Genomic DNA, 141,182 nt, shown 5'->3' on the forward strand with positions numbered 1-141,182 from the left:
CTTCATTCTTCTGGAAAGACAAAAACAAAGCCCTGCCCCAACGCTAACTTTGGGGAGTTTCCCTTTTGGCAAGTTATGTCTGAGATAATGAAAAGTATTTATGGTCTTATAAGTTAGTTTTCTAATTCATTCATCTATGCATGCTGATCTTGCCTTTAAAGGTCTAATTACCATTTTGCATTCTGAATTAGCATTTTCAAAAGTCAAAGATTCAATTATTATTTGTCTATCTTTTGAATTTGGTATCATTTTATTTACAGCTGAAGTCAATCTTTATAAAAAATCAGTGAAGGTTTCTTTTGGACCCTGTATAACTTCAGTAAATGACTCAGTTCTCTTTCTGACTTCTTCAATTCTGTCCCAAGCATTCAAAGCTGCTGCTTGGCATAGAGCCAGGTCATCATATAGAGACTGTCTTTGTACATCAGCATAATCTCCCTCTCCAAGAAGTTGGTCTTGGGAAATTTCAGAACCTGTAGTCCTACTTCGTTGTTCAATGGTCCTAGCCTCATCTTTCCACCAAGTCCCCTACTGTAATTGAGGACCAGGCTCCAATACTGCTGTAACCAAGTCTCTCCAGTCTTGTGGGACAATTCTGTTACTAGTTGACCATGAAGTTAACATCTGCTTCACAAAAGGTGAATGCATACCATATGAGACTATCACTTCCTTAAATCTCCCCAAATCTATCATTTCCACAGGAGTCCAGCCAGCTCTTACACAGCCTTGGAGATACCTGTCATTTGACAGTTCCTGTAAGGTGACTAGATAAATTAAGGTTGGTTATTTGATAACCTTGTTACATCATCATGCCTAATGATCAGCAGCTTAGCCCTCACCAGAATACTCTTTGTTAGAGGCTTCTACTCAAAAGACCTAATCATCGAAGCCACAAACACGTGCTGTACCAATGCCCGAGCCCTTTTAATCACGTTAGTTGCCAACTCTCTAACAGGACTGTTCCTCTCTAATTTTATAGTATAACGATGAGGTTGGACCTCCTTTAAATTCCTCTGTGTCTGAATATCTCTATTATCCATTTTAATAAGTTTTTCTAAGGCTTGTAAGTTATCAGTCAGAATTGCATTATTTTCCTTAGTAATTATTTGTAAGGCTTGCATGCTATCAGTACTAACCTTTTCTAAGTCCTGTATCTTATGAATAGCAAGTTTTTCTAAGGTTTGTATCTTATCAAATTTCTCATATTTGGCACTGATATCAACCAACTTTTTTAGAGATAAAACAAGAATTACCAAACTGATAATGATAATACTTGACGTTATGTAAATCCCATCAAAGTTAATTATCTCCTCATTTAATTGTTCTATTTTCAAACCATCCATTGTGTAATCATACAGAGACCTAACTCCTAATTTTAATAGTGTTTCCCATTTTTTAACATGAGAAAAGACTTTTTTTTTTAAAACTAATTCTCCCTTTTAAGAATTCCCAACTGTCTCACCAAATCTGCTGCTGCTGCTGCTGCTGCTGAAGTGTGATGAGGCTGACTGCTACTGTGTAGCATGTCTGCTCAGAGAACACAGGGGTGCACAGCCTGGCTGAGGACAGCTGCCACTGATGGCATGTCAGCAGCCTGAGGACGGGGTGCACGGAAAAAGGAGCCAAAGAGCCTGCTGTCTGCACGGGGTGGTGGGGGGAGGGAGAAGGGGGGCACGATGTGCGAAAGCAGCATGTGTGACTGGCAGGGAGTGAAAGCACAGAGCTGCCTGAAGGCAGGTGGTGGTGGTGGTGAGGGGCTAACTCCTGCGGTGTTGGGAGCCCAGGGGCCTGTGGTGTTTGGTGCTTGTGGAGATTACTGTGGAGAGGCTGCAACAGGACAATTCCAGACTTGCTCAGAAGGCTTGGGGAAGAAAGGGAAAACCTAGCCAGCAGTGCTGTGACTCCAGGGGGTACCAGCGCCTGCAAAGCCACAGGCAAGCGGCTATCTGGTGAATTCATGCCCCAAAAGTTAGATGCCAGATGAAGCATAAATCTAATCGATCTTATCAATAAAAACCAGGAGTCAGATATTGGAGTAAAACCTGAAAGATCAGAGAAGCAGGAGAGCTGCCACAGTCTCTTCTGTTCTTCCAGTCCAAAAGGGATTGTCTCTGCCCTGCCTTATCACTTCCTGTTCCTCTCTGTACAGACCTCCAGACCTCTACGGCTAACTCTGCCCTCTGACTCCAAGCAAGCTTTGTCAGAACACAAACAAAATATCACACAATAGTTCTGGCTTTGTCAAGAAAATGTACAAGAGGTGAAGGACTGTGGAATCTTCCTCTGCAGTTAAAGAAAGCTGCCGAGGCCAGGCATGTGTCAGGGGTGTCCCTGCATGGAGGCCTGGAAAGGCCATTGCGTGAAGCTGTGAAGGTCAAACCTGGATTGTCTTAGAGACCCCAAGATTTTGAAGACCCCAGTGGTAGGAATTCTAGCCACGCACCCATGATCCGCACATGCCCTGGTGAGACACTTAGTCAGTTCTGCCTAGTAATTTCTGGGTCATACGTCCTACATAATCCATGCGCTGTGTGGTCACATAAATAGTGCGTGGCGTGACCACATGATCTATGCGCATGTGTGGAGTAGCCACGTGGGCCCATGTGTGCATGCACAGGGTAGTCCTTAAAAGGTGGATCGCACGTACCCTCCCCCTCCTCTTCATGTGTCTTTCCAGGAGGCCTGATCACACCCTGTCCTTTTCTCCTTTTCTTAATAAAACTCTTGTTACTAGATTTTTGTTGTGTTCCGTGACTTTTCCTCGCAGGGTAAGAGCACCGATAAAACCAATAGCCAGAGCTGTGGGATACTGACCAAGGGAGCTGCAAACACATGTGGAACCAGCCCAAGAGAGAGAAATGTATTCCAGTCAACAAAGCTGGAAGGGTGGAGCCAAATAAACCCTTTGACATAGGACTTAGAGATACTGGATTTGGACTTTGCCCTGCTGAGGTTTGGTCCAGCATTTCCTCACTGTGTCCCCTTTCCTTTTGGAGTGGTAATGTATATCTTGTGCCATGGCATATTGGATTTTATCAAGTGTTACAGTTAAGGAGAATGCCATGAGTCTCAGAAGAGACTTTAGACTTTTAAGCAGTGTTGAGATTGTGAAAGACTATGGTAGCTTTTGAAGTTGGACTGAATGTATTTGCATTATGCTGTAGCTACAAGCCTACGGGGGCCAGAGAGATGAATGTGGGGATTTAGATGAGAATATCTGTCATATATTTGAATGCTTGGTCCCTAGTTGGTGGAACTGTTTTGGGGTGACTAGGATGTAGATGAAGTTTTCCTAAGCTGGCAGCCACTTCCCAAATAACTGACTCGGAGACTTAATATAAATTACAAATGCTTGGCCAATAGCTCAGGCTTGTTACTAACTAGCTCTTACAACTTAACCCATTTCTATTAATCTATGTGCTACCCCAAGGCTTTTACCTCTATCCCATTTTGTGTGTCCAACTTGTTCTGCATCTGGCTGGTGACTCCTCTGACTCCACCCTTCTTCCTCCCAGCATTCTCTCTGTCTCGGGCTGTCTCACCCAACCCCTGTGCAGCTATTGGCCAATCAGCTTTTTATTAACAATGAGAGCAATACATATTTACAATGTACAGAAGGATTATTCCACATTGCTAGGATGTGTGGCCTTGTTGGGGGAGGTGTGTCATTGTGGGTGGGCTTTGAGGTTTCAAAAGCCCATGCCAGGCCCAGTCTCTTTTGTTCTACGCATCTCATTTATGGAAAAGATGTAATCTCTCATTACACTGCTCCAGCACCATGCCTGCATCCCTCCTGCCACGCTTCCCACCATAGTGGCCACGGGCTCATCCTCTGACACTGTAACCGAGCCTCCAATTAAATTTTTTCTTTTATAAGTTGCCTTGGTCATAGTTGTAAGGATTCTGTGTATGCACAGCTCGGGGGTCTTGTCTGGTGCCTTATTATGTCATTAGCAGGCGACTGCGTCCCAGCCTAAAAGCTGAATGTGCACTCCCACACTCTCTGTGCCTCTCCCTCTCTCTCTCTCTCTCTCTCTCTCTCTCTCTCTCTCTCTCTCTCTCTCTCTCTCTCTCCCTCTCCCTCTCCCTCTCCCTCTCCCTCTCTCTCTCTCTCTCTCTCTCTCTCTCTCTCTCTCTCTCTCTCTCTCTCTCTCCTTCTCCTAATAAAGCTCTAAAAGGTACCACTGGGTTCTGTCGTGACTGTAGCCAGCACCGCCACGGTAACCGGAGCCAGCTACCAGCGCCATATACCCTTTCAATAGTGACTCTTCACAGCAATAGAGCAGTAACTAATACACCTGCCAAGGCCAGAAGATGGTGTCAGATGCCCTGGAGCTGGAGTTACAGGCACTTGTGAGCTAATACATGGGTGCTGGGAACCAGACTACAGAGGAGCAGCAAGTACTCTTAACTGCCGAGGCCCCCCCCCCCCCGCCCACCAGTACAACTATTCTATGTAGCTATACCTGGGGTTATATGAACAATTCTCAGAGGAAAAGAAATAGAAACAGCAGTCCTGCTTTCTCTGGCTAAGCCTGTGGTACCTCGTCATGGTTCCCACAACACACAAACAAGGGAGTGGATGGACTTTGTTTCCTGCCTGGGACCCCCAAGATGGAGACTGTCCCTCCGTTCACCCCCAGAATGCCCAGGGCCTGCAATGGTTCCAGTCCCTCCATCTTTGATATGTATTAGCCAGGGTTCTCCAGGGCATCGTAAGGGACAGAATGAACATATGTAACAAAGGGCACTTTTTAAATTGTCTTGCAGGATACGGGATGGACAGTGCAGCCATGGCTGTCTGAGTTCTGCAGAGGTTGAGTGTCTTACAACTGTCTCATCCACAAGGCTGGATGCCTTACCAGTCCCGATCTGGCACGGAAGGCCTGGAGGGGTCCTGGAGAATCACTAGTCTTCAGCCCATCTTGCAAAGCTGAAGAGGCTGGGTTCTGATGTCAGGTAGCGGTGGAGGCAACCACAGAGTAGACGCACTCACCAGCAAGAGGCAAAGGCCAGCAGGGAGTACTCCCTTCCGCGTCGACCTTACCGTCACTGGGCAGACTGGAAAGTACTGCCACGCTACGGGCCTGTCTCCGCGCCCCAACAGCAGCTAATGTTTGCTGGAGATGCTTTCACAGACCAGCCAGGCTGATCTCTTACATGGCCCCAGATCCAATCAAATTGACAGTCAAGGCTAGCCAGCACACCTGTCAGAGGTTGGGGTGTCACCCTGGGTCTGGCCCCTTGGTTGTGACCTTTGAACTGGCATTGCCTCCAAGGCTCCTGTCTTAGTTGGGGTTTCTCTTGCTGTGAAGAGACACTATGACTACAGCAGCTCTTATAAAGGAAAACTTTTATCGGAGTGGCTTGCTTACAGTTTCTGAAGTTCAGTCCATTGTCATCATGGCAGGAGCATGGCCCCATGCAGGCAGACATGGTGCTGGCTACATCTTGATCAGAAGGCAACAGGAAGTAGACTGACACTGAGCGAAGGTTAAGCAAAAGAGACCTCAAAGCCCGCCCCCACCGTGACACACTTCCTTCAACAAGGCCACACCCCCCAATGGTGCCACTCCCTGTGAGCTTATGGGGGCCAGTTACATTCAAGGTACCACAGCTCCTTTGGGTCCTGCCCCTCCCAACCCCCCTCTGGCAAAGAAGGTGGAGGTAAAGGCTCTGTAGCCATGGAACAGGGGCCAAGGTCCTCTGTGCCATTAGCTCCCCACACGTCCAGGCTGGAGATGGGAGCTGTGTTGGCAGTACCTCTGTCAGAGCCATAATTTCACTGTGAGGATGCACGGTGGCATATTTGGAAGGTACTTCTTACATAACTTGGGGACAGAGTCTACTCATGTGGCAGTACTTTGAGGTGTGAGGACCTGAGAGTCAGCTGCCAGAGGAGGAAGTAGAGACCTAACGCCCTCTCTGAGGGTGTACAGTTTGGAAGCTCCAGAAAGCAAAGACTCATCTATCGGGTCACCTGCCATCAGATTAACAGGCTCTGTGGCCACAGAACGGCTGCTTGAGCATCAGACATTAAAAACAGGCCCAACATAGCTAGGAAGAAGAGATGAGGTCTCTTTTAAGGAAAAAGAGAAAGAATCCATGTCCAGAAATCCCCGTGGATTCCACAGACCCACCCATGGGAAGGGGTACAGCTTCCTGTGAGATCTGAATCCGGGCTTGACTCTGGAGTCCAGTGCAGACGGGTCATCTCAGCACTCAGGAGGCTGGGTTTGAGGCTAGCCTGGGCCATATAGTGAGACCCTGTCACCCCTTGTCCTCCACTCCAAAAGAAGGACATGTGTGGTGGGCCCTGAGCTGTGCACCTCAGACCTGGCTCCCAGACTGGATGGAATGAGGGCCTCAGAATCCACGGGTGGGCATTCTCCTGTTGCTGTGGCAACCACAGACTCACTTGGGTGTGGAGGGAGTGAGTTTAAAGGGTTAGGAGGGATCGAGCATATGGGGGACCTTGGTGAACACCGTGCCAGTTTGCTTAACAACCCTGCCCCGGAGGCCAAGACTTCGGGTGGGTCGGAGCACGGGCAGAGCAATGGCGGTCTGGGCAATGGCAATTTGGGCCACCAGAGTGCGTCCTTTGAGAGCCCCTGGCTCCAGGGTTCCCAGGCCACCGCCGGGGTGGACGCAGAAGACCCAGAGGAAGAGATTCCCCCGGAGGAGGTGGCTGGGGAGGAGCTCCCCGAGGCCCCCGATCTGGATGACAGTCTTGGACGAGAGCTGGAGGTGGAAGTGGTTGAAATGAGGTAGGTGTTGGGGAGCTGGGGGGCAGGTGGGTGCCGGGAGGAAGCTGACATTCCCGTCTCTCCTGGCCATTTTCATCGTCCTTCCCCTTAGAGACCCCAGCTTCCCCAAGGCCGGGGTGCTGTTGGTGACTGTCCTGCTCTGGTCCTGACACAGGCAGCTATTCAGTAAACACTGGCGAGTGAAGTGGTGTGTCAGGCTTTCCTGGGCCACCAACCAGCTCCCAAATCACGACACAGACTTATATTAGTTATGAGTGCTCAGTCTTAGCTTATGCATGTCCCACTAGCTCTTATAACTTAATTTAACCTGTTTCTCCTCATCTACATTTTGCCTCAGGGTTTTTAACCTTTCTCTCACTCTGTATGTCCTACTTTTCCTGCTTCTTCTGTGTCTGTCTGTCAGCTGCCTGGCTGGCCGGCCCCAGGTGGCTCACCCTCTTTCTCCCTCGTTCTCTCTCGTTCCCTTCTCCTCCTCTCTTCTCTCTCCTCTCAAGCCTAGATTCCTCCTCCTATTTATTCTCTCTGCCCGCCAGCCCTGCCTATCCCTCTCCCGCATAACTATTGGCTGTTCAGCTTTTTGTTAGACCAATCAGGTGCCTTAGGCAGGCAATGCAACACATCTTTACATGGTTAGACAAACGCAGCATAAACAAATGTAGCACATCTTTACATACTTAAAGTAATATTCCACAACAAGTGAGCACTGCGTTCTTTCTCCCAACAGCCCCAGGAGGTGGGAGCTGGCTTCTTCCAGTTCCATGGGCTCTGGGCTCTGTTTATGAACAGTGGGGAGCCTGGGTGATGCCAAACTCCTTCACAGAGAGTGAGGAGGCGCCAGGGGCCCAGAGCCGACCAAAGATTTCTGATGAGGGGCGGGCAGACTGCTCTGTAGGTTCCCAGACACGTCAAGGTGGACCAGCAGACCCTGACACCACACTCTCTCGCAGCCAGCTGTCCATCACCGAGCGGACTCCCAGCGTCTCCGTAGCCAAGAGCAAGAAAAAGAAGGGCCGGAGGCTGCTGGAGCTGGCAAAGCCCAAGACCAACTGGCAATGCCTGAGAGACAGGTGAGGGCGGGGCCATGAGGTGGTGAGGCAATGGCGGCCCCGGCCCGCTGTGCTCTTCTGACCCCGTCTCCAACCCCTCCCCTCCTCCTGCGTCACCTTGGGCAGGGCACCTAGAGAATGCACGGGCTGTCGGGGAAGCGTCAGGCAGAGGTTGGGCCCTTGGGTGGTAACCAGTGGAGAGTGAGGAATCTGGGAGCCAGTGGGGACCCAGAGGCAAAGGCAGGGCCTGGGACCCTGTCTCGTCGCAGGAAGGGGTGCTGTTGTAAGGGCTATGCCTGGATGTCCCCACGCAAGAACAACTTGCAGTTCTGCCTGTATTGGTGAGTTGGGGTGTCCCCTCCCTCTGTCGCCTGTGCATGTCAGGGACATGCCAGGCCAAGGGGTACCCCTGAGCTGTCTTTTCTCCAGGGACCAGGTTCTGGGGGTGGAGGGCTCTCGGATGGGGGCTCCCTCGTGCTAGGACTGCCCAGCCTCCTGCTGGGCACTGGGCCTGCTGGGCACTGGGCCTGCTGGGCACTGGGCCTGCTGGGCAGTGTCTGCACACCCGAGGGCCTAGCTCTCCAAGTGCACTTGGCCTTCCCCCCTGCCCCATCTTGGAACAGGGGCCTTGCTCGAGATAATCCGTTTCCCCCGGTGCTCACGGCCCTAGTCCAGCCCAGTCTTCCTTCCCTCCGTGTCCTCCTCCCGTTTCCTCAGGCTGCCCTCCCTGGCTCCCCAGCTTCCTGTCCAATGCTCCAGGGCCCCAGGCTTCCCTTCCCCAGCAGGGCACAGGGCACAGGGCACTCTGCCCTGAGCTGCTCGGCTGTATTCCAGGCCTTCTGTATACTGGACCGAGCGATTTATCGAGGACACCACCTTGACCATCACGGTCCCTGGTAGGTTCCGTCTCTCCAGGGTAGCCTGGGTGTCCTCTGCCTAGTCTGGGGCCTGCGGGCTCCATTCAGTATGTGGCCACGTGTGTCACCTCCCCAGGCTTCCCCCACCTCCCTGAGTGGCTAGAATCCTGTAGACACATCACAGAGTGTTCAGGACAGAGTCTTCAAGGCAAATCTGGACAGGGCTAGTGTTTGTTCTACAGAGATCCCACCTTCCTCCCCAAGTGGGACCCATCTTCTTCAAATAAAGCCCTCGCCCAACAAAAGCTCTTATGTGGACGACCCTAGCCAGCAGGGTCTCTCTTGGGGCTCCAGACTCAGCCATGGCCCACGAGCCCTAGAAATCCTAGGCTGGCACTAACTTCTGACAAAAACCCAGCTTCTGAGCCTCGCGTGTTCAAGCCTGGGGAGGAAGGAGCCACAGTCTTACTGTCCTGTCGCCTGTGTCATGCCTGTTCTCCCCATGATAGGGTGGCTGTGGACACCTCTGGCAAAGTGTCTGCCCATGTCTCTAGCCTGTGCCCCCTGCCTGGACCGGTGGAGGGCTGAGTAGAACCCTGGGGTGGAGGGTGGTTCCCGCTGGGGCCCAGTATAGCTGTGGTGACTGGACCATTTCCGTTCAGCGGTGTCCCACCGAGTGGAGGAGTTGTCGCGGCCCAAGAGGTTCTACCTGGAATATTACAACAATAACAGGTGAGAGAGAGAGAGAGAGAGAGAGAGAGAGAGAGAGAGAGAGAGAGAGAGAGAGAGGAGAGAGCGGGCGGGAGCCCTGGCTCTGAGCCTCCTCCTCTTTCTTTCCGAGATGTGCTTGGCATGTCCCACTTCTGGGTCTTGAGTCTCAAGAGCTTCCAGCCAATGTCCCAAGGTGGACTGACCTCGGGGGTCGTGGGGGCAGCACCCACAGGTGACCAACCTGGCCTCACGTGTCCTTGGCATTCGTGACCGGAGGTTATGGAGGCGGGACCTAGAGGACAGTCACGCTTTCTGAAGCCTGTCCTCAGAGCCCCTCAGGCAAAGCTTTGCTGTCTCTGCGCACAGAGGAAATACACCCCCACTGACGGCTGCACTGTGGGGTCCTGGGTTTCCACACCTGTGTTTACGCACAGTCCCATCGTGCCTTGGCACTGTGTTACCACCTGAGTGGGAGGAAGCTGAAGTCACGCTCACTCGTGGGTGGCAATGCCCCCGGCCCTGGGGTGGATTCAGAGTGAGCTGCTGCATTCCCACCTCAGGCAGCCGGTGGGAGGGTTTAGCACTCGCAGAAGCTCAGGTCAGCTGTGCCATCCTGTGGCGGTGTTTGCTCCCACCCAGACCGACGTGGCAGAGATGGGACCTGGTTTTACCCTTTGAGCTCAGGGTAGTCACCGTCCTAGCCTTTTGGGGCAGCCACAGGACACGTTACCTCTGGGTTCTCATCCCCATCAGGCTATTTTGCCTGGCCCTTTGCCATCCGGGAAGGTGGGGAAAGAAAGGACACACCCGAGGGTGGCCCACCCTCTGGGCTGGACACCTGGGAGAGATCTGTTTTGGCCCCGCTGGATCTCCCAGGAGGCATTTCCTGCCCCAGGGTCCTCAGATCACACATCCCAGGAGCATTCTGGGCATTCTGAGAAAGACCACACACACAGTCCCTCACAGCTTTCCAGAGGGGTGGGATGATGGCTGAACTCCGGGTGCCTTTTAGGACAACACCCATCTGGCCCATCCCTCGGTCCACTTTGGAGTATCAACCGTCTAATCGGCTGAAGCAACTGGCTATTCCAAAGGTTCGCAACAACATCTGGAGCATTAACATGTCTGAGGTAGGTGGCGCTTGCCACACACACTGGATGGGACAGTGGGGACAGCTGCGTGTAGCTGGGTGTAGGTGAGGGGACGGGGTGCAGCATCTATGGGGTGGGTGGGTGGGTGCTCCTCCACACTCTGGCCCTTGAACTTTGTCACCCTCCCCTGCCCTCCCTGGGATTCCAAGACTTCTTGATCACTCCCCGTCAGCCCAGCATCTGGTCTCCAGCTGGGATGGGGCTCCACTGTGAAGTGATACCACCCAACGGGATGTGACCAGTCACTCTGGGTGGTCATCTGAACCCGTTTCTTTTTTTAATTTAATTTTTTTATTTTATAATTTTAAAGTCCAGCTGGGTTTTCCTGGCCAGACAGTCTGAGTCATGAGCCCCGGGTTCAGGGAGAGACCCTGTCTCCAAAACCAAAACCTTGCCAGGCATGATGGTGAATGCCTTTAATCCCAGCACTGCAGAGGCAGGAGGAGGCAGGAGGAGGCAGGAGGAGGCGGGAGGAGGCGGGAAGAGGCAGGAGGCAGGTGGATCTCTGAGAGTTCAAATCCAGCCTGGACTACATAATGAAGTCCAGGACAGTCAGGGCTATGTAGAGAGACCTTGTCTCAAAAACAAAAACAAACAAACACCCCCCCCCCCCAACCATACCAAACTAAACTAAAGTGGCACACATCTGTCATCCATGGCACTCACTGGGTGGATGTAGGAGGGTTAGGAGTTCAAGGCCACCTTTAGCTACTTAACAAGTTCAAGGCTAGCCTGGGCTACTTGAGACCCTGTTTCAAAAACACAAAACAAGTCCTGGCAACATACCACCTCTCTCATAACACTCCCAATCACGCTTCTGATAGACCAAGGAAAGTTTAAAAGCAGAACAAAAACACATTACAAAATAACAAGAATTCATTAACATGTGTTCCGGAAGTGTGGCCCGGACTGAATTCCCTGAGAGTCTCAGGTGACTTTTGAACTTGGATTTCATTTGGATCCAAATGAGAACTTTCCACCCACCGCCTCCTGTCCCCACACTCACACTTGGTGTGATGCATCCACCTCTTTCCTGCACTCAGGCCACTGCTGGTGCCTCAGGGCTGCAATCCCCTAAGGCCTCCATGGTCACCTGGACCCTCTGAAGAGTCCAGGTTCCTGGGCCTGGAGTTGAGGCCCCATGGGGAACTTTCTATCCTTCTGCAAGTTCCTCCCCTGTAACAGGTGAAGGTCTAGCCTCAGCCAAGCCCAGGCTTTGCCCAGAACAATCCCTCAGTCGTACCTAGTCCTACACAAGGCCCTCCTGAGTGTGTCTTGGCACTGTGGTTACTGGCCTGGTCTCTCGGGGACTCCTGTCACTGCCCATCGTGTGGTCCCGAAACCAGCTCCCTGGAGCTAGAACTGTGTCTTCCTGTGTGCACTGGCTTTGCAGAGCTCAGTAAGTCCTGCTAGGTTGTTGACACATGCAGGCCTCTCGGTCTGTGAGGAGCAAGGTTAAGGGACCCGTAAGAGGGTCAGTGGGGAAGACTCAGGCTGGACAGTGGGTTGGGGCTGGAGAGATGGCTCAGCTGTTAGGAGCCCTGGCTGCTCTTTCGGAGGATCTGAGCTTCATCCACAGCACACCCCTGCTGGTGACTCCAGTTCCAGAGGATTTGGCACCCTCTTCTGGCCACTGAAGGCAGTGCACACATGTGATGCACAGACATATACATAAAAATTATAAAAATATTTTTAATAAAAGAACGTACCTTAGGGAAATATGTCCTTTGGCCTGACTCCCTTTCCCACCTCAGCAGCCCCTCCATGGCCTCCCCCCTCCACCTCAGCAGCCTCTCATGGCCTCCCCCTCCACCTCAGCAGCCCCTCATGGCCTCCCCCCTCGCCCCCAGCAGGCCTCATGGCCTCTCCATGCACCTCAGGAGCTCATTCTGTCCTCCTCTTCGCTGGTGACTGGTGTCCACCTCCCTCCCTCTGTTCCACACTCACAGTGCAACCATTGGCTTATGTGGAAGCATTTTAACCCACGTCCCATCTTGATCAAGTGAATTCAGCGAAGCTACCCTCTGGCTTTGCATGCGTGCTACGTATTGACGCACAGCTGCGAGGTACGAACACCTCCGAGCTGTTCAGAGCTGCTCTCCTGCTGTAGTGCACGGACCCCCTCCAAGCTGTTCAGAGCTGCTCTCCTGCTGTAGTGCACAGACCCCTCCAAGCTCTGCACGGAGCTGCTCTCCTGCTATAGTGCACGGACCCCCTCCAAGCTGTGCAGAGCTGCTCTCCTGCTGTAGTGCACGGACACCCTCCAAGCTGTGCACGGAGCTGCTTTCCTGCTGTAGTACACGGACCCCTCCAAGCTGTTCAGAGCTGCTCTCCTGCTGTAGTGCATGGACCCCTCCAAGCTGTGCACGGAGCTGCTCTCCTGCTGTAGTGCACAGACCCCCTCCAAGCTGTGCATGGAGTTGCTCTCCTGCTGTAGTGCACGGCAGATCTGCTACCACATTGTCACCAGCGTGTTGTCAAGTGATTGTCCAGTGATAACCTGTTTCCTCTCTGTTTATTATTTATTTTATTCATTTTGAGACAAGGTTTCACTCTGTAGACCCAGCTGGCCTTAGACTCACAGAGATCTATCTGCCTCTGCCTCCCTAATGCCAGATCAAAGGCGTGTGCCACTGTGCTGGACTATTATTATAGTCTTCCTGGTATTTTGCTTTATGATTTACCTTTTCAAAGTCAGCTGAGAGCACTGTCATCTTGTGGGGTCCCCAGAGGGGCTCTTTGTGTTCTAAGGGCCACTAATCCTTGTTGAAGACAATGCAAATCTGATTTCTCCTTGGGAGTCAGGGTGCTCCCGCTCCCTGGGCAGTGAGGGTGCTCCCGCTCCGCTCTGCGGACAGTGGAGTCCTGACTGCTTCACTCTTTCCCTCCATTCCCGCTTCCAGATTTCCCAGGTGTCCAGAGCAGCCCAGATGGCAGTCCCCACCCCACGGACTCTTCACCTGGCCAAGCCCAGGCCCCCGGCCACCCTGTTGGAAGAGTGGGACCCTATGCCGAAGCCCAAGCCTCATGTGTCAGACTACAACCGCCTCCTTCAGCTGGCAAGTGAGTGGATGCCCTCCTGGATGTGGGGTGGGTGAGGAGACAGGATTGAGGCCTGTCTTTGCCAGAGTGTGTGCCTTCCTTATGCTCCATCTCCCTCGACTGCAGACTGGCTGTCTGAAACCTGGAAACTATCAGAGAAAGTGGGTGCAGGACATGAAGCTGAGGGCAGGCACTGGGCAGCCAGACTGTGCTGTGAGGGCTGCTTTGAAACAAATTATTTGATCCCCTTCCGTATGAAAGCTGAGTAGCCATTCGCCAGTGGCAAAAGTAATGCACACTGTTCACCGAAAAGACAAGAGCCTAGAGAAGGAAGTGAAAATAACACCTAACGTCACAGCTTCGTACACACACACACACACACACACACACACACACACACAAGCACGCACACAGCGCAGAGCCCATGTGGGCAAGTTCACATGCCTCTTCCAGGCTATCCCGCCACTCTCACTGACCAGGCCGGAATCCAGTGGGTGAGCCTTTAGCACACTGGGGCCCCCCGTGACTCCCACGTCCAGCACACAGCAGGCAGTGGGTTTGGGTGACCTTCCGTGGATACCTCACTGAAGTGTTGTTGGCTCAGGACTCCCCTCCTGTGTCATCCCTGCACCCGTCCACCTCAGACAGGGACCCCCACCCCACCCCCCACATAGTCTACACACTTTTTGCACATGGCGTCACTGCCTATGAGTGACGAGTGTCTAGGTGTGTCTTCGCCATAAACCGTCCACGTGTGCGGGACCTGAGAGCCCAGAGTCACTGTGTCTGTGCTGTCCGGTGCCGTTTGCCCTCAGTCTCCCCCACCTCCTTCCCAGCTACTGTCCTGGGTTTTGGTTTACGGTATGGAGGAGCTCTTTATAAAGGATGTAACTAATCCTTTGTCAGACCCCTGAGGTGACTCCTTCCAATCTCCCTTGTCCTTTTAAATTTTGTCTGTGGGGTTTTCTGTTTGTTCTTTTGTTCGTTCTTGCAATACCCGAGGGTGAGCATGTGTGAGCGTGTGTGAGCGTGTGTGAGCATGTGTGAGCGTGTGTGAGCGTGTGTGACCATATGTGAGTGTGTGAGCATATGTGAGCGTGTGTGAGGGTGCGTGAGCATGTGTGAGCATGTGTGAGTGTATATGAGCATGTGTGAGCATGTGTGAGAGTGTGTGAGCATGTGTGAACATATGTGAGTGTGTGTGAGCGTGTGTGAGCATGTGTGAGCGTGTGTGAGCGTATGTGAGTGTGTGAGCGTGTGTGAGTGTGGGAACATATGTGAGTGTGTGTGAGCGTGTGTGAGCATGTGTGAGTGTGTGTGAGTGTATGTGAGCGTGTGAGCATATGTGAGTGTGTGTGAGCGTGTGTGAGCGTGCACGTCCTCGTGTGTGCTCCTCTCCCCCAGGCCTCACTGTTTACTCTGTGGGTGAGGGCAGCTTCAGGCTTGCGGTCTGACACGTGCCCAGCCACAGAGGGCGGTGACCGGCACCTCTTGGAGGCCCGCGCTTGCCAGGCACTTGCTCTGGGGTGTGCTTGGCTGCGGGTGGGAGCACGCGACCAGTTCTGCTTCTGCCGATCGTGTTGGAGCAGAAGAGGGGGTCCCTGCTCCACTGTCATGCTGTGCTTCACAGAGTTTAAAAGCCCAGCTGTTGGGGCACTGGCTGCTCTTCCAGAGGACCTGGGTTCGATTCCTCCCAGCACCCACACGGCAGCTCAAAACCGTCAGTAACTCCAGCGCCAGGGGAACCGACACCCTCTTCTGGCCTCTGAGGGCACCAGGCACGCATGTGGTGCACAGACGGCATACGGACAAAAACACTCAGACATATTAAACAATAAAGTCATTTTTAAAGAGAGAAAAGCTTAGGTGTCACAATGGCTGAAAGGTTCCATGCTGAGTCCCCTGCCCCGGACCCCCGAGTCCCAGACGCTGGCTCATTTCTAGCCCAGGACCTTTGCTAGCAGAGCTTTGATCCAGCTGGGGGCTTCCCGGGATTTGAGGGAAGGGCTTGTGTTAGCTGCTTTTCCTCTTGCTGTGACAAAATGCCAGATGAAAGCAGTTCAGGAAGGGCCGCTTTTGGCTCACGGTTTGAGGGGGCAGCCCCCAGGACGGGGCCGCCTCATTCAGGGTGGGCTTTCCTGGCTCTGTGAAACCTTTCTAGAAAGGTTCTCATAGACACACCCAGAGGTGTGTTTCCGTGATGATTCTCCATCACGGGTTCCGTTTCTCTCCCCAGGGCCTCTGTACAGTCGGGCTGTTGGTCCGGGGGGACCGTGTCCATCTTCACCGAGGCCTAGGCAGACGGGCTTGATGGAGGCTGTGGCTGCTCTGTTTTGGGAGGATGGGAGTGTGAGACGGGGCGGGGGGCGGGGGCGCTGACCAGGAAGAGGCCCAGAGCCACAAGCCAGGGAGAAGCACTGTAACCCTGCACCCCACCCCAAAGGTGTAGAACACACAGACTAGGCTCTTCTCTCCACCACTACCACCAGGTCCAGGTGGAGAAGGACCCATGTTCTCCCTGGTACCTGTGGCCTCCTTTCTGAGTGCCGTGACCCATGGAAACATCTTCACAATTCACCCTCTTGAAGGATGGTTTACAATGTTTTCACAAAGTTGTCCAGTCATCACCTATCTGGTTCCAGAACGTTCTGTCACCACAAAAGAAAACCTGGTCCTCATGAGCAGCCACTTGGTTCTCTGTACCCCTGAATCCACTTCCCTTTTTGGATTCACCTGCACTGGATATTTCCTGTCACGGACTCCTATGCTACGTGTCCTTTTGTGTCTGGTCCTCTCACTGTCCTTGAGCCCCACCCCCCAATCCCTCGTGCTGTGTTGTTGCTGAGCCTCGGTCCCGTTCATGGCTGTGTAATACTCCAGTGTGTGGATGCCGTGTGCTCTGAGTGATACTGTGAGCGTGACCCACAGATTCTGTCACTCGTTTGCTGGTGGGCAGACCCAGGTTGGAGCTTGGCCCGAAAAGTCTGAGCCTGGCCTTGTTCCTCTCTTCTGCCCTCTAGCACCCAAGGCCATGTCAGAAAAGTGTGTTCCTGACCGCAGTCCTCAGTGGGAGGTCCTGGAAGCCACCAAGAGAGCAGTGGCCAGTTCACGGATCATCTCTCTGGCCCAGCCCAGAATACGCAAGGACCTCAATGAGGGCTACAACCCGTACTACATCTCCCCGGCCTCTCTGGTGGCTCAGGCATCTCCTCGCATTTACGAGCTTGCCACCCCTAAATACATCACCAAGAAAGTGTGACCGCCAGGCCTGATCTCCAGCCCGCCCCCAGTAAACACCCAAGTGCATCCTTGCCTGTGTGCATGATTCACTAAGCTCCGTGGCCTGGGTCGGGGGCAGGCAGGGATGCCAAAGGCCAGAACAATAATAACGTTATTTTTGCATTCTACCTGGGATGTGCGGCCCTTTTATTTTTCAAGTTTCTCTTTCCATCTCGAGGGCCTCTGCGGCTGGGACTCAGCTCCTTGTCCCATCTTGCTCCCTAGACTTTCCCCATCCGGCTGCCTCCCACATGCCCACATGGACCTGAAGTTCAGCCCCATGGCAGGCTGGTCCTTGTGGTGACCAGATGAGAAGATGATCATCCTCTTATGGGGTTCCCGTTGAACTTGTCACAGGGTCATGACGTTTGGAGGGAGGATTGGGAGGCAGTGAGGCTGGGAGGGGAGTACTCTTGGCCGTTCTGCCATCTGAGGGTCCTTCACTGCACAAGCCGGGGCCACACAGCAGAACATGGCTTCAGGAGTTGTCAGAAAGAGACTTCTGTCGATCAGTTCCTCAGACGCGGGCAGCTGGTTATGCAGGGCAGACGGACTGAGCAGGCTCTGTGTTCCCAGTGAACCACCCCCAGGGTCTGCCATCTCTCAGGTCCGTGATGAGCACCTGACATGGGTCCTGGGGTTACAGTTGGGTGGAGTTGAGGTACTTCCTTCTGGTAGATCCAGGGAGCACATACTGGTCCCCTGTCCTAGCGTCTCAGGGGGCCAAATTAGCTTGAGGTCCTTCCTCCTCTGGAAGGAGGTGTCTCCAGGTCTCTGGGCCAACTCTCCGTTCCTCTGAGGATCCATGCCGGTCCCCAGTTTAGGGTCCTTTATTTAATCTCAGGGAGGCTATTCTGGAGTGTGGAGCTGTGCAGAAGGACTCTCTCTTTCTGTGTGAGGTCTTACACAAAGCCTCCTGTGGCTGGCTGTGTCACCCGCGAGTCAGCTGCCCTCTTCAGGACAGTGAGATAGACCCTACCCGTTTGTGTGATTGCCACAGCATTGTTTCGCAGATCCTGAGCTGGGCCTGGGCGTCTGACCCTCTTGGTTATAAGTTGTCCAAAGACATGAACTTTTCTGGTAATGTAGAGACTGGGATTGAGCATTTGCTGCACAGACCTAGACCAAGAATCAAAAAGCCAGCACTCCAACTGAGAAGATGGGGGAGTCTCTGAACACAGCCACGTTCTTGGAGGCGAGGTCTTTCTCACACACTGGCGGCTGCCAGGCAGACGTGTCTACGTAACAGGAGGGAGGTGGTCATCATCCAGGACACTGGGGTGGGGTCCCCACTTCTGTAACGCTTGGGTGGTGCGTCCAGGAACTGGGGCAGTTGTGAGGATATCTTGTGTGGCCCGAATGAGGCTCTGCCCTTCACAGACTGTGGCCAGCTCTGGTTAGTAACAGGTTAACGATGTCAACCAACATGCCCTTTGAGGAACAGACTGTGTGTGGCTGATGCCTGTGGTCATGCTCCCCCTTCACAGATGCCACGGGGCTCCTGAACTGGGTGATACCTGACCACACAGGTGGGCCCCAGCAGGACGGAGGCAGAGGGGCTCTCACAAACGAAACAGTGTCCATCTGGGGGTCAGAAATAGTTCCCCCCCACCCCCCACCCCCTGCCAATTAAATAACTAAAAGACAGGAAAAAAGTGTCCCAGGAAATCTCGGGGAGTCCCACTAGAGCTGTCATATGACACGTGGGAAATTGGGGTCCCCTCTTTGGGGTTCTCGGTCTCATTAACAAAAGAATTGAAGAGTGGCCATAAATGGCAGCTGGAGGAGCATTGATTAGACTCTCAAAGGCAAACTCCAGGGCAGGCAAGCTGGACAAGTTACAGCTGCCTGGAAGCGGACGCGTGTGTGTGTGTGTGTGTGTGTGTGTGTGTGTGTGTGTGTGTGTGTGTGTGGTGGTGGAGTGGGGGTGGGAATGGGGTGGGGGTGGGGGGCGGAGTGGAGGAGACGGAGTGGGGGTGGGGGTGGGAGTGGGTTGGGTTGGGGGCGGGGTGGAGGGGGGTGGGAATGGGGTGGGGGTGGGGGGCGGGGTGGAGGGGACGGAGTGGGGTGGGGGCGGGGTGGAGTGGGGGTGGGGGTGGGAGTGGGGTGAAGGTGGGGGGCGGGGTGGAGGGGACGGAGTGGGGTGGGGTGGGGGGCGGTGTGTGTGTGTGTGTGTGTGTGTGTGTGTGTGTGTGTGGCGGTGGAGTGGGGGAGGGAATGGGCTGGGGGTGGGGGGCGGGGTGGAGGGGGCAGAGTGGGAGTGGGGGTGGGAGTGGGGTGGGGCGGGGTGGGGTGGGGGCGGGGTGGAGGGGGTGGGGTGGGGGAGGGGGACGGAGTGGGGGTGCGGGGCGAGGTGGGGGCGGGGAAATGGAGGAGAGAAGGAACGAAGACCACACCAGACCACACCGCCTGAGATAAGTCAGAGATGAGTGGAGGTCAGTCACCTGGCAGAGAGGGTGGGAGGGAAGCTAGACAAAGGAGGACGAAGTTCAAAGCTTTAGTCGGGGACTTTAAAAGCACGCTGAGGCTCTGGGCCAGCATCTGGAAGAAAAAGACATTGGAGGAAAAGGAAACAGTTCCTCCGGAGTCGGGCCTCAGACCAGCCTCATGGTGGCTCCCTGAACCAGGGGCAGGGAATTTTGAGAGGAAAAAGTGTTATCTCAAGGTGAACCCGCCCCCGAGGGGAGGTTCCCTGGCGAGGTACCCGGCAAGCCCCACCGTCTCTACCTAGAGGTAGATGCCATTCCTTCCAGGGACCATCACCAAAGCAGATGCCATCCATCACAACACAGCGGAGGGAGCGAGGAAGGAGGAGAGTGACCCTGCGCCTGCTCAGGAACGTTCTCAGGAAACCAGCGGGGGCCTCACTCTGGACCAGACCTTACTGTTTAGTCCAGGCTGACCTTGAACTCAAGGTGACCCTTCTGTCTTAGTCTCCAGAGTGGCACGATGTGCGTGACCACCATGTGCAGCACGTGCGTCCGCTATAGGCTTGGGAGTGGTGAGTTTTGACACAGTAACAGGTGAACCGGACTAGAAAGTGCTCGGCTGAGTCAGTGGGCGGCGGGGGAGGGGGGCTGGGGGGCGGGCTGCGGTGGGGGCTCAGGCGATGTCCCTTCCCAGAGGCTGACCTGTGGTTCTCAATGCCTGCAATGCTAAAAACCGATCGAAGTGGTGGCGCACGACTTCAATCCCAGCCCTCGGGAGGCAGAGGCAGGCGGGTCTCTGTGAGTTCGAGGTCAGCCTGGGCTACACAAGATGACCCGGTATGACTCTTCTTCGGGGGCAGGTAACAAAGTAAAGCAAGACACGTTGTTGGGATCAATGGACACCTCAAATCCTGTGTGCCCTGCTGTCCAAAGCCACCTCACATTTCGGTGTTCTTACTCCGGTCTGGACTCCAGAAGCCACATGTATCCCCGGACTTGGCCTTTCTGGGATGTCACGGCTCTTTCAGCACAGACTTGTGCGTCTCCACTGTGGGTGGTGTGGAGTGACCCGGCTGTATAAAGATTTGCTTTCTTCTTCGGTTTGTACTGGAGAACATAACTCTGCATTTGTTGATAATTGAACACTCTCTCCTCTTCCCCCTTCTCTTTATTCCATTCCCCTCCTTGGTCTCTCTGTTTCTATTTCCCCCATCTCTCCATCGTCCCCTGTGTGTCTCTCTCCGTCTCTCTCCCCCTTCTCTATCAATGCTGCTTTGGAGTGCCATTTGAGATGTTTAATTTTAAAAAAGTTTTATTTTGAGACAGGGTTTCTCTGTGTAGCCTTGGCTGGTCTGGAATTCACTGTGTAGACCAGGCTGGCCTCGAAACTCACTGAGATCCACATGCTTGCATCTCCTGAGCATTAGGATTGAAGGTGTGCACCACCACGTTGGGCCAATAGGTTTAAAAGCTGCAAAGGCATATTAGCTATAACATAATAACCCCCCCCCCCCGCCTCTGTCCTCTGAGAAAACTGCGGGGACACACACGGTTGCTCTCTGGGACTTTACGGTCAGTCATGACGAGGTGGTAGGCAGAAGGACCCACGGCACAGTACCAGGAACAGTACCAGGCACAGTACCAGGCACAGTACCAGGCACTGGTGTTAGGGCTGGTGGCAGGCACTTGCACATTGATAGGGGCCTTGAGGAAGAGGGTGTGCAGGGCTGAGTGGGGAACTGCAGAGCTGGACCCTCAGAAGCTGGCTGTGGTGGCTGTGGAGCAGCTGCCGGCTTGGCCAGCATAGAGGACACCAAAGGCCAGTAGCACAGCCTGTCATGAGCGGCGTTCCTACCACGGGCAGGGGTTGGGGTGGGAGTGGGGAGTCAGGGTCACATAACCCCCAGCAGTGGTCACCTCAGCGAGCCCACACCTCCTCAGAACTGAGACACTGAAGAGCACAATCCGTATAAAGATACCACAGATGAAATGAAATTGTAAAACAAAGAACGGCAAACACACCACAATCTGGAAAAGATTTATTTTTATTTTTAAAAGATATACTTAGCCGGGCGGTAGTGGTGCATGCCTTTGATCCCAGCACTTGAGAGGCAGAGGCAGGCGGATGGATCTCTGTGAGTTCGAGGCCAGCCTGGTCTACGGAGTCAGCTAGACTCTGTCTTGAAAACAAACAAATGAAAAACAGACAAAGAGCAGCCAGTGCTCACAACCACTGAGCTATTCCCCCAGCTCCACAGCAATTTAAATAAATCAAGAAAAGAGTTGCCTGGACTTGTGAGGTCACAAACGGGACACAGGAGTTCACAGCTGTGGGAGACAATGAAATGTGAGGTCAGAGCAGAGGCCGCCTGAAGGTGGAGGCCGCAGTGGGAAGCAGCTGTAAGGAGACCAGACAGCTTCGAAGCCAGCAAGGGTGCAATGGGCAGGACTCGGGAGAACCAGCGAAATAAAGAGAAATAAAGTCATCCCAGAGGGTCAGGAAGATCACAGTGGACTGGACAAGAACAAGGAGATGCCACATCCATAAAAATGACACCCTCAGAGGACACAGGTGAAATAATGGAATGAGAAATACTTAAATTTATAATTTAAGAAAACTGCTTGGAACCCGAACATGGCAGCTTATCCCGACAGTCCTAGTTCTCAGGGGCCGTAGCAGGAGGATTGAAAGCTCAAGGCTAGTCTGGATAACTTGGCAAGATCCAGTTTCAAAAGAAGTAAAAAGACAGCTGGGAGCATAGTTCAGGGGTAGAGCTGTTTAATGCTCTACAGGGGAGGGGTGGGGGCGTGGTCAGGGTGGAGCCCCGCCTAGAATCCCCCAGTGAGGGGCTGGGGGCGTGGTCAGGGTGGAGCCCCGCCTAGAATCCCCCAGTGAGGGCTGGGGGCGTGGTCAGGGTGGAGCCCCGCCTAGAATCCCCCAGTGAGGGGCTGGGGGCGTGGTCAGGGTGGAGCCCTGCCTAGAATCCCACAGGGAGGGGCTGTGGGCGTGGTCAGGGTGGAGCCCTGCCTAGAATCCCACAGGGAGGGCCTAGGCATTTGGTTCAGAGTTGAGAGCTGGTGTAGGATGTGCCAAACTCTGGTAATCCTCAGTAAAATTGGAGTCCTGCATTACATCTGGTTTGCTAACACTGTCTTAAGAATGCAGTCCATACACGTAATGAAGTAGTCAGTGTCTACAACAATCTTGTCCAGGGTCACAGGAGTGGCCAGGGGTGGCCATAAGGCATGTAAAACGCAGATGACTAGAGCTGACATGTTCTGTAAGTGCAAATATATAGCAGTGTAGAGAGTACCAAGCCAAGAATGCAAATATCTCAAGAGACGGGGCGTGGCTCAGTGGTGGGGTGCTCACCTACCATGCAAAGCCCGGTTCTGCTCTCCAGCACTGCAAAGACTTTCATTAATGATTTTATATTGATTGATCGCATGTTAGAAAGATAACAAAGATATGTTGCATGAAATAAATGTAGCACAAAACTTTACATTTGTCTTTCCTTTGAAGTGTAGTCAGTGGGAGATCTTAAGTTGGTTGATCTCTCTCTCTCTCTCTCTCTCTCTCTCTCGATATATATATATATATGTATATGTATATATATATACATATACATATATATATATCCCCATTGGACTAGTGCTGGTCTGAACAGAGTGAAATCCAATCACATGAATGTAATTATAGAGGTCATTGCTAGAGCAAAATCACAAACCCCACAAATTATCAGGGATGTACCAAGAGGTGGTGGCGCATACCTTTAATCCCAGCACTCGGGAGGCAGAGGCAGGCAGATCTCTGAGTTCAAGGCCAGTCTGGTCTATAGAGTGAATTCCAGGACAACTAGGGCTACATAGAGAAACCCTGTCTTGGGGGGAAAAAAACCAAAACCAAAACCAAAACCAAACCAAAACCAAAACCAATTATCAGGAATTTGAGTACAAAAGATACAGAGGTCATGTGACTATCGGGAGGGGTGTCCCTTGAAGCCAAGTGCTTACCCTAGTTCTTTCCTTGTCTGGCTTTTGAGACAGTCTCTCTACATAGCCCTGGCTGTCCTGGAACTCACTCTGTAGACCAGGCTGGCCTCGAACTCACAGAGATCTGCCTGCTTCTGCCTCCAGAGTGCTGGGATTAAAGGTGTATGCCACCATGTCTGGCCTCACTCCAGTTTTGGAAACAGGCTTGCCCCAGAAGGCTCTCTGTGTCACACTTTCTCTGGGGCAGCCTAGAATGCTGGTAGGTCACTAAGGGCTCTGCAGGGTTTACCGATGGAGCCAAGGTCTCTGTCTGCGGCATGGTGGTTCCCTCACATTACCGCCTCCACTTCCAGGGGTGTCCTGTCTCCAACATGAGTCTCTGTGTTTGCTTCTGTCTTCATCAGGGTTTCTATTGCTGTGATGAAACACCATGACCAGAAGCAAGATGGGGAGGAAAGGGTTTATTTGGCTTACACGTCCATATTACAGTTCATTACTGAATGAAGTCAGGATGGGAACTCAAGCAGGGAAGGAACCTGGAGGCAGGAGCTGATGCAGAGATGACGGAGGAATGCTGCTTAGTGACTTGCTCCCCATGACTTGCTCAGTCTTTTTTCTTATAGAGCCCAGGACCACCAGCTCAGCAATGGCACCACCCACAATGGGCTGGATCCTTCCCCATCAATCACTAACTAAGAAAATGCCCTACAGGATTGTCTACAGCCTGATCTTTGGAGGCATTTTCTCAATTGTGGTTCCCTCTTCTCAGATAAATCTACATTGTGTCAAACTCATGTAAGAACTATCCAAAGCAGCTTCCTGGAGAGTACAACCTGCAAAAGGATAGAGAGAAGGCTGACTTCCCAAATGCCAGCTTCTGGTGACCAGGCTGGGTCTGGCAGTGACTAGTCACAGATGCCTAGGACCTATTGGGAGACAGCAGGACGTGCTGGTGATGGCACTCCTGTTCCAGTGGGAGAATACTGCAGATGCACGGGCTGCTCCTGGGTAACAGCACACAGTAGGGCTGTCCTGCCATCCATTCTGACAGTAGCTTTGACAGCTCCACACAGGACAAGGTACCATCTTGTTTTGGGGCATCTTTCCCGTTACAACTGCTTCTTGTGACTCAAATGATGGTGTCCCTTCCAAAATTCATTCCTAATGTGACATTATTAAGGTGATTGAGTCAGGAGGTGGAGCCCTCATGGGATTAGCACCTTATAAGAGGGTTTGAGGTTGAGAAGGTGGGGGCTGTTCGCTTGCCTCTCCACTCTTCCGCCATGTCAAGACACAGTATATGTCCCTTCTGGAGGACCCAGTAGCAACACACAGTCTTGGAAGTAAGCGTGGTCCTTTAGCAGATGCTGAACCTGACCCAGCACTCACCACTGGCTAGGCTGGCCAGCCAGTGAGTTTTGGGACCCACCTGTCTCCACACCCCCAGAGCTAGCTACAGACATGTGGATCTGGCTTCTATACAGTGCCAGGGATCCAAACTCAGCTCTTCACACTTTGCGGCAGGCGCTTTACTAAACCTTCTCCCTTACTCTGGGAATACATTTCCATGGAAGCAGGTTTTGAGACTGGATCCTCCTGATTTGAGTCCTCCAAGTGCTAGGATTAACACGAGGAGCAATATGCCAGTTTTTATTATTATTATTATTATTATTATTATTATTATTATTATTTTTGAGACAAGGTTTCTCTGTGTAGCCCTGGCTGTCCTGGAACTTGATCTGTAGACCAGGCTGGCCTTGAACTCAGAGATCTGTCTGCCTCTGCCTCTCAAGTGCTGGGAGTAAAGAACGCCACCACTGCCCAGTTCAATATGCCAGATTTAGTTTATGTCCTTTATAACCCATTTGTGGCATTATCATTATTGAGATGTTTCTTGTGTGGTGGTTGTTTGAACATTTGGTCCCCAGCTGGTGGAACTGTTTGGAAAGGACTAGAAGGTGTGGCCTTGTTGGAGGAGGTGTGTCACTAGTTTTGAGTTTTGCCTTGGGCTTGTGGTTCAGATGTAAGTTCTCAGTTACTGCTCCAGCACCTTGCCTGCTTGCCTGTCGCCTCCCTGCCCATGATGGTCATGGACTCACCCTCTGAACTGTAAACTCCAATTTAAATACTTTTTTTCTGCAAGTTGTCATGGTCATGGTGTTTTGTCATGGCGATTTAAAAGTAACTAAGATGTCCTGCTACACCACCACACTGTCCTTGAACTCTTGGGGTCAAGTGATCCTCCTGCCTCTGGCTCCTGAGCAGCAAAGATGTGCACATCTTCCATCTTGGCTGTGGTATTCTTTTGGAGCAGTCTTGACACATCAAGGTAGTCCTTCAGTCCATTATTTAAAATCTTTGAGAATATGACTCAAGCCATATTTTGACATAATGGGCTTTGAGACATTATGGGCAGGAAGACACTGAGGTCACCATTGGGGTCCGTCTGGGTGTTGTGGAATGCTGTCCACAACATTACAGGTAGCCTAACAGCCATTACCACCTTCATCAAGGCAGTCATGACTACTTGTCCTGTCGATGCTCCCTCACAGAAGGGGCTGAGGACGGTCATTAGTCCTCGTCTGAGATACTTTTCCTTCCTACACCACCCTCCCAGTGGAGTGCGATCCCAGTCTGCCTCAGGAGATGACAGAGTTCACAGAGTGTGGAGGGATGTCTGAAAGGAGAACCCCAATCTACACAGCTATGGGGACATTATCATCCATTCCTGGGTGAGACATGTTGGTTGGTGGTCCAGCTGCTTTGGGGTTGTGCACAACTCTTTGTAAATCCAATAAACTCACTGGCTTGCCAAGTTCGGCTTTGGGGAATCACACTTCAGTGTGTTGTAGGAACCCTAAGGGTGAACAGATGCTTGTTGGCTACTAGGAAAGTTCACATGGTACTGGGCCCGAGGGTGAAGAGGGCGGGGCTGTGTGGAAGGAGCCCCGGTGACAAAGCCTCTGGAGTTACAGATGATTGGGAACCGCCATGTGTGTGCTGGGAACCAACCCTGTGTCCTCTGCATCTCTCCATCCTGTTTTATTCAGATTTATTTTTTTTCTGTGTATGTGTTTGAGTGTATGTATGTGTACCACATTCGTGCAGGTACCCTTGAAAGCCAGAAGGCGACATTGGATTCCCTGGATCTGGAGTTATAGGTAGCTGTGAGCTGCTATGTGGGTACTAGGGACGGAACTTGGGTCCTCTGTAAGAGTGGCCAGAGCTCTTAAGTAGCAAGGGGCTGCTGAGCTGCTCCCCGGCCCCTTTGGGTAATGTTTCAGTCTATATCCCATGGTGAAGTCACTCTGTAGCCCAGACTGGCCTTGATCTTACAGTAACCTCCTGCCTCAGCCTAGTCAACGGTGGGATTACAGGTCTGAGCTACCACACTTGGCTTCACTGTGAATTTTCAAACAAGAATATTCTCTTGCAGATCCCTAAGGTATCAATTTCGGGAAACTCAGCACTGACCCAACTCTTTACATCTGGTTCAATCAATCAAGCCTTAGAATCCTCTGTGGCATTTCCCTTCCCTTCTGGGTCATTCAGTATCAAGTACTGCATGTTGTTGATGGAACTGGAAGACTTCTACAGCTCTCCCTCTTCTGCTTTTGAAGTTCTGAAGAATACAGTCCCTACCGTTTAACAGAATGTTCCTTTCAAGGCTTTGTCTGGAGCCCACGCCTCTGTCAACAGTTTCTGCACTCTTGCCTGGATGAGAGATGCTGGTCTAGCATCACCTGCCTTCACTAGGGATGCTCATGTTTATCACCTGGCCAAAGGGTACCTCAGTTCTCCATGACAACCATCCAGTCCATGGGGCAGGAAGTCCCAATCTTGAAGACTTTCTCTTCATCCACTTGTCCAATTGCCTAACGTCTGGCGACCGATTAATTTGGATTTTTTGTTTGTGGGTTTGTTTGTTTTGATATAGGGTGTCTCTGTGCAGCCCTGGCTGGTCTGGAACTCGCTATGCAGACCAGGCTGGCCTTGAACTCACAGAGATCTGCCTGCCTGACTCTTGAGTGCTGGGAATAAGGGAGTGCATCACTATACCCAGATTTAATTTGGTTTCTTGAGGCAGGGTCTCACTCTATAGCCCATGCTGGCCTCAAACCGATAGGAGTCCTCATGTCTCAGTGTCCCAGGCACTGGAGTCACAAGTGTGAGCCAATATGCTTGTCTTTCTCTAGAGATCCCTGTCACAGCTCTCTAGACCGACTCAGCCTTTCTCCTCAGCCTGTTGGAAGTGTCTCAAAGCCTCACTGGACTTCTGGATTCAGCATGCTGTGGGCAGCTGTATAGTACACGTGTTTAGTCGGTGGAGTGAATGAACCCACCAACTTTTTTTTTTTTTTTGGCTTGTCCTGAGGGATCTTGACCACGAGGTCCAGCAGATGTGATGGTCATGAACTAAGGGGTGGAGGAGTGGGGTACCGCTCAGGGCAGGAGGCAGACCTTCGGTCTTGGGGTGGCAAATCCTAGGGGCAGGGCACAGCCTTTTTCCACCAGCATTCCAGCGGCGCCGTCACCTCCCAGCTCGGCTGCTCCTGGTCATCGGGTGACTCGTGTAGACCAGAGGCCTTTGCCTCTGCAAACCGAGGTCCGCCTACCTGAGCGTCACCAAGTGTCTCCCATTCTGTCTGTTGCCATCCTGACATCAGCAAGCCCAGGTCTGTGCACCTGTTCCTGAGGCTTCCCTGTTCCTGAGGCTTCCATGTGCTCCTACTCTCTGTACCTCCTGGCCTGCATCCCTCACCTCAGGACCACCCCTCTCACCTCCACACCACCCCCTCTCACCTGTGGGTTGTCCCCTCTCATCTCTAGACCATCTCCCCTCACTTCAGGACTCCCCCCCCCCCCCCCCCACACACACCTGTGGACTGAACCCTTCATCTCTGGACTATCCCCTCTCACCTCTAGGCCATTCCCCATCGCCTCTGGACCATCCATCGCCCTCACCTCCACACCATCCACTTCACTTTAGGACCCCCCCCCCCCCCCCTTATAGACTGGCGCCTGGCCTGTGGGACATCTTCATCTGCAGACTCCTCACCTGTGGACCTCTCCCTTGCAGACCGCCCCCCACCTCTGGACCATTCCCCTACACCTCTGGACTGCCCCCCACCTCGGTGCCATCTCCCTCACCTGTGCACAGTCCCCGCACTGTGGCTGGGCATGCACACGAGAATCAGCCGGGTTGGCTGATGCCCGGGCGGGGCACACCGGGGCTGGGGCTCCAGACCTCCGCTCCGCCCCAGCACACCTACTACGCGCCTCCTGCGGCCCGCCCCACTCCGCCTCCCGGCGCCTCCGCCAATAAGCGCGCGGCACCGCATCCGGGGACCCGCGCGGCCGCCGCCTCCCGCGCGCACGCTCGGCCATGGCGGAGGTGAGTGAGCGCCCGGGCAGCGGCCCCTCCCACACGCTGCCCCGGGTCGACCCGGTCCGGCCCGTGCTCTCCCCACCCGAGCGCCCCGAGCCTCCCCACCGTCCCCGGGCCGGAGCGTGAGCCCCGTGGGCGCCCGCCACCCCCCCATCTCAGCTACGGTGCGCATGCGCGGGCGCGGGGGAGGGGCGCGAGCGCGGGCGGCCGGGTGCCGGGCCGAGACCCGGGGCCGCGCGGCGGGAGGGCGCTGCGGACCGGGTGGGCGGGCGGCGCTGGCGTCCGGGACGGCGACGCGGGGACCGCGGCCCGGCGCGCCGGGGGTGAGCACGGCGCCGAGTCCGCGGCGCTCTGCGAGCGCAAAGTTTCGCGCGTGGAGTTGGTCTGGCTGCAGGAGCTAGCTAGGGCGCGGGCCTCCCCGCCAGCGCGGGGCTGCGGGGCTGAGCCCAGAGCTGACCTGCACCGCGGGGTGCGGCCGCTGGACCCCGGGACCAGCCCCCATCGAGGCGCCGCGACCCCTCCACTCCGGGACTGGAACTCAGCACGGTGCGCGAGTGGGGCCGCTTGGGTAGCAACAGGCCCGCGCGTGGGCCACAGGGCCGGGCTCCGGGGGCCCCGTTGGACCTCTCTGGCTGGTTGATCCGGAGGTTTTCTTACGGGCTTAGTTCCTTCTTTAGGGGGCCTTTGGGGAAACTGAGCCCTTGTGAAGAAAAGGCCGATCAACCTTCGGGACGCGGTGGCCGAGTGGGCGCTCCTGGGCCCCAGGGAGGCTGCTCTGCCCTGGGTGGCTTGGGCGGTGGAGACTTCTCAGACTGCCTGTGTCCTGTCCGGGAGGGTGGGATTCTGAAGGGGTCGGCCTCAGTTTCTTCATCTCAGTGGGAACCCGGTGGTGTCTTCCCTGCCGCGTCTTCTTCTCATGTGTCCATATGTGTTTAAGTCATAAAAGTGGACCCGGCCATCCAGAAGTCCTCTGTGTCAGCTGCTTGGTTGGTGTGTGTCTCAGTGGAGGGTCGACCCCAGCCCCGCCATCTCTCTGAGCGGTGGAAGCCCTGGTGGCTTGTCCGCTCTTAGTATAAGCCACAGCTTTTCACTGTGCCTACCCTTTGCGGTCCTCATGAGACCACCTACCCCCTGGGCTCCTTTCTAGTGCTCTGAACTCCCATGGAGCTGCCTGCCCGTTGTCCCACCCCCTCTGGCCCCTGGGGCGCCCCTCTGACCTCAGCTGCCCAGCCGCCGCCTTGTTTCCTTCATTCCTGTGCCTTAGCCCCCATCTATCTGTTGTCCCGGTGTCCTGGCTCCATGTGGGTGGAGACAGGCTGAACCCGTCTCTCGGGATGTCCTAGCTGCCACAGTGGAGGGGTGAGGCTGGGGCACGGACTCGGGCCCTTGCCTGGTGTGCATGTGGGTCATCGCTCTTGCGTCTTGCCCTTTGACTCCTCAGTATTCATTTGTTCTGACCTCTCATAATTCTTGGCGTTCGCTCGGCCTCTTGTGGGTTGCCATTTGTAGGTAACTGGGCTTGGAGTTAATGCTGAGGCTCCTCTCCTGTGGGGCTGTGGGCTGCCACACATGCATGAGGCTCCCTCCCAGCATGGCCACCGCACTTCAGAAGATGCTAGGTGGAATGCTGGGACCCGGCCTCCAAAGCTAGTTCGCATCAGTCCCTCTACAGTCTGGCTGGATCCCGGGTGCCCTGCATCTCCCTGGCCGTCTAAGAAGTCAGGGTGATGGCGTCCATGCCAACCCCCTTGTAACTTCTGTTCTCAGAGGCATGGCTGGGGGACCCGCTTGCCTCTGGCCTCTTCCTTGGGGTTTGTCCTGCTGGTGTTTGTCCTGCTGTCACCTGGACCGTCTTAGGAAGCCGCCTACCGTTCCTCCCGCCACAGAGATCTGCGGGGCTCTGTTGGCCTTGTCTTTCCCATGGGGAAGTAGGGCCTGGGAACCCACCCTTCAAAGAGGCATTTAAGTGATGTGCCTGGTTTCCCGTGACCATGTCTGTGTGTATGCCTTGGTGAGTCAGTCTTGGGGACCTGGAGGGTCACCTGGAGATGAACTTGGCCCCAGTGGCTGTGTCTCCCACTGCTCTGTTCTCAGCTCCTCTCTGCCTGAGCCCCTGTTTAGGTCCGACCCCACCCAGGAGCCCTGACCCCTGACATGAAGCAGGAGGTTCTTCTCACTCTGTCTGGATAATGAGGCTGTGGGACTGTTGCTAGTCAGGGCTCCTGACCGCAGGAATGGAGGGCCAGTCCCTGGGCGTGGTTCCAAGGACACCGGGGCACCCTCCCGATACCTTCCCATTGGCCTGTGGGTCTGGTCGTAGCCTGTGTTCCAAGAAGGTTAGGACGCCTCGCCTCACCACACCAGGTGCAAAGATGCCTGACAGCCTGCCTGAGTGCTGTCTTCCTTCCCTGCGGCCAGCCCCTGCGGCCGTCCCGGGTGGGCCCCCATCCTCCTCTGCTCTAGCTTTCTGAGCCCTCGGCCCCCCAAGGGGAGGGCCCCTCAAAAGCTGGTTGGGCTGTGGTCACTCCTGAACTGGAACCTTGGGGGCTTCCTGGCACATCTTCTCAGGAGGATGCAGCCCTGCGCCTCCCACCACCCCCTTGCATGTCAGGGTGCAGTACTGCCTTTGCGCTCCGCAGTGGAGGGGCCTGGCTGAGGGGCGGGGCCTGCTGGGGGGGCCCTGCTGGGGGCGGGGCTGGCTGGGGGGCTTTTGGAGTCTTGCTTGGTGTTGCTTGAGTAAGTAGCTTGACTGCTCTGGACTGGAGTTTCCTGGTTTCTCTTCTGGGGTGGATGAGTGCTTCACCTCCCAGGTTCTCTGAGAACCTAGTGCCACAGTGTTTTAAGTTTCAAACTTTCTTTTTTTTGTTTTTGTTTTTTCTTTTTCTTGTTTTTGTTTGTTTGTTTTGAGACAGGGTTTCTCTGTGTAGCTTTGCACCTTTCCTGAAACTCACTCTGTAGCCCAGGCTGACCTCGAACTCAGAGATCCGCCTGGCTCTGCCTCCCGAGTGCTGGGATTAAAGGCGTGCGCCACCACCGCCTGGCTTCAAACTTTATCATTCTAACTTTTTGGAAGGGAAAAAAGATAGATCTTTATTTCTTGTGTATGAGTGTTTTGCCAGAAGAGGGCGCAGGATCTGGAACTGGAGGTACATGGTTGTGAGCTGCCGTGTGCCGGGAATTGTACCCCAGTGCTCTTAGCCACTGAGCCACAGGGCAGTGCTCTCCTGCCCCACACTATTATTATTGTTTTTTGGCAACAGCTTTGCTGAGGTGCACCCTGTCTGTTTTCCTTTTAGTGTGTACCGTTCGGTGGCTTTTGGTATTTTTAGAGTTGTGTAACTGCCAACACAATCAATTTGAGAGCGTTCTGTTACCTGTGAAGGAAGCCCTGTTCCCACGGGCAGTCACTCTGTCCCCTCCCCAGCACTCAGCCAGTACAAACCCCTTCCTGTCTCTGGATTCACCCCTGGTGGACATTTCCCATCATGGTGCTCCCCACACTGTGTGGCCTTTTCTTCGTAGTGCTTGTAAGGTCCCCCCTGGTTTTGGTGGCGTGTGTGAGATCCTTGCTCTTGTTCGTGGCTGTGTGGTACTCTGCGGAGTTCTTTTTGTTCCTCTGTTGTTCAGCGGGTAGACATGTTCCTCCCACTTGTGATTGAGGTCAAGGTTCTCCTGTGTAGTTTCCTTTCTCCTGGAGTAGAGGTGCCCGTCTCACGGCAGTGTAACTTTGGGGATGCCTCCAAGCTGTTCTGGTGCTGTATGGGCTCTGATGCGCTTCTGCATTCTGGGCTTACTCACGGAGTGTGCGCTCTGTTCTGAAAGGTGCTTTGCTGGTGTTTCCTCCCCATCCTGTGAGTCCCGGCACATGAGTGCCAGTCTGTTCGGTTGTGTGTATTACAGGTGTGTGTTCAGGCCATCGAGGAGTTTGTCTCTGAGGTCCCAGTTGTGTGCCTCTGACCCGAGTCTGTCTGTGGGCCCACACCACCATGCTGAGATGTTTACGACTCTTTAGTCATTTCTGAAATTGGGAGTATCTCATTGCGGGATGGTTGTGGCTCTTCTGGGTCCACGTGTGCTGTTTGGAATTGGCTCGTCAGTTCTACAGTTCAGGTGGTGTGGGTCTCTGTCTTCCAGTGTGGGGACCTTGGCCAGGAACATGGTTATCCTTTCTCTCATACCAGTCGCTTCTCTGTCAACATGGCCGTGTTCTCAGGGAGCATATGCTGTATACGTCCCAGCTGCGTGAGTGGGGTTGTTTCCTTAACTTAGGGGAGTGTCCATTGCTGGAGAGTGGGACCAAGATGGCGTTTAGCCCTTCCGAACTACCTCAGTGTCACCAGCTGGAGGAGGTGTCCGTCCTCTGTCCCACTTCATCCTCTTGCAGTGACACTGGGGCCTTGGCCGGTGTTGATGGAGTGGGGACGTGCCTTGGCCCTCAGTGTGCGGCCCTGACACTGGAGTCACCTCTTCTCAGTGCAGCGGGGCCGCACAGCTGCGGCTTTCACTTCCAGACCCGTGCTGTCCCCAGCCACGGGAGGACGGGACGCTAGAGCCCAGTTCCACCCTGCTTTGTCAGGAGTGTTACCAGTGTATCCTTCTGTGTCTGTATCTGTCACAAGCCCCGCGTCTTCAAGGTCCCTCCACACTGCAGCTGTGATTGGACGTCCCCGGGCTGCTTCCCCCGCAGTCCTCAGGGTTGGTTACCCAGTAGTGACGTGAGGTCTGCTGGTGGGTTCTGGCTCCCGGGTCAGCGTCACCTTCCTGTCTTTGCAGGCCTCCTCGCTGGAGAGGCAGAGTCCTCGAGTGGCCTCCTGCCTTGCACATAGCCTGTGCCCTCGGGAGCCCAGCTTGCAGACCACGGCAGGTACCATCCTCACCCCCTTCTGCCCCAGACCTCCACAGACAGACCCCTTGCTCAGCATGACCGCTCGGCATGGGTGAGGGTCCAGGGAGGCTCAGCGCCCATCAGGTGGAGGTGTGCACAGTGGTCAGGACACTCCCTACCCTTGGAGCTGTGGGACAGTGACTAGCTGACTGAGAACGGCCTTGAGGACCCTCCTTGAGGTGGCTGCATGCCTGGTGGCTTTAAGGTCTCTAGTGGTCTGCTGGTCATCTGCTGTGGGCCCATGAGGGTGACGTGGTGCAGGTTTCTGCCACCACAAACGTCACATGGATGTGGCCCTGGCGATAGCAGAACTTGGCGCCCCGTATGTGTATTGGGAGCCAGGGCTGTGGCTGTGGGGCTGGACCTGGGGCCCCTCCCTTGCCCTCCACTGCCACCTGACTGATGCCTCCCCGCTTCTAGCCCCAGTGCCCTTCCAGACCCATCTGCTCCTGCCCAGTCTCTGTCCCTCCAGACCGCCTGAGGCCCCACACTCTGCCTACCCTCTGAACTCTTCCACAGTGGTATCCATGGGCTCTGCAGACCATCAGTTCAACATCGCTGAGCTCCTGTCCCAGAACTACAGCCTCCGAGAGGGGTGTGCCGAGGCCCCCCAGTGTCCTGACAAGCCGGAGGAGGAGCTGGACAAGGACTTCATCGCCCAGGTGTGTGGACTCACCAGTCTGTGTCCAGTAGCTCCCCTTGGTCTCCGTGCGGTCCAGCCCTGTGCACGTATGGTTTGCATAGTGCCGTGCTGGCCGCCGGCCTCAGAGCCTGCCCTGCTCCCCAAAGCCTTGGCTGGTGCTCAGGCCTGCTGTGTCTCTGTACTGCTTATTTCCTGGGTGGTCCTGATGCAGGCCGACTGCCCCACGGGGACTTGCTGAGGAGCATCAAGGGGTCAGCGGGACTCGGGCACAGCCCTAGGCCTCACCGACCCCTGATGTGCCCCGTGCTCCTTCCCAGAGCGGTGACATGCCCCTGGATGAGCTGCTTGCCTTGTATGGGTACGAGTCGTCAGACCCCATCTCTGAGCAGGAGAGCGAGGGTGGAGACGCAGCCCCAACCCTCCCGGACATGACCTTGGACAAGGTGAGTGGGAGTCTCCCTGAAAGGGCCCCAGGCTGCCCCGAGTGGGAGGTGAGCAGGAGGGATGCCAGGCCCAGGATGCGGGAGCTACTCGGTCATCAAGTGCGATGGTTGCTCGGGGTTGCTCTGCCGCCCTGTCCTCACTGGTACAGCCACGGTGACCCTGCCGTGGGGTTGGGCCGACAGCCGTCCTGGGGAACTGTGGCTGGGAAATGAGCTGGAGCCCCGGAGGGCATGTGGAGTCTGCATCAGTCCAGCACAGACGGTGGCTTGAACCAGCCATCTCCTTCCCCTTTGCCCAGCAGGCTTGGCCTTCTGTGGTGGTGTTGGTGTTGGGTGTAGGTAAAGTAATTGCCACACTTTGTTTACTGTCCCATTCAAAGGAGCAGATAGCCAAGGACTTGCTTTCTGGGGAAGAAGAGGAAGAGACGCAGTCCTCTGCTGATGACCTCACCCCATCTGTCACCTCCCATGAGGCCTCGGACCTCTTTCATAATCAGAGCGGGTGTAGGTGTCACGGGCCCGTCCTCCACCGTATCTGTGTGTCACATAGGCGTGCACACCTGGCCTGGGCTTGGGGCTTTGCAGGGGAGATGCCATGGTGGCCCTGGGTGGGGTTGGGGTCCTGTGAGCTGCCGTGCGGTGGGTTTGGATTGAGTGAGACAGAAGTGGATCTGTGCCTGCAGTTCAGGAATGGTGGCCTCAGGCTGTCATAGGTGCTCTCCAGGCCTGCCAGCCTGTTAGCTTCTGGTGGCTGGGTGGTCATGGTGTGGGTTGGGGGCAGCCGAACAGGCTGCCATTGAGACCCCTGGAAGGGCCGGCCATACCCTGGTGGGTGTCCCTCACTGCCTCTCTCTCTCCAGCTCGGTTCTTGGCGGGTGATAACGGCCCAGGCTCCTCGGCCTCCTCCGACACTGAGGAGGACGCGCTTCCTGCCAACAAGTGTAAGAAGGTGCGGAGCTGCGCGATTACCCAGTGTGCCTCCAGGAGCCCACAGGCTTCGGGCCCCTCAGAGGGATAACCAGTGTGCCTCCAGGAGCCCACAGGCTTCGGCCCCCTCAGAGGGATAACCAGTGTGCCTCCAGGAGCCCACAGGCTTCGGGCCCCTCAGAGGGATAACCAGTGTGCCTCCAGGAGCCCACAGGCTTCGGGCCCCCTCAGAGGGATAACCAGTGTGCCTCCAGGAGCCCACAGGCTTCGGGCCCCCTCAGAGGGATAACCAGTGTGCCTCCAGGAGCCCATAGGCTTCGGGCCCCCTCAGAGGCAGGATGGCCCTGTGGCTCAGGGTGGAGGGCCACTGTGTGTCTGGACCTGGGTTGTGCTTCCGCTGCTCTGAGGATGACTGACCCAGCATGTGATGTGACCCGGCACCCTGCAGGGGTCTGCAGGGGTCTGCAGGGGTCTGCAGGGCCAGGCAGCAGGGTGTTGTGTCTCCCCCACCGGAGTGCAGGAGTGGGCCCTGGCAGGCAGGCGGCAGCTCTGGGCGGCAGCCTCTGCTTGGAGCCCATGGCGCCTGTGGGGTTCCAGCTTCATGTCTGCCATTCACTTCCTGCCCCTGACCCTGGTCCTTACCTCTGCAGGAGATCATGGTGGGGCCTCAGTTCCAAGCTGACCTCAACATCCTGCACCTGAACCGACATTGTGACAAGAGTAAGTGGCTCTCAGGAGGCTTGGTGGGGAGAAGTAGCACCTTAGCAAGCTTCTGCTTGCTGTCTGCAGGTGGAGTTCACCGTCCTTAGCGGTGCCCGAGGGCAATGGCCCTGGCCCGGCCATGGTCCCCACCACCCTCTGTCTGTCTCTACCGGCAGTGCCAACAGCGCCCTTCCCTGAATGGGTCTAGTGTCTCCTCTGGGCCTCCCGCGTACCGTGTGCTTGCTGCTCCCGTGTCCCCTAAGTGTTCCTTGAGCTGGGAGGTCACTTCCTGTCTGGACTTCTTGTCCCCTGCATGCCGGGCCAGGACTGCTGACAGGACACTCCCCGCCCTGCCCAGCAGCAGGGGCCGGAGACCTTGTAGGGATGACTGCTGGGGTGCGGGCTGTGCAGAGTGCCCGCTTAGCCACAGGCTCAGGGACACCCAGGGTGGGGCATGGAGACACTTACCCATCAGCACAGCACCTGCCCGGTCCCCACTGTGTCCTTGAGCCCAGACTTGTTGTGCACCCACCCTTAGATGTCATCCAGGTTCTTCCTCTGCGGGCCTCTGGTAGCAGCGCCTCCCTGTGGCCTTGCTCTGGGTCTGCCCTGCAACTGCCCACGCAGTGTGCTGCTTGAGTGCTGCAGGCCACGTGTCCTCGGTTGTGCACTCATCTCTTGGAGGGTGGAGCTCCCCGGTGTGCAGGTGTTGCAGGTGCCTCCACCTTGTCTGCACCCTGCGCTGAGCACCTAGCCCTCTGTACAGCGCCCTTAGGGTTGGTAGGAGCTATTTGCATGTTTAGGACACAGCCCGGGTTGCTTCTGCTCCTGGTAGTCCCCAGCTCGTGGCTTGCCCTCCTGCTGTCAAGATGGCCTCAGTCTGTCTGTCTGTGCAGTTTCTGGACGATGCTTTGTGGGTTGTTGTTGTGTATATTTTATGTCATTCGCTGGGGACAGATTAGCTTCTTTCTTTACGTTTTTATATACACATGTTATATCTACATTGTGTTGGTGTGGGTGTGTGTGTGTGTGTGTGCGCACACACGTGTGCACATGTGGGGGGTCGAAGGACTACCTGCAGGATTGTCGTACCACATGGGTTCCACAGCTCAGACTTCAGGGTCAGGCTTGGCTGCAAGCACCTTTCCTGCTGAGCTCTCGTTTCTCTGTCTTGTTCACGGTACTTGTGGGTCCATTCAAGGTGACCATGGAGCCTGTCCTAACTTGTCCATGCTCAGAGACAGTGCTCAGGGCCGACGCCTCAGCTGACGAAGAGCCCCTCTGTCCAGCTGCTGCCCTCGGTTGGTGGAGAGTGAGTTGTGTTGTGGGGTGTCTGGTGTGTGCTCTGGGGCAGGCAGGCGTGGGTCACGGCTGTTGGGCCAGCCTGCGTTCTGGAGCAGCCCTGCCGTGAAGGGTCGGCCCCACTGCTGCTCATGGTCTTCTTACCCCTATGCTCTCTAAGCCGCAGACGATGCTTGCTGTGCTTCCCGGTCCTTCCGAACAGGTGTGTGCGTGGCAGGGAGGTGAGGCTCCTCCCTCGTGACGACCGTTGTGTCCTGTGCCTGTCCTTGGCACTTCTGGTCCGTCTGCACTTGCCTCTGAGCTCCTGTGGAGCTGGAGTGGTGTCATCCAGGCAGGCTGTTGCATGCTCCCTGGAGACTCGTGAGGCAGTGCCCTGGGGTGGGGGTCAGATCTACAGCAGGGATTCACTCCATTGCTGCTGCTGCGACCAGATGCCTGGGAGAAGCAGCGGCAGGGTGGCTCACTTTAGACTCTCTCTCTCTTTCTGTGTGTGTGTGTGTGTGTGTGTGTGTGTGTGTGTGTGTGCGCGCGCGCGCGCACAAAACCACAAAAAACCTATTTTGGCTCACAGTTTCAGAGGGTCGGTCCCTGGTTGTTGAGCACCATGTGCCCAGGCAATAGAATATGGCATGGGTAGCATGTGGCAGCGGGGGTTGCCGCGTGGTGGACAGGAAGCAGTGTGAGTCAGGGACTGGGGGCCAGGTGTGACCTTCACATACCCCAACATGGTGACCCAGTACAAGACACACCAGCCTATATTTGAGGGAGCCCTGCATACTGAACCTCAGCCACATGCTCAGCCACGGGTCCCCAGCCACACCGTAGCCAGGCACTAAAGGGAAGCAGCATGCCTAAGCACAGGGTGGATTGAGAGGCGGGTAGGTGGACGGTGCGGACCAGCGAGCTCAGCTCTGCGCAGGGTGACCACTGTCCACGTCTACAGCCTGCCGCAGTCGCTGGGAGAGTCTGGCGCTCCCAGGCTGCCTTGCGTGGGCTTGTGTGTGCTCACAGGCAGTGGCCTGCAGTCAGGCTTCATCCCTTGTCAAGTGTTAGCACCAGGGTTGCAGGTGCGTTTCTTCAGCGTCGGGAAGACAGCCTGTCCCAGGAAGTGTGTATTAGAGTTCTTCGGTGAAGCCGTCTGGGCTGTGGTTCACTTTTGGTTTTACTGGTTTTGTTTTTTTTAAACAAAGTTTCTCTTTGTAGCCCAGGCTGGCCTGGAGTTCCCAGAGATCTGTGAACTTTAAATGACTGATTCCACTGAGTTCATAGACTTGGGTCTGTGTGTTGTTTTTATTTCTTTTCTTTGTGTCATTTTCCTTTTTTTGAGACACGGTCTGTTGTAGTTCAGGCTGGCCTAGAACATTCTGTGTGTGGACTGGCTCTGAACTGATCCTTGGGCAGACACCCTGGGGCTGGGATTGTAGGCGAGCCCCGCCGCTCTGGACACGCTCTGTTGCTCTCCGCTTTGTTTCTGCTGTGTTCGAAGCTCTGTCTGCAGACGGGCACCTGAGTGGCACTGCCTTGGGACTGTTTGTGACACCCTGAGGGGAAGTACTCATAACCCCTCCAGAACTACCTGGGACCGGCCGGTGGGCAGTTTGCTGGCACGCACCCCAACTTTGTCGTCCCCCCTCTTCTGACTCTTCCCTCAGTGCCCATAGCCAGCTTGGGTCAGTGTGATGCTGAGCCGCACGTACCGGGAGTTGGTTCTACCCAGTGGAGGTGCTGAGGCGCCTGCCCTGGCTCCCCTGGTGTGGCTGCCATTGTCACACCTGACTCCCAGCCTCTGCCCACAGTCTATGAAAATGAAGACCAGCTGCTGTGGAGCCCCAGCGTGCTGCCAGAGCGGGAGGTGGAGGAGTTCCTGTACAGGGCAGTGAAGCGCAGGTGGCAGGAGATGGCCGGCCCCCAGATCCCAGAGGGCGAGGTGGTTAAGGACAGTGAGCAGGTAGGGCCACGCGCTGGGCAGCAGCCAGGGAATGGCCAGGCAGTGTGGCCAGTGGGACGGACTTCACATTGAATGCACTTGTGGGAGCCGTGGTGTTAGCATTGCATGTCACTCCTGACGGCCATCAGGGCCAAGGTGCTGGCACCATTGGACCTCTGGGGGCCCTAGTGTGGGCGTGGCATGTGGCTTTGGGACTGTGGTGTGGGTGTGGCATGTGGCTCTGAGGACATGGTGTGGGTGTGGCACGTGGCTCTGGGGCTGGTGTGGGCGTGGTGTGTGGCTCTGGAACTGTGGTGTGGGTGTGGCGTGTGGCTCTGGGGCTGTGGTGTGGTATTGGCATGTGGCTCTGGGGCTGGTGTGGGCGTGGCATGTGGCTCTGAGACTGGTGTGGGCGTGGCATGTGGCTCTGAGACTGGTGTGGGCGTGGCATGTGGCTCTGAGACTGGTGTGGGCGTGGCATGTGGCTCTGGGACTGGTGTGGGCGTGGCATGTGGTGTAGGCACCCTCTGTGCCCGCCCTGGTGGACTAGTGGGAAAGGTAAACCATGCTGTGCCCCAGGCGCTGTACGAGCTGGTGAAGTGTAATTTCAACGTGGAGGAGGCCCTGCGCAGGCTGAGGTTCAACGTAAAGGTGATCCGAGGTGAGCTGCAGCCCCGGGCTCCCCTCCTGCCCTGCTGCCCTCAGCTGCCTGAGCGCTCCCCTCTCTTTGCAGATGGCCTCTGTGCCTGGAGCGAGGAGGAGTGCAGGAACTTTGAACACGGCTTCCGTGTTCACGGGAAGAACTTCCACCTGATCCAGGCCAACAAGGTGGGTGAGGCTCACTCCCCTGCCAGACCTGCCTGCCGCCGCTGGCTCCCTGGCACGGTCACCAGGCCTCCTCCTCACCCCACATGTGGCTGGCCCTGTCACCTGTGTCCCCTGGGGGGCTCGCTGCCTTGGTGCTCCACCCGGAGCGGGATGCCCGGGTCTTCCTTCCCTTCGCAGACCCGAGTCCCCCGCTGCCGTGCCCCTGGCCCTGCTCTGGGCTGACGGTTCTCAGCTCCGTCCCGGCTGGTTGTCAGGTTCTGTCACTGCTGGCAGCCCAGCCCTGCTTCAGCCTTGTGCTGGGGACCCGGTCACTCGGAGCGTCGGAGGGAGTGGGGAGGAGGTTGGTGTCAGCTTTAGTGAGCGGTGGTGCAGGGGTGAGTTCTGGGCCTGGGCTGTCCCAGGGATGTTGTTGGTGTGACTGTGCCTAGAGCTGGCCAGAGGCCGTGCTCAGCCCTGGACTGTCATAGCAGGAGGGTGACTACTGATCCCAGGGCTCGGCACAGCCTGGTTGGGCCCTCCGAGGACGGGCTGTGTGCGTGCTGTCTAGGGGGTGTCCAGACTCTGGGTCTCTGAAGTGTGCCGTGTCCTGGGCAGGGGTGGGACCGTGAGTCTGAGGATGTCAGGTGGGAGGCCTGGTTAATGGGGGCGGGACACGGCTGACAGTGAAGTAGGAGTGCCCCAGGTTTTAGCTGTGGGTGCACGGTGCAGGCCATGGTGATCTCAGCCTGCCAGGTGCACCGCGGGTGTTACAGCCCGTCACTGCACCCGTGTCCTGTGTCATTTCCTGTCACTGTCACTGCACCCGTGTCCTGTGTCCCTTCCCCATCGCTGTGATGAAATCCCCGCCCTGCAGGGCTTCAGGGCGCCTGTGTGGACTCAGCGGTGACAAGGTCACCTCTCAGGACAGGAAGGGCCGAGGAGCAGGGGCCAGCTGCACACGTCAGCCCCTGCGCACGTCAGTCCCTGCGCACGTCAGTCCCCGGCCTGGCTGCACACGTCAGTGCACACGCCGCCCCGGCCTCACACGCCGGCCCCCAGCCGCACAGCAGAGGCAGCTGAGTCTCTGCTTGTGATTTGCTTTTTCCCTTTGTGTTCACCCAGGATCAGCCTTTGGATGGCGCCTTCTACACTCGGGGCGTGCTCTCTGTTACCAGTTACCTCTCTTTGGAGGCTCCGACTAGCCTCGCTCTATATGTCTGTTAGGTGACTGCAAATCCAGTCAGGTTGACGAGACTCACTGGCGGTCTGTCTCTCATAATACGCTAGAGTTCACGTCAGTCTTAGTCCTCCCCTGCTACTCGCTTCACCTGTCCCCGATGTTCTGTACCTCACGATGTTCAGAACCGTAAGTCCCGCCTCTTCTGAGACTTGATGCAGTCTTTCAGCTGTGACCCTCAAAGTCTACGTACGAGTTAGAGTCAGGAGCACTGGCTGCTCTTGCAGGGCACCCTTGTTTGATTCCTAGCACCTCACGGTGCCTCCTAATGCCTGTAACTTCAGTTCCAAGAGATCAGACGCCCTCTGACTTCCAGGTGCACCAGGCACACACGTGGTGCACATACATGCAGGTAAATACTCACACATAAATAGTCAGGCGTGGTGGTGCATGTCTCCAATCCCAGCACTAGGGAGGCAGAGGCAGGCTAGTCTCCTTTAAGTTCAAGGCCAGCCTGGTCTACAGAGCAAGTTCCAGGACAGCTGGGGCCGCACAGAGAAACCCTGCCTCAAAACAGAGAAAATCAAACAAATAACAGAAGCAAAACTGTCAGCTGCATACTTTGTACAGTGGTGCTCGATATACATCACCAAAGAAGACTGGGCCAGAAGCACCACTGAGGCACCGCATGGGGACTGCCCACGCCGCAGCTCTGTGTGCTGCACATGATGGACTCATCTGGGCCCAGCACAGCCGGCCATTATAGCTGTGTTGCCTCGGCATGTGCAGCCTCTTGGGGCTAGCTCACTCCGGGCCTGCGGTTTCTCCTGGCAGAAGTCCTGTGGTTCTGGTACCTCCGCACCCTGGCATCTCCCTGGAACTTGGGCTTCACAGCTTTACATGTGGCACCTCGGCCTCCCGGCCCCAGTGGGTTTCCAGAATGTTGGTGCAAGCCTCCATGCCTCCCTCGCACTTGGCATTTCGTGTCTGCAAAGCTGTGTTTGGTGCCGCTGAGTTCTGCCAGCCCAGCATGTGGTGGCCCCTTGTGCCAGTGTGCAGTGGCCCCTGCACCTTGGCTGCACCTGGGGAGACAGACACTTCCCTGGGCACTTGCTTTGAGAAAGCGGCCCCTTCAGTGACCTCAGTCCAGTCTCTCTTTTCAAATGGATGTGGGTTTTCACAGTTGGGGCCTTCTGTGCTGGTTCCTGTGTCAGCTCCACCCTCCCATGGCACGGCTCAGGGACTCTGCTCGAAGCTGCATTGGAAGCTCGAGCTGTAGCTGGGATCTTGCTTGAGGTCTGTTTTCCCACTAAACCTCACATTTTATTCTCTCTGTTCTCTCTCACTGTCGATCTGGTCGGGCGCCGTGTATGGTGCACAGTGCACAGGGAGTGTGCGGCAGCTGCTCCCGTCCTGTCTTGACAGGGTGCAGTGTGCAGAGAGAGTGCTGTCCCATCTTGAGGTGCAATGTGCAGAGAGAGTGCCGTCCCATCTTGAGGTGCAGTGTGCAGTGAGAGTGCCGTCCTGTCTTGACAGGGTGCAGTGTGCAGAGAGAGTGCCGTCCCATCTTGAGGTGCAGTGTGCAGAGAGAGTGCCGTCCCATCTTGAGGTGCAGTGTGCAGAGAGAGTGCCGTCCCATCTTGAGGTGCAGTGTGCAGTGAGAGTGCCGTCCTGTCTTGACAGGGTGCAGTGTGCAGAGAGAGTGCCGTCCCATCTTGAGGTGCAGTGTGCAGTGAGAAATGCCGTCCCATCTTGAGGTGCAGTGTGCAGAGAGAGTGCCGTCCCATCTTGAGGTGCAGTGTGCAGTGAGAGTGCCGTCCTGTCTTGACAGGGTGTAGTGTGCAGAGAGAGTGCCGTCCCATCTTGAGGTGCAGTGTGCAGAGAGAGTGCTGTCCCATCTTGAGGTGCAGTGAGAGTGCCGTCCCATCTTGAGGTGCAGTGTGCAGTGAGAGTGCCGTCCCATCTTGACAGGGTGCAGTGTGCAGAGAGAGTGCCGTCCCATCTTGAGGTGCAGTGTGCAGAGAGTGCTGTCCCATCTTGAGGTGCAGTGTGCAGTGAGAAATGCCGTCCCATCTTGAGGTGCAGTGTGCAGTGAGAGTGCCGTCCTAGCTTGAAATCTCTTCCATGGAGCAGCTGTGCCTGTTACTTTTTTATTTTTTTGAGACAGGGTCTCTAAATATCCCTGTTTGTCCTGGAACTCGCTCTGTAGACCAGGCTGGCCTCGAACTCACAGAGATCCTCCTGCCTATGCCTTCCGAGTGCTGGGATTAAAGGTGTGTGCCCACTGTGGCCAGCTGTGTCTGTTACTTTTGAGTTCAGCCCCACTGTTCAGCAACCAGACAGGAGGAATCTAGAGTTTTTGCCAAAACATAGCACAAATGATCTTAGGCCAGCCTTGTTCCCCCTGGGAAGCTCATGGCTTCCACTGTGCATGTTTCTCTTCACACTCTGCCCTTCTGGATTCCCACAAGAATGGCCATAAAGCTCTGCTAGGAGCTAGAGTCTAGAGCTTCTAGCTCAGAGTTCCAAACTCTTTCACATTCTTCACAGACACGTGTGGACCACGTGGTCAGGTCTGTCCACCCAGTGGCACTTGTGGACCACGTGGTCAGGTCTGTCCACCCAGTGGCACTTGTGGACCACGCAGTCGGGTATGTCCACCCAGTGGCACTTGTGGACTACGTGGTTGGGTCTGTCCACCCAGTGGTACTTTTCAGTACTAGTTTTCTGTATTGGTCACTTACTGGTTGCTGTGACCAAACCTCCAGCCACAAACATCTTAAGGATGTCTGTTATTGGTGGTGATTTGAGGGTACAGTCTACCATGGCGATGGGAACAGGAGATGGCTGGACATTGAGTTAGACCTGGATACAATAGGTGGATACTGGTGCTTGGCTGGCATCTTTTTCCTTTTTCTTCATCCTGGACCCCACCCCATGCAGCTTGGGCTTTCTCTTGTGAACGCCAGAAGCACCCTTGTGGATATGCGTGAGGTGTGTCTCCTGGGGGGTGACAGTGCAGACGGGCAGTGCTAGGCCCCACGGCAGCACATGTCCTCAGCTGTGTCTTCAGGGTGGCTCCAAGTCCACGTTCACACTAGCAGCTGACTCCATGGGCCAGTATCCTGGACTTGCATTGCCCTCTGGCTGGAGGCTCTGTCTGTGTGTCTGTCTGGTACCTGTGTGCTTAGCTTGCTGCTCATGGGGAGCAGTGCAGATGCCCTGGGTGCATGGGCCTGAAGGGCAGGAGGCAGATGCTCATGGTGTCAGGGAAGGAAGGCCACAGGCTAGTTGATGGGGCGCTGGTGAGGACGAGGGGTCGTAGGTGAGGTCCCCTGGGTTCCTATGGGGAGTCTTTCCTGCCGCCCTGTGGCCTGCAACTGTGTAGTGAGGTCAAAGCATCCCTGTGGTCCATACAGGTGCGCACAAGGTCGGTAGGCGAGTGTGTGGAGTATTACTACCTGTGGAAGAAATCTGAGCGCTACGACTACTTTGCCCAGCAGACGCGGCTGGGCCGGAGGAAGTTCGTCTCCTCTGGAACCACGTGCGTGCTCTTGCTAGTCATCTGGCTGTGGTGGGTGTGGTGGGGCGACCCCTCGCTGCGGTCCTGCTTCCCTGACTTTCTCCTCACAATGCTCTCTCCACAGGGATGCTGAGCAGGACCTGGATGGCCTGGACCCCGATGGTGCTGCCCGGGTCTGCCCTGAGCAGGAGGCTGAGGCAGGGGTACCCATGGGTGAGTTCACAGGAGGCGGGGCTGTGGGTGAGGCAGGGAACCCACAGCCTGCAGCACAGTCTCCACAGTGAGCCGTGGGCCTGCTTGGTCCCCCCAGATGCCAATCCTGCCTACCCTGTGACTAGGAGGGGACAGAGGTGCGTTCACGCAGGGGACGCGAGCAAGGACTCTCCTTCCTACTTGTGCTTGTTGGCAGAGGCCCCAGTGGCCTGGCATCGTGTCTGCATGGTTCCCCGTGTTGTGCCGTGTGGTACTTGGGGGTCTGCAGAACCTTCCAGTATTCACGCTTCCCAGCAGAGTCCTGGTGTTTTGTCTCTGGGTCCTCTGATGCCTGGTTACAGAGCCGTGGACATGGTCTGCTCCTGACCTCAGTCTGTGTGCCTGGGCCGGCTAAGGAGACCTCACGTGAATGAGACCTGAGAGGAGCGTGTGGGGCTGTCGGGACCGAGCCTCTGCTCACGCGGCTTGCCCTGTTCTCCCTTCAGAGCCGCCGAGTGTGGATGTTGCAGCTGGGGGACTCGATCAGCCCGGAGTGGGCCCGGATGATCTCCCGTCCTCAGAGCCAGGACCATGTCTGTTCCAGCCGCTGGATGAGCCCCCTGCTGTGGCCTCGCTCCAGCAGCCCAGCAGCCTGTCAGCCCTGGCTGAACTCCCACCGGCTGCGGCTGCGGCTGCGGCTGCTCCTGCTCCAGAGCTGGACACCAGCTCCAGGCTGCCTGTGGACCTCGCCCTACCTGAGGAGCTGCCCCTGGTGACCAGCCCTGTGGATTTGAGCGAGGACACTGCAGAGCCCATGGCTCCTGCACAGATGGCCTTGTCGGTCACTGAATTTGGACTCATTGGCATCGGGGATGTGGATCCCTTCCTAACTGGCCACCCGGCATGCCCAGCCTCCACACTGCGCTCGGAGCCCTTGTCACAGTGAGTGCCACCCTGAGCACCTTCCGCAGTGGCCAGTGCCCGGGGCCACAGCTGCCTCCACTGGGCTGCGGCCCCGTTTGTGCCTCCTCCGTGGCTTCTGTAGTTTTCGGCAGCAGTACATTCACGTTGTTCACAAAGCTGGGTGCAGGCGCCAGCCTTCTCCCCGCTCTGCACCGGTCTGTCCAGGCAGAAACCAGAGCCGTGTTGTGGGTGGGGGCAGTGGGTGGGGATGGGCAAGGCCTGGGGTGCGTGGCCACTGACCCTTGCTTGTGGTTTCCCGTAGGTGCAATGTGATGACCTGTTGACCCCTGGTCGTCTGTGGGCATGTGGGCTCAGAATGGACATGGCAGCACCGCCAGGCCTGCCCGTCAGTCTTCCTGACCCCTCCCACGCAGGCCTGTGTGGTGCCTCCTCTGCTTCTGAACATGATGGGACTCAGTGAAGTGGCCAGGGCCACACAGACCCCAGACCTCAGCATCCAGCAGCACCACAGCCCCAGGCTGCCACCGTGCCATGGAGTCAACCTGGCAGCTGGGCTCAAAGAGGGCCCGTCCCAACATGGAGCCAGCCACTGGCCCCTCAGCCAGCAGAGGCTGGCCAGGCAGTGCTGCCTGGGGCTTTGGGCAGGACTCATCCCGCACCAGCAGCCTCTGCCCGGGCACTCTCCACAGGCCAGCTCTTACCCCACCGCAGCGGAGTTGTGGCCGCCAGCCTCTGCTCAGCGTGGGACCTTGGGGCACAGAGCCATATACCTCGCCCTGTGGCCGCCCTTTCTCGGCCCTTCGCCGTCTCCACTTCAGGAAAAGCCGCACTTTAAACCCCAACTGCCTCCTGCCCACACCCCCACCCTGGGCCGAGGTGGGGCCTCAGCAGCCTCGGTGGGTGAGGAGCAGGTGGTCTGTTCCCTTGCTGCCTCTCCTTGGGGCATCTTGGGCACAGCTCTGGAAGCACCACCCTGCCACCCCCCTGTCCTGAGGGTCTCATTTCTTTGGAGGCTCCCAGCAGGATGGCTGGGTCCGTCTTGTCCTCGGTCTCCCTCATTTTATTTATGTTGGTGTTTACAGTTCGGAGTGGGGTCCCTGGGCAGGCAGCTCCGCCCGGTGTTGGCAGAGCGGTGCTGTTCGAGCCTCTGCGGCTGGACTCGACCGTCCCTCGCCCCACCGAGGCCACTGTGACGTGAGACTGCCTTTGCCCAATGCTATTTTATTTATTAAACTTGATTTGAAGCCCGGGGTGTCTCGTGGTGGCTTGGCAGGAGCTGGGGAACCTACATTGCCCTTGTCACCCCTGGGGACCCTGGGCAGGAGTCTGGCTGCACAGCGGAGCACAGCTGAGAGGCATGAGGCCACTAGATCACACAGGGCCCCGTGGCATCGGGCACAGGCGCTGGAAGTTGCGGATAAAGCTCAAACATGGAATATCAGTCGACCTTGCCTAGAGCCAGGGGCAGAGGAGACACTTAGGTCAGAGAGCCCTGGCTGGTGGACGGGTATTCGGTGTGTGTTGGGAAGGGTGTTCTGTGTCGTCACCATTGGAAACGTACCTAGTGTCACGTACCTTGGGTATTGCAGACAGGCTGGGCAGGGACAGGGTTTCTGGACAGTGGAGCCCAAGGCGGAGGATGGAAGACGGTCTGGGAGAAATGAGGGACAGCGTGGGATCTGAGAATCCCCATGCTGTGGGGAGGCTTTTCTTTTGTGTGGACGGTGGGTCTGTTCCCATCCACCCCTCTGTTGAGATGGCTCCCATTAACCCAACACTGAGGTAGCCGGCATCTTTTCTAATAGTCCAGGCCCATCCGCAGTCCTGAATCCTTACTTTATTTTTTATCTGCTAAAACTTTTTGTTGTGTCTGCTGTCTTTATAGTCTGTAGTAGTTACTGATGTATTATGTGTTGGTTTTTCTGTTCTGTTTATATGCAGGGTCTTGGTATGTAGTCTAAGATGGCTCAGAGTCTCTCTGTAGACCAGACTGGTCTGGAACCTGCCCTTCTCCTGCCTGGGAGGAGGGGAGGAGGAGGGAGAGGAGTGTGTGTGGTGTCCATCTGTCCGTCCCAAGGCCTTTTGCATGACAAGTTCTATACCATGGACGTATGTCCTGTCCTGTTCTTTATCTGTATGTGTATGTCAGTGGGTGCATGCCTGTCCCAAGAGGTCGAGAACACCTTGGGGGTCCTTGGTGGTCAGGTCCTCAGGCTTGACCGTGTGCAAGCTGCTGAGCCAGCTCTGGCCCTGCTTTTATTTCGTTTTTAGCCTAGACTGGCCCCAAACTCACTGAGTAGCCCAGGCTGGCCTTGAGTTTCTGCTCATCCCCCTTTTCTCAGTTTCCTGAGCCACCATGCCCGACACACCTGTGTGTTTCAGTCAAGCCACCTGATGCTGATTTGGGGTTAGAAGGCTGTGTTCACTTTCTGTCCCCTCCGCTCACTCAGGGCCGCGTCAGCCTTGCTTCCTGTCTGGCTTTCTGAGGACTTGAGTCTTTTTTTTTCCCCTTTAATTTTTCTCTCATATGTTACATCCCTCCCTCCTCCTTCTCCTCCTTCCTGTCTCCCCCACTCCCTACCCCCCTTACCCCCATCCACTCCTGTTTCTCTTCAGAAAAGGGCAGGCCTCCCATGGATATGAACCAAACATGGCACACAAGTTGCAGTAAGACTAGTTACCTCCCCTCATGTTGCGGCTGGACAAGGCAACACAGTAGGAGGAAAAGGGTCCCGAAAGCAGGCCACAGAGTCAGAGATACCCCCACGCCCATTGTTATGAGTCCCACAAGAAGATCAAGCTACACAACCGTGACGCTTATGCAGAGGACCTAGGTCAGACCCATGCAGGTTCTCTGATGGTTGGTTTAGCCTCTGTGGGGCCCTTTGAACCCTGGGTAGTTGATTCTGTGGGTTTTCTTGTGAAGCTAAGTAACCAATCTCGTGAGGCCAGTGGGAGTGGATCATCCGTGTTCCTGACTGCCTGGCAGTGGCTTGTGGCTGGCAGTCCCCACCGGTCCTTCTCTGTGGAAGGCCTTTGTCTTTGTAGTCCTGCCAGCAGGTCCTTGGGTGAGATTTCTTGGGTCTCAGGGTCATAGAGAGATGGGGTTTTCTGAGTGTGCAGGGACAGTTGAGAGCAGAGAGGAGCGATTGTCTTACATTCTCTGCTTGGTTCTGGGGTACACAGGCCCAGCTACAGAACGTTCTTCTAGGCCAAGAGGTTTGGAAATCCAGAGAGGTGGGGAGCCTGGGATGGTCCTGGGCTGCTGCAGGAGTATGTTGGGGGACCAGATTAGATTGGGACACAGGGTGGGCCAGAACCAGGAGGAGCCACCCTGAATTCTGCGTCACGCTGACTGTGATTTCCGGGCTTGCCGGCCAAGCCTCCGTGTCTGCTTTGTACGGGACACTGAGGACTCGGGGAGCAGAGCCGGACTGCTGGCCCTCGCCATCTGCAGCTGGGGCAGATGCCAGGCCACCCTCGTGAATTCAGATGGTTGCAGGCCGTTCCTAGCAGTGCTGTCCCTGCCTTTCAGCCCAGCCCTCAGGCCAGGAGCATCCCTCGAGACCAGGCCTCTCTGCACTGGGACGAAGGCCTTTGCGCACAAGTATGGGAGTCTGTGCTGGACTGAGCAAGTGGATGTTGGCTTGAGAGAGACAGCCTTGGAGGAGGGAAAAAGCATCCCAGAGCTGGAGGATCTGGGCCTGCCACTGCTCTGAGCCTCAGGCTCTCTGGCTTGGTCAGAGCTCTGGGGTATGATGGGCCCAGGTCTGACTTCATTGTCCAATCTTCTGTTCACTTCTCAGTGGCCCTCAGTTTCCCAGTCTGTAGCTCTTTAATGGGGTCACCAGGTAAAATTCGAGTACTTGGATTCCCATGACAAGCTATACACTGCTTTGTGCTCACATTTCCGCTGACAGTGGCTTGTTACCCTGCTACTCAGACCCTCTGGACTTGTTTGCCTGATCCAGCAGCCCCACCCCGGGCAGCCATGGAGGACTGTGGCATTGCCTGGATCCAGGCCTTGTGGCTGGCGTGAGGCATGATGGGTGTGGTGACTTGGGATGTTCAGAGCCTCAGTGTAGATTTCCAGAGACGCGCGTGTATGGGGGAGCCCCCAAACTGAGGGCAGGTCCACTGGGGGTGGGAACCCCTCTGCCTCTTGGAGCTCTGACCATCAGAAAGACACTTACCGTGTCAGGAGGGGTGAGCAGCGGTAATGGGGCCACCAAGATGTCTACCTCGTCTGTCTGTCATGGAGCCCCTCCTTGCCTGCCCCTCAGTAGCCATGTCTGAGGAAGGGGGCTGTGGGGACGGAAGTGAGCGCTCACACATGGCCTGCTGTGTCTGAGAGCAGAGCATCACCATATGCACTGCCGCCAGTACACCTGCTCAGCCACCCCTGGGCCCCTGCATGCTGGTGATGTGTGCGTTGTGCAGCCACTGGCTCCTGGTGCTCATGCAGAGGAGCAGCTAGGCAACCGGTAGGAGGTGCACAGCCTGGGCCTTGCAGGTGACTGGCATGGGGTGAGGGCTCGGGAAGAGCAGAAGGCCACTCTGCAGTGCCCTGGGTCCTGAGTCCGAAGGTGGCCCACTCTCCATGCTGCCCTCTGCCGGCTGGTGCTTCCTGTTGAGCAGGACCCTATTTGTAACTGCTGATTTCCAGAGGTCCTAGGCTGCAGGGCCACACCCACACTTCCTGCCTTGGTCACCATCTGCCTGCATCAGACCATGTGGGACCCTGACTCTGGGGAAGGGGGCACTGAAACAGCCTCCAGATCCCCAGAGAAATGGAGAGCTAAGGCTGTGTGTATGTGGGAGGTGTCTAATATGTGTAGATCCCTCTGCCCGCTTCCCAGGTCCTTTGCGGCATTCAGACACTGATGCCTCAGTAGCCAAGAGTCCCATGGCCAGAGCTAGCCCTGAGCTCCATTGCCCTGGGCCAACAATGTGCCCTGAGGGAACAGGAAGCTAGCAGGACTGACAAGTCCCCTCTGCCCCAGGGAAGGCCGGGCTCCTAGCTACGTTCCCTGGGGCCCCTGCACAGGAAGGCAGCTTGGCCCAGCGTGGTCTGGTGAGAGAATTCTGCTCCAGAAGTTCTTCACCCCCTCACTGTGGCCACGCTGGTAATGGATTAGGACCTATGACCCCAATCCTAACCTTAATCCTAATTTTTGCCGCCTCCACAAGGTTTTAATGCTGACACTGCCAAAGGATTTTAACGACTGACCCAAATCCTTCCAAGAGGGAAGGATGGGAGAAAGTCCATGAAGGTTCATCTCTCCACAGTCTCCCTGCTTATCCAGGCTCCCCCTCCTCCAACTCCCCTCCCCCTCATCCCCTTCTTCCTCATACTCCTTAGGCCCCAACCCTCCTCCAGCCTCCACTTTCTCCATCAACATGCTCCATCCTCATCCTCTTCCAGCCTCATTCCTTCTCCAGCCTGTTCTTCCACCCTTCTCCAGCTTCCTCCCCCTCCCACTCCCCTCCTCCAGCTTCCTCCCTCCCCCTACTCACCCTCCAGCTTCCTCCTCCCACTCCCCTCCTCCAGCTTCCTCCCTCCCCCTACTCACCCTCCTCCAGCTTCCTCCCTCCTCCCACTCACCCTCCTCCAGCTTCCTCCCTCCTCCCACTCACCCTCCTCCAGCTTCCTCCCTCCTCCCACTCACCCTCCAGCTTCCTCCCCCTCCCACTCACCCTCCTCCACCTTCCTCCCTCCCCCTACTCACCCTCCTCCAGCTTCCTCCCTCCTCCCACTCACCCTCCTCCAGCTTCCTCCCTCCTCCCACTCACCCTCCAGCTTCCTCCCCCTCCCACTCACCCTCCTCCAGCTTCCTCCCTCCTCCCACTCACCCTATTAGTCCTCCTCAGCCACATCCCTTTTCCAGTCTCGCCCTCTCCAGCCCCCTCTCCCACTTCCCCTCCAACAGTCTTCCTCTCTTCCACTGCATTCCTCCTCCCCCACACCCTCCTTCCCTCAGGAGCCTCCCTGCCCCATCTCTGTGTCCTTGCTCAGTGCCCCAGTCTCCTCTATCACCCCCTCTTTCCTGGCTCTCCACGCAGCACACAGCAGGCACTCAGTAAGGGACCCTACAGTATTGGTTACACAATTGCAATGTTGCCCTGACTTGCTAAGACTTTCTTATGGTTAGGTCCCAGGTAAACAGGTTAAAGGGGGCAGGAAGGATGCCACAATTCATGAGTTGTCGGGAGCCAGGAGACATGCCACATGTGTTGCAGGCATGACCCTGGCACCTCTGAGTCATGTGCTGCAGACATGGGTGGATGATGTGAATGAATGCTGGAGTGGAGGTATAGGGGAGCTCTACTCAGAGTGCCTGCCCTCAGAGTCCTGCCCTCAGAGTCCTGCCCTTAGAGTCCTGCCATGAGAGCCCAGCCTGCCAAGGACTGCCCTCGTCTTTAAAGGGTCAGGCCTGCAGCATAGATGGGGAGTGGGTGTGGGGGATGAACATGGGCGACATCTGGAGCCAGTTTTCTGCACGGTTCTTGTCCAGCCCCGGTGGTTGGCAGGTTACTGTGTGTTGAAGGTGCCGCCTGCCGACTTTATTGGCCACTTCTAGGGTGCAGGGCCCTCCCTTACCCATGAACAGGCCACTATGCACTGCCCCCTCCCGGGACCACAGGGCAGGCACCTGGGTTTTCTTGGGACCTCTAAGGACAGCTCTACCCCAGGTGACATCCTGCAGGAGCAGGTCAGGGGGATCTTTCGGACTTTCATCCAGGAGCTGTCCTCCTGCCCTCCTGTCCTCAAGTCTCAAACATCTTGAATCTCAACCCTGTGGTGGGAGAAAGGCTGATGAATATGGCCTAGGTGGAGGCCTCAAGGAGCTGTGACCTCTGGAGGGGAGGCTTCATGAGGTGGCCTCTTAAACCTTTAGGTGGTCACAGCCCGAAGGATCTCGTGTGGGCATTGGGAGCCTGAACTTCCTTTCCAGAGTCCACATGCCCTTGGCTCCCAAGTGTCCCTGGCCCAGGGCTCCAGGACACCTCCGGGACAGGGTAGGCTGGGCTCCATTCATGAATCAACTCGGATTCTCTGTGGCTGTCCCTAGAGTGGATAAAGCAGGGGCATGATCCTGACCCTCCCACCACGCAGTGTCAAAGAACCTTCAAACCTGCCAGGGACTACAAGATGCTAGTTCAGAGGGAAGGCGGGTCTCTACCTGCTACAGGACTTGATTGGTTTCAGAGGAGTCAGTAGTCCAGTGCAGGTGCCCTCCCTCGGAAAGGCTGAGGAGATCGACTCCTGAGTGTGAGCTTGGTGCTGCCCAGGCAGCTTGCCCTACCCGCAACTCTACATTACAACTGCAGTACCCCGCCCAGGTGCTGGAGACATTTGGGTGACCTCCAGCCTACTGCCTAGAGATTGGCGGCCCCTCCCAGCCAGAAGACACCTTTCCAGCTGGGAGACCCCAGTCTGGCTTTGGAGCCATATTCTTAGCCTAGAGTTTCCGGAATGCCAGCCTGGAGACTTCTGTTTGTCCTGAGACCCCTCCCAGCCCCGAAGCCCCCGCCCCTCCACACCTGGGTCAAGGTAGCAAACACATCCCTCAGGGCCTCCGCCTTCTCCGGTCCCTCCTGCCTCCGCACTTTCTCTTCGTGCCACGCCCTCCTCTAGCCCCGCCTCTGCCTCGCCCGGGCCCTTTCGTCAAGCCCAGCCCTTTCCCTGGGCCGGGCAGTCTCCATGGCCATGTGATCCTGGGGCTGCTGGGACGCTCCGGAACAGCTGGGACAAGCGGGGGTCGCGGGCGTCCCTGGGCGGGGGCGACATGGAGCGGAGGTGGGTCTTCGTGCTGCTGGACGTGCTGTGCGTGCTGGTCGGTAAGAGTCGGGGGACCCGGGGGCGGGAACTCTCTCCCAGGTGCACGCTCCCACGGTGCCTCCTGCCAGTGCGCGTTCGGGATGCGGACGGTGGTGACCGGTGCTCCCCACTTCCCTGTGCGCGCCCTGCCAGCCCTCCTGGGCGCTTGGCGTGATCCGGGCTGCCTATCTACCTGTGGCTGTTCCCGGGTGGGGGGTCCCGGCAGCAGGAAGTCACTCGAGTGCCGCGGGGCGACATGACTCACTTGGGCGGGGCGGCACCAGGACCCTGCAGGCCAGTGACCCGTGGCCAAGGTCCAGCACGGTGCCCCCGGGAGGCGGGGACGGCCAGGCTCGCACAGACAAACCTGCCAGTCCGGTTCAGGCCGCGGGGAGGAGCATTCTGAACCCCCCCAGGCGCGAACAAAGGCCAAGTGTTTGTTCGGGGGCCCAGGGGACAGTGGCTGGATCCTTCCCCGAAGGCTGTGACGGGGTGTCGTCTGCTCCCGTCCATTCTGCTTCTCCCTCTGGGTCCATCGTCCACATCCCGGAAGGATATTCTATTTAGCTTCGCCCTTTGGCAGCCAGGAGGCCCCGTGGGACATCCCCGAGCCTTGGGCACCCTTTTTGACTGTATGGGTTTATTAAAAACATTTCTGTTGCTTTAACTGCGTGCCAGGCACCGGAGGACTTGGAAATAGTTTACATTTTTCCTTGGAAAGTCCTGGGTCCCCAGAGGCGGAGCTACCCGGGGAGTCACAGCCGCAGGAGGAGGCCAATGCCAGCCTGTTGCTCCCCTTAGTCAGCACAGGCTTTGGGTGCTGGTAGGGAGGCCCTGCCAGCCGGAATGAAGGAGGCCCTTGACTATTGGTGGGGACAGCGTCCCCTAAAGATACCCACGGAAGGTGGAAGGAGAGGAGGGGACACCCCTGGGAGTCAGTGTGCTGGCCCACACCTGCCGTGCAGCCCAGCCATGCTCAAGCCTTGCAGCGCGGCTGTGGCTGTGGCCGTGGCTGTCCCTGTGGCCGTGGCCTGCCTGGCATGTCCACTCAGCAGACTCACTGACTCCAGCTGTCTCCGTGATGGTTATCACCAGATCCTTTAACTTTGCCGCCTCCTATGAACAAGATAAGGGATTTCCTCTGACCTCATCTCTGTTTCCTCTGACCCTCTCTTCTCCTTCCCCCCTCTCCCCTGCTCTCCCCCCCCTCTCCTCCCCTGTGGCTGTCTCACCTTGTCCTCTGACCTCTTCTCCTTCAAGCCTTCTCTCACTGTCACGAAGCCTGGCCCCTCCCAGGGGACACTGCTGCTGTCACCCTCACTTTTTAACCCCCCTTCTTAGCTTGGTGATGTTAGCACCTTCCTGGATCCTGTCCCCTGTGGGCACTGTGATGGCTCAGCCTGTGTAGGGACTGTTCTCTGGCCCCTCCGTTTCCCCGTGTATGTATGCTAAGGGAAGGCTCATCTTGTGTTCTCCTGGCATTCAGGACCTGAAAGCCGCACCCTCCACACCCAGCTTTTCTGCTCACGGGCAAAGGGCACTTGCCCAGCTTTGCCTCTTTGGGGTGTCTGTGTTCCTGTGCCTGTGGAACACGGCACTGCCCAGCGTCCTGTCCTTGTGACCGGCTCTCACCCCCCAGCTGCCCTTGGTTGCAGCTCTGGCCACAGCTTCACTGCTAGGTCATTTTCCAAGAGTGTCTGTGTCTCTGGGCTTTGGCCTGAGCCTCCCGAATCCAGGGCTGGCTCCATCTTGTCCACTGTGTAGCTGACACTGGCTCAGAACTTGGAGTGAAGGCAAATAAGGAAGCAGAGAGTCGGGGCTGGAGGGATGGCCCAGCACTCAAGAGCACTGACTGTTCCTCCAGAGGACCAGGGTTCAATTCCCAGCACCCGTGTGGCAGCTCACAACTGCCTGTAACTCCGGGATCCAACACCCTTACCCAGACATCCATACGGGCAAAGCATCAGTGCGCATTAAAAACAGTAGGCACTCTAGGGTGGCGCTCTGGCTGTGCCCTTGCTGTGTGGTCCACAGCCCTACAGCTTTGCGTTGCTAGATGACCTTACCTACCTGTCCAGTGCCCCACCGTGAACACAGCAGGCCCCTTGGTGTTCCTGTGCAGATGGGGCAGTCCAGCCAACTCTCACTAAGGTGACCGTGTGGTTCTCTGTGGGGACAGGAGCCATGAAGAGCAGCGGTGATCCATGGGTGCTCGTCAGGAGAGGTGCTGAGAGGTGCCTCTCGGAGGAGTCATTGTGCTTGCAGTGTGTGTGTGAAGGCTCTGATTGCCGGTGCTGAGTCAGCCCTAGGGACCCGACGGGAGGCGAGGGGGCAGCAGGGTAGAGCTGCCCAGTAGCTGGGCTCGTTAAAGAAGCCACCGGAATACTTTCCAATGGGGTCATCGCAGAGTGGCCGTGATACCAGTGCAGATAATGTGTGGGCAGGAATTTGCACTGTGGAGAACCATGTGCTTTCCCTGGCTTCCCACAGCCTCTCTGCCCTTCGTCATTCTGACCCTGGTGAACGCGCCATACAAACGAGGCTTCTACTGCGGAGATGACTCCATCCGGTACCCCTACCGTCCAGACACAATCACCCATGGACTCATGGCTGGGGTCATCATCACAGCCACCATCATCCTTGTAAGACAGAAAAGTGCTTGGGTGGGGACTGGGTCAGCCCTGCCCTGAGGTGTGTAGGACTCCACTCCCCAGCAGGGAGTACAGTGGGAGGTGTGTCTGCCACTGCTCTGCCACTGTTTCGTTGGCAGGTCTCGTCGGGGGAGGCCTACCTGGTGTACACAGACCGTCTCTATTCACGCTCCGACTTCAACAACTATGTGGCCGCCATCTACAAGGTGCTGGGGACCTTCCTGTTCGGGGCCGCTGTGAGCCAGTCTCTGACTGACCTGGCCAAGTACATGATCGGGCGTCTGCGACCCAGCTTCTTGGCTGTCTGTGACCCTGACTGGAGCCGGGTCAACTGCTCTGGCTATGTGCAGCTGGAGGTGTGCAGGGGTAGTCCTGCCAATGTCACCGAGGCCAGGTAGGTACCGCTTGCAGCCCAGGCAAGGCTCTGAGGGACAAGAAGTCTGGAGCCTGGTGAATGGAGAAAACCCATTGGCAGAGGCAGGCAGAAAAGGCGGCCATGGGTCTTCCTCTGTGTTTTTAGCAGGGCAGGTACACAAGTGGGCAGTCTCAGGGTTCACTTGTCTGGGAGGCAGTGGCCTGCCCTGCAGAGGTGGGGTGACGGCCCCCTGCCCCTTGAGGCGTGTGCTGAGGGATCTACTGTGACTGAGCGGTTGCCTCTTCAGGGTCCTCTGTGGTGAGCTTGTTTGCTCTGAGCACGGGTCCCTTCTCGTCCCGCTCTTCCGAGCCCTGCTATTCATCCTTGGTGTGGCCTGTGTGTCCTGCATCCTCGCTCTGTGATCTCCGCTGAGCCCTCTCTGCTGGCTCTGACCAGCCATTAGGCCTTCCAGGGCTTTTTCACTTTCAATACTATTGGCATTTTCACATCCATAATGCAGTTTTTGTTTCTTGAGACAGGATCTCACCAGAATGACCTCAAACTTCTCATCTTCCTGCCTCAGTCTCCCGAGTGCCGGGGTGACAGGCTTGTGTCACCATGATTGGCGTAGAATGTCTTCTTGGCTTTTGTCCCTTCCTTCTGTCCTCACAGATGTTCTCATCTCTGGATGTTTCCAGTGACTGGCCGCAGTGTCTATCCCTGAGCTCGGCACTTGTGTCTCCTCATGAACTGTTCTATGTGTGTGTTTGTGTGTCTGCATATGTGTGTGGGCCTGCAGTCAAGCGTCTTACTCAATTACTCTCCACTATGTCAAATATATAAGATATTTATTTATTTATGTGCATGTGTGGTTTCCTGCATGCATGTATGTACACCAGGTTCATGCAGGAGTCCATGGAGGTCTGAAGAGGACACCAGATCCCCTTGAACTGGAGTTACAGATGGTTGTCAGCTGTATGTGGGTCCTGGGAAATGAACCCTGGCCCCTGCAAGGGCAATGCGAGCTCTTAACCCCAGAGCCGCCTCTCCAGTCCCTCTCCACATTTGCCTGTAAGACAAGGTCTCTAGCTGAACCTAGAGCTGTACAGTTGTAGGCTGGCCAACAAGCTCCGGGGATCCTTCTGTCTCTGCCTCCCCAGGCCTGGGATTACGGGATGCAGCACACACCTCCCTTGTCACCTGAGTGTTAGGGATGGAACTTAGGTCCTCACGCTTGCGGAGAGGGCACGTGACCCGCCGAGCATCTCCCCAGCTCTTTAGTCAGCTTCTGTTTATTAGCCACGCCATGTGTGTGCGTGTGTGTTTTCTCTGCATGCTTTATATTTTTTTTATGCAAACAGTGATTTTTGTCCGTTTGTCTATTTGTGGCCATACTTAAGAGCAAACCCATGGCTTTGACTGGCACGTGCCAGGAAATGCCTTTAACACCGAGTTACAGGGGAGAATGGACAGTGTTGGTCACCGTCTATTTAGTGGCGTACCCGAGGGAACGGCTGTGCTGTCGTCAGCGTAGTGGGTCAGCAGGACTGGAATACACTTCTACTTTGTTTTCTTATTTTGTCTGCCAAGATTGGGGAGTGGCTCTGTGGGTGCTCTGGAGATGCCTGGCCCTTCGGAGCCGCCCAAGGCAGACCCCGGCTGCTGCTTGAGCTCTGAGGCAGCAGTGACTAATATCTTTGTAAGGTGAGGTGATGGTCAGTACCTGGGACCCAGCTGTCACAACAGTGGCCGTGACAGTATTGGGTGACGGTGGCAGTACTGGTGACCGCTGCCTGCCGCCCCCATGGTCCTGCTGGCCATGCCTGCTCCAGGAGCAGGTGAGGGAGCTGGAGTTGGTGATGTGAGGGTGAGATGGTCGCTCCAGGGCCTTCTGATGGAGTGTCCTGTGTGCAAGCCTTCCCTCAGGTTAAGAGGCTGGAGAGATGGCTCAGAGGTTCACCCCTGGCTGCTCTCCCAAAGGATCTGGGTTAGAGTCTCAGAACCCACAAGGCAGCTCACAACCATTTGTGATGCCCTCTTCTGGCCACTTGCCGGCACTGCATGCATGCGGCACAGATGTAAACAACAGTATATACATAAAATAAAGATAAATAAATTTTTTTTGTTTGGTTTTTCGAGACAGAGTTTCTCTGTGTAGCTTTGTGCCTTTCCTGGATCTCGCTCTGTAGACCAGGCTGGCCTCGAACTCACAGAGATCCGCCTGACTCTGCCTCCCGAGTGCTGGGATTAAAGGCGTGCACCACCACCGCCCGGTGAATGTAAACAATCTTTTTTTTTTTTTTTTTTGAGACAGGGTTTCTCTGTGTAGCTTTGCGCCTTTCCTGGAACTCGCTTTGTAGACCAGGCTGGCCTTGAACTCATAGAGATCCGCCTGCCTCTATCTCCCGAGTGCTGGGATTAAAGGCGTGCACCACCACCGCCCGGCGATGAATAAATCTTAAAGATGATTTATTTTTAGTGTGTGTGTGTGTGTGTGTGTGTGTGTGTGTATACGCGTGCGCGCGCACGCGTGTGTGTACACAGGCACATCCCTCAGAGGCATCAGATCCTCTGGAGTTGGAGTTACAAACAGTTGTGAGCAGCAGGATGTAGGTACTGGGCACTGAGCTCGGGTCCTCTGCAAAAGCAGTCCGGGCTCGTAACTGCTGAGCATCTCTCTAAATGATGGTCCTGCTTGCCATCATTTAGAGTTGCACCCCTCCTTCCGGGTTCCGCTGACCGGCTGCTCTCCCCCCAGGCTGTCCTTTTACTCCGGACACTCCTCCTTCGGCATGTACTGCATGTTGTTCCTGGCGGTGAGTGTCCGCCTTCTTCCTGGGGAATCTTACTCTCCCCTCACTCCCGCCCGGGTCTTACCCTGCACGATGGGGTATGTGGAGGGCTGAGGTAGGGGGGTTGATGACTCTTGCGCTGGGCGGGGCAGGGTGTGGATACCCACGGGCCCAGCTGACGCAGGCTGATACCCCAACAGCTGTACGTGCAGGCCCGGCTGTGCTGGAAGTGGGCCCGGCTGCTGAGACCCACGGTTCAGTTCTTCTTGGTGGCCTTTGCGATCTACGTGGGCTACACCCGCGTGTCCGACCACAAGCACCACTGGAGTGATGTCCTCGTCGGCCTCCTCCAGGGAGCCCTGGTGGCCTGCCTCACGGTGAGCCCTGCTTGCCCATCCTGCAGCATCTGCCCTGCCTGACCCCTCTGTTCCTGCGATCTCTGCCTGCTGCTCTGCCCCTCAGAGCTTGCCCCTCGCCACTGGCCCCATCTACTTCACAACCCTCTGGCTCCTCCCTCTGGTCTTCTGGCTTTACTCACTGTCTTCCTCTCCCCCAGGTCCGCTATGTCTCAGACTTCTTCAAGTCCCGGCCACCCCAGCCCTGCAATGGGGATGAGGAACCCGAGCGGAAGCCCAGTCTGTCACTGACGCTGACCCTCGGCGACGGACCTTAGCCACTATGAGCACCCAGTCTCTTCCTGCTTTGGAAGCCAGGAAGCCATCTGTGGGCCAGCCATGTGTTGGCCCCCTGGCCCTGGTCAGGCACTACGACGTCTTTGGAGCTGCCCCAGGGTCCCAGCTGGTGACTGTTAACCAGTGTCTTGGGTGCCTGGCTGGCCCTGAGTGTGGGCAGGGTCCATCCTCATCGCTCCTTGAGTGCCGGGAACACAAGCACACGGCCTCTAAAAGATGAGGCCCTGCTCCGAGGGCTGTCTCGCACCACCAAGGGCTTTTTGAGAAGGGCCATCCGTGCATGGCCCCAGGAATGGGCTGATCTGAGATGGTACATGAAGTCAGCACCCTCCCTGACAGTCCTGCCGGCCATGAGCAACCCTTTGTCTGCCTGGGTGGGGCAGTTGGCCTTGGCCTGGGGCAGGGATCACAAGTGTGAAAGAAGGCTGCTAAACCTTGGGCTGCCTAGAAGCCCGGGCTGCCTGAAAGGTCGGGGCTTTTGGTCTGGATCCTGTTCTCAAGCCTGCAGAAGATTCCTGCTCCAGGCCTCCACGCCCCTCCCTCAAGCTGGATGTCCCGTCCTGCCTCCACGCTGTCCACATGGACCAGATGTGTAGCCAGGCCTTGGAAGTGGGTCCTGGGTCTGCCATTCCCATCTATTCCAGAACATTTAAAAGTTATTTTTTCATGGGAGGGTGAGTTATAAACTTTGTACCAAACGTCTCTGATCTGAGTGTTGATTTTTCAGCTCTCCAGGTGAGATGGCCCTGCTGCCTCGTTCCCTAGTGTCCTGTGTTGGACCCGCCCAGTCTTAGCATTGACTTGGGAGACCGAGATGTGGCGGGGTGTTCTGTATACAGGTCAAGACCAAGGCCTTATAGCCATTGTGGCCTTCCTTGGTTGTGGTGGATGCTTATGTTACGTCCACTTTAAAACACAGAGACCCTTCACGGACCACATTACTCGTGCCTGAGGATGTTCCCAGGGTGCCTTGCCAGTCTCCCAGGGGCATCGGAAGTGCTGACAGGCCTCACTGTAGCCCAGGACAAGGTGTGTGTCTTTCTGGGAATGGTCAGGCTCCTTATGTACTCCTCAGGTCCTTGGGTCAGAAAGCATGCGGGGGGGGGGGGGGGGGGGGGGAGCAGTTAGTAACACCCCTTTCTCCCTCTTCTCCGTAGAGGCTGGGTCCAGATTGGGTCACCATGATCCCAGATACCACTAGCAGTCACTGAAAGCCAGCAGATCCATGGGGCTTAACCCGACCTAGGGAGCATGCTGGATGCCTCGTGCACTTGGTAGCTGGGTGTTCAGTGGCTGACACAGCCTGCTCTTCCATATTTTCATGGGGATACTCTTGGTTAAATGCCTGCCTGCCAGTGTCCTCCAGCCAGTGTCCTGTACACCAGGTTTCTACAGGAACCAGCTGGTCCATTACTGTCAGAGGCCCCAGTGAGAAGGTGTGGTCATGTTGTCTGAGCCCACCAGGGCTCTGTTTCTACAGATCCTTTGCCTGGCCAGCCAGGAGCTGAGCTGGGCCTCCTCCAGGCACCCATGCCTGCCTGTCAGGCTGGCAAAGAACTCAGTCTAGCAATCACACTGGGTGTGGGGCACACACCTGTGACATTAGCACCTGAGGTAGGAGGGTGGTGAGTGTAGCCTGGGCTGGAGTGACTCTTCTGTGCATGTCCGTGAGTGTTCACGAGTGTGCCTGTATGTGGAGGTCAGAGGGCGACCTTCTGTGCATGTCCGTGAGCGTTCACGAGTGTGCCTGTGTGTGTAGGTCAGAGGGCGACCTTCTGTGCATGTCTGTGAGCGTTCACGAGTGTGCCTGTGTGTGTAGGTCGGAGGGCGGCCTTCTGCGCAGGTCCGTGAGCGTTCACGAGTGTGCCTGCGTGTGGAGGTCAGAGGGCGACCTGTGTGGACAGCTGTCCACTTGCAGGCATCCCCCAGTCTCTGCCTTCCATTGCTGGCGTTACACCATGCCTACCTGACTACATTGCTCCTGGGGATACAAACTTAGTCTGAATGCTTTGGAGAAGTGTGCTACTGATACCCCACTCTCAAGCCCCTAGAGAGAGATTCTTTATTTAAAAAATAAAGCAGGGGCTGGGGAGATGCATAGCGGTTAGAGCGCATGGCAACCTATGTTGGCTGCCTCAGGATGGCCTGTAACTCTATCTCCAGGGTATCTACTGCCCCCTTCTGGCCTTTATAGGCACTGCATTTATGTGCACATACTACTCCCTAACCCCACACACTTAAAAAAAAGAGAGAGAGAGAAAATAAAATCTTTCCTTTATTCCTTTTATTGAAGACAGATTCTTTTCTCACAATATATCCTGATTATGCCCCCCACGCCTCCCCACATACCCTCCTGTCTGGATCCACCCCTTTTTCTGTTTCTCATTAGAAAAGAACAAAATAAAATATGATATTATAAAACAAAAACTAATATGTCAGAGTTGGACAAGACAAACAGGAAAAGAGCCCAAGAGACAGTGCAATATGCAGAGACCCACTCGTTCACATGCTCAGGAATCCCATAAAAACACGAAAGCTGTAATACATGCCCAGAGGACCTGGTGCAGACCTGTGCAGGTCCTGTGCAAGCTGAGAAGCTTCTCAGTTTCACGAGGTCCCATTTATTAATTGCTGATCTTAGTGCCTGTGTTAAAAGTCTTAGTCAGGGCTTCTATTGCTGCAGTGAAACACCGTGACCAAAAAGCAACTTGGGGAGAAAAGGGTTTATCCGGCTCACACTTCCACATCGCTCGCTGTTCACCATTGAAGGAGTCAGGACAGGAACACAAGCAGGGCAGGAACCTGGAGGCAGGAGCTGATGCAGAGGCCATGGAGGGGTGCTGCTCACTGGCTTGCTCCACATATCTTACTCAGCCTGCTTTCTTATAGAACTCAGGACCAGCAGCCCAGGGATGGCCCCACCCACAATGGGCTTGGCCCCACCCACAATGGGCTGGGCCCTCCCTCATCAATCACCAATTATGAAAATACCCTTCAGAGGTATGTGCAGCCTAGTCTTATGCAGGCGTTGTCTCAGTTGAGGCTGTCTCCTCTCAGATAACTCTGGTTTGTGTCAAGTTGACGCGAGACTAACCAGCACAGTACTGTCCTGTTCAGGAAGTCTTCTCTTGTGCCGATGAGTTCAAGGCTGATCCCACTTTCTCTTCTATAAGGTGGATCTGGTTTTATGTTGAGGTCTTTGATCATTTAGAGTTGAGTTTTGTGCAGGGTGATCAATATGGATCTATTTGCATTCTTCTACATGCAGACATCCAGTTAGACTAGCACCATTTGCTGAAGATGTTTTCTTTTTCCCATTGTATAATTTTGGCTTTTTTATGTTGGCTGGTTTTGTGTGTCAACTTGAGAAGCTAGAGTCATTAGAGGAAGGAGCCTCAGCTGAGGAAACACCTCCATGAGATCCAGCTCTAAGGCATAAGCCTATTAAATCCTTCCCTCCCAAACTTACTTTTTGGTCATGATGTTTCATTACAGCAACAGAAACCTTAACTAAGACATTTATCAAAAATTGAGTGTTCATAAGTGTGTGGATTTATATCGGGATCTTCAATTTGATTCCATTGATCAATGTGCCTGTTTTTATGCCAACACTATGTGGTTTTTATTACTATAGCTCTGTAGTAGAGCTTGTAATCAGAGATGATGATACCCCCGGAAGTTGTTTTATTGATCAGAATTGTTTTAGCTATCCTGGGTTTTTTATTTTTCCATATGAAGTTGAGTACTGCTCTTTCCAGGTCTGTGAAGAATTGTGTTGGGATTTTGATGGGGATTGCACTGAATCTGTAGGACTGCTGTTTATACTATGTTAATCCTACAAATCCATGAGCATGGGAGATCTTTCCATCTTCTGATATCTTCTTCAATTTCTTTGTTCAAAGACTTCAAGTTTTTATCACCAAGTCTTTCAATTGCTTAGTTAGAGTTTTCCCAAGATATTTAGCATTATTTGAGGCTATTGTCAAGGGTGTTGTTTCCATGATTTCTTCCTCAGTTCGTTTGTCATTTGTATATGGGGCGGGTATTTTTTTTTTTGAGGTAATCTTGTATTCAGCCACTTTGTTGAAGATGTTTATGAGCTGTAGGAGATCTCCAGTGGAAATTTTAGGGCACTTATGTATACTATCAAACCATCTGCAAATAATGATACTTTGACTCTTCCTTTCCAATCAAGATCTCCTTGATCTCCTTCAGTTGTTTTATTGCTCCAGCTAAAACTTTAAGTACTATATTGAATAGGTATGGGAGAATTAGAAACTTCTGTCTTGTTCCTGAATTTAATGGACTTGCTTTGAGTTTCTCTCCATTTAATTTGATGTTGGCTGCCGGCTTGTTGTAAGTTGCCTTTATTATGTTTAGTTATATCCCTTGTATCCCTAATCTTTCAAGGACTTTTTTCATAAAAGGGTGTTGGATTTTGTCAAAGGCCTTTTCTGCATCTAATGAAATGTTCATGTGTTTTTTTTTCTTTCAGTTAGTTTATATGGTAGATTACATTTATTCATTTTTGTATGTTGAACCATCCTTGCATTACTGGGATGAAGCCTATTTGATCACAGTGGATGATCTTTTCCATGTGTTCTTGATTTGTTTTGCAAGTATTTTACTGAGTATTTTTGCATCAATATTCATGAGGGAAACTGGTTTGTAATTCTCTTTATTTGTTGGGTCTTTATGTGGTTTGGGTATCAGGGTAACTGTGGCCTCATAAAGACAATTTGGCAATGTTCCTTCTGTTTCTATTTTGTTGAACAATTTGAGGAATATTGGTGTTAGCTCTTCTTTGAAAGTCTGGTAGAATTCTGCACTGAAATCATCTGGCCCTGGGCTTTTTTTGGTTGGGAGATTTTTAATGACTGGTTCTAATTATAGGTCTATTTAAATTGTTTAGCTGTTCTTGATTTAATTTGGGTATGTGGTACCTATCCAGAAAACTGTCCATTTCTTTTAGATATTCCAATTTTGTGGAGTATAGGTTTTTGAAGTATGACATGATGATTCTCTGGATTTCCTCATTATCAGTTGTTATGTCTTCCTTTTCATTTCTGATTTTGTTAATTTGGGTATTCTCTTTCTGTCTTTTAGTTAGTTCGGACAAGGGTTTGTCTATCTTGTTGATTTTCTCAAAGAACAAACTTTATGTTTTATTAAATTTTTTGTATTGTTCTCTTTGTTTCTATTTCATTGATTTCAGCTCTCAGTTTGATTATCTCTTTCCCCATCTCTTTTGATTAGTTTTGGTTTGAAGTCTGTTTTGTTAGGTATTAGAATTGGCCAGCTTGCTTCTTAGGTCCATTTGTTTGGAATATCTTTTTCCAACTCTGAGGTAATGTCTATCCTTGATGTTGAGGTGTGTTTCTTGGATGCAGCCAAAGAATGGATCTTGTTTTTGCACAATTCTGTTAGTCTGTGTCTTTTTATTGGGTAACTGAGAATATTCATGTTGAGAGATACCAATGACCAATGATTGTTGATTCCTGTTATATTGTTATTCTTGTTGTTGTTGTTGTTGTTGTGTGTGTGTGTGTGTGTGTGCGCGCTTCCCTTCCTTGGTTTTGCTGGTGTGAGATTATTTATTTCCTGTATTTTCATGGCTGTAGTTAACCTCCTTAGGTGAAATTTTTCTTATAGCACCTTCTGTGGGCTAGATTTATAGATAAATGTTGCTTAAGTTTGGCTGTATCATAGATTTTCTCCGTCTATGGTTATTGAAAATTTTGTTGGTTTATGGTAGTCTAGGCTGGCATCTGTGGTCACTTAGAGTCTGTCCAGGCCCTTCTGGCTTTTAGAGTCTCTATTGAGAAGTCAGATGTAATTCTAATAGGTCTGCTTTTTTGTGTTACTTTGTCTTTTTTCCTTAGAGCTTTTAATATTTTTCTTTGTTCTGTATATTAAGTGTTTTGATTATTATGTGGTGTGGGGAATTTCTTTTTCTGGTCCAATCTATTTGGTGTTCTGTATGCTTTTTGTACCTTTATAGGCTTTTTCTTCTTTAGGTTAGGAAAATTTTCTTCTATGATTTTGTTGAAAATATTTTCTGGATCTTTGATCTGGTATTCTTCTCTTTCCTCTATTCTCATTGTTCTTAGATTTGGTCTGTTCATAGTGTCCCAAATTTCCTGGATGTTTTGTGTTGGGAAGTTTTTAGATTTAACATTTTCTTTTTTTTTTTTTTTTTTTTTTTTTTTTTTTTTTAAGATTATTTATTTATTATGTGTACAACATTCTGCCTCTATGTGTGCCTGCAGGCCAGAAGAGGGCACCAGATCTCATTACAGATGGCTGTGAGCCACCATGTGGTAGCTGGGAATTGAACTCAGGAACTCTGGAACAGTACGCAGTGCTATTAACCTCTGAGCCATCTCTCCAGTCCTTAACATTTTCTTTGACTGATGCATCCAGTTCTCCTACTGTATCTTCAATGCCTGAGTCTCTTGTATTTTGTTGGTGAAGCTTGCCTCTGTAGTTTCTGTTTGAAAAATTTCCAGAATTCCCTCAGTTTGTATTTTCTTTATTGCCTCTGTTTCTATTTTCAGGTAATGAACAGTTTTATTTGCTCCCTTCAACCATTTGTTTGTTTTTTCTTGACTTTCTTTAAGGGATTTATTAATTTCCTTTAACTGTTCATGTTTCCCAGGCATTCTTCAAGGGGTTTATTTATTTCCTCGTTTATTTATTACCTCTATCATCTTCATATTGTTGTTTTGAAGGTCTATTTCTTGTGCTTCAGTTATGTTGGAATGTTTAGGGTCTGCTGTGGTAGAATAGTTGGGCTCTAGTGGAGACACTGACTTGGCCGTTGTTGATTTTGTTCTTATGCTGGCATCTGGGCATCTGGATTTGGGGTGATTACAGGTCTAGGTGCTGATTTCTGGGTTTGTCTTTGTTGGGTAAGTGTTTTGTTCCCTGGTTTCTGTTTTTTCTCTGGATTTTCAGAGAGTGATGGCTGTGTGCTGCCTGTTTTACTGACCTGCTTGGCTGGTGTGTTCATGAGGAATTCTTGCTGGTGTTGGAGGCTGGGATGCAGGATGAGTGAGTGGAGGGATGTCATGAGAGGATGGTCTGTGAGATCCACAGGAGGTGTGGGCAGGGGGAAGGGAGGCCACAGCTGGTGATTTGTTGCAGCACTAGGGAGGAGACTGAGGGATTGGGTCTAGGGGAACAGAGAGAGTGGAGAAGGTCTGTGGGAAGCCTAGCTGGTTTTCTGGCAGGCACGGACTGTGGTTGAGCAGGGGGAGTCCTCCTGAGTTGGGGGGAGGGAGGCCAGGAAGGGATGGTCTGTGGGATCCCCAGGGGACGTGGAGCAGGAGGGAGGGGGGCTGCAGCTAGTGTTCTGTTGCAGTCCTTCGGGCTCCTTTCTTAATCTGGGGGGTGAGGGATAGAGAAGAGTCAGGCTTCAGAAACGGAAGGAGGGAGAGCAGGATGAATCAGAGGAGAGGGGGGCTGGAGCTGGTGGTCAGGTGCTGGGGCGATTACCTTTGAGCCAAAGAGGAAAAGAAACTGCAGATGATTGAGTACTATTGCTTTGTTTGACCTCAGGAGCCCATCCATAAGCCGGTGGTCTTTTGGAGAGAACTGGGGTCTGATTAAGATGGAGTGTGTGAACTTCATGCAGCTTATGTTCATGATCAATTCCCCACGAGTGAGGATGAGAGGAGCTATACTCTTTGCTGAAGGAAGGGATCATGTCCCTTTTTCCTCTGAAACAACAGCAAAAAAGTTTCTTGACTTCTCTTCTTATGCTAGGACTGAGGGTGTCTTATTTTTATCAATCTCAGATGTTTTATCCTTCCACTCAGTTTGGGATTTGTCTTCCCAGGACCCCAACATTCACCCCAGTGGACTGTCAATCAGAGGAAGAACACTCATTTTGCCCTTTCTTGGTCTTCCCTGTAATTAGCAGCCATCCCCCACCCCCCATCCCAGAGATTTCTCATATTCTCTGTTTCCCATTTTTGGAACAATCTCGTGATCAAAATCTCAGTCACTTTCTCATCCTCTAAAATCTGCCCACCAAGGCGGTACTTTATAATCCAGTTTCCTTTCCTCGGTTCATGCATGAGGTCACGTATCATGCTTTGGGCCCGTATTACCACATTGCTGATCTACTTCTGAATTTGAGGTTCCATTGGTTCTGAAGCAGGGGAGTGCCTCTGTCATCTAGGGCCACCACAACAAGACAGTGGGATACACATCCCAGGATGGGTTTACAGAGAGCCTCATGTTGGGTTCAAGATGTTAGAAATGTGTCTTGGGGCTCAAAAAAAGCATCTCACAATCCAAAGTATTTCAACAAGGCAAAGAGTTTTCCTTCTGTAGAAGAAGGGATAGCTGAGCCAAATCAAGCAAGCAGGTAAGTATAGAGGGGTCCACTGGGCTTTATTCCTAATGCAAAGGGTCCTGGGTTTTATTCCTAATGCAAAGGATCCTGGGTTTTATTCCTAATACAAAGGATCCTGGGTTTTATTCCTAATGCAAAGGATCCTGGGTTTTATTCCTAATGCAAAGGATCCTGGGTTTTATTCCTAATACAAAGGATCCTGGGTTTTATTCCTAATGCAAAGGTGCCTCACTCTTGGGGCTACAGATATTCTTGGGCCTTCTGGGATACTGGCAGGTTTGTACTTGACTTTGCAGAGTTGCCTGTCCTTTATACAATGTGATAAAGAAGAGTGCCATGCAGGATTGGGATAGAAGGGCTCAAGAGGTTTTTGAAAGGCTAAGACTCTTGGAGGACAAATGTTCCAAGGCTTTCTCAGAGGCTCTAATAAAAGGGAAAAGGGAACGTTAATTCTGTGTCAGAGCTTGGCTCATGAGTCAGGGGAGCTCCTTGATGGTGGCTTCACCTGCTGCTGACTTGCATCAATATGCATGTAAGAGGTGTGTGGCAGGCTCCATGCAAGTGAGGGAACGTCTGAATTTCTCACTGACAGGCAGAGGCCCTATGGAGTCCATCTGTCAGTACCTTACGGGGCAAGTTGACTTGTGTGTGTGTTTTCTTCATCTCCTGTACCCACTGGAGCAGCAGGACACACAGCTGTTTAGCCCATCTGACCCTAACCCTTGGGAATAAGGGTCCCGAATGGCAAAGTGTCAAGTGAGAGGATCGAGATTGAAGTATAAAAAAGACAAAGGTGATAGCTGGGCCCCGGAAGTCTTCCATAAGCTGATGACATATGTCAAGCAAGTTTATTAAGAACATCCTATGGGGGGTGGGCGGGTGGAGAGATGGCTCAGTGGTTAAGAGCACTAGCAGCTCTTCCAGAGGTCCTGAGTTCAATTCCCAGCAACCACATGGTGGCTTACAACCATCTATAATGAGATCTGATGCCCTCTTCTGGCCTGCAGGCATACATTCAGGCAGAACACTGTATACATAATAAATAAATCTTAAAAGAAGAATGTCCTATGTACTGTTTGCAGTGGGGAGGTGGCCAAGGTTGGCAGAGGGTTAAATCAGACAGTACTGGCGAAGAGAGCACAGGACATGTCAGACACAGCCGCCTCAGGAGTCATAACCACAGCCCTTTGGGGGGAAGCTGCATTCTCAGGAGCTGGAACCTTAACTCTTTTGAGGCCCAAGCTCTGGCCCCGGGCTGGACCTTGCCAGGTGTGCTCCTGACACAAAATGAATGTTCCCTTTTCTTTTCGATGGGGCTTCTGAGAAAGCCTTGGATGAGTCTGGCTTCCAACATCTGTCCTCCAAGAACCTTAGTCTCTTCAAAAGCCTCTGTAGCTTTTCCGTCCAATCCCTATGGCACCTTCTTTCTCACATTATACAGAGGTCAGGCAACTCCAACAGCATTGGATATGAAAACCCACCAATATCCCAGGAGCCCCAAGAATACCTTGTAGCTTTTTGTATATGAATAGACACAGGTTGCAGTAGACTTAAAAAATAATTTTGTCAAGCCAGGCAGTGGTGGCACACACCTTTAATTCCAGCACTTGGGAGGTTGAGCCAGGAGGATCTCTGTGAGTTCGAGGTCAGCCTGGTCTACAGAGTGAGATCCAGGACAGGCACCAAAACTACACAGAGAAACCCTGTCTCGAAAAACAAAAAAACAAAACAAAACAAAAAAAAATTGTCGGGTACTATATGTATCTTACCAGACCATAATACTCAGAAGAATTGTACAGCTGTGACAGGCCCTTTCACCTTATGTGAGTTGGTCCGATACTCTCATTCCTTTATCTGTATCCACTTCTCTAAATCTGTAAGCCACTCAAGTTGTATTGCATTCTCTGTGGAGTGAAACCATTTCACAGAATGCACAGGATAAGACAGTGAGGTCCAAGTCCTGCCAGGAAACCAGGAAGGTGCATCTCCACCCTTCCCTTTGTTCCCACAGACCCAACGTCCAGTCTCATCCCCAGCTCTGTAGCAAAACACCTGCTGGGGTCTCCCTTTCTACTCAAACCCTATCCCAACAGGCCATAAAGATCATCTCCTCCAACATTCCTTCCCCCAACTCATCCTATCCTCCCAGCCTCCAACACCGGCAGGCATTTCCTGGGAACACATGAACAGAGCATGCCAGGGAAGCAGGTAAGGTAACTGAAGACCTTAACCACTTCCTCCTCTTCTCCAAAGCCAATCCCCAGTCTCATACCCAGCTCTGCAACGTAACAGCTGCTGCAGCCTTCCTTCCCACCTGCCCACATCCTTGTGGATTCCACAGACCTCCCCTCCTAATCTCTCTTCCTCCATTCCTTGCTTTATCCCATCCCCCAACACCAGCATTCACTCCCTGCTAACCCACAGGCCACTTCTGTCTAGGGAGCAGAAGGCTTCTCTGTTCCTCCAGATCCAATCCCTCAGGCTCATCCCCAGCTGTATAGGCGAACTTCTGGGTGACCTCTCTTCACTCTCTACCCCCACTCCAAGAAGATAGATAAGCAGATACTCATGGAACACCGCTTTCCTCTTTCCTGTGAACCCCTTCAACCCCCAGCCTATTCCCATTCCTGAGTGTCAGCTCCCTATACCCAGAACACCTATCAGATCCACAGAAAAATTTCTACTAGGCAATACACATCCACCACACTCTCCTAAAATCCAGAGAAACCAAGAAACACACACACACACACACACACACACACACACACACACACACACAGAGAGAGAGAGAGAGAGAGAGAGAGAGAGAGAGAGAGAGAGAGAGAGAGCAAAGACAAAATGTAGACATCAGCACCTCTACCTATAATCATCCCAATCAAAGATACTAGGGTAAAACACAATCAGTAATAGCCAGAAAATTACGTCTCCACTAGAGTCCAGCAGCCCTACCACAGTAGACCCTGGATATTCCAACATAGGTGAAGCACAAGAAAAAAACACCTTGAAACAGCCTACATGAAGATTATAGAAGTTCTAAAGAGGAAATGAATAAATTGCTTAAAAAAAAAAAACCCAAGAAAACACAAACAGATAGTGGAAGGAAATGAAGAAATCCTTTAAAGAAATCCAGGAAAACACAAACAGATAGTGGAAGAAAATGAATAATCAATAAAATACAAACTGATAGAATTCTGGAAATGAAAAATTTAGGGATTTGAACAGGAACTACGGAGGCAAGCTTCACCAACAGAATATAGTGGATGGAAGAGGGAATCTCAGGAGCTGAAGATACAATAGAAGAAATGGAAACAGTAATCAAAGCAAATGCTAAATCAAGACAAAACAAAACATCCAGGAAACTGGAACACTATGAAAAAACCAAATCTAAAAATAATAGGAATAGAGGAAGGAGAAGAAACCTATGCCAAAGGCCCAGAAAATATTTTCAACAAAATCATAGATGAAAATTTTCCTAACCTAAAGAAGGAGATGCCCATAAAGGTACAAGAAGTTTCCAGAACACCAAATAGATTGGTCCAGAAAAGAAAGTCCCCTTGCCGCATAATAATCAAAACACTGAATGTAGAAAACAAAGAAAGAATATTAAAAGCTGCAAGGGAATAAGACCAAGGAACATATAAAGGCAGACCTATTAGAATTACACCTGAGTTCTTGATGGAGACTCTAAAAGTTAGAAGGGCCTGGACAGATATCCTGCAGAGTTTTTTTTAAAATGTTTATTTATTTTACATCCCAGACACAGTTTCCCCTCCCTCCTTTCCAGTCCCTCCCCACTTCCCTCTGCTCCCCATCTCTTCCTCCATTTCTATTAAGAAAAAGGCAGGCCTCCCAGGGATGTCAACAAAACATGGTATATCAAGTTGCAGTATGACTAAGAACCTCTTCTTGCTGGACAAGGCAACCCATTATGAGGAACAGGGTCCCAGATGCCAGAAAAAGAGTCAGAGACAGCCCCTGCTTCCACTGTTAGGAGTCCCACAAGAGCACCAAGATACACAATTGTAACATGTGTAGAGGGCCTAGGTCAGTCCCATGCAAACTCCCTGTGTGTCATTTCAGTCTCTGTGAACTCCTAGGAGCCCAGGTTAGTTGATTCTGTGAGTTTTCTTGTGATGTCATTGACCCTTCTGGCTCCTACAATCCTTTCTCCCTCTCTTCTACAGGATTCCTAAACTCTGCCCAATGTTTGGCTGTGGTTCTGCATCTGTTTCCATCAGTTGCTGGATGACGCCTCTCTGATGACAATTGGGCTAGGTACCAAATCTGGTCACAGGGGATGGCCGGTTCAGGCTGCATATTCACTATTGCTAGGAGTCTTAGCTGGGGTCACCTTTGTAGATTCCTGGGAGATTCTCTTATGCTAGGTTTTTACCTGACCCCTAAATGCACCCCCTTTCCAGTATTCTCTTTCAGTACTCTCTCCCCTGGCCCCCAATCTGATTGCTCATCCCTATCCACCCTCAGTCCACTCAAGAATTCTCTTCTATTTTCCCTTCCTAGGGATATCTGGGCACCCCCCCCCCCCATGAATCCTCTGTAGCAGGCTTCTTTTGGGCCACCAACCAGCTCCTAAATCATGACACACAGAGAGACTTATCATTAGTTACAAATGCTTGGCCTTATGTTATGCTCATTTCTTGCTAGCTCTTATAACTTAAATTATCCTGTTTCTCTTCATCTACATTTTGTCTTGGGGCTTTTTACCTTTCTTTCTTTCTTTCTTTCTTTCTTTCTTTCTTTCTTTCTTTCTTTCTTTCTTTCTTTCTTCCTTCCTTCCTTCCTTCCTTCCTTCCTTCCTTCCTTCCTTCCTTCCTTTCTTTTTTTCTTTCTTTCTATCTTACTTTCCTACTGTCTCCATGGCTGGCTGGTTGGCATCTGCCAGCCTCTGGTCTCAGGTGTATCCCTCTCTTTCTCCTTCATTCTCTTTTCTTTTTCTTTCTTTTTGAGCCTAGGTTTCTCCTACTTATTCTCTCTACCTGCCAGCCCCACCTATCCTTCTCCTGCCTAGCTATTGGCTATTCAGCTTTTTATTAGACCAATCAGGAGCCTTAGGCAGGCAAGGTAAAACAGCAACACATCTTTACATAGTTAAACACATACAGCATGAACAAATGTAACACATTTTTACATAGTTAACAAAGGCAGCATGAACAAATGTAATACATCTTTGCCTAGTTAAATATTTCACAACAATCCTCCTTGTTACCTAGTCTCTCTGGATCTGAGGATTGTAGCATAGTTAGTTATACTTTATTTTGCAGCTAGTATCCACTTATGAGTGAGTACATACCATGTTTGTCTTTCTAAGTCTGGGTTACCTCACTCAGGATTATTTTTTCCTAGTTCCATCTGGTTGCCTTCAAATTTCCTGGTGTCCTTGTTTTTTACTGCTGAATAATACTCCATTGTGTATATGTGCCACATTTTCTTTATTCATTCCTTGGTTGAGGGACATATATGTTGTTTCCAGGTTCTGGCTACTGCAAATAAAGATGCTATGAACATAGTCGAGCAAGTATCTTGATGGTATGATTGAGCTTCCTTTGAGCATATGTCCAGGAGTGGTATAGCTGGATTTTGTGGTAGATTAATTTCCAGTTTTCTGAGAAACTGCCATACTGACTTCCAAAGTGGCTGTAGAAATTTGCACTCCCACCAGCAATGGAGGAGTGTTCCCCTTACTCCATATCTTCTCCAGCATGAGCTGTAGGTTATGTTTATAATCTTGATCATTCTGACAGGTGTAAAATGGAATCTCAGAGTCATTTTATTTATTTATGCATTTATGTATGTAAGAATTTATTTTTAGGATATAGAGTGTAGATTATAGGTCTGGGTCCCACAGGGACAGATAACTTTTGACTATTTAATTTTTTTGTTTTTTCTTTGAAAATTTAATTTCTTTATTGATTCTTTGGGAGTTTCATATCATGTACCCCAATTCTGCTCACATCCCAGTCCCTCCATATCCTCCCCTCACCTCTGTATTGTCCCCCAAAAGAAAAAGGCCTGGTTTAAGATATTTGGTTTCTGGTACACCATCATTACTGGATCCTCACTAGAACTCCTCTGGGATATCCCATGGCTGCCCAGATTCATGGAGATCCTATGGGTATTATTCCATAGGACCGGTCCTTTCATGAGTTCCAGCAGGTCCTTGATGGGGTAGATGTTAGGGTGGGCCAATCCATGGCCCTGCTGTGGGCAGGATGATAGCTGAGCTGATCAGTCTGGGCCACTGGGGCCACCTGCCTCAGGCAAGGAGGTGGAGTCAGCTCCCCTATGCTCATACCCTCAGGATTAGTTCACCCTCACCTGTGGTGAGGAATGGGCCCATCTCTCCTAAGTGGAGGGGCCAGGTTTCCCGTGAGGGTCAGGGCTATCTCTCTTGCTGTGAGAGGCAAGGTCAGCTTTCCTCGGGCCACAAAAGATTGGGTAGCAGTACAGGCCACTCAGATCTGCATGGCCCCAGGTGCATCATTGCCCTTGGATGACAACCTGGACTCAGGTGGCTGACCTGACCCTGGGCATCCTCACATGCCTTTGGTGGCAACAGGAGCCACATATGTCAACCCAGACCCTGGCCACTATAGTGTCACAGACCCAGACACGGCCCTCTGACATCATGGCCTTGGATGGCAGCACAGGCCACCCAGATCTGTATGGGCACTGCTGCAGCATGTCCCCCAGACTCCAAAAAGGCCACAGGTTAAGGCCCAGGTCCCAGGCCTCTGTGTGGGCTCTAGTGGCAACCTGGGCCACAGACTTTAATATAGACCCCTAGCTGCATCTGGACCATAAACCCAGACATGGCCTTAGGCAACAGCTCAGCCTGGTTAACATCCTAGCTCCAGGTTGAAGCCCTAGCCACTCAGATCAGGATGGCTCTGGTAGCAGCGTGGCCCCCAGACACCAACAAGGCCACAGGTTGAAGCCCACACCCCAGGCTCCATGTTGCCTTTGGTGGCAACATGTGTCACAGACTTCAACACAGACCTTGGCTGTGGTAGGACCACAGACCCAGACATGCTCCTCAGCAGCAGCCCCGGTCTGGTTATCGCCATGGCCTTGCATGGTCATGAAGGCAACCCATATCAGCATGGCCCCAGTGGCAGTGTGGCCCCTGTACAACAAGACACCCTCAGGTGGTGGCCCAGACCACTGGAATCATCATGGCCCCTGATGGCAACAGGAGCCCCAGACATCAACACAGATCCTGGCTTCAGTATGGCCACATTTCAGAGTTGTTTTGATTTGCATTTCCCTGATGGCTAAGGATGCTGAACATCTCCTTAAATGTTTCTCTGACATTTGAGATTCTTCTGTCGCGAATTCTCTGTTTAGATCTGTATCCCATTTTTTAATTGGATTATTTGGTTTGTTGATATCTAGTTTCTTTATATATTTTGGAAATCAATCCTCTGTTGGTTGTGGGGTTGGTGAAGCTCTTTTCCCATTCTGTAGTCTGCCATTTTGTCCTATTGACAGTGTCCTTTACCTTACAGAAACTTTTTAATTTCATGAGGTCCCATTTTTAAGTGTTGATCTCAGTGTCTGTGCTACTGGTGTTCTAATCAGGAAATTGTCTCCTGTACAAATGCATCCAAGATTATTTCCCACTTTCTCTTCTATCAGGTTCAATGTATCTGGATTTATGTTGATGTCTTTGATCCACTTGGATCTGAGTTTTGTGCAGGGTGATAGATATGGATCTATTTGCATTCTTCTACATGTGGACATCCAGTTAGACCAGCACCATTTGTTGAAGATGCTTTCTTTTTTCCGTTGTATAATTTTGGCTTCTTTGTCAAAAATCAAGTGTCCATATGTGTGTGGATTACTTCTGGGTCTTCAATTCAATTCCATTGATCCACCTGACTGTTTTTATGCCAATATCATGTGGTTTTTATTACTATAGCTCTGTAGTAGAGCTTGAAATGAGGGATAGTGACACATCAAAGTTCTTTTATTGTACAGGATTGTTTTAGCTATCCTATTTTTTTCCATATAAAATTGAGTATTGTTCTTTTAAGGTCTGTAAAGAATTGTATTGGGATTTGGATGGGGATTGCATTGAATCTGTAGATTGTTTTTGGTAAGATGGCCATTTTTACTATGTTAATAAGCATGGGAGATCTTTCCATCTTCTGATATCTTCTTCAATTTATTTCTTCAAAGAGTTGAAGTTCTTATTATACAGGTCTTTCACTTGTTTGGTTAGCATTACCCCAAGATATTTTATATAATTTGAGGCTATTGTAAAGGATGTTGATTCTCTGATTTCTTTCTCAGCCCATTTATCATTTGTATATAGGAGGGCTACTGGTTTTTTTGAATTAATCTTGTATCCAGTCACTTGATCAAAGGTGTTTATCAGCTGTAGGAGTTTCCTGGTAGAGTTTTTGGGGTCACTTCTGTATATTATCATATCATCTGTGAATAATGATACCCTGTAGCTAGAGTTTTCCTGCTTGGCCCACAGCCAGTCCCACAGTCGCTCAGACCCAACCAAGTAAACACAGAGACTTATATTGCTTACAAGCTGTATGGCCATACCAGGCTTCTTGCTAACTGTTCTTACAGCTTAAATTAATCCATTTCTATAAATCTATACCTTGCCACATGGCTCGTGGCTTACCGGCATCTTCACATGCTGTTTGTCATCATGGCAGCTGGCAGTGTCTCTGACTCAGCCTTCCACTTCCCCGAATTCTTCTCCTCCTTGTACTGCCTATACTTCCTCCTGCCTGACTACTGGCCAATCAGTGTTTTATTTACTAACCAATCAGAGCAACACATTTGCCATACAGAACATTCCACAGCAATACCCTGACTTCTTCCTTTCTGATTTGTATCCCCTTGATCTCCTTTAGTTGTATTATTGCTCTAGCTAACATTTCAAGTACTGTATTGAATAAATATGGAAAGAGTGGACAGCCTTGTCTATTCCCTGATTTTATTGGAGTTGGCTTGAGTTTCTCTCCATTTAATTGGCTTGCTGTATGTTGCTTTTATTATGTTCAGCTATGTCCCTTGTATCCCTAATCTCTTAAGGATTTTTATCATGAAGAGTGTTAGGTTTTGTCAAAGGCTTTTTCAGCATCTAATGAGATGGTCATGTGGTTTTTTTCTTTCAGTTTATTTATATGATAGATACATTGACAGATTTTTGTATGTTGAATCATCCCTGCATCCCTGGGATGATGCCTACTTGGTCATGGTGGATAATCTTTTTGGTGTGTTCTTGGATTCTGTTTGACATTATTTTATTGAGTATTTTTGCTTCAATGTTCATGAAGGAAATTGTTCTGTAATTCTCTTTCTTTGTTGAGTTTTTGTGTGATTTGGGTATCAGGGTGATTGTGGCCTCATAGGATCTGGCAATGTTACTTCTTTGGCAATGTTATTTCTACTTTGTGAAATAATTTTAAGAGTATTAGTATTAGCTCTTCTTTGAATGACTTGTAGAATTATGCATTAAAACTGTCTGGTCATGAGCTTTTATTGGTTGGGAGACTTTTAATGACTGCTTTTATTTCTTTAGGGGTTATAGGTCTATTTAAGTTGTTTATCTGATTTTGATTTAACTTTGGTAAGTTGTATCTGTCCAGAAATTTGTCCATTTCTTTTAGATTTACAATTTTGTGGACTACAGGTTTTTGAAGTATGGCCTAATGATTCTCTGGATTTACTTGAAGTCTGTTGTTATGTACCCCTTTTTGTTTCTGATTTTGTTGATTTGAATATTGTCTATCTGCCTGTCTTTTTAGTTAGTTTAGATATACATTTTGTTGATTTTTCTCAAAGAACCCACTCTTTGTTTCAATGATTCTTTGTGTCATTCCCTTTGTTTCTATTTTATTGATTTCAATCCTCAGTTTGATTATTTTCTGGCATCTATTCCTCCTGGGTGAGTCTGCTTCTCTTAGTTCTAGAGCTTTCAGGTGTGCTGTTAAATTGCTAGTGTGGGATTTCTCCAAATTCTTTATGAAGGCACTTAGTGCTATCAAGTTTCCTCTTAGCACTGCTTTCATAGTGTCCCATAAGTTTGGGTATGTTGTGCATTCATTTTCATTGAATTATAGGAAGTCTTTAATTTCTTGCTTTATTCTTCCTTGACCCAGTGGTAACTCAGTAGAGAGTTGTTCAGTTTCCATGAGTTTGTAGGTTTTCTGAAATCTAGCTTTAATACTTTGTAGCATGAATTCTAATTGGTCTTAATGATAAAAACCCAGACCCAGATATTGGGGTGGAAACTGAAAGATCTGGGAAGCAGAGCAGCCAGCCACTAGTTCTTACTTCTATGAAGTCCTCAGCCAAAAAAGAAGCTGAGCTTCTGTCTCCTCCTGCCTTATATTCCTCTCTCTACCCAGCCATATCACTTCCTGTCTCCACCTCTCTAGTACTGGAATCCGAAGGTGTGAGATCCAATGGTTGGGATCAAAGGTGTGTGCCATTACTGCCTGGCTCTTTTCTCTTTTAGACTAGATCAATCTTGTGAATTCAAGGCCACTTGAACCCACTCTGCCTCTGCCTCCCAAGTGCTAGGATTAAAGGTGTGTGCCATCACTGCCTGGCTTCTATGGATAACTAGTGGCTTAGCTCTGAACTCTGATCTTCAGGCAAGCTTTGTTTGTTAGATACAAACAAAATAGCACCACAGTACATGGTTGTTTGATAAGAAACAGGGAGTTATTTCAGTTTTCTTATATCTGTTGAGACTTGCTTTGTGGCCAAGTGTATGGCCAGTTTTGGAGAAGGTTCCATGCAGTGCTGAGAAGGTATAATCTTTTATGTTTGGGTAAAATGTTCTGTAGATATCTGTTAGGTCCATTTGAGTCATAATGTCTGTTAGTTCCATTATTTCTCTGTTTAGCTTCTGTCTGGATGACCTGTCCATTGATGAAAGTGGGATATTAAAGTCTCCCACTATTATTGTGTAGGGTTCTATGTGTGATTTAAGCTTTAGTAATGTGTGTTTTTTTTTTAACAAATGTGGGTGCCCTTATATCTGGGGCATAGATGTTCAGAATTGAGAGATCATCTTGGTGGATTTTTCTCTTTGATTAATATGAAATGCTCTTCTCCATCTCTTTTGACTAATTTTGGTCAGAAATCTATTTTGTTAGATATTAGAATAGCTCTACCAGCTTGCTTGTTAAGTCCATTTGATTGGAAAATCTCTTTCCAATCCTTTACTCTGAGGTAATGTCTATCTTTGATATTGAGGTGTGTTTCTTGTATGTGGTAGAATGATGGATCCTATTTTCATATCCATTCTGTTAGCCTGTGTCTTTTTATTGGTGAATTGAGTCCATTGACATTGAGGGATATTAATGTAGCTTAAGATTTCCTGCCTGGCCCACAGTCAGGACAAATCTCTCTCACCTGCCAGTCCCACAGCCACTCAGACCCAACCAAGTAAACACAGAGACTTATATTGGTTACAAACTGTATGGCTGTGGCAGGCTTCTTGCTAACTGTTCTTACAGCTTAAATTAATCCATTTCCATAAATCTATACCTTGCCACATGGCTCGTGGCTTACCAGCATCTTCACATGCTGTTTGTCATCTTGTCGGCTGGCAGTGTCTCTCTGACTCAGTCTTCCACTTCCCAGCTTTATTCTCCTCCTTGTCCCGCCTATACTTCCTGCCTAGCCAATGGCCAATCAGTGTTTTATTTATTGACTAATTAGCAACACATTTGCCATACAGAACATCCCACAGCATATTAATGACCAATGATTGTGAAATCCTGTTTTCTTGCTGTTGTTCACATGCGTGTGTGTGCTTGTGCATGTGTGTGTGTTTCCCTTCTTTGAGTTTTGCTGGTGTGAGATTATTTATTGGCTGTGTTTTTGTAGGTATAGTTAACTTCCTGGGGTTGGAGTTTCCTTCTAGGATCTTCTGTAGGGCTGGACTTGTGGATAGATACTGTTTAAATTTCACTTTGTCATGAAATATCTTGTTCTCTCCATCTATGGTGATTGACAGTTTTGCTCGGTATAGTAATATGGGCTGATTTCTGTGTTCTCTTAGAGTCTGCAAGACATCTGTCCAGGCCTTTCTGGATTTTAGGTTCTCTGTAGAAAAGTCAGGTGTGATTATAATAGGTCTGCCTTTATATGTTACTTGGCTTTTCTTCCTTGCTGCTTTTTTTTTTTTTTTTTTGGTTTTTCGAGACAGGGTTTCTCTGTGTAGCTTTGCACCTTTCCTGGAACTCGCTTTGGAGACCAGGCTGGCCTCGAACTCACAGAGATCCACCTGGCTCTGCCTCCCAAGTGCTGGGATTAAAGGCGTGCGCCACCACCGCCCAGCTCCCTTGCTGCTTTTAATATTCTTTCTTTGTTTTGTATGTTTAGTGTTTTGATTATTATGTGATGGTGGGATTTTCTTTTATGATCCAATCTATTTGGTGTTCTGTAAGCTTCTTGTACTTTTATAGGGATGTCCTTCTTTAGGTTGAGAAAATTTTCTTTTATGATTTTGTTAAATGTATTCTCTGAGTTTCTTCTTCTATTACTATTATTTATAGTGGTATTTGCTCCACCTATGGACCTTGGGCTATAGGGCCCGAAGGAGGCAATGCTTCCTGCCATTGTATGTGACCTCTTATAAGGGAAGGGAGAAGGGTCACATGCCCCTTCTCTCTGCTCCTGCCTGTGAGGTGGATTTGCTGCTGGTCAGATCAGAGGATGACTTTAGCTGTCTACTCTGTTCTGTATTTGTGAGTGTATTTCCTCAATTTATATCTTAATAAATTCTGTTACCAATTTAATAGACTCACATGGATTGATCATACTAAGTGGTGCCCACATGACAAAAAAGACCCCACACTTCCTGTAGCTCCTGCCTGCAGCCTCTGCAGCCGCAGTGGCAGGTTTGCTCAGAGGCTCATGTGCTTGCTGCAAGTCTGCCTCCTAGCATCCCTGAGCCCCTAGGTCCCAACCACATGGATCTGAGTCTCACACATCCCCAATGGGGCTACTTGCATGACCAAACCCTAATACACATGGGAAGCTGCTGGTGAGTTTATCCACCCTGCAGAGCCCTCACAGCTCAAGCCCCCCAGGAAGGTCTTGACCCCTGCTCAGGTGACCAGCTGCATACAGCTGCCCTACAGGGAGCCTATAGACCAGGTAGCTCATGTGGTATGTGAGTCAGTCACCCTCTGGCCAGCTAACTCATAAGGCAGTGGTTCTTGTAACCACTGCTAGAAGCAAGTGTATTCTTCAGTGGATAGAGCACCAGAGAAAGGTACTCATGTTAGGTGCCTTTCTAGTTCCATGCTTGTAGTGGCCAGACTGGGTCAGACCCCTGCCTGGTTAGAGACTACCAGCAGACTATTCCTTTACTTTTAAAACTGCTTGATGTAGCTGCTGCCAACTCTATCTTTTGAAACTCACACTGCCACCACCATTTTGTGTGTCTCTGCCACCATTCTGTGTGCAGTTGCTGTGGAGTACATACACACACAGCCAATCCCAAAGAGTGTCTGCAGCAGCTTATGTTGGAAAGGATGTGGAGCAAGGGGAACACTCCTCCACTGTTGGTGGGAATGCAAACTTGTACAGCCACTCTGGAAATCAGTGTGGCAGTTTCTCAGAAAATTGGGAATAAGTCTTCCTCAAGACCCAGCTATACCACTCTTGGGCATATGCCCAAGGAATGCTCAATCTTACCACAAGGACACATACTCAACTATGTTCATATTAGCATTATTCATAATAGCAAGAACCTGGAAACAACCTAGATGTCCCTCAACTGAAGAATGGATAAAGAAAATGTGGCACATATACACAATGGAGTACTACTCAGCAGTAAAAAATAATGATATCATGAAATTTTCAGGCAAATGGATGGAACTAGAAAATATCATCTTGAGTGAGGTAACCTAGACTGAGAAGGACAAACATAGTATGTACTCACTCATAAGTGGATACTAGATGTGAGGGAAGGGATGGCCAGACTGCAACCCACAACTCCAGAGAGGCTAGCTAACAGGGAAAGACCCTAGGAGGGACACATGGATGACCCAGCAAAGGAGAAGTGGATGAGATCTACATGAGTGGACGGGGTGTAGAGGGTTGGTGGAGGGTGAGGAGTGGGGGATGAGAACATAGGGAAATGGGAGGGTCAAACTGGAACAGGGACAGAGTGGGAGGGCAGGGAGGGAGATACCATGATAGATGAGGACATCATGGGAATAGGAAGAGGCAGGGTGCTGGGGAGGCTCTCAGAGATCCACAAGGATGACCCCACCTTGGACTGCTGGCAGTGGTCCAGAGGGTGCCTGGACTGGTCTACTCTGGTGACCGGTCTAGCAAATAACCTAACTGTCATCATAGAGCCTTTGTCCAGTGACTGATGGAGGCAGATGCAGAGATCCACGGCCAGGCACCAGGCTGAGCTCTGGGAATCCAATCAATGAGAGAGAGGAGGGATTCTACAGGTAGGGTCATTGAGATCATGATGGGAAGACGTGTAGAGATGACTGGCCACACTAGTAGAAGCCCATGAACTGTAGACTAGTGTCTGTGGAGCCCCCATGGGACTGGACTAGGCCCTCTGGATATGGAAGATGGTTGTTTGGCTTGAACTGTTTGGGGGGCATGCAGGCAGGAGGATCGGGATCCGTCCCTGGTGCATGGGCAGGCTTTTGGGAATCTGGTGCCTGTGCTGTGATGCCTTGCATAGTCTTGGTGCAGTGGGAAGGGGTTTGGACCTGCCTAGGCTCAGTGTGCCGGGCTCTGCTGACTCCCTATGGGAGACCTTGATTTGGGGGATGTGGGGATATGAGGTGGCTTGGGAGGAGGGAGGAGGTGGGATCTGTGGGTGGTATGTAGAGTGAGTAGAAAATTTCTTAATAAAGAAAAATGAAAAAAAAAAAAAAAAAGAGAGTGTCTGCAGGTGTTCCAGGCAGCACTTCTAATTGTTTGCTTGGTGCATTGCCTCATCTGTTGTGATCCTGGCAGCTCTGCCTAGTACTCACAGGTACTAGGTGGGGGTTGTCTGGGTGAGTGCTTAATTCATAGGAGCTGTTCAGTGAGCCTGAGTCAGCTCACACCAAACCTGTTTTGGTGCCACACCTGCGACACCAACTGGTCAAGCAATGATACTACATCCAAAAATCATTGAATGAACCAACCATTCACCTAACCTAGTTAATTACACCTGGAACATCTGGACATGTAGGACAATCATTTGAGGATTTTGTCTGAGGTAAATTGCTTGATAATTTTACACTTTAAAACTGATTAATAAATAAAGTAATAAAAATTTTCTTTACAAATTTTGAATATTTCTCAAAAAATGGCAGATAATTTCAACACTTAGGGATTTAAAAACCTTTTTGTTTGTCTTATGAATGAAATATTACAGGACACATACAACCTTCCTGGGACATATATAATGTTTACCATACTAGCAATAAGCATAGTGATTCATCTCATATCATTGAAAAATTGGCTTAATAGTAACAGCAAAAATGAGACATTAATGGGACTGATACAGGACTTAAATAGAAGGATTCTTTCTTTAGAATCTTCTAATTTACCACAAGAATTTCAGTCCATTAATAATAACTGGACAACCAGATGTAATTCTATTGATCATAAATATGAATACTTAATGGATAAAATAATAACTCTTCAGAGCAATCTTAATGTCATTCAGATAATTTCTAAGGAGGAAAGATCATTGCTAATTGATAGAATAAAGTCTGTGGAATCATATGTTTATGATGAACATAAAAAATTGTATGATTACATGAAATCTTTAGATCCTTTACCACAGAGGATGTTCAAGCATTATAGAAAGTGGTAGTTAATTGATTTCAAGCTCTGGAGGAGTCTCTCAGTAAGGACAATAAAGGAACTAATAAGCAGAAGGGCAGAGCCATACAAAAAATAACATCACCAGGTGGCTTTTATAAAATGGCTTATCCTGTCACTATTTGTGAGAAGCCAGCAGATTATACACATCCTGAAGAAATAAAGAATATAACTGGCAACCTATTCATATGAGAGATTAAAAAAAATTAAGGAAGCAGTAGCCACCTATAGAATACATTCAACATATGTAAAACAGATGTTAAATATGTGATCTTATAGAAATAGAATTATACCAGATGACTGGAATCAGTTAATCTCATGTGTGTTAGAATATAGCCTGCTGTGGGATGACTCATTCCTAACAGGCCTGAGGGCCAGCCACCCAAAACCAGTAAAAAAGATACTTTCTGAGAGCCAACCTGGGTCTGCCTAAGGGACCTTAGCAACAGCAGCTGAGATATGATTTAGAGATGATCTGGAACAATGAGAGGCAGCCATGTCACATCAGCAGATGCATATTCATCAGACCTTCCCCCAGGGTGGGCTGGAGGGTATATAAGGCTTGCCTCTTCCTGAATAAACTGAGCTGCTTGTTTTGACATTCTCTCAGAGTCTATGTCATTGACTCTGCACCTACTTGGCCCCCTCCCCCAAAGGGAACAACAGCACAGGACCTTGCCACATCTGGTGCCAAAACCCAGGACATCTGATGCTCAAGCAGGGACTGTTTGTCTCCCCTTCCTTATGTGCAGCACTGACTGAGCATCCCCCCTTGAGCAGTGTATTTTGGTGAGTAGGCTCTTCTGCATTGTATGATTTCAGTCCCTTAAGTGGGTAAGCACTGGGACCCCCCCCTTTTCTTCTTGTTTGTCTTGTTTGTGAGTCTGTCTGTACAGTAGAGTGGTACATATTTTTGTTCAGGCTTGCTTGAGGTTTTGATATAAGGTCTGAACCTTCTGGAAATGGAGCCATGGTCTGACTATTTTGTAGATGTAACCAACCGTCTTATTAAAAGAAACACAGAGCCGATTCAGAGAAGAAAGCCAAGAGGTCAGAACTAAGAGCCTTATCCTTCCTGCTTCAGCCAAGAGAGCTCTCCGAAAAGGAGCTACTTCCTGTGTGTTTGTCTTTATAGACTTTCGGTTCTGCCTTCTCATTGGTTGTAAACCCATGCCTCGTCACTGCCTGTCTGTAAAGACTTCCAGGTCTTCTATGGTTGGGATTGAGATTAAAGGCGTGTGTCTCCAATGCTGGCTGTATGCTTTTACACACAGAGATCTACCTAGCTCTGTCTACCAAGTGCTGGGATTAAAGGTGTGTGCCACCACTGCCACGCTCTTGCTATGGCTCTAATAGCTCTGACCTCTGAGCAACTTTATTTATTAACATACAACTAAAATCACATTTCAGTACAAGTAAAATACCACCATACTATTTTGAGGATTTTTTTTTTGTGTGTGTAGGTGTGTGTTCATGAGTGCATGCATGTGCTTGTGGGTTGTGATGGCTGGAGAGATGGCTCAGCAGTTAAGAGTGCATGCTGCTCCTTCAGAGAACATGTAGGAACCTGATCTTTGGATGAGAGTTCTGTTCCTGGCTATAAAAAGGGAAGTGGCCTTGGGAGTAACCCTCCAATTGTTTTTTATGTCCATTTTGTTGGCTATAATAGCTGGTCTAAAGTTCTCTACTGAGGAGGTCATTAAGGCCACAATAAGCACTGCCAGGAGCAATGTAACACCAACTTATCTATCACCTTCATTCCGTCCGTGACTGATATTTCCTCTGCCTCTGCTGACAAGAAGATGGATGGAAATAGGCATAAAGTAAAGGAAAGGGATGGAAAGAGAGAGGAAGTGATTGTGGCAGCACCCAATCCTACACAGGCAGCCCCTCTCTCTCTGCTCCCCTCATGCCTTGAGTGGCAAACCCCCCACTGCAGTATCCATGGAGTGATTTGCCTGGATGGCTGCCTGCTGAACCAGCTGCTCTGCGTACCTCCCAGCCTATTCTAGCTATGGTGCCGCATGTGCCCACCATGATGTTTCCAGTTAATGTGGGCCCCAACGTGGCCAACCAGCCATGGATACCTACCCCTCTTGCAGATCTGTCTTTGGTCTGTAAGGCTGATAATGAATTGGTTCCTGACTCTCCATATTTTGAGCAATTCCTACGTCAATGGGCAATACATTTACAGACTTATTATGACTGGTACCATTTGATGAAGGCTGGGTTGGAGCCTGTGGTCTTCCTTAATTGGAGAGCTGCCTATGATGACCAGGCCAAGGCTCAGGCTCCTTTTAATATGCAGTACAACATTACTGTTTCTCTTGAGATGCTCACAGGCCAAGGACCATATGTAACCCTGTCACACAAGCCCAAATTGGACAGCATGCTTATTTACTTGCTTCAGGAGACACCATTGCCCTCGGTGCACAGGATGGATTCCATTACCCTTCAATGGCAACTCCCTGATCCCCTATTAACCCCAGGGGTGAGGGTATACTTACATTTTTCCCTAGAATACCACCACAGATATCCCCCAGAGATGTGCATCTGGCAACAGACCAAGAGACACTGGCCAAAGAAGAGGCTTCAGAGGGGTTCCCTAACACAAGGCAGCCACAAAGGCAACCCTACAGGTTTTATTGACTCTCAGGTACTTAGAACAAAGTCCTCCTAGAGAGATAATGCATGCATGGCTCACTGAGATACAGAAGGTTGCTGCCTAAAGCCCACCACCTGGACAGCTCTCCAGGATTGTTACTCTTTGAGGGCTGGTAGTCAATGATGGGTATGAGCTTGTTTGGCAAGTCAACCTAAGGCAGGCACAGCTTATTATGCTGAGCTCTCCTGAAGTGGGGTCAACACCATTAGGGCAATGTACCCTATCTCCCACTGAGCATGTCCTATAAAATAATAAAAAGTGGTGGATATGTGAGATGACTCATCCCTAACAGGCCTGAGGATCAGCCACCCCAAACCAGTAAAAAAGATACTTTCTGAGAGCCAATCTGGGTCTGCCTAAGGGCCTTAGCAACAGCAGCTGAGACATGATCTGGAGATGACCTGGACCAATGAGAGGCTGCTGTGGGATGTTCTGTATGGCAAATGTGTTGCTGATTGGTCAACAAATAAAACACTGATTGGCCATTGGCTAGGCAGGAAGTATAGGTGGGACAAGGAGGAGAATAAAGCTGGGAAGTGGAAGGCTGAGTCAGAGAAACACTGCCAGCCGCCATGATGAGAAACAGCATGTGAAGATGCTGGTAAGCCACGAGCTATTTGGCAAGATATAGATTTATGGAAATGGATTAATTTAAGCTGTAAGAACAGTTAGCAAGAAGCCTGCCATGGCCATACAGTTTATAAGCAATATAAGTCTCTGTGTTTACTTGGTCGGGTCTGAGTGGCTGTGGGACTGGCAGGTGAGAGAGATTTGTCCTGACTGTGGGCCAGGCAGGAAAACTTAAGCTACAAGAGGCAGCCGTGTCACACCAGCAGATGCATATTCATCAGACCTCCCCCCAGGGTGGGGGAGGGTATATAAGGCTTGCCTCTTCCTGAATAAACTGAATTTGTTGTTTTGACATTCTCCCACAGTCTGTGTGTTTTGACTCTGCACCTACTTGGCCCCCTCCCCCAAAGAGAACAATAGCACAGGACTCTGCCACAGCCAGTAGTTACAATGGAAAATCTGGCTTAGAGAAGAGGCTAAGGCCCTTAAACAGCAAGGTAAAATCAGAAATTTTGAGATCTCCCAAGATCAAATTCTTGGTGAGGGCCATTTCGTTGATTTAAATATATTAAATATTAATTATTAATATTAAATATTAATTAAATATATTAAATATTAAAATTACCATGGATGAGCATATATTATCCCTATGTTGTATGGCAACTTTAAATGCTTGGGAAAAAATTCCAGAACCAGAGAAACCAACATGGCTGTATATGAAGGTTTTCCAAGGGTCAAAAGAACCATTTACTGATTTTTTACAAAGGCTGACCATGACTGTAAACAAGACAATATCAGACTCACAATTAAGACAAGCATTAAGTCAATCTTTGGGTTTTGATAATGCTAATACAGAATGCAAAAGAATCCTTACACCTTTAAAGGTCAGGTCAGCACCTTTGGAGGAATGCTTTCAACATACAAATGGTGCTGAGTCTCTTAACTATGATAATGAGGCTTGGATAGGAGAGGTGATTTCCAAAGGTAGAAGGAGGTATCAAGGTAACAAATACTTTAACTGTGGTACACCAGATCATATAAGAAGAATTTGTACATAGGGTGCCCCTAGAAGCAATACTTCTAGAAATAACCCAAATAGGAGACCCAAACCTTCTGGATTATGCAGAAGATGTGGCAAAGGCCAACACTGGACCAATGAATTCAAATCAGTAAGAGACATGAGGCAACCCTTTACCAGTGGGAAGTGCCTCAGAGGGCCTCTCATAGGCCCCCAAATTGAATGTGGTCCAAACATTTCCAATGACTATAGAGGAAATTACTTCCCAGGAAAATTAAATAACCCAGTGCCTAATGTAAAGAATGATACTGCACTAGATGATAGAGAAACTTTGATAGATGAATCAAAAATTTAAAAAAACACCGTAAAACAAATATTTTGGCAGACTTCCATAAATGAACAAAGACCAAAGCTTAAAGTGTGAATTAACAACATTGTCCTTGAAGGATTAGTGGACTAGGTGTGGATGTGACTATAATTACACCAAAATCATGGCATGTGAATCTCTTCAAGAGGTAGATGTCCAATTTCTAGGGATTGGAACCCTATCTCAGGTAAAACAGAGTTTGAGATGGGTTGAATGCATAGGGCCAGAAGGACAGAAAGGAAGACTGAAGCCATATGTAGCAAATGTAGCAGCAAATCTTTGGGGCCGAGATCTGTTACAGCAATGGAATACACAGATTAAAATTCTTCCAATCTCAAGAGTGGAATAATAATGAATAAGACCAGTTCATGTTTCTGGGAATAATATTATAAGATACTATAAAAATCAGTCACCAACCATTCATGCTGTACATAAACAAAGCACAATTGCCACTGAACCCTCAGAAGTACCAAAAGCCCTACCTTTAAAATGGCTAACTCATAACCCTGTCTGGGTTGGACAATGGCCTGTGACACAAGAGAAGCTACAAGCTTTAGAACAGCTGGTTCAGGAGTGGTTAAATACTCAACACATTGAAGAATCTACCAGCCCTTGGAATTCGCCTTTATTTGTTATTAAAAAGAAATCTGGTAAATGGAGAATGCTGACAGATCTGAGAGCCATAAATAAAGTAATTCAGCCTATGAGCTCCCTACAGAATGGGATGTCCTTGCCCTCTTTGCTACCTAAAGAATGGCCTATTACAGTTATTGACTTAAAAGACTGTTTCTTTACCATACCTCTACAAGAAAAGGATAGAGAAAAATTTGCCTTCACAGTACCTATTGTAATAATTCCCAGTCAGTCAAGAAGAATGTTAAATAGCCCTAGCCTGTGCCAATATTTTGTGTGAAAATCATTGGAAATAATTCATGCAAAATTTCCACAGCCTATAATCTACCATTATATGGATGATATCTTATTAGCTGATCCAAAGTTAGGTGCCTTAGAAAACATGTTTGAAGCAGTAAAACAAGTTTTGCCTTGCTGGGGATTTTAAATTGCTCCTGAAAAAGTACAAAGAGGAAATTCTATTAATTACTTATGATATAAGATAGATCTACAAAAAAATTAGACTCCAAAAGCTACAACTCAGAAGAGATCAATTGCAGACTCTTAATGATTTTCAAAAATTGTTAGGAAGCATTTCTAACTTATAGACCATCATTGAAATACCTAAAGATGGACTAGTAAATTTGGCCAATACTCTAAAAGGGTATTAAGTACTTAAATAATCCAAGAGAATTATTGGCTCTAGTAGAAAAAAAGTAGGAAAGGCACATGTGGATCAGGTGAATCCAGAACTTAACTGCATTCTGGTCATACTCCCCTCTAGACATTCCCCTACAGGGATTTTGATGCAGAGGGAAGATATCATATTGGAATGGATATTTCTACCACATAAACCAAGTAAGAAGTTAAAGACTTATGTAGAAAAGAAAAGATCTCTGATTTGATTCTAAAAGGAAAATTGAGACTTCATCAGTTGACAGGAATGGACTCAGCAGAAATTGTGGTACCTTTAACTAATGAGGAAATTTCCTCTTTATGGAAAGATAATGAATACTGGCAAAGAGCCTGCAGTAACTTTTTGGGAGAGATTAACAACTGTTATCCCAAAAGCAAAAGAATAGAATTCATAAAGGGAACTGAATGGTTCCTTCCTCACATTGCATGGCAAAAACCAATCTCTGGAGTCCCCACATTCTATATGCAAATAAATCAGGAAAGGCATGATCTAAATCTGGAAGCTTAAGTAAAGTGGTTCAAAGCCCCTACAATTCTATACAAAAGGCAGATCTCTAAGCCTTTCTTATGGCACTAAAGACTTCACGGAACCTCTCAATATAGTTACTGACTCTTAATATGCAGAGAGAGAGTTGTTTTACATATTGAAACTGCTGAATTTATATCTGATAACACAGAATTAACCTCATTATTTATACAATTACAGGATATCATCAGAAATAGGGAACATCCTATGTATATATAAAACACACATCAGCTCCCATATGGGTCTGCCAGGTCCTCTAGTACAAGGTAATGGTGAGATTGATCAGTTATTAATAAGTAATGTGCTAGAAGCCTCAGAATTTCATAAGAAACACCATGGAAATAGCAAAGGTTTGAAAAAGGACTTTTCCATTACTTGGCAACAAGCCAATGAAATTGTTAAATAATGTCCTACTTGTTTCTTCTATAACCAAACTCTATTACCTTCAGGAAGTAATCCTAAAGGTGCAAGCAAGTGTGTTGCAAATCTGGGGGAAAGGCATCCTGACTGTTCGGGAGTCAAGTAACACCTTGAGCTGCTAGGACAGCTCTGACAGCTGGAGCTGCAATGGACAGCTCAGCCCTGGAGGGGAAGGTATCCTGGCTGCTCAGGAGAGTCAGGCCTGGAGCTGTTAGGACATCTCAGCAGGGAAAGGTGTACTGACTTTTTGGGAATCAGGCTATACCTGATGTGGTGGGGGATATAGCAATCCTGCTCCTCTCCTGGAGAGTCACTACAACTGAGTGTTGCTTAGTTCCCACTTAAGGGGGCTTCCCAGCAGAGCTCTGCTTCTTCTCCAGCCTGAGATGTTGCTTCTTTTGCTTTAGTCTGCTAAAGTGGAAACCCCTGCAGAAATGTAGCAATCTCCACCAGCTCAGGAGAAAACTTGTTACTTTTTCTGTTCCACCTTGCTCAGCCCGCAAGGGACGTCTCAGCAAGTTTATTTTTTCCTCAGTCCACTAAGGGACATCTTAGCAAGGTTCTTCTTCTCTGTGCTGGTGAATGAAGATCTTCACACCCAAAACTCTTTTGAGAAAGAGATTTATTGGGGAAGGAGTAGTCCAGGAGAGTGGCTGCCTCTACCAGGGTGGGAAAGAACAGCCACTAGCTGAAGAGATGGGGTGGTTAATATAGGATCTCTTGGGGGCAGAGTTTCTCCAGGGAGAAGATTTTCTGTCCAAGGATTGATTAGTTTTTTTCTGCTCAGGGATTGGTTAGTTTTGTGGGATAGGAGCAGAGATGGCCCTGATTTCAGAGCCAAACTGTATTTCCTTCACTGGCCTTTCTTAGCTTTTTGACTCTAATTTTAAGGCCAGGGCACATTTCTTTCACTGGCTCTGATTCCAGAGACAAAAGTGTTTCTTTGGCACTGGTTTCAGAGTCAGGGCAGGTTTCTTGGATTCTGGGTTTGGAAATAAAGTGTCTCTTTCTCTGGCTCAGGTCCCAGACCCAGGCTGTGTTTCTTTCACTGGTTCTGGGCTCCAGGGTCAAGGTGGGTTTCTTTAGCAAGCCCCTTTTCCCTTCAAAAGGTATACAAAGAAATGAAATTTGGCAGATGGATGTGTTTCATTTTGCAGAATTTTGAAGATTAATATATATATATATATATATATATATATATATATATATACCATACCATTGACACCTATTCAGGATTTCAATGGGCAACTCCTATGAGTTCTGAAAAGGCTGACTCTGTAATTACATACTTACTGGAAGTTATAGCCATCATGGGAATACCTGTACAAATTAAGACTGACAATGCCCAAGCATATGTCTCAAATAAAATGAGACAGTTTTTTGCTTATTACAATATAAAGCATGTTACAGGTATACCACACAATCCTACAGGCCAAGCAGTCATAGAAAGAGCTAATTGAACCTTAAAGGATATGCTAAATAAACAGCAACAGGTAACAATGACTCCTAGAAATAGATTGCACAATGCGTTATTAACTTTGAATTTTCTCAATGTTGATGACAAAGGAACAATAGCTATGGAGAGACATTGGACAACAGAAAAAACTCCTGAGCTAAACCAACCGGTTCAATTCAAGGATATGCTGACCTCAGAATGGAAACCAAGATATGTACTACATTGGAAAAGGGGTTTTGCTTTTGTTTCTGCAAGAGAGGAAAAGCTATGGATACCAACAAAATTAAAAATTCACTTCAAACAGGAGAAACCTGCTGATGTGATAACTCTACAAGTTGTAAGAAAAATTTAACAAACAAGGGTTGGGATAGGGTTCTGTGTTTTTGTCTTTACAGCATAATAGAAATACTCATCTTAAAAATCATAAATCATAAGGTCTTGGATACCTAGACGTCTACTGCATAAAGGAAGGATCTATTGGTACCAATATACTCTATGGGATAATACGTCATTGCCTAATGTCTATATCTCTTTAACTCTAGAATAGTTGTGGTCCTGATTCAGTTATAAATCAAGCTGCTTTGGAGTTGGAATTTGGCTCTCTCCTTCTCTAAACCAATGCATGTTGTTAAAAGAAAAAATTAAGAGATTCTGCCTCATATCAGAAGAGCCAACTGGTGTGAGACAGAAGATAACCAACAATCTAAGGACCGTTACTATCAAGATTCTATTTCTCTTCATGCTTATTCTTGATTTATTGGAATCTTTTCTTACATGTCATGTCATCTTTAAATCCAAACTTTCCATTTTGATATTAATAATGTTCAGGTTTTCCACAGTGAAAAATGAGTTTTCCCAATATCAATCTCTGAAATCTCCATGAGGAAGAAGGGACCCCACAACAATGACTCTACTCTGTCTAGAATTATGCCATTATACTTAAGAACATTTCAATGATCAGCTTTGTACTGAAAACTCTTCAGGATGGTTCTAAGATGAGATGGTCCATCATACTATACCTTTAGCCAGAATCTCAGACACTCTTATCCATTACTCTGAGACTGGCTGAAGATTCTATGGCTAGCCCTATTGAAACCTAACTATCTAAACTTTCTCGTAGGACCCCACAGGGATACCATTGCCCCCTAAACAGCAGGAAGCAATTCTAAAAAAATGATACCCCTCTCCCAAAAGTTTCATTTTTCTCAGGGTTATGGATGTATGGTTATAGGATTGGGGGTAGAACAATAAAATTTAGACTCAATATTCTCCTTTAGAAAAGAAAAAGGGGAATGTGTAGCATGAATCTTAAAGAGTCTTATTAATAAAATCAAACCTGAGGCCAGTTATTGGGGTGAATGCTGGAAGATCAGAGAAGCAGAACAAGCCACAGCCACTTCACCTTGCCAATTCCTCAGCTGATCCTGTTTCCTCAGACTAGATGCCTCTCAGCTGAACTGCTTCTCGAAAGCCTGAATGCTTAACCAGCCTAGTTCCTGGTTTTCACACCTTATATACCTTTGTGCCTTCTGCCCTCACTTCCTGGGATTAAAGGCTCACTTTCTGGGATTAAAGGCATGTGTCACAATGCCTGGCTGTTTCCAGTGTGGCCTTGAACTCACAGAGATCCAGATGGATTTCTGCCTCTGGAATGCTAGGATTAAAGGTGTGTGTGCCACCATTTTCTAGCCTCTGTATCTAGTGGCTGTTCTGTTCTCTGACCCCAGATAAGTTTATTAGGGTGCACAATATTTTGGGGAACACAATACCACACAGGAATGGATAGGTATAGTATATTAAGGTAGATTATTGTATCTACTCATAAACTGATTTAGCAAACTATCAGTCTTGGATAATTTGCACTGATATGGATTCTTGTATACTTGATACAAATGTAAACTATTCTTATATTCCTATTTAAGATCATTTGTATACTGATACAAATACAAAACTCTATTTGTTGTATTGTACACATATTTCTACTTCTGTTTGAAATATTTTGTATATTGATACAAGTGTAATATTATATTTATCATATTATATATATGTTCTACCTCATATAATTTTGTATATTGATACATATTAAGGATATTTTGTATATTGATACATATTAAGGATATTGTTGTCATATTGCATATTGCACTATATATTTCTACCTCTGTTTAAGATATTTTGTGTATTATCACAATTTTGAGGTCATTGTCCTTATATGATACATCTCTTACAGACTGTTTACCTTGTTAATGGGAAGTCTTAGTCCTTAAGTTATTTAGGTAGAGAAGACTTACTGAACTATAGCCACCCATGCTTGTCATTTCTATAGTTATGTTAGTTAGGTTGTCCAGATTTATAGAGACAGATGTCAGATGGATAGGTAATCTTCAAACACTTCACAGATCTAGAGAATATGGCATTTAAATGTTTTGATAACTTAGAATTCTGTTGACATGAGACATTGATTGCTCCTGGCAGCACTGGTCTGATCCTGAGGGAATGTCGGGCTTCTGAGACATTTCTGTTCGGAAGTTTGTCTTCTTCTTGGCACAAATTGACCTGCTGGGCAAAGAACTGCTCTTGCCTCAACTGCTGACAGTATGAATGCTGTCCTTTCAGGACTAGCAGGACACAAGGAAAAGCAACTACTGAACCTTGCCAAGACAGGGTAAGATGGCCTTTTAAAATTCTTGCTTCTGAAAGTGGTCTGTCAGACATTCTAGGCCTGTGGCCAAATTGAATGCCCTAAGGATGCTGAGAAACTTTAGGTGACTGTCCAGGCTGCCAGCTGTCTCTGTCTATTCTCACAAGAATTTTGGAAATTGCTTGTTTACATTTTCCATTTTCTTAGGTATTATTATGTTCCTTCTCAGGTCTTTGATGGAGTTGAAGACTAGATAGTTACAGCTACAATCTTCTCATATCTTAGCTAGAACATATTAATATTAGAATAAGAATCTTTGAGACAGGACAGCTATTGGGATAATCTCGGTAATTTGCCATTTACCCATGTTCTGGACATTTCTGGACATTTAGCATATCTTTCTTGTTTGACGTTATTCTTGTTGGTTGTAGTTCCGTTTTTGTTTATGTTATTACCCTTTGTTTTTCCTGGACAATACTTGATAATCATTCTTATTGTCTATAGTTTGCATTAAGATTAGAACCTTCTTATTTAGACAAAAAGGGAAAATGTAGTGGTATTTTCTCTGCCCATGACCTTGGGCTATATGACTCAAAGGAGGCGGTGCTTCCTCTTGTTGTACATGATCTCTTATAAGGGTCACATGCCCCTTATCCATACTCCTGCCTGTGAGGTGGATTTGCTCCCTGTCAGATCAGAGGACAACTTCAGCTGTGTGCTCTGTTCTGTATTCATGAGTGTATTTCCTCAGTTTATATCTTAATAAATTCTGTTATCCATTTAATAGACTCATGTGATGTTGGGCCCCATAAGGCCTGTGCATGAGGCCCAGTGTAACTTCCTGAGCCTAGCTCAAGTTTGGCGACGTCTTCAGACATGACTTCTACATATGAGTGACTCAGCTCTACCCGACCTAGAATCACCTCTGCCTAGTAACTGCTGAGATGGCATCATCTCATTGGCCCGCTATCCTCACTCCATCCCCCTATCACTCCAACCTATATAAATCCACTCCTGAAGCAATAAAGCAAGTTCCTGCTTTGACAATGCTCCCAGCTCAGTGTGCTTCTCTCTGGTGGAATGGGGAGGTCTGGGCCGTTGACACTCACCATCCCACTCAGCCCCAGGGAGAGACTGGCTGGACCGGTCTTGCCTTCACCCTATCTGTCGGTCAGACCAACAATGTGGATTGATCATAATAATATGGGGACACTCCAATTTGCACTAAATGCAGTTTACATTATGGGAAATTCATAAACCTTTTGTATGGAATATTCTCAATTATTTGTGACCTGTCTTCTAATAAAACCAATATATTCTTTTATTCAAAATAGAGGTGCCATTTTTGAAAAGCTGTGGGATCTTTAAAAGTTAAGGAATGCCCTGTTGTAGATGTAACCAACTGTCTTATTAAATAAGAAACACAGAGCCGATTCAGAGAAGAAAGCCAAGAGGTCAGAGCTAAGAGCCTTACCCTTCCTGCTTCAGCGATCCTCTTCAGCCAAGAGAGCTCTCCGAAAAGGGGCCTACTTCCTGTGTGTTTGTCTTTATATGGTCTTTCTGTTCTGCCTTCTCATTGGTTGTAAACCCAAACACATGACTGCCTCGTCACTGCCTGTCTGTAGAGACTTCCAGGTCTTCTATGGTTGGTATTGAGATTAAAGGCGTGTGTCTCCAATGTTGGCTGTATCCTTGAACACACAGAGATCTACCTAGCTCTGTCTACCAAGTGCTGGGATTAAAGGCGTGTGCCACCACCGCCCAGCTTTTGCTATGGCTCTAATAGCTCTGACCCCTGGGCAACTTTATTTATCAACATACAATTAAAATCACATTTCAGTACAAATAAAATACCTCCATAGATCACTAGAGCATCCCCTTGAAGATTATTCCAATCCTTAGTTTCAGAACTGATTCACTATAGCATGCTTTTTTCATTTAGATGGACTTAAACTCTCTAAAATGATGTGCCCAAATGATTCTTTGTTTGTCAAATGGTGTTTGTCACATGACTTAGGGAATTAATACAGTATCATAGAACAGACAAAATTTCATAGTAAATTTCCTTTTCTCCTCCTATCCTTGCCATCAATGAAAGAATAAATTCTACTGCGCAAATATTGTTCAAAATAAATTCTAATCAGGGCTTGGTTCTGAGGCTTAAATCATCTTAAAAACAAATATTGACATACCACATATAATTTTTCACTTATAAGACTGTTTTTGAAACAGAAAATTCCTGCATATATATTTATTTCAAACTGTAAATAATGACCAAGGAAAGTGTTCCAATGCAGTGGTTTAACTAAAGCAGTTCTCCAGCCTTGATGGAGAGGGGAGGAGCTTGGTCCTGCCTCAACTTGGTATGTCATACTTTGTTGACTCCCTTGGGAGGCCTTACCCTTCTTGAGGAATGGATGGGGGTAGGTAGAAAGGAGGTGGGAAGAGGGAACAGGATGAGAAGAGAGAGGGGGAAACTGTGGCTAGTATGTAAAATAAGTAAAAAAAATTAATAAAAAGAAAAACAAGGTAACAAGAGAGGGATCAATATTTGCTGATTGCTTTTCATGGGGCACTCATTCAGTCAACAGAAGATGCTTCAGTAGGTTTTATTTTACCAAGAATTACTGGAATAGCAGTAAAAAAGACATTGCAAAAACAATCAGTATTGCTACTATGTATAAAAAGGAACAAGTGCTGGCAAGGGTGAAGGAAATGTAACCCCTGTGCCTTGCTGATGGGGATGGAGAGAGATGCAGGCGCTGTGGGTATGGAATGGCACCTCCTCCCAAAGCTAAATGGGGAATTACCATATGACTTTTATGCACATTTATACTTAACTTCACATCTATATTTATTCCTGAAAGAATTTCATGCCAGGCCTTAGAGAGTCATGTATCTCTGTGAAAACACAACAGCTGCATTACTCACTGTAGTTGAAAGCAACCAAGAAGAAATCCATTCATGGGTAAATGAATAAACAATGGATAAACAAACAAAAAAACCTAAAGCAGTGCTCATTTACATAAAGAAGATATGAATGAACTATCAATGACCATCATCAAATACTGTATGACTGTATTAGTAACTAGAAGAGCTAAAGGGAATTATAGAAATCAAGTTGACTCAAACAACTTTGAATTGATAACTCAATTAAATTTACTCAGTAACTTTGGACACTCGAAAATGATGTCTTCTAAAAATGTTCATATTACAAAGCACATAAACATGTATACACATATACATATATACATAAACTATTTACATCAAGAGAAGGAAGGTAAATATAAAATAAACACTGAAGATAACATAATATTTAATACAACCTAATCTAATAAATCAAGATAAACACATGGAAATAAACACTGAAGATAATATAATAGTATAATATACTACAACATAATAAAACAAACAGGTAAAAATAACACTGAAGATTATGTAATATAATACTATAATATTCTAAAGCATAAAATAAAAATGTGCTTTTTCTTGAAGCAATTATTGGAGAAGGGGTAGATTTTCTCCTGAGTTGTCTTATTGTTGATGGTCGGAGAAGTTGTCAGGCAATTGTCGTAGGCTTGTCCAAGTTCTAGGATAAGAATAATCCATTTTAAATGCACAGTGCTCTCTTCTGCTTTATAAACTATATGGTGAAAAGAGCTAGTTAGAGCATTCATGAAATGCATTTCTAGAATATGTGTGCCAATAGAGATGTTTTGTAAAGCCCACCCTTCATCCATCATGAACATTCCATTTAATAATTAGCTATTTCCTTCATATTTATGACAGGTCTATATGCTCCATGACATCTGTGAACCTTAATGCTAACACCTAACTCTAACTTTAAATCTACTCTAACTATGTAACCTGAAGCCTAATCATAAAACTCAACTTAGCCTTAAACTCTAAATTGGATCCTAACTCTAGTATGTAACAACAGTGAGGAAAACATGGAGGATGGTTAGGAATAACTTTTCTTCTTACAAATGAAAGTGTTGTGTTAGAAACTGATTTATATTCTTATTACATTTTCAACACCATGCTATTCCTTTTCTAAAGAATTTATCCTCTCACCCTCCACCAGGCACATGGCCCCATTGTCCTCCTTTATGTCCAGTGTTTGAAACTGTTCATATTCTTTAGCTCCCAGCTTTCTCTCTTCAGCTTTGTTTCCTAATATTCCTGAACTTTTGAAACATACATACATACATTCTAGATATCTATACCTCTATCTATCTATCTATCTATCTATCTATCTATCTATCTATCTATCTATCTATCTATCTATCTAATCCATCTAAATAACTATATATATTTATGACAGTCTTGATTTAGCCAGTTGTTGATTCATGAGATGAACATTCCATTGATAGTTAACTCTTTTTATCCCTCATGTTGCACTGAAATACTTAATATTCCTGAGCTGGAAAACTGAGTGTATATTTTAGATAAGCATTCTTTCTAATACATTTTAAAACAAAATATAACTCTTATCATCCCTTTTTTATGTCTTCTATTTCTTTGGCAAGGAGAAGAGCTCCATTTTTTGGTGAAATATACACAAAAACATGCTCTTATAGCATCAATCTGAAAGAGATTATATAAAATAAGGAGTTTATAAATTGAAAATTAAAACAATATCATGGAAGATTTGAACCATCCCATTCAGCTGAAAAGGGCAACTATGGCTGACTGCATATTTTTATGTACATTTATAATTTTAGAATAAATTACAATACTGTGAGAATTAAGTATGTAAGCTCCAGTGCCCAGCCTACTAGGACTCCTTCACTAAGAGAGGAACTCTGAGTTTTAGGCTCAGGGCTACCTCTGATGTTCCAGAAACTCCAGAACCAGATGAAAGATCCTGACTTCCCTTTAGGGCTACATAAGATACCTGTGAACTTTGTCTTGGGGCCTGGCTTAAACAGTCTCCTACAACAACATAGGGTACAGGGATTTTCCTCCAGGATCCCAGGCAGTATGACCTCCTACACCAAGTGAGGGACCATACCTTCTGGAGATTAGGCCCACTAATGAACTGGGCAAACTCCATGACCAGTTGAGAGGCTCTTACTCCTTTGATTAGATCTATTTATTCTGCTTGGGAACATTCCTCCAGGTGGCCAGGTTTCACCTGCCAGGCACCACCTGTGTTGACACAGGAACTCTGCTCTAGGCTTAGACAGATGCTGACTCACAGAAGCAGGATAGGACTAGAGCTTGTGGCCCTCGAGATCAGTGGCACAGAGGAAAAATTGCATCTCAACCCTACCAAGATTTAGTCTCTTCTATCATTTTAAATGCCTCCATTGGAACATAAGGTGTCTTGAAAAAAGGGGAAGGGTTAAGTAAAATCCAACTAACAAACTAAAATGTCTTCTGAAAAATTATCAATCACTTAATAAATACCTATAAAGAGAATGATGTGGATGAAATTCAGGACAAAGAATTTAAGAGAATGATTTTTAACTATATTCAAGCAATTCTGAGATGATAAAAATCTGGGCTGAATCTAATAAAATAGAAATTAAAATGTTTCAATAGAGCTCACTCTGGCAATATGAGTGAGGGTGAACCAGATCTGAGAACCGAAGAGCAGGAGAACTCCTGCATTGGGTGAGCTAGCCTAGGCAGTGATGGAGAACTCATCTGGGTAGCAATGATAATAGAAAGTTAGCAATCTGGCCAAACCAGCTACCATACAGGCCAGAACCAGGGCTATGAGTTGGTCCACCCCAAATCCACCAAATTTATGTACTGTTGGAGAATGTGAAGGGGACAAACCTACAGATCCAAAACAGCAGGACCTCCATGACACAGGACAACAACAGGATGTTCAAGAGGAGCATCAGGGAGAACCCATTATTGGTGGTGTAACAGAAACCAGAGGATTTGAACCAGACCAATCATTCATGGTAATGAACACTTGCAAGTTAAAATGAACAGACTAAAGGATAACCTCTGTATCTCAGCAGGCCACACTACTGCTTCTATATAAGGTTTTCCTTTTTTTGTTTCTATTTTTGTTTTTGAACTTCCAATGAAATTCAGAAATCACAAAAAGATATTTAAAAATCTCCATTGAAAGTAATTCTAAAATCTAAAAGAAATGGATGTATTTCTAGATTTATTGTATGCAATGAAATTAAGTCAAGAGGAAGGAGATGGAATATATATTAATCTAACCATTATGATGAGAAAAAAGGCAAACATTGTTCCCTATCTCCATACTTTTTCAATGAAGAGCTGAAGTCCTAGATAGACCAATAAGGCAAGAAAGATATTAAAGCATACAAAGTGTAAGATGACTCAGAATGCTCTTGCTTACAGATATTAGGATTTTATTATCTGTAAAAGGTGTTAAGGCTCCACAAGAAGTCTTACAGCTGATAAACACTATAGCAAATTAGCAGTTCACAAATTTAACACCAAAATCAGTGATGACAAACTGAATAAAAAATCAAGGAAAGAATCCCACTTACAAGCCCTAGGATACAGAATCAACCTGGATATCCAAAAGCAGATGAATGGATAAGGAAAATGTGGTATATACACACAATGGAATATTACTCAATGTAAAGAAAAATGAAATAATAAAAATTGCAAGTAAGTTAATAGAACTAGAAGAAGTTTTACTCAAAGAGGCCAGCTAGGATCAGAAAAGCAAATGTGATGTGTAGATATTAGATTCTTGTATGTTCAGCTAGGATTACATGAGGAAGCCTAGAAATTAAATATGGTCTATTGTAGATGGAGCCATTGAAAGGGAGATAGTAAAACATATGTAAAATTAAATCAGAGAAGGAGAATACTGGATATTGATGGTTTCAATCACGGAGGAATTGGAGGATAAAGGAGAGGTAGTTGAATGCCTAATAAAAATGAAGGGCTATGAAAAAGCCTTATAGAAAAATATGATCTTACAAATTAAGTTAAATATAATTTGAGGGGAGGTAGAACATGGGTGACAAGAAATAACACTGGATCAATACTCTGGGCTAAGGTTTAAGTGGCAATGAAGGTAGAAGAATAAGTTAGAGCGGGGACTAAAATGTAATTGGACATAAACTAAGGCTGTATGAGGGCTTATGGAAGCTACTAGTTTGTCAAATAGTTTAAAAGACATACTGAAAAAAGAGTTTGTTCAGAGATACCTGGAATGTGCTGACTTCTTTCAGAAGATATCAGATTTATATTGAAACTTCAAAACCAGGGACAGACTCCTCCATACGAGTTATCAGTCAAGTAGGCCTCCATGCCACCCCAAATAACACAATCTATTGCCACACATTCTGATTGTTTGTCATAACTCAATGGTAAGACTCCCTTGTTGAAGACACCACACAGTCTGGTTGCAGGGAATTTAGAACTCAATACTAACTGACAAGGAAACTCTGGCTTTCATAACAATAAAAGTTGTAGTTCAGGCTGCTGGTGGTGAAATACATCAAGAGTCTATCCAGTCCTGGACCTTGCCTATGATAACACTGACCAGCCAGGCAAGCTGTCCACAATGGTTGCATGGTGATTATGTAAATAACCAACCATGTTATGAATGGATGTGAGGATGGATTAAGTGTCTGATGCTGTAAACCTTGTCAAAAGCTTATGTCTGGGATAGTCATAGGCTAGTCAAGGAGAATCAACTAGGCTATTATTTATGTTTATACCTATAGGTTTGTTCTCCTCTCATTGTTGGTCAGATAATTTTTTTCAGAGGGTAGTAGTTAATGTAAAGACTCATAACTAGTTAACATGATAAAGATAAGCCAGTGTTATGGTGATATTTTATTTGTGCTGAAATGTTATTTTATTTATATGTTAATAAATAAAGTTGCCTGGGGATCAGAGCTAAAGCAAGCCATTTAGCAGAAGTCTGGCAGTGGTGGCACATACCCTTAATCCGATCACATGGCAGGCAGAGTATCTGTGTGTTCAAGGACACAGCCAAGCGGTGACCCGAACCTTTAATCTCAGTATGACCCATAGAGACCTGGAGGTCTGTATAGACAGGCAGTGATGAGGAAACCATGTGGTTGGGCTTAAAGCCAATGAGAAGGTAGAACAGAAAGACAATAAAAAGACGGGTCACATAGGAGAAGGTCTCTCTCTCAGGGGAAGGACGGCAGTGACTGGTAAGCTAAAGGCTTCGCTAGTGCTCTGGTCTTTTGGGCTTTTAACTCTGTATTTGGCTCTGTATTTATTTAATAAGACCATTTAGAATTTCATCTACACAGTGTGAAGACTCATCTGCAGATGGGTCATTTATATTAACCTCCCACTACTGAAAGTTCAAGAAAAAATGAGGAAGAATGGTCAGAAAACAATGTCAGAGTTTGAATCTGGAGAGAAGTACATTGAAATGTTCTTTTTGGGACATTACATAACCGACACACAGATCAACTCAAAACAGCTTTGTCTTACACTAGACTTGCACAAGATCAAAATAGTCAAGATTCCGGCATGAACGAGGAAGCATCTCTCAAGGCCCCGGCACTAGCTGAGGAGCAATTGGCAATGGGTGGATGTGGGCTTGTGGCTGCTGGCAGGTTGCTCACACCCCAGTAGGTGTCTTCACACACATTCACAGATGGTCAACCCTACTTGGACTCAGTGGGCTAATGATAATAATAATTTTAAGAGACATTAAATGAAGAATAACAATAATAGTGATGATGAGTACCACCAGCATGAGGTGGAGGGTGAATATAGGTTTAAAAAAAATAACAATAAGATTTAAAAAATATTTACTTTCAATGTATTAATTCTAAAAGACATACTAAATTAACTGTATTTGGCCTATGGAACATTACTGTGGAAACGGCATAAAGTGTGCAATGTAAATTTAAGTATTAGAAATGGCCACTTAGTTTTTCTACCACTGTGCCATCTCTGCTCTTCTTCTGAGGTATGCTTTTGGTCTTCCATGACAGATTCTGTTAAGAAGTGCGCATATTTCACTAAGTAAAGTACAATGAACATTTAGGGAAAAAGCTATTGCTATAATGAATGTATATTAGGAATAAGGAAATATTTATTTTCATTTCCCCAAGCAATAGTTTGAATTAAGTATAAACTATAGTGGAAATATTTAACTTACCTTTCCTGCTTAATAAAGGATCTCTCTAAAACAGGTGTTTGGGTGTGGTTTTTGTCTAACCAGAGGTCTGGGAAGCAGCCTCCACTGTTTCCCCTTCACTTACACATTCAGATTTATTTCATATATTATTTGTATCATTTATTTATTTATTTATTTATTTATTTATTTATTTAATATATTTCTGAAGATAAAGCAAATTAAGTATGGACACCTGAGAGGTGTGGGAGCAAGAACTCCTTCATTGAGTATTGAAATCTTACCTGTTGCTCAGATTTGATAATGTGTGTGTATTATTACCGTTCTACTAATCCTTTTGCTTACTATACATGTAGCTGTCTGTTTATAACAGGTAGGGTTCTGTTCTATACACAATCGTTCTATATAACAAGTATATTTTAAAATGTACTACTTACTTCTCTCTAGATGCCTTATTAAATTTTTCCCCCTGTATCATTGTCCATATTGGATGAATGGGGAGCTTCTGTGGAAGATTCCTGCAGTCCATTAGAGTCACACACACTCTGTCAAAAGAGTATTGGTAACATACTTTAGAAAGGTCTTATTTGATTTCTAAGAACATACCTGAATTCCTAATTGTATGACAAGTGTACTTGAAATTCTATGTAGTTTATATTGAAGACAAAGACATTTTAATAGCAAATCATTGTGCCTGTTAAAGTTTAAATCTATCCTTCATTTCTCATGGCACCTCACTATGTAAGAGGTGCAAAGAAGAGAGGAAACACATTCATAGGATATGACCTGATGCACATTATTAACAAAAACAAAAGTAACTACTTGAAAATAAGAATTGTTAATACTAATTTATATTCCCAAATGAATTTGGAGGATATTTATAAAATAAAGAAATGCCTCCACTATTATCAGGAAAATTTCTTTAAACAGTGTGGTACTTTGAGTGCAGTTGGGCCCCATGGGCCCCATAAGCTTATAGGAAGTGTCACTATCAGGAGGTGTGGCCTTGTTTGGAGGAGGTGTGACCTTGTTGGGGGAAGTTTGTCTCTGTGGGGGCTACTGGAGGTCTCCTATGCTCAAGCTATACCCAGAGCTGACACAGGCTCTTTTACTGCTTGCTGATCAAGATGTAGAATTCTTGGCCGGGCAGTGGTGTCACACGCCTTTAATCACAGCACTCAGGAGGCAGAGCCAGGCGGATCTCTGTGAGTTCGAGGCCAGCCTGGGCTACCAAGTGAGTTCCAGGAAAAGGCGCAAAGCTACACAGAGGAACCCTGTCTCGAAAACCAAAAAAAAAAAAAAAAAAAAAAAAGATGTAGAAATCTCAGCTCCTTTATCCAGAACCATGCATGCTGCCATGTCCCACCCTGATGATAATGGACAAATGCTGTGGGATGTTCTGTATGGCAAATGTGTTGCTCTGATTGGTTAGTAAATAAAACACTGATTGGCCAGTAGTCAGGCAGGAGGAAGTATAGGCGGGACAAGGAGGAGAATAAAGCTGGGAAGTGGAAGGCTGAGTCAGAGACACTGCCAGCCGCCACGATGACAAACAGCATGTGAAGATGCCGGTAAGCCACGAGCCACGTGGCAAGGTATAGATTTATAGAAATGAATTAATTTAAGCTGTAAGAACAGTTAGCAAGAAGCCTGGTACGGCCATACAGTTTGTAAGCAATATAAGTCTCTGTGTTTACTTGGTCGGGTCTGAGCGGCTGTGGGACTGGCAGGTGAGGGAGATTTGTCCTGACTGTGGGCCAGGCAGGAAAACTCTAGCTACAGTCAAAACCTCTGAAATTGGAATCCACCCCAATTAAATGTTTCCTTTTATAAGAGTAGCCATGGTCATGGTGTCTCTTCCCAGCAATAGAAACCCTAACTAAGATAAACAATGTTGATTTGATTTCTATTTTCCATTTGTCTCCCTTTAATTTTGTTCACCTGACTCACTGCTCTAGCTAATACATTGAGCACAATATTGAGAAGGAGTCAGGATGGTAGACAACCCTGTCTCTTCATGACCTCAAAGGGACTCATGTTTTCATCCATTGAGGATGATGTTGGCTCTGAGTTTCTCATAAATATAACTTTAATTGTGTTGAGGTATGTTCCTTCTTTTCTTACACTCTTTGGACTGTTATCATGATGGTATATTGGATTTTTGCAAGGGCCTTATCTGCATGTATTGAGATGATTAGGTGACTTTTGTCTCGAAGTCCATTTCTGTGCTTTGTTAAATCTATTGAGTTGTGTATTTCAAACCATTTCTGCATCTCTGAGATAAAAACAACTTTGGTCATGGTGAATCATCTTTTTGATATGTGTCTATTTTCACTTTGAAAGTTATTTTATTGAGCATTTTTGAATCTCTGTTCAAAGGCTATTGTGAAGGCTGTTGGTTTCTCTCCCCATCTCTAATAGTCAGGGCTTAATATCACAGCATATAGTAAATATTCACTATAATGTGAATTACAACTTTTCGGTTCTATTTTAAATTTATTTATTTATTTCACACCCCAACCACAGATTTCCATTTTACCTCTACATTCTGTATCAGTCCCCACTCTGTGCCCCATGCACTACTCAGTTTCTATTCATAAAAGGGCAGGCTTCCCATGAATGTCAACAAAACATGGTGTAACAAGTTCCAGTAAGACTAAGCACATCTGCTTGTTTTAAGGCTGGGCAAGGTACCCAAGTATGAAGAATACATCCCCAAAGCCAGCAAAACAATTAGAGAAAACTCCTGCTTTCACTTTTAAGAGTCCCTGTCCCAGCCAGCAGGGTCTTCAGAAGAGACCCTAGAACGGGGAATGGCGAATGAAAGGGACAAGAGACACAAAGAATTGACAGCAAGACAGTATTCTGATCAAGCTGCAAAATTTTATTTTTCTCAGGTGGGTTTTATAGTAAGCAGACCAGGAAACTTTCTTTGGGAAAAGATCAGGGGACTGTTGAGTTGCCAAGCAACCCAACTAAGCAACCCAACCTCAAAACATTGTTACTAATGGTCAGTGTAACAGAAAGATAAGGAAATGTTAAGTTATTTTCTAATAACTCGGGACTCATCCAGGCATGTCAAAAGTTTCTGGTTAGTGGCTCAATACTGGACAACAGAAACTTAACTTAGGCAGGCAATATGGCATGGCTCTTACAATTGTCCTCAGCAAGTCCCACAAGATGAAAGGGCTACCTAACTGCCACATATATGCAGAGGGCCTAGGTCCATCCCATGCAGGCTCTCTGGATATCATTTCCATCTCAATGAGCTCTTGTGAGCCCAGGTTAATGGATACAAATAACATTTTAATACAAATAAAATATCACCACACCCTTACACATTCCTTCATAATGGTGCCAACCTGTCCTATCTTCTTGCTTGCTGGGAAGGGACCTCCTAGGCTAAGTGGGAGCCTTTATTGATTTTAATCCCCCCATCCACTGGCCCCAGGCTCACCAGCTATTATCTTCCTCCTTCTCCTCCAAACCACACAACCTTTTCCCTTACTGCCCTCTCAGGTAGATTCCCAGGTATGAGACACCCACAACCTCTCTATAGTCAAACACCACCCCTGTCATCATTCAACCATAAAACCCCACCAAATATATAACCCTAGCTCAATAACCACTGTCTCTCCAAAGCTTCTCACATATGACCTAAGAAAGAATCTTCTGCTCCTCACTTCTCCCTTTAATACCCCTGTACTCACAGTTTAAAAAAAACCCGGAACCTATCACTTGGTTCAGGATCGCTGACTTATCAACTCACCCTATAGTTCCCATGTCTTAATATTTCAAAATGACTCAAGTTGCTAATTTGGCTCTTAAGTTGTGTACAGATCATTTGTTTCTCGTAGCTTCTGCCACCCACCCATTCGGTTCCAAATTCTTAAGCTGCTTCTTCCCTCCGCCAGCTCTAGGTATCCATCTCTCCTCTCCTACTTGATAAATAGCCGCTCTGGGAGCCTGCCACACCCTCTGGTGCCTCACCTTGTCTGCGCCTCTCCATTTATTAAGACTCTTGCTCCTCTCCCTTGTGGGAGGGGGAATGAGGATTATAGGGGCCACAGGGGTCAAGGACACCACAAGAAACCCACAGAATCAACCACCCTGGGCTCATAGTGGCTCACAGAGACTGAACCACACCCAGGGGGTCTGCATGGACTGACCTAGGCCCTCTGAATATATATGATAGGTTTGTAGCTTGGTCTTACTGTGTGACTCCTAATAATGGGACCAGGGCTTGTCTCTGCCTCTTTTGCCTACTTTTGGGACTCGATTCCTCATACTGGGTTGCCTTGCCCAGTTGTGATAGGTGAGGACAGGAGATGCTTAGTTTATTGCGACTAGATAAGCCATGTTTCTTGACACCCATGGGAGGCCTGCCCTTTGCTGAGGGAAAGGGGGTGTGGATGAGGACGGGGAAAGGGATTGGTAGGAGAGGAGGGAGGGGAAACTGCAGGAAGGAAGGAAGAAAGAAAGGAAGAAAGGAAGGAAATAAGGAAAGACTTAAGGGAGGAAATAAGGAAGGAAGGAAATAAGGAAGAAAAGGAGGGAAAAACTGTTTTATGGCAGTATAGATACACTTAACAGTTCAGCTTCGTGAGCATCATAATAGTGTCATAAATTTCATAGTATATAATATAAAATTATATATATATATATAGCATAAAAATTCCAGCAGAGAAAAAGAGGGAGGGAGAGAGAGAGAGAGAGAGAGAGAGAGAGAGAGAGAGAGAGGAGAGAGAGAGAGAGAGAGAGAGAGAGAGAGAGAGAGAGAGAGAGAGGAGTGGGGAGCATGCACAAGAGAAATAGTTGCTATTCTATCTTCTGCCACCAGGGGGACTCATAAATACTACATGCTGAATTTCTTTCATATGCCAGAAAATTAAAAAACAAAAACAAAAACCATTGGTTAATGTAGTGGCCACACGAGGGCAGAATAGGCTCGGTTTAATGCACCACACAATTATAAACAAAATGATATGCCTTCCACTCCTCTCTTTATTGAAAAAAAAGGTGCTACATATTCATTTTGAACAGTGGGGAAAATGTTGGGAAAATCGATCTAAGACAATATTTCTGGCATCTGCTGAAAGTACCTTGGATAATTAAACTTTTTTTCTTTATTTCAATTCTTTTCTTGAGTGAGTTTTCTATTATTTGGTGGGTTTTTGAACTTCCTATATTTGTGTTCTTTATTGTAAATGTGTTATGGAAATATATTCTTCAAGACTGAAACTTATTTTTATATTCCCTTGATATTAAATTGTACACAGAGACTATTTTAGAAAACTTTAAGTTAGAAATGTTTATGTTCCATGAATCAACCTTTTGTTGCCTCTGAGAATGTGTCACCCATTTGTATTCGATCCATTTTGAGTATATGTGCAAGATGATCGTCAAGGTTCACAGTTTCATGTGGGTGCCTCATTTTCCACCACTTTTCGAAATCTATTGTTCTGTGATGAATATATTCTTCTTTCACTTTGTCAGAAACAGACTATGGTATTATCTGGGGTGTCTATCCCTAGTTTTCCATTTAGAATTATAGCTCTGTGTCTACTCTTTCTCTCCCACCATTTTGTTTGATCTTATAGGGAAGCATTGAGTTTTTAGTCATCGTGGGTGACGTTAGCTGTTGACTTCACATAACTGGAGCTTCTGTGTTTGCAAATGTGTCCATTTTCTCTTTCAGTTGTTGACACGATGAACAGAAAGAATCACCATTTTAAAGTGTTGAATCAGCCTTGTACTTTTGATGTAAGACTCACTTGATTATTTTGTATTATCATTTCTTTTCAATGTTGCTGGGTATTATTTGCTATAATTTGTTAAGAAATTTTGTGTTACATTCACCTGTCTTCCTCTTTTGTTAACACTATCTGGTTTGGGTGTTGGGGAAATGGTAGTTTCCTAAAACAAATTTGAAATTGTTTCATCTTCACACTATCTGGAAACATAATGTGTGGAATCTACACCATTTATTTGTGAGGAAGGATTTGAGACAGTCTCATTATATGGTTCAGATGGTCTTGAGCTCTGTATGCCTCTGCCTTTTCTTCTTTAGTTTCTCGAGTTTCTTAAACATCTTGTAGAGTTCTTCAGTGAAAGTATCTTGTCTTTGTGCTGTACTTCATGTTCATCTACATATTATATTATGAAGGAATGCATCCTCATGAGATTTAATCATTTTTTAGGCTTAATGGGTTGCCCTTACACAATCCTGGATGGAGTGACACCATCATTTAACACATCTCTTTGGAGAAATCAAACAAAATCATAGAATCACAACATGATATACTAATTTCACACTATTTTTGTAATGAGTACATTATTGTCTTGGTTATGGTCTCTATTGCTGCAATGAAACACCATGATGAAAAGCAAGTTGGGGAACAAAGTTTTTATTTGGCTTACACTTCCACATAATAGTTCATTGGTGAAGGTAATCAGGGCAGGAACTCAAACAGGACAGGAACCTGGAGTCAGGAGTTGATGCAGAGACCAGGGCAGGTGCTCCTTACATGTTTGCTTCCCATGGCTTGTTCAGCCTACTTTCTTATAGAACCCAAGACTACCAGCCTAGAGATGGCACCACCCACAGTGGCCTGGGCACTCCCTCATCAATCACTAATTAAGAAAATGCCTTACAGATGGATTTTATTTATTTATTTATTATGTATACAGAAGAGGGCACCAGATCTCATTACAGATGGTTGTGAGCCACCATGTGGGTGCTGGGAATTGAACTCAGGACCTCTGGAAGAGCAGTCGGTGCTCTTAACCTCTGAGCCATCTCTCCAGCCCCAGATGGATCTTATGAAGGCATTTTCTCACTTGCGGGTCCCTCTTCTCAGATGACTTTAGCTTGGGTCATGAAATTATTCAGCACAACTGTGAAATAAGGACAAAACATATTGAAGTAAAGGAGTACATCAATAGCATAACACTTTGTTATTATTCTTTGTTGGTGGCACACAGGTCTTTGTGCCCACAAAGCATTAGGGAATGTTAAACATGCAGGGTTTGTCCCCTCAACTGAGGAAATAAAATACCTGCATTCCACCTAGAAGGGCGGAAGTGGATTTTATTAATGACCCTATGATCTTTTGCTATTTGTGGAGATAGAACTCATACAAATCTCTCAGAATGATTAGCCCAGACTCTCCCTCCCTAGACCTTTATCTTTAGCTCTCACTCACTAGAACGACCCTTAAGGAAGATTTCACATGTATTTATTGGCCTGCTGACCTTCATGGTATCTCATTCGGAGACACACTAGATTCTAGGCCTTTAAGCTGTAAAACCTATCTTCATGGCCACAGTATGCTTTGCAAAGGAGTTTCTATATAGTCACACTTTATGCTCGATTGTGCACCTGGAATTGGAATGATTATTGCCTGGAAACTTTTTTCCAAACTCAATTGTGTTTAAATATGCTTACAAGAAACCAAACAGCCTCAGACTCCCAGAGTTTGAATAGCTCTGTATTTTACACACCTGCTTGGAATCCAAAGTTCCTGTAAGACTTTGATAATCAGGACATTGGGGTAGACTGAAAGGTTTTTTGCAGCCTGATAGGCCTCTCCACTGACCCAGCAATCCAAATCAGACCAAATCAGACCAAATCAGACCAAATTAGAAAAAGCCCCAGTTTGACACCTTGTGCAGCCTTGGTGCAGGGGGAAGGTCTTGGACCTGCCTCAACTGAATGTACCAGGCTCTGCTGACTTCCCATGGGAGACCTTGCCTTGGAGGAGGTGGGAATGGGGGGTAGGTTTGGGGGAAAGGCGGGGGGGTGGTGGGGTGGGTGGGAGGAGGGACTGGGAGGAGGGAGGAGGGAGGGATCTGTGGTTGGTATGTAAAATGAATAGAAAATTTCTTAATAATAAAAATAAAAAAAGAAAGAAAGAGGGGGCTGGAGATATGGCTCAGAGGTTAAGAGCACTGGCTGCTGGCTGCTCTTCCAGAGGTCCTGAGTTCAATTCCCAGTAACCACATGGTGGCTCACAACCATTTATAATGAGATCTGGTGCAGACAGAACACTGCATACATAATAAACAAACAAACCTTTAAAAAAAAGAAAGAAAGAAAGAAAGAAAAAGCCCTGGTTTAATGGGTAAAGTGTTCTGGGTGATTCCCCAGCCTCCAGAGAGGAGATGGGAACAAGAGACCAGAAAACCACATGTCTGTTTTCTGGGATGTAGTTTAAATACCCTATGGGAGTGGTCTTGAGCCTCTCTGGGGGAGGAGCCATGTTTGGCAGGCTTTGAGGGGGCAGGTTTGGGGAAAGAGATGGGGGAGGGGAGTTGAGGTAGAGCTTCCACCAGAACATTCCAGGCTCTTTAGGTATGGTGATGCCAGAGTGCCAGGGGTTGAGGTGGAGCTTCCACCAGAACATAGACATATACACGGATGTGTAGCTCACAACTCATGACGAGAGTGTAAATAGACAGCACCAGAAACAGAATTATAGAAAATTGTTTTTTAGAAAATATCACCATGATTAAATTGGAAGGACGCATTTTACTATGAAAAATTGTTGGAGCTACTGAACATCACAGTAGATAAAGTGAACATTATCATTTCACACCATATATGGAGAATGCACAGACTGATCTGACTTTCAAACTAAACCTCTCATAATTCTTGAATTAATGTAATAGAAAAACCATTGTTGCTTTGTTTAGAGTTCAGAAAACAAAGTCACAATATAGGACAATAGTGAACATTAAATCTCATCAGCATAAAAAGTTTGGCTATGTGGAATGAGGGTATAGAGATAAAACTTCAAGCCACCAACTGGCAAAGATTTTTGTAAAGAATTTACCCCACAGTGCTTCTGTATCCAAGCATGAAAAGCACATTTCTGACCTGAGAACAAGAAGATAGAGTGGAGCAACTGTCTGCAGAGATTTACATGGACATTTAACACAATGTAACTGGTACAGCCATTTGTAAATCAAGATGAAGATACCTCATACAGACAAATGTATACTTACTCAATGCACAATCCAACTTCTCAATATTTATCTCTGACTAGGAAGACATAATCTCGTGAAATAACAATAGGGTCATACTTTGGCAAATTCCTGAACAGTAAACAGTCACTCTTTCATTGTCCAACAGATGAGTAAATTGCAGAGTCTTATTGCTGCAAAAAGAGGCCAACTGTTTACTACAATGCATGACTGTGGAGGAGGCCTGAATACTGTACTAAAAGAAGAAACCAAATGGAAGGTTGCATACTTTGTCATCACATTTGTGCAAATTAAAAAATTATAGTGACCATGTGGATTTGTGATTGAGGTCAAGGCTCAGGGAGAGACAGAATGCAAATGTCTAATGAAGAAATGCTGCGGGATAATGCTTTTGTACGCTGGTTTAATAAAACATCGATTGGCCAGTAGCCAGGCAGGAAGTATAGGTGGGTAAGCAGATGAGGAGAATTCTGGGAAGAGGAAGGCTGAGTCAGGAGTCACCAGCCAGACACAGAGGAAACAAGATGACAAGGCAGAACTGAGGAAAGGTACCAAGCCACATGGCTAAACATAGATAAGAATTATGGGTTAATTTAAGTGTAAGAGCTAGTCAGTAATAAGCCTGAGCTAATGGCCGAACAGTTATAATTAATATTAAGCCTCTGTGTGATGATTTTATAAAGGCTGTAGGACTGTGGGTGAGAGATTTGTCCTGACTGTGGGCCAGGAGGGATACAGGAAATCTTCCAGCTACATTTTGGCTCCCAATGCGGGGCTCTTGAATTTCCATAATGCCTAAAAGAGTTTAAAAAGGGCTTTTAAACACACAATAATGGAGCCAAAACCAGCTTTCTATTTCATGTTTCATGTGGTCCAGATATAGAAATGCTAAGGTACAGAGATGATGTGGCATGCAGACTTGAGCTACACTATGACAGGTTCACAGCATGTGGGCTTGAGCCAAGCAGCATGGTGGATTCCTGCCATGGTACACAGAGGCATCTCCAAGCCACACAGTATGCTGCATCGTGGATTTAGCTTTTGCTAGTACAAAAAAAGAAAAAAAAGATTTCTGGACTACACGCTACTTTGATGGAGGTGTAGACACACTGCTTCCAAGAGTTGGTGATGTGTGACATATTGGGAAGCTGAATTGGGCAGAGTCAGCAGCCAAAGCTGCACTTTTCATCCTGGCCACAAAGTTTCGCAGTTTAAAATCTCTCCTGGTCAGAAAAGGATTATAGATTCACAATAAGGCAGATTCAGATGCAATATAACTTTAAACAGTTTACAATGTATGTAAAAATGTACATAGGCTTGAAAGAGGAAAAAGGAGGATAGACAGTTAAATAAAAAAGGATAGTTTTAAAAATAATGTCTTTAAAGAGATGGTAAAAGTAATATAAAAAATAAGCCACGTAAAGATGGAAATCACACAGAGAGTCTGAATTATATTGTCTTTGGGAAATATATATATATATATTTCCTTATCTTTTTAATTATTATTAAGAAATTTTTTTCATTCATTTTACACACCAATCAAAAATCCTCCTCTTCCCTCCTCCCGCCCCCTCAGCCTCCCCCTCCCAACCCACTCCCAAACCTACCCACAAGAAGGCAAGGCCTCCTATGGGGAGGCATATTCAGTAGAGGCAAGTCCAAGCCTTTACCTCTGCCTCAAGGCTGCACGAGATGTCCCATCATAGGTAGTGGGCTCCAAAATGCCTGCTCATGCACCAGAGATGGATTCTGATCCTACCACCAGGGAGCCTCCCAAGCAGATATAGTTCATGTTGAAGGTATAATATAACATGAACTTTGGCTCATTCAAATCTGTGAAGTTTTACTTATTCTTCTTTCTTACCACGTGTCATCAATCTAAAATTAAGAAAAAGCAGTGTTATTAGTAATTAAGCACCCTCCTTCAGCAATAATTAGTTCTTACAGTGATTTGACTTTTTTTCTGAAAACAGGTATTTTGGCACATGTGTATAACAGGCACAGATACAATCCCAGCACTTGGGAGGCAGGAGCTATCAGATATGTCTCAGTTTGAGGCCAGCCTGGTCTACAAAAACAGTATCATTCTACACAGATATATATGCAGTCAGGCTAAATTTATTGTTAGGAACATCTAGACCTTCTAGATATTCTTAAGTTACAACATGCTTACTAAGTAGAACTAATAAATTAACATACTGTGCTGTTAACTTTTTTCCAAAATACAAATGAAATATCACTTTTGGAGGATAGCTAGATTCTCCATGAATTCCCTATAGTTTTTTTATGTCCTGGTTCTCAGGAGAAGGAAATGCAGATTGTAAGCCCATGTGCTAAGAGTGTTGAAGAGGACCAAAATCCAGTGTTCTTTTTCCTTGCTCTGTGTATTATGCATTTAGAGGACAAATGAGTCTTAATTTACATCACCTTTTTAATAGATGTGGAAGATTCTGTCAGTATCTGACAAAAGAATTACTAGAATTGTCCTTTTTGTGTATTTTGTGTTAAAATTCCTAAGGATGATTGTCTTGTCAAAGTTTTGAGTATTATAGGCCACTGCTTTGTAGAAAACAAATGAATTTTTTCCCTCCTCAGGCTCAATCCTCCCTTTTCCTCATGTTCTCATTCCCCAGTGTCATTGATTGAGCATCCCTTGTATATATGCCCAAGAGTGGTATATCTGGGTCTTGAGGTAGATTTGTTGTGCTTAGATCGTGACCCCCAGAGTGACCACTGAGGACGAGCATGCTGGAATGCAAAAGCAAGGTTTAATTCAGGATATCCAAAAGCAATACAAACCTAGGCAGGGACTTCATCCAACAGATCCAATTCAGTGGAGGATGGAGGAAGTGCCTGCCTCTCTGCAAGCTCAGTTTTTAAAGGCAAAAAACCACAAGGTTGCATCATTTAGGGGTGCTAGTATGGGCACAATTCTGATTGGCTCGCTTCTAGGGACTTTCTAGAAATCATGGCTTAATCTCATTTCTAAGGGGGTGGTTGCCTCTCACCATTTCTCATTGGCTGCCCCCAGATGGGGACATCTGGTGATTACATAGTCACTATGGAGACTAGGGTTGGGACATTCTGTGGTCAAACAGTTACCTAGGGAACAAGGGAGAGGACATTCCATAGTCCGGCAGTCATTACCTCATGACTACCTTATGACTCTTTTACACTTTCTGGTTTCTGGAATCTGGACTGACTGGTTTCAGTAACTCATGGCCTATTCCAGTAACTCATGGCCTGTTCCAGTAACTCATGGTCTGTACCTAAAAGGAGAAATTTTATTAGGCCTTAGTTTTAGGGTGAAAGCATTTTAGTCTTATTTTGGTTCCACAGATTGATTCCTAATTTTCTGAGAAGTCACAGTACTGATTTCCAAAGTAGGTGTACAAGTTTGTGTTCCTCTTGCTCCACATCCTCTCCTACATAAGCTGTCATCAGTGTTTTGTAATCTTAGCCATTCTGACAGGTGTAAAATAGTATTTCAGAGTCATTTTGATTTGCATTTCTCTGATGTCTAAATGTTGAGCGATTTCTTAAATATCTTATGGCCATTTGAGATTATTCTTTTGAGAATTCCTTGTTTAGCTCTGTAGCACATTTAAAATTGGATTATTTGGTATTTTGATGTCTAGTTTCTTAAGTTCTTTATATATTTTAGAGATCAGTCCTCTGTCAGATGTGGGGTTGGTGAAGATCTTTTCCCATTCTGTAGGCTTTTGTTTTGTCTTATTTATCATATTTTTGCCTTACAGAAGCTTCTCAGTTTCAGGAGGTCCCATTTATTAATTGTTGTTCTCTGTCTGTGGTAATAGTGTTATATTTAGGAAGTAGTTTCCTGTGCCAATGTGTTCAAGGCTAATTCCTACTTTTCCTTCTATCAGGTTTAGTGTAACTAGCTTTATATTGAGGTCTTTGATCCTCTTGGTCTTGAGGCTTGTGCATGGTGATAGATATGGATCTATTTGCAATCTTTTACATGTTCATATCCAGTTCTGCACGCACCATTTGTTGAAAATGTTTTTTTTTCCTTTTGTACACTTTTGGCTTCTTTGTCAAAAATCAGGTGATCATAGGTGTGTGGATTAATTTCAGAGTCTTCAATTCTATTTTATTGGTTTACTTGTCAGCTTTAATGCTAATAACAAGCTGTATTTATTATAATAGCTCTATAGTAGAGCTTGAAGTCAAGGATGGTGATGCCTCCAGAAGTTGCGTTATAATAAAGGATTGTTGTAGCTATCCTAGGTTTTTGGTTTTTCCATATGAAGCTGAGTATTGTTCTTTTGAGGTCTGTGAAGAATTGTGTTGGGATTTTGATGGGGATTGCATTGAATCTGTAGATTGCTTTTGGTAAGATTGCCATTTTTATTGTTAGTTCCACCTCTCCATGAGTATGAGAGATCTTTCCATTTTCTGATATCTTCTTCAATTTCTTTCTTCAAGGACTTAAGGTTCTTCTCATTCAAGACTTTCCCTTGTTTGGTTAGAATTAACCCAAGATATTTTATGTTATTTGTGGCTATTGTAAAGGGTGATGTTTCTCTAATTTATTTCTCAGTCCCTTTATCATTTATATATAAGAGGACTACTGATTTTTTTTTTAAATTTTGTATCCTGTCTCATTACTGAAGGTCTTTATCAGTTATAGGACTTCCCTGGTAGAATTTTTGGGGCCACTTATGCATACTGTTGTATCTCTACAAATAGTGAAATTTTGACTTCTTCCTTTCCAATTTGTATCCCTTTGATCTCCTTTTGTTGTATTATTGCTCTAGTAGAACTTTGAGTACTATAATGAATCGAGTAGACAGCCTTGTCTTATTCCTGATTTTAGTGGAATTGCTTTGACTTTCTCTCCATTTAATTTGATGTTGGCTGTTGTCTTGCTGTAAATTGCTTTTATTATGTTTAGGTATGTTCCTCCTGATCTCTTTAAGACCTTCATCATGAAGGGGTATTGGAGTTTGTCAAAGGCTTTTTCATCATCTTATGAGATGATCATGTGGAATTTCCTTTCAGTTTGTATAGTGGATTACTTTGACATATTTTCATAGGTTGAACCATCCTTACATTTCTGGGATGAAGCCTACTTGGTCATGATGAATGATTTTTTGGATTCAGTTTACCAGGGTTTTTTTTATTACATATTTTTGCATCAATGTTGATGAGGGAGACTGGTTTGTAATTCTTTTCTTTGTTCCATCTTTGTGTGATTTGGGTATCAGGGTAACTGCAAACTCATAGAAAGAGTTTGGCAATATTCCTTCTGTTTCTATTGTGTGGAACAATTTGAGGAGTATTGGTATTAGCTCTGCTTTCAAATTCTTTTTTTTTTTTTTTTTGAGACAGGGTTTCTCTGTGTAGCTTTGCGCCTTTCCTAGAACTAACTCTGTAGCCCAGGCTGGCCTCAAACTCAGAGATCTGCCTGCCTCATCCGCTCCCACCTCCTTTCTGACTGTGAATGCACTGTGACTAGTTGCCTAATGCATTTGCTGCTGTAGTCTCGGCTTCCCTGTTCTGATAGACTACACTCTGAAACTCTGCACCAAAGTAAACCTTTCCTTCCTTAAGACAACCTACTCAGATTTTTTTTATCACAGCCATGAGTAAGGGAACTATACTGTAGTACAAATCCCAGGCATCGCTTCCTACAAAGTGTGATAGGACGCTTCCTCCACCTTAACTGATGACCATAATGCTTAGTTAAAATATGCAACATGCTGTGACCAGTGCTGGGATTAAAGGCATGTGCCACCACCACCTGGGTCTACTTTGAAATTCTAATAGAATTCTGCACTGAAATGATTTTGCCCTGGGATTTTTTTTTTTTTTTGGGTTGGGAGTCTTTTGATGAGTGCTTCTATTTCCATCTTGATTTAATTTGGGAGTATGGTACCTATCCAGAAAATTGTCCATTTCTTTCAGATTTTCTAATTTTGCAGAGTACAGTTTTTTGAAATATGACCTGATGATTCTTTGGATTTCCTCATTGTTTGCTATTATGTCTCCCATTTTGTTTTTGGTTTTGTTAGTTGGAAAGTCTCTCTCTGCCTTTTGATTAGTTTGTATTAGGGTTTGTGTATCTTGTTGATTTTCTCAAAGAACCAACTCTTAGTTTTATTGATTCTTTGTACTGCTCTCTTTGTTTCTTTTTTTATTGATTTCAGTTCCCAATTTGATTATTCCCTGGTGTCTACTCCTCCTGGGTGAGTTTGCTTCTTTTTGTTCTAGAGCTTTTAGGTATACTGTTAAGTTGCTAGTGTGAGATTTCTCTAACTTCCATATCTAGCATTTAGATCTATGAACATTCCTCTTAGTACTGCTTTCATAGTGTCCCATAAGTTTGGGTGTATTGTACATTCATTTTCATTGAATTCTAGAAAGTCTTGAATTTCTTTCTTTACTTCTTCCTTGACTCATTGGTGACTCAGATGAGCATTATTCAGTTTATATGAGATTGTAAGTGTTCTGTAACTTATGTTGTTGTGCAATTCTAACTTTAAGCCATGTTGCTCCAAGAAAATAGAGGAGGTTATTCCAATTTTTTGTGTCTGTTGTGATTTGCTTTGTGACTGCATATATGGTCAATTTTGCAGAATGTTCCATGGGATGCTGAGGAGAAAGTATATTCTTTTGTGTTTGGCTGGAATGTTCTGTAAATGTCTATCAAGTCCATTTGACTCATAAACATCTGTTAGATCCCATATTTCTCTGTTATAATTCTTTCTGGCAGACCTGTCCATTGGTGAAAGTGGGGTGTTGAAGTTTCCCACTATTGTGGGCATTGATGTGCAACTCAACCTTTAGTAATGTTTAATTTACATATGTGGGTCCCTTGTATTTGGGGCATAAATGTTCAGAATTGAGACTTCATCTTGATGAGTTTTTCCTGTAGTGAATATGTAATGTCCTTCCCAATCTCTTTTGATTGATTTTAGTTTGAAGTCTATTTTGTTGCATATTAGAATAGCTATACCAGCTTGCTTCTTAAGTCCAATTGATTAGAAAGTTTTTTCCCAACCTTTTACTCTGAGGTAGTGTCTGTCTTTGAAGTTAAGATGTGTTTCCTGTATGCAGCAGAAGGATGGATCCTTGTTCATATCCATTCCGTTAGCCTGTGTCTTTTTGTAGGTTAATTGAGTCCATTGATATTAAGGAATATTAATGCCAGTGATTGTTAATTCCTGTTATTTTTTGTTGGTGTTTGTGTGTTTCACTTTTTTGGGATTTGCTGCTGTGGGATTTTTTATTGCCTGTGATTTCAAGGGGTTCATCTAACTTCCTTAGGTTGGAGTTTTCTTTCTAGTGCTTTCTGTAGGGCTGGATTTGTGGATATATATTGTTTAAGTCTGATTTTGTTTTGGAATATCTTGTGTACTCTATCTATGATAATTGAAAGTTTTGCTGGGCATAATAGGTGGTGCTGGCATGTAGATATAACCAACCTTCTTATTAAATAAGAAACACAGAACCAATGCAAAGAAGAAAGCTAAGAGATCAGAGCTAAGAGCTAAAACCTTACCCTTCCTCCTGCCGAGGTCCTACCTCTCCAAACCAGAGCTACTTTCTGTGTTAAAGTCCTTATATAGAATTTCTGTTCTGCTTCTCATTGGTTGTAAACCCAACCACATGACCGCATCCTCACGGCCTGTCTGTATAGACCTCCAGGTTTTCCATGATTGGTATTGAGATTAAAGGCATGTGTACCCAATACTGGCTGTATCCCTGAACACACAGAGACTTAACCAGCTCTGCCTACCAAGTGCTGGGATTACAAGTTTACGCCACCACTGCCCTGCTTTCCTATGGCTTGCTAATAGCTCTGATCCCAGGCAACTTTATTTAACATACAAATAACATTTTAATACAAATAAAATATCACCATACTGGTATCTGTTGGTCTCTTAGTGTCTGTATAACTAACATCTGTCCAGGACTTCCTGGCTTTCAGAGTCTCTATTGAGAAGTCAGGTGTCATTTTTATGGGTCTGCCTTTATAATTCACTTGGCCTTTTCCCTTTGCATCCTTTAATATCCTTTCTTTATTATGTAATTTTAGTAATTTGATTATTATGTGGTGAGGGGACTTTTTTGATGATCTGTTCTATTTGGTGTTCGGTAAGCTTCCTTGTATATTTATAAACATTTCCTTCTTTATGTTGGGAAGGTTTTTTTCTATGATTTTGTTGAATATATCTTCTGCACCTTTGAGCTGGTATTCTTCTCCTTCTTCTATCCCTATTATTCTTAGGTTTGTTTAAATTGGATGTTCATGATAGTTGATGAACTATCACCTCCTCTAATTAAGGGGTCTCTCTTGTTCAAATCAAACCTTTATCAATGTTGATGGTACCCACAGCTTATCTTCTCCTGTAGAAATAAAAGCAAAATCTCGTCCTCATTGTAACACATATCCTGGTTTCCATTCTGAGGTCAGCACATCCTTAAAGTACATAGGTTGATTTAATTCTGTAGTTTTTTCTATTATCCAATGTCTCTCTGCAGCTGTTGTTCCATTCTCATTGGCACTGAGAAAATTCAAAGTTAATAGAGCATTATGTAGTCTATTTCTGGGGGGTTTTGTGGTGATAGGTTCACAATAAGACAGATTCTACAATGTGTGTAAAATATACGTAGGCTTGAAAGAGACAAAAAAGGTGATATATAAAGTTATATAAACAAATACATAGTTTTAAAAAATAAAGTCTTTAAAGAGACAGTAAAATTAATATAAAAAATAAGCCACGTAAAGATGAGTATTACACAGAGAATCTAGATTGTGTTGTCTTTGGGATTTTTAACTGCAGAAAAACATTTGATTGTAAAAGCTGTTGAGTTATGGCAAAATGTATATTTTAAAGGTACCTTGATTTCAAAATTTGGATATAAGGATATGTTGCTTTGGAAAAGAGTCTCTGCTTTTGTTCCCACAGAAAGTCAAAGGCTATGGAATTGTTCCAGATTAAGATACATCAGGTTTGACCAGCCAAGACCCCCTGAAAGGTCTCCGAGACACCATGGCCCAGATGATCCAACATCCAGAACCATTTCAAGGTGACTGGCTCAGACGATACAGCCTCACGGACTACTCCATGATCCTCAAATTTTCTTTGTGTCCCCATAAGATACAGCGCCCCCCTCCAGCAGGAAGTAGTAAGAGAAGCTATGCCCAAATTCCCAAATTATATGTAATTTTACTTTGTTAAGGTTAAAACCTTCCTTTTTGAAAAAAAAAAAGGGGGAAGTGCTGTGGGATGGTCTGTATTGCAAATGTGTTGCTAATTAGTCAATAAATAAAACACTGATTGGCCATTGGCTAGGCAGGAAGCGTAGGTGGGACAAGGAGGAGAATAAAGCTGGGAAGTGGAAGGCTGAGTCAGAGAGACACTGCCAGCCGCCATGATGACAAACAGCATGTGAAGATGCCGGTAAGCCACGAACCATGTGACAAGGTATAGATTTATGGAAATGGATTAATTTAAGCTGTAAGAACAGTTAGCAAGAAGCCTGCCATGGCCATACAGTTTATAACTAATAAAAGTCTCTGTGTTTACTTGGTCGGGTCTGAGTGTCTGTGGGACTGGCAGGTGAGAGAGATTTGTCCTGACTGTGGGCCAGGCAGGAAAACTCTAGCTACAGGTTTTTGTTACTCCTTTTTGTTTATTTAGCATATCCTTTAGAGTTCTGTTTGATCTTTCTATAACCTGTAGGATTATGTGGTATGCCTGTAATATGCTTTATATTGTAATAAGCAAAAAACTGTTTCATTTTAACAGAGACATATGACGGAGCATTGTCAGTTTTGATTTGTGCAGGTATACCCATGATGGCCATAACTTCTAGCAAATGAGTGACTACAGAATCAGCTTTTTCAGAACTCAAAGCAGTTGCCCATTGAAATCCTGAATAAGTATCGATAGTGTGGTGTACATATTTCAGTTTTCCAAATTCTGCAAAGTGAAACACGTCCATCTGCCAGATTTCATTCCTTTGAGTACCTTTTGGGTTACATCCTGCTGGTAACAGCGTTTGATTGTAGAAGGAACAAGTAGGACATTTCTTTACTATTTCTTTGGCTTGTTGCCAGGTTATGGAAAAATCCTTTTTTAAACCTTTACTATTGACATGATGTTTTTTATGAAATTCTGAGGCCTCCAGCACATTTCCTATCAATAATTTATCAATCTCATCATTGCCTTGTGCTAGAGGGCCTGGCAGACCAGTATGGGATCGGATATGAGTTATATATAAAGGATGACTCCTTTTCCTGATTGTATCTTGTAATTGAATAAATAGTGAAGTTAATTCTGAAGCATCAGGGATAAATTCTGCAGTCTCAATATGTAATACTACTCTTTCAGCATACTGAGAGTCAGTTACTACATTGAGAGGTTCTGAAAAATCCATTAATACCAACACAATAGCATACAATTCTGATTTTTGAACAGAATTATAAGGACTTTGAACCACTTTACTTAAATTTTCTGATTTGTAACCTGCCTTTCCTTGTTTGTTGGCATCTGTATAAAATGTACGAACTCCAGATATGGGTTTTTTCCCGTACAATTTGAGGCAAAATCCAATCAGCTCTCTTTATAAGATCAATTCTATCGCTTTTGGGATATTTGCTATTAATTTCTCCCAAAAAATTACTACAAGCTCTTTGCCAAGGTTCACTTTCTGTCCATAATTTTTCAATGTCCTCCTTAGTTAAAGGTATGACAATTTCTGCTGAGTCTATTCCTGCTAATTGACAAAGTCTCAATTTTCCTTTCCAAATCAAGTCAGAGATCTTTTTCCACATAAGTTTTTAATTTTTTATTTGGTTTATTTGGTAAAAATATCCATTCTAATATAATATCTTCCCTCTGTATTAATATTCCTGTAGGAGAATGCCTAGAAGGTAAAATAACCAAAATGCAATCCAGCTTTGGATCAATACGATCCATGTGCCCTTCATGTACTTTCTTTTCTACCAAGGCCAATTCTTTCTCAGCTTCAGGTGATAATTCTCTTGGACTATTTAAGTCCTTGTCACCTTCTAAGGTTTTGAACAAATTATGCAGTTCATCATCTTTTACCCCAACAATAGTTCATAGATGAGAAATGTCTCCAAATAATCTTTGAAAGTCATTAAGAGTCTGTAGTCTATCTCTCCAAATTTGCACCTTTTGGGGTCTAATTTTTTGTAGCTCTATTTTATATCCTAAACAATTAATAGAATCTCCTCTTTGTATCTTTTCAGGAGCAATTTGTAATCCCCAGCAAGGCAAAATTTTCTTTACCTCTTCAAACATTCTTTCTAAAGTATCTGCATTTGAGTCAGCTAGTAAAATATCATCCACATAATGATAAATTATAGATTTAGGAAAATTTTAAGTTGCACTTCCAATGGCTGTTATACAAAATATTGGCACAGAGTTGGGCTATTCAACATTCCCTGTGGGGGGACCCTCCATTGAAATCTTTTAACCGGTTGAGAATTATTATAAGTAGGCACTGTGAAAGCAAATCTTTCTCTGTCTTTTTCTTGTAAGGGTATTGAAAAGAAACAGTCTTCTAAATCAATAACTATGAGAGGCCATCCTTTTGGTAACAGAGTAGGCAAAGGAATTCCAGATTGTAGAGAGCCCATTGGCTGAATTACTTTGTTAATTGCTCTAAGGTCTGTTACCATTCTCCATTTACCAGATTTCTTTTTAATAACAAATACAGGAGAATTCCAAGGGCTGGTTGATTCTTCAAAATGCTGAGCATTTAACTGTTCTTCTACCAGCTCTTCTAAAGCCTGGAGTTTCTCTGTTGTTAAAGGCCATTGCTGGACCCATACAGGCTTGTCTGTTAACCATTTTAAAGGTAGAGCTGTTGATGTCTTTGGAAGATCATCAGTTGTTTTGCCCTGTTCTTGTATAATATGGATGGCTGGTGACCACTCAGAATAATGCCTTCTAATATTTCTCTCAGAAACATGTACTAGTTTATGATTTGTTTCTGAGATTGGAGGGATGTTAATCTGAGTATTCCATTGTTTCAACAGTCCTTGACCCCACAGGTTCATAGCTATGTTAGCTACATATGGTTTCAATTTTCCTCTCTGTCCTTCTGGACCTATACATTCAAGCCATCTTGCACTCTGTTTCACCTGAGATAATGTCCCAATTCCTAACAGTTGAACGTTTACCTCCTGAAGAGGCCAAGTTGGATGCCAGGTAACGTCCGCACCTGTGTCTACCAGACCAGACAACAAAACACCATTTATTTTTATTGATAATTTTGGTCTTTGTTCATTAATAGAAGTTTGCCAAAAAATTTTCTTTATGTTTTCTCCTGAATTTTCTATTCTCTCTGTTTCATCATCCTGACCAGCATGACTTATTCCAATAGGCATTTAGTTATTTAATTGCTCTGAGTAGGGGTTTCCTCTACGACTGCAGGAAAGGTTTGAACTGGATTTGCTATTGGGGCCTGCATGAGGCCCCTCTGGGAGTTTCCCAAAGACTGAGGCAAAGGATTACCCTGTCTGTCCCTTGTTGATCTACATTCGTTGGTCCAGTATTTTCCCTTACCACACCTTCTGCATACTCCAGAAGGAAGAGGAATTCTGTTGCCATTGTTCTATTACCTGTATTTTTGTGGATGCAGATAACTTCCTTAGGTTGGAGTTTTCATTCTAGCATTTTCTGTCAGCCCAAATTTGTGGATAGGTATTGTTTAAATCTGGGTTTGTCATGAAATATCTTGTTTTCTCCATTTATTGTGATTGAAAATTTTGTTTGGAATAGTAGTATGGGCTGGTATCTGTGGTCCCTCAGTGTCTGCAAAACATCTGTCCAGGATATGATGGCTTTTAGAGTCTCCAATGATAAGTTGGGCCTAATTCTGATAGGTCTGCCTTTATAAATCACTTGGCCTTTTTCCTTTGCAGCTCTTTGTTCTGTATGTTTAGTGTTTTGATTCCTATGTGGCAAGGAAACTTTTTTTTTTGTTTGTTTTTCGAGACAGGGTTTCTCTCTGTAGCTTTGTGCCTTTCCTGGAACTCACTTGGTAGCCCAGCCTAGCCTCAAATTCACAGAGATCCGCCTGGCTCTGCCTCCCAAATGCTGGGATTAAAGGCGTGCGCCACCACCACCCAGCTGCAAGGGAACTTTTTTATGGGCAAGCCTATTTGGTGTTTTGTAAGCTTTTTGTACCTTTATAGGCCTGTTCTTTAGACTGGGAAAATTTTCTTCTATGATTTTGTTAAATATGTTTTCTTTAATCCCAGTACCTTTGAGCTGGGATTCTTCTCCTTCTTCAATCCCTGTAATTCCTGGGTTTGGTCTTTTCATGGTTTCCCAGATTTCCTGAATGTATTGTGTTAGGAATTTATTGGATATAACATTTTCTTTGACTAATGAATCTATTTCCTTTACTAAATCCTCAAAGCCTCAGATTCTCTCTTCCATCTCTTGTATTCTGTTGGTGATGTTTGCATCTATAGTTCTTGTTCACTTACCAAGATTTTTCCATTTACAGAATTACCTTGGTTTGTGTTGTCTTCATTTTTTGTATTTCAATTTTCAAGTCTTGATCCATTTCCTAAACCTGTTTGATTGTTTTTTCTTGACCTTCTTTAAGGGATTTACTGATTTCTTTCCATTTTTGTTTGTCCTTTCCTTGACTTCTTTAAGAGAATTTTCATTTCCTCTTTTAGTGTCTCTATCATCCTCATGAAGTTATTTTTAGAGTTGTTTTCTTGTGTTTTACTTTTATTTGAATGTTCAGGTCCTGCTGCTGTAGGATACTTGAGTTCTGGTTGTGCCACCTTGCTCTTTAAGTTGTTGGATGTATTCTTACACTGCTATGATGAAAGTGGTTTCTAGAATCAACAGTGCCTGTAATGGAGTCAGAGTGTGAATTGAGCGTGTGTGTTATTGCTAGAGAAAATAGAAGTGAAAGATTTAAATTGCTAACTGGAAGTAAAGGAGTGTCTATGTGGTTGTCTCGCATACTTTTTTCTTTAGTTGAGATTTTTTGTAAGACTGTGGAAAGAGTAGAATGTCCTCTGAGGGACTTGTCACTTCCCTATCTCACTGGAAATCTCATTCTGGTCAAGGTATGCAGTCAAAACAACATTTGAAATCCCAAATCCTAGAGAGGATTTTGATAAAAGATGGGGGGTTCCTTGATGGCAAATATCATGGCCAAAACAAGCTGTTAGTTTTTTTCCTTCATCCTGTGTAGAAATATTATAGTATTCAGGTGGAAAACTCATAAAAATCATATCTACCAATTTAGTACAATGACTTCTAGAGTTTCAAAGCTTGTGTTTAAATAGAACACATTTTTGCATTTGCCAATGAATGGTTTCAGTTCAAATCGGATGCTATAACATTCCTAGTTGATTAGATCCTGAAGCAGTATACTTATTAATTATGAACTCAAGAGAGCTTGCATGCTCTGACCTCCAGATGTGTGAATATAACATAATTCTACCCTTGAATAGGTAAAAAAACTTTACAAAACATTTACTCCTCTAGTCTTCCAGCTTCCACAACTGTGAAATGCAATTATTTCTTCATTAAGCCACCAGGTTCCTGAGACAGTTTAGTATGAAAGGAGCTCACTCATTGAATTCAATCTAAATGTGGCAATGGTTGGCTTTTCAAAAGTTATATATTTATCATAGATTATTTGTGTATATTCTGTAGAGCATTGTTTCCACCTCTGATGTGTTTTGATATACATTTCTTGTGGGAAATACATCTCAATGCTTATACATTGGAACACATATGATAATGCCTTTGTCTTTGGTTTTCAGCCATCTACAGATTATGTGTCTTTGGTGTGGCCACTACAAATGCCAGTGGTGCTTCTGGGAATTTTCCTGTCTTATCATCTTATCTCCCCTAAAGAGTACATCCAGTGTAACTGTGCACTACCATGTCCAGTGTGATATGGGTTCTGTGGATCTGAACTCATGTTCCTCACTTGTTTTGTAGCCACTTTGTATAGTGGGGCATCCATCATCTTTTCAATAATGACTTGTAGTGAAGATTATATCATATACTTTAGGAGGTAAAACTACACATATATGCAAGCAAGTGATTATACATTTAATATGTAGTGTTCCGAAAGGAAGGCTTCATTGTTGTTAATTTTTCAAATTGTTCTTTAATTGAGGACACAAAATGTTTGTTGTCATTGAAAGACCCTAGCCCTTCAGGCTTACACCCCCAAGCCTCAGGAAGAGAGAAACTTCAAGCACCAGGAAATGAGAAATTAAAAATCTAGTTCCAAGGGCAACCTGATTCAGCCACTACTCAATAATCCCTGTAACAATATAACAATGTAAAAAGATTTCTGTTAAGAGATGTGCTCAACTGTGACTGGGATAGTTGCAGGTGTTCCAGGAAGGACCACCGTGACCTGTACGTAAACTCCACTCCTGCCCTGATACTCCCCTTGAGGTTTCAGAAAGAATGTGCATGCAGACGTGACTGTACCCACTCTGTGATCACCCTGTGATCAGGCCATGAAATTGTATGGGAATTGCAATCTTGTGGTTTTTATGGGCTTTTCCTTTAAAAAAAAACCCCATGTGGCTGCAGTAAGATGCGACTCTTGCTCTTGGGAGCAGAGGAGCCCTTCTATATAGAAGCTTAATAAATCTTTGTGCTGTTGCATCAACTGGACTAGAGTCTGGGTTTTTGGGGTGCCCACTTGAGACCCTAAACTTTGGGGTCCAACAGTCATAGTTCTGGTTTCTATTGCTGTAAAGAGACACCATGACTCTGGCAACTCTTACAAATGAAAACATTTAATTGAGTTTGGCTTACAGTTTAAGAGAATTAATCCATTATCTTCATGGCAGATAGCATGGCAGCATGCAGGCAGATATGGTACTGGATAAGGAGCTGAGAGTTCTACATCTTAATCTGAAAGCATCAGGAAAAGACTGGTTGCCACACTGGACTTTGGCTAAGTATATGAGAACTCAAAACCCTCCCTCTAGTGATACACTTCCTTGAAAAAGGCCACAAATATTCCAAGAAGGCCACATCTCCTAATAGTGTCATTTCCTGTGATCCAAACGTTCTAACACATGTGCCTATGGGGGCCATTCCTATTCAAACCACCATGTTTATTCATATTAAGACAGTTTTAATTGCTTCATAAAATGCAATCTTATTTTCTTCATGTAAAATATCCATGGGGAAAGAGATTAATCATTCAAGTATATGTGAAAAGAAAACAGGCTTAGAATTCCTCAGTAAAGAATGATGCAGATCATTCCTGTGTCATTCCCTAGGCTTTTAAAATTAGGGCTGAACTTTTTAAACCTGCTCCACTCCTAACTGTGTTCTAAATTTTTTTTTTTTGGTTTTTTGAGACATGGTTTCTCTGTGTAGCTTTGCGCCTTTCTTGGGACTCACTCTGTAGCCCAGACTGGCCTCGAACTCATAGAGATCTGCCTGGCTCTGCCTCCCGAGTGCTGGGATTAAAGGTGTGCACCACCACCACCCAGCTAAATATTTATTAAACCCAAAGATAAGTGTAGTTCTCTCCACTAAACAAAAAATTCTTTACAGCACAAGATATCTTCAGAATAACAGGAGTTGTCAAAGAATAACTGGCAAAATAGGAGAATGAACAGCTCTTCCAAACATCTTCTGCCTCTAAGCTTGGGGAACATAGTGGATGATGGGTCAGGAAGACTGTAAGCATTATGTGACCAGGAAACATCTGAAGTTATGTTCTATAAGTAACAGAGAAGGTACACATATGCTATCCCAACAATATGGCTGCCTATAGAATAACTCAGCTAGGACAACAACTATAGGCATGCTTTCTCAGAAGGAGAATTCTCAAGGGGCCATAACCATAGACTAAGGATGATAGGGAACTTATTACTGCTGAAAGCAGGAGAAATTGTCATTTGGAGGGAAGAGTATCTAACTTATAGTCCAATCCCAAGTGCTCAGCCCCCAAACCATATGCATTTAAGCAATATTAAATGGACTCATCAGGTTATAGTTATATAGTTATAGATACATATTTAACAGTCATAACTATAGAAAAAGAAACCAAGAATTTTAGAGGAATTATTGGTGGTGTATGTGACATAATGGAAGGAAAAATCAAGGGAGAGTTTGGATTAAAAAAAAGCTAGGATACAAATGATGTAATTACATGATGAGTAGAATAAAACTATTACAAAGAAGGATATAAATTGTGAATATTTTTGCTTATGCAGGAAGCTATTCCAAAGCCATAGTATATTTTAAATACATAATTACATATCCCTGATTGACTGCAAAGACGTGAGCTGAAGGATAAGCTTAGTAGTTAAAATCATGGCATGTTGTTGGTCTATATCTAGACAGCACTTTCTCCCTCCAATCTTTAATTATTCAATGACAATTAACCTGAACTCCATAATACACCTCATTTCTATATTAGAAATTCATGCAAACATAGACTCAAAGCTATGTTACTGTTGTGAAAAACAGTTCACACAGTTGTTTTGGGTCCATCTTAACAATGAACTGCTCTATCCTCACACTGACTTCCCTCTTCTTCTTGTTTCTGACAGTAGATGCATGTTGTAGAATAAAGACTATAGAATCAGGCTCAGTGGTAGTCAGATTAAAATAATGTTTAATATAACTATTTACTCTAACACTGTGATTGATTGTTATATTAATTGGCATCCAATTCTGTTTTATATGTAGTTATTTCAGAAAACAAAGAGTCAAAATAAAAGATCACAGATTTTGTTGTTCAAAAAATTTTTGATAAGAAAAATTGAAAATCCTGGGAATACAATAAAAAGCCCAGTGTCACAGAAGGAAACTAGGTAAACCAACTCTGAGATATCTTCCTCTTTTCTTTTTCTTCCTTTTCCTTTCTTTTCTTTCTTTTTTTTTCTTTGCTTGGGACAATGATTCACATAACCATGGATGTCCTCAAAAATCATTATTTGGCTGAAGAGGACTTGAAGTGATGAATTGCTTATATCTACCTCCCATGGCTGTGGTTACAGTCATGTGAGTCAAGAGACCAGTTTATGCTGGGCAGTAGTGGCACAACCTTTAATCTCAGTACTTGGAAGTCAGAGCCAGGTGGATCTCTGTGAGTTTGAGGCCAGCCTGGTCTACAGAATGAGATCCAGGACAGGCACCAAAACTACACAGAGAAACCTTGTCTCAAAAAAAAAAAGAGAAAAAAAGAGACCAGTTTATGAAGTGCTAGGTGATAAAACACATGATTTGATCATGCCTGGTAAGTACTTTGCCATCTAAGACATATCCTTAACCATTCATTGTCATTACAATAAAATTGAATACTATCAGGTAAATGGAGATTATATCTATAGAATAGGAATTAACATAATAATAACTATAGTGAATACCTAGGCAGATGATAAATGCATATAAGTACAAAATAAAAATTAAACCATACACTTTAAGTCATTATTAATATTAATTAAAACATGAAGACAATTAAAATACAGCTTAAGAAAATGTATCCATAATGTCTCCAAATTCAATGAAAATGAAATAAACATGTCATGATAATTAAAGAGTTAGAAAAACAAAATTTAATCATTTCATCATGATGAAATGCCAAATATCTGAGTAGAAAAGTATATGCTGTCTCTTTTATATATGATGGAGCATATATTATGTGTTCCACATAATTAGAAATTTGAAGAATGTAAGAAAAAAGTACAAAAATGTAAAATAAATTGTTCACATAAACAGAAAACTAAATAATGAGGTCTTATGAAAACAGTGAGTAGGGTCAGGCATGGTGGCATGTGTCTATAATCTTTTTTTTTTGTGTGTGTGTGTGTCTATAATCTTAACACTAAAGATGCAGATGCAGGCAGATCTATGAATTCCAAACCAGCTGGTCCACAAAGTGGGTCACACCCAGGCCAGCCTGGGATACACCATGACACTACTTAAACAAAGGGGGGGCAAACCCTGTGAGGACTCAATATTCATAAAAATGTGTAAGTTAGAAGGACTCCACTAAATGACTGTAAGATGCAGTAGAAAGGAAAGGTAGTCAAAATAGCAAGCCTTGGCTATTAAAGAAGACACTGATGTCGCTGGGTCAGGATAAAGGGTAAAGACCTAGCCTGGTGCATTAGAATCATGGGATTCTTTATGGTGGTGTAAAAAACTATCCTGGAGAGAGCATATTATCAGTGAGATGCAGGGAAATATAGAAAGTCTTATATGTAAGACTAATATTTTAGATATTTACCACACCCTATATAAAATCATCTCAAATTTCTAAAAGTAAAGAAAAAGCTACAAAACAAATACAGGCATTATGGAGACAGCTTGTTACTAGATTCATAAATCACAGAAGAATCAAGATTGGACACATAATAAGATAGAAAACTAAAACCTTTTTGTAGAGTCGCAGAAAATCCACAGAGAGTAAAGAACGTGTGTAGAATAAGAAAGTCCACTGCAAACTGTTCACCTAGCAAAGAATTAAAACATAGAATATACTAATGCGGTTACAGGACCTAGTTGTCAGAATCCCCAAATAATGCAATTAAAATCAGAGAGAGTGTCATCTGAAAAGGCAATGTTATAGATTTCTTTGTGCAGCTGTGAGAAATACCATGACCAGAAGTAACAAGGACAGGAAATGGCTTATTTTTATCTTACAGTTTACATTTACTTATTGAGCAAAGACAAACCAAAAACTCAAGGCAGGTATATGGAGGTAGGAACTGAAGCAGAAAGCAAAGAGGAATGCACATTACTGGCTTGCTCTCAATGGCTTGGTATCTTCCTTGCTTCTATAAGCCAGGACCCCCTGAACAGTTTTGACAATTATTCAGTTGTGGTTTCTCCTCCCCAGTACAGTTCGGTTTGTGCAAAGTTGATATAAGCACAATCATGTAATAAAATAAAAATTGGAAGGTAGAGCTTGGGGAGGGATGGAGTGGGAGAGCAATGAAAGAGATATCCTGATAGAGGAAGACTTTATGGGATAAGGGAGAAAGCTGGTGCTAGGGAAACTCCCAGGAATCCACAACGATAACCATAGATTAGATCACTAGCAATAGTGGTGAGGATGCCTGAATTGGCCTACCTGGGTTATCATATTGGTGAATACCCTAATTGTCATCATAGAGCCTTCATCCAGTAACTGTTGGAAGCTGATTCAGAGATCCACAACCAAGCACCAGGCTGAGCTCTAGGAGTCCAGTTGAAGAGAGGGAAGAGGGCTCATAAGAAAGGGGGGGGTCAAGATCATGATGGGTAAATCTACAGAGACAGCTGAACCAAGCCCATAGGAACTCACAAACTTTAGACTGACAGCTGTGGAGCCTACATGGCACAAGGCTAGACCCTCTGCATATGGGAGACAGTTTTGTAGCTTGGTCTGTTTGAGGGGTCCCTGGTAGTGGCATCAGGATTTCTCTCTGATACATAGCTGGCTATCTGGATCCCATTACCTGTGACTGGACACCTTGTTCACCATTGATACAGCAGGAGGGGTTTGGTCTTGCCTTAACTGAATGTTCCAGGCTTTGCGGTCCCCCATGGGAGGACTTACCCTTTCTGAGGAGGGGATGGGGGGTGAGTCGAAGGGAATAAAGGAGGGAGCAGGAGGAGGGATAAGAGGGGAATCTGTGGTTAGCATGTAAAATGAATAAAAAAAAATTAAATAAGAAATAAAATAAGAACCCCAATGGTAAAAGCTTTTTGAGAATATTTCTCCAATTTATTATTTATCCAGAAAAGGTTTTAATAACCATAGTGAGAAATCATCTCTCCTGAGTTATAACACTATCATTCAAAGATTATGACATACATACTGGTGCTACTGTAGAGGATGAGGGATCTCATACTGCTGCTAGTTCTATAGATTATTGCAACCACTACCAAGAATTCCATGTGTTCCTGATAAGTAGATCTAAGGAAGATTCAGCCACTCCCCTTCTCCATGAATATCAAAGGAAATGATGTGTATATGACAGACTTTGCCTCTTGATCAATGAAATCCATCTAATTGCCTTTTAAACACAGCAATCTAAATGGACTAGTGATTTCAGGATGGAAGAGACTGTGAAGAATGGAGGTATAAATTTAGACTGGAGTATGGTGATATTTTATTTGTATTAAAATGTTATTTGTATGTTAATAAATAAAGTTGCCCCGGGGGTAAGAGCTATTAGCAAACCATAGGAAAGCAGGGCAGTGGTGGCGTACGCTTGTAATCCCAGCACTTGGTAGGCAGAGCTAGGTAAGTCTCTGTGTGTTCAGGGATACAGCCAGTATTGGAGACACATGCTTTTAATCTCAATACCAATCATGGAAAACCTGGAGGTCTATAGAGACAGGCCGTGAGGAGGTGGTCATGGGGTTGGCTTTACCACCAATGAGAAGGGAAAACAGAAACTATATATGAAGACTTTAACACAGGAGTAGCTGGTTCGGAGAGGTAGGACCACCGCAGGAGGAAGGGTAAGGTTTTGGCTCTTAGCTCTGACCTCTTGGCTTTCTTCTTTGCATTGGTTCTGTGTTTCTTATTTATTAAGACGGTTGGTTACATCTACATTTGGTGCCCAATGTGACAAGAATCCATTAAAAACCGCTTGGCTTGGCTTGGCAGCAAGTCTGGTTTCCAGCCCGGGTGGCCTGGAAGCTTACAGAACACCAAATAGACTGGACCAGAAAAGAAATTCCTCTCATCACATAATAATCAAAACACTAAACATAAGGAACCAAGGAAGAATATGAAAAGCAGCAAGGGAAAAGGCCAAGTAACATAGAAATGCAGACATACTAGAATTACACTGACTTCTCAAAAAAGATCTAAAGGGCAGAAGGGCCAGGGAAGATGTCCTGCAGATTTAAAGAGACCACTGATAACAGCCCAGACTTTTATACACAGTAAAATTATCAATCACCATAGATGGAGAAACAAGATATTTCATGACAAACTCAAATTAAAAAAATATCTATCCAAAATTCTAGCCCTACAGAAGGTACTAAAAACTGCAACCTAAGGAGGTTAACTATAACCACAAAACAGAGGTAATAAATAATCTCAAAGCAGCAAAACCGAAGGAAGGAAAACACATACCACACACCCACACACAGACACACATGCATATACATATATGCACACACCACTACCACCGCCACCACTACCACTACCACCACCACCACCACCACCACCACCACCACCACCACCACCACCATCAAAATAACAGGAATTAACAAGCATTGGTCATTAATATCTCAATATCAATGGACTCAACTCCCCCTCCCAAAAAACACAGGCTAACTGAATACAGAAAACAAGATTATCCTTCTGCTGTATTCAAGAAACACACCACAACATCAAAGATAGGCATTACCTCAGAGTAAAAGTTTGGAATAAGCTTTTCCAAGCAAATAGACCCAAGAAGCAAGATGTCTTAGCTATTCTAATATCTATCAAAATAGAATTCATACCAAAACTAATCAAAAGAGTTGGAGAAGGAGATTGCATACTCATCAAAAGAAAAATCCACCAAGATAATGTTTCAGTTTTAATGTCTATGCCCCAAATGGAAGAACTCCTACAATTGTAAAAGAAACATTACTAAAGCTTAATTCACAAGTGAAACCTCATAAATTGATAGTGGGAGACTTCAATACCCCACTCTCATCAATGGGCAGGTCATCTAGACAAAAACTAAGCAGAGAAATAATGTAGCTAATAGAACTTATGAATGGAATCTACATAACAGATATCTACAGAATACATCACCCAAACACAAGAGAGTATACCTTCTCAGAACACCATGGAATGTTCTCCCAAGTTGATCTCATACTTGGTCACAAGGCAAGGCTCAACAGATACAAGAAAACTGAAATAACCATCTGCATCTTATAAGACCACAACAAATTAAAGCTAGATTTGAACAACGGATACAACATAAAGCCTACATACTAATGGAAAATCAACAACTCCCTGCTGAAAGATCTGAGTCAAGGCAGAAATAAGAAAGAAATTAAAGACTTCCCAGAATTAAATGAAAATAAATACACAACATATTCAATCATATGGGACACACTGAAAGCAATAGGACAAGGAAAGGTCACATCACTAAGTGCTTTCATAAAGAATTTACAGAGATATCATACAAGTATCAGCACACCTGAAGCTCTAGACCAATTGCAAGTTCACCCAAGAGAAGTATACAGCAGGAAGTAATCAAATGGAGGGCTGAAATCAATAAAATAGAAACAAGGAGAACAATACAAAGAATCAATGAAACAAAGAGTTAGTTCTTTGAGAAAATCATCAAGATAGGCAAACCCTTTCCCAAACTAACTAAAAGACAGAGAAAGAATATCCAAATCAACAGAAATTAAAGGGGGCATAAAAAAGACACCAAGGAAATCCAAAAAATCATTAGGTCACACCTCAGAAATGTGTACTTCACAAAACTGGAAAATCTAAAAGAAATGAACACTTTTCTAGATAGATACTACTTATCACAGTTAAATCCAAATTGTGTAAAGAATTTAAATAGATCTATAACCCCTAAGGACATAGTAGCCTTCATTGAAATCTCACAACCAATAAATAAATAAATGAATGAATGAATGAATAAATAAATACATAAATAAATAAATAAATAAATAAATAAATAAATAAATAAATAAATAAATAAATGACCCAGGGCTAGCAGATTTTAGTGCAGATATCTACCAGACTTTCAAAGAAAAGTTAATACCAATACTCCTCAAATTAGTCAACATAATGGAAAAAGACATATGGTGATATTTTAATTGTACTGAAATGTGATTTTATTTGTATGTTAATAAATAAAGTTGCCTGGGGGTCAGAGCTAATAGCAAGCCATAGCAGAAACTGGGTGGTGGTGGTGCACACCTTTAATCCCAGCTCTTGGGAGGCAGAGCTAGGTGGATCTCTGTGTGTTCAAGGATACAGCCAGCATGCCTTTAATCTCAATACCAACCATAGAAGACCTGGAGATCTGTACAGACAGGCAGTGATGAGGAAGTCATGGGGTTGGGTTTACAACCAATGAGAAGGCAGAATAGAAAGTCTATAAAAAAGACAGACAGGAAGTAGGTCTCTTGCTGAAGAAGACAACAGCAGCAATGAAGGGTAAAGATTTTAGCTCTGACTTCTTGGGCTTTCATCTCTGCATTGGCTCTGTGTTTCTTATTTAACAAGACCATTCATCTACATTTGGCACCCACATGGCAAGAATTCATTAAAAACCGCTTGGCTTAGTGGTGGGTCCAGTTTCCCACCTGGGTGGGCCCAGCTCCCTAGGGCCCGGCTCCCTAGCTTGGCTTAGGACTAAGGCCTGCTGGAGCTACCGCTAATTGCAGTAGCTACACTCAACTGCAGATAGGCTGCTCTCAGCTGAAACACCAACACATGTGGTCGGAGCTTAAGGAAGCAGGAGCCCAGGCTCGACTGGGCTCAAGCAGGAACACGTGGCTGGATTTAAGCTTTTAGCCAGAACTTGTGGCTACACTTTCTTGCTCTCTCTCTCTCTCTCTCTCTCTCTCTCTCTCTCTCTCTCTCTCTCTCTCTCTCTCTCTCTTTCTCTCTGGATTCACACCTTAGACAATAGGTCTAGGTAGCTGTTTTGAAATTCTCTCAGATTTCTACTGCTCTACTCAGACTTGGTAAGTCAATTAAGATATCAGATATTTTAAAGGAAACTATTTAAAAGAGAAATTTTTGACATTAAAAAAATGGGTTTTATGTGTACATTGGAAGAAAATTGGGCTTTGTTTGAAATTTTAGGCAGTCTGACAAGGGAACAACTATATGAGAAGATTAATGTTGTTCAAATTATGCACTTTTATACTTTCCTTATCCTTATATTACTATTTAAAAAGATAGTCAATTTAAGTGCCAGGATAAAAGTTTTAGAAAAACCTGTTAAAATGAATTATAGAGAAATTCAAATTCAGACAGAAGAAATTAACAGTGAAGTTGTTTCAAGATTGGAACATAAGGTTACAGAAAGAAAGCCTGTTTTCACACAATCACCCTTAATTTATCCAGTAACCATACAGCAGTTACCTGATCAAGTGAATACACAAAATATTTGGACTCCAATTAAAATGTTAGTTTTTCGAAGGTTTAAGGAGGCAATAGTATCTTATGGCACACATTCCCCATATGTAAAGCAAATGTTAAACTCTTGGTCAACATATAATAGGATTGTACCACAGGACGGGCGAGATTTGGCACAGGCTGTTCTGGAACCCGGACAACAACTCCAGTGGCAAATGTGATTCAAGGATGAGGCTAAAAACAATGGAGGGTTAAAGGAATACATGTCTTCCAGGATCAGCTTGTTGGAGAAGGTCAATATGCTGCAGTACAAACACAATGTTTATATGATATCCAAACCTCAATTCTATGTCGAATGGAAGCCTTGAATGCATGGGACAGAACTGAGGAACCAAAAAAGAAAACTGAGTTATTTACAAAGGTTATACAGGGCCCAAAAGAATCTTTCACAGATTTCTTACAAAGACTGGCTTCAGCAGTACAGAGAATGGTCCCAAATTCAGAAGCTAGTCAGATAATAATAGAATCTTTGGCTTTTGAGAACACAAATGCAGTATGCAAGAGAATAATCAGGCCATTAAAGGCAAGATCTGCACCTTTGGGAGATTGGATTAGTGACACGGTTAATGTTGAGGCTCATGACCAAAATGATATGTAGGTAGGAAAAGCAATTTAAAAAAGTTTGAGAAATGTTAGATGTTTTGGATGTAGAAAGCAAGGACATTTGAAAAGGGACTGTAAACAGGTCATTCCTAGAAACAATGTTTCTTCAAGGAACACTGGCAACAGAATGCCCCTTCCTTCTGGAGTAAGTAGAAGGTGTGGTAAGGGAAAACATTGGACCAACAAATGTAAATCAACAAGGGACAGACAAGGTAATATTTTGCCTCAGTCTTCGGGAAACTCCCAGAGGGGCCTCAGGCAGGCTTCCAAAGTGAATCCAGTTCAGACCTTACCTGCAGTCATAGAGGAAACCCCCTACTCAAAGCAACTAAATAACCAAATGCCTATTGGAATAAATCATACTGGGCGGGATTATGAAGGAGAGAGAATAGAAAATTCAGGAGAAAATATAAAGAAAATTTTTTGGCAAACTTCTTTAATGAACAAAGACCAAAATTAACAATAAGAATAAATGATGTTTTGTTGTCTGGTCTGGTAGACACAGGTGATGATGTTACCATAATTGCACCAGAATTTTGGCATCCAACTTGGCCTCTTCAGGAGGTAAACGTTCAACTGTTAGGAATTGGAACATTATCTCAAGTGAAACAGAGTGCAAGATGACTCGAATGTATAGGTCCAGAAGGACAGAGAGGAAAATTAAAACCATATGTGGCTAACATAGCTATGAACCTGTGGGGTCGAGACCTGTTGAAACAATGGAATACTCAGATTAACATCCCTCCAATCTCAGAAACAAATCATAAACTAGTACATGTTTCTGAGAGAAATATTAGAAGATATTATTCTAATGAGTGCTCACCAGCCATCCATGTCATACAAGAACAGGGCACAACAACTGATAATCTTCCAAAAACACCAACAGCTCTACCTTTAAAATGGTCAACAGACAAACCTGTATGGGTTCAGCAATGGCCTTTAACAACAGAGAAACTCCAGGCTTTAGAAGAGCTGGTAGAAGAACAGTTAAATGCTCATCATATTGAAGAATCAACCAGCCCTTGGAATTCTCCTGTATTTGTTATTAAAAAGAAATCTGGTAAATGGAGAATGGTAACAGACCTTAGAGCAATTAACAAAGTAATTCAGCCAAAGGGCTCTCTGCAATCTGGAATTACTTTGCCTACTCTGTTACCAAAAGGATGGCCTCTCATAGTTATTGATTTAAAACACTGTTTCTTTTCAATACCCTTACAAGAAAAAGACAGAGAAAGTTTAGCCTTCATAGTGCCTACTTACAATAATTCTTAACCAGTTAAAAGATTTCAATGGAGAGTCCTCCCACAGGGAATGTTAAATAGCCCAACCCTGTGCCAATATTTTGTATAACAGCCATTGGAAGAGATATGTATAAAATTTCCTAAATCTATAATTTATCATTATATGGATGATATTTTACTAGCTGACTCAAATGCAGATACTTTAGAAAGAATGTTTGAAGAAGTAAAGAAAATTTTGCCTTGCTGGGGATTACAAATTGCTCCTGAAAAGATACAAAGAGGAGATTCTATTAATTATTTAGGATATAAAATAGAGCTACAAAAAATTAGACCCCAAAAGGTGCAAATTAGGAGAGATCAACTACAGAATCTTAATGACTTTCAAAGATTATTTGGAGACATTTCTCATCTACAAACTATTGTTGGGTAAAAAATGATGAACTAAATAATTTGTTCAAAACCTTAGAAGGTGACAAGAACTTAAATAGTCCAAGAGAATCATCACCTGAAGCTGAGAA

The 141,182-nt window shown here is 46.9% G+C and overlaps 3 protein-coding genes across 5 annotated transcripts; all 3 read left to right on the forward strand.

Annotated features, from left to right (window-relative positions):
• Positions 1–6,407: 6,407 nt before the first annotated feature.
• Spmap2 (sperm microtubule associated protein 2) lies at positions 6,408–16,981 on the forward strand. Of its 3 annotated transcripts, none has more exons than XM_059251821.1 (8): positions 6,408–6,767; positions 7,715–7,834; positions 8,083–8,154; positions 8,648–8,709; positions 9,333–9,402; positions 10,394–10,511; positions 13,436–13,595; positions 16,595–16,981. In XM_059251821.1, the coding sequence occupies exons 1-8, from the start codon at positions 6,466–6,468 to the stop codon at positions 16,831–16,833; spliced, it is 1,143 nt and encodes a 380-aa protein (XP_059107804.1). In that variant the 5' UTR covers positions 6,408–6,465; the 3' UTR covers positions 16,834–16,981. The 3 variants fall into 3 exon arrangements, with proteins under 3 accessions (XP_059107804.1, XP_059107807.1, XP_059107805.1); XM_059251824.1 differs by lacking the exon at positions 16,595–16,981 and adding an exon at positions 15,205–15,411; XM_059251822.1 differs by lacking the exon at positions 8,083–8,154.
• Positions 16,982–28,615: 11,634 nt separating this feature from the next.
• On the forward strand, positions 28,616–47,365 carry Mier2 (MIER family member 2). The gene is made up of 14 exons (XM_059251917.1): positions 28,616–28,670; positions 33,438–33,528; positions 34,069–34,211; positions 34,510–34,635; positions 35,016–35,139; positions 35,496–35,584; positions 36,213–36,282; positions 39,363–39,514; positions 40,073–40,154; positions 40,227–40,321; positions 44,897–45,021; positions 45,125–45,213; positions 45,699–46,134; positions 46,418–47,365. Exons 1-14 carry the CDS (start codon positions 28,662–28,664, stop codon positions 46,437–46,439), a joined length of 1,653 nt encoding a protein of 550 aa, XP_059107900.1. The 5' UTR covers positions 28,616–28,661; the 3' UTR covers positions 46,440–47,365.
• Positions 47,366–53,803: 6,438 nt separating this feature from the next.
• On the forward strand, positions 53,804–61,130 carry Plpp2 (phospholipid phosphatase 2). The gene is given in 7 exon segments (XM_059251863.1): positions 53,804–53,958; positions 56,429–56,580; positions 56,709–56,983; positions 59,703–59,760; positions 59,937–60,113; positions 60,293–60,399; positions 60,401–61,130. Coding segments are annotated over 7 exon segments (969 nt in total). The 5' UTR covers positions 53,804–53,906; the 3' UTR covers positions 60,549–61,130.
• Positions 61,131–141,182: the final 80,052 nt, after the last annotated feature.

Source organism: Peromyscus eremicus, unplaced genomic scaffold (genome assembly GCF_949786415.1).
Source record: "Peromyscus eremicus unplaced genomic scaffold, PerEre_H2_v1 PerEre#2#chr22_unloc_1, whole genome shotgun sequence".
In the NCBI taxonomy this organism is placed as follows: domain Eukaryota; kingdom Metazoa; phylum Chordata; class Mammalia; order Rodentia; family Cricetidae; genus Peromyscus; species Peromyscus eremicus.

Excerpts from the sequence above, each read along its gene's own strand:
- Spmap2 (XM_059251821.1), top strand. The coding sequence starts at position 6,466 with ATGGGGGACCTTGGTGAACACCGTGCCAGTTTGCTTAACAACCCTGCC. Across the intron at positions 6,768-7,714 it reads GTGGAAGTGGTTGAAATGAG|CCAGCTGTCCATCACCGAGC; the intron begins GTAGGTGTTGGG and ends ACTCTCTCGCAG. Across the intron at positions 8,710-9,332 it reads CTTGACCATCACGGTCCCTG|CGGTGTCCCACCGAGTGGAG; the intron begins GTAGGTTCCGTC and ends ATTTCCGTTCAG.
- Mier2 (XM_059251917.1), top strand. Across the intron at positions 34,212-34,509 it reads ACAAGGACTTCATCGCCCAG|AGCGGTGACATGCCCCTGGA; the intron begins GTGTGTGGACTC and ends GCTCCTTCCCAG. Across the intron at positions 35,140-35,495 it reads CTTTCATAATCAGAGCGGGT|CTCGGTTCTTGGCGGGTGAT; the intron begins GTAGGTGTCACG and ends CTCTCTCTCCAG.